This window comes from Lepisma saccharinum, chromosome 1 (assembly GCF_977018435.1).
Source record: "Lepisma saccharinum chromosome 1, izLepSacc3.1, whole genome shotgun sequence".
Lineage (NCBI taxonomy): Eukaryota > Metazoa > Arthropoda > Insecta > Zygentoma > Lepismatidae > Lepisma > Lepisma saccharinum.
In genome coordinates, this window is record NC_139229.1 from 1,866,670 (window position 1) to 2,010,848 (window position 144,179).

The 144,179-nt window shown below is 38.9% G+C and overlaps 1 protein-coding gene across 1 annotated transcript; it reads left to right on the top strand.

The window, feature by feature from the left end:
• The first annotated feature begins 16,762 nt into the window (after positions 1–16,762).
• On the top strand, positions 16,763–117,360 carry LOC145979610 (uncharacterized). Its single transcript, XM_083112576.1, has 19 exons — positions 16,763–16,822; positions 18,137–18,294; positions 30,975–31,088; positions 41,022–41,105; positions 43,018–43,122; positions 45,202–45,312; positions 49,425–49,550; positions 51,539–51,652; positions 55,358–55,453; positions 60,665–60,728; positions 65,213–65,371; positions 70,129–70,282; positions 73,364–73,452; positions 86,697–86,819; positions 96,111–96,233; positions 103,374–103,496; positions 106,491–106,622; positions 113,762–113,850; positions 117,282–117,360. The coding sequence occupies exons 2-19, from the start codon at positions 18,158–18,160 to the stop codon at positions 117,358–117,360; spliced, it is 2,022 nt and encodes a 673-aa protein (XP_082968702.1). The 5' UTR covers positions 16,763–16,822; positions 18,137–18,157.
• The last annotated feature ends 26,819 nt before the right edge of the window (positions 117,361–144,179 follow it).

Consider the following 144,179-nt stretch of genomic DNA (forward strand, 5'->3'; position numbering starts at 1 on the left):
TGGTGTTTTCTGATTGGCTCTGCAAATCTATATAAGCCAGGGCACAGTGCCGATTCTTCACCATTGCTGGATCGGCAGTGGAACCCACAAGCGGGGGATAGAACCTGAACAGGCTCCACCAAAGTATAGGAGACTTGAAGCATATAATTTGGCGGAATAACCCAAGTAAGGTCATAGAGACAATATACACTAATTTTTGGCAGGGGGGCCAAAGTGGTTCCTAAATACAATATCTCAAGAACTAATTGACATAGAGCTATGCAGTTTTTTTTGTTTGCACTGGAATAGCCCTAAGATCATAGAGACAATATACACTGGTGCAGTAAAAGCCAATTTTTGGCAGGGGGGCCAAAGTGGTTCCTCTCAAGAACTAATTGACATAGAGCTATGCAGTTTTTTTGTCTGCACTGAACCCAACTGATCCAGTATAGAGTTTTGATTTGAACCCCAGGAAATTTTATATAAATACCAAAGCCAAAAATATTCACACACATACGCACATACACACATATATATATACACACACACAAAGCACAGTGCTGAACCCAACTGATCCAGCATAGAATTTTGATTTGAATCCCTGGAAATTGTATATAATAAACAACAAAACAAAAATGCCAAAACAAAAATATTGCGACCAATGCAATAAAAATATATTAAGCTCTAATTGGGCCAGACACCGAAAGATTTGTAACCCAGACAAATACAGAACTCCCAGAATAATATGCCCCGAATGCCATATAGAATATAGCATGCCTTACTTCATAAATATACATAAAAATACTTGCTCTGCACAGTCATCAACACAACCATCCACATCTGGTCTGAAAAGGAAACACGAAGTACCTGTTAATGCTGGACCTGCAAAACAGCCACGCAATGCACCCACCCGTAGCAGTTTTAATGGCCAATTAAGAGATCACCGGTTTGTATCAGAGCCATTATGTGGTATTCAGAATTTTTTGAACAGTATAAATCCTGATGTGCAGGCAATTCTTAATGCACAAAATGGCTCTTATAAGCTCTCCCTCAAATTGTTTACACAATATAAGAAACCAAACGGCACAAAATTTACACAGCCCCACATAACAGAAACTGTACCTGTATACTCAAATGCAAATTCAGACACAGTAATAAGCAGTTTGATGGATCAATTGAACATCAAACACTCTGAATTTGCTGCAAAAGAGAGTGGCTGGACTCTATGCGGCTCACCGCACAAGTTATATGTTAACATTTCCGAATTCAGCCCATTGCAAGGATCTACATATCTTCCATTGCCTGACAATATCAAATACAAAAGAGCCGTGGTCAACATAGAAAATAGTGATGAGAAATGCTTCCTGTGGTGTATATTAGCTGCCTTGTATCCAGTTTCAAGCCATCCTCAGAGAATAAGTTATTACAAACAACATGAACATCAATTTGACGATGCAATGGAGGGTTTGGAATATCCAATGTTAGTTCAGAACATCGATAAATTTGAAAAAAGAGCCAGGGATAACAACAATAGACAATTATCTATTAACGTATTTATTTGTTCCACTGGCAGTGGCAATAATTGCTTGATAGCACCTCTCAGAATCAGTACATTTGATGGTGATTCCGCCGTTCCGATTGATCTGCTCATAATTGAAGGGGACGGCAAATATCATTACACTCTGATACATAATCTTCAAGCTTTAGTGAGAACACAACTAGACAAATCCAATACAATATTCAAGTTGTGCAGAAGATGCTTGACTGTATTTGATGGCAGGAAAATGGTGAATGGGGTTTGTCAAAAGAGTGCAGAAATTGCCAAAAACAAGTTAATTGAGCATCTGAAATACTGTGGGAACCATAAACCTGTTCATATGGTGATGCCAATGCCAGGTGAAAAAGCAAAATTCAATAAATTTGAAGCCTTGTTGGAACACCCAGCATATATTATCTGTGATTTTGAATCGAATCTCAAACCTCTTGCATTTTGTAGCCCAGATCCCGAAGATTCTTCGATTACACCATACCAGCTACATGAGCCTTCCAGTTTTTGTTATGTGGTTATACGGGATGGTGCAGCTAGTGAGCCACGCTCATACTTGGGAGCAAATGCCATCAAAATATTTGCACATGAAATAGAAAATGAGTGCCGTGACATAGCATCTAACATCTTATTAAAATCAAACCCATGTTGCCTTTAACAGAGAAACAGATTGAAGATTTCAACAATGCAGAAAAATGCCCGGTATGTGATTCTGAATTTTCAGATACAAATATCAAGGTGAAACACCATTCTCATACAGATGGTAAATTCTTAAAGGCCCTGTGTAGTAGCTGTAATATTAAGATCAAGAGACCAAAATTTGTCCCCATATTTTGCCATGGAGCATCCAATTATGATTTCCATCATCTGATCAGGTACGAGGGGTTTGACAAGCAGAATTTAAATATTTTAGCTGAAAATGATGAGAAATATATTGCCATTAGCAAGAAAATTAAAGTTGATGGTGATGATGTTAAAGGTGTTTCTATTCACATAAGATTTCTTGATTCTTACAGAATTTTATCTGCTAGCCTGGCTACACTGGCCACTCAATTATCTGATGATCAATTCAAAATCACACGTGCATTGTTTCCAAATCAGGACCTGAAATTAATTAGGCGGAAGGGTGTATATCCATATGAATATGTTACAGATTTTTCTAAATTTGATGAGTGTTCTCTGCCACCAAAAGAGGCATTCTACAGCAAAATCAGAGGATCTGAAATCACTGATGAAGATTATCACCATGCCCAGTTGATGTGGAACAAATTAAATTGCAAGACATTTGGTGATTATCACAAGGCATATTTGAAACTTGATGTGACCCTCTTAGCTGATGTAATGCAGGTATTCAGAAAATCTTCTATGCAAAATTATGGGTTGGACCCAGTGTATTTTTACAGTGCCCCGGGTCTAGCATGGGCGGCAATGTTTTTCAACACTAAAATACAATTGGATCTGATCCCAGATCAAGATATGTACTTGTTTATGGAGAAATGTATAAGAGGAGGGATGGTGCAATGTTCTCAGAGATATGCCAGAGCAAATAATAAATATATGCCTGATTATGATCCAACACGGCTATCAAATTATATAGAGTATGTAGATGCAAACAGCCTCTATGGTTACGCCATGATGCAAAAACTGCCATATGCAGGGTTTGAATGGGTCGAAGATTTTAATATTGAAGATCTTAAGGACTTTGATGACAGACACCATGGGCTCTTCTTAGAGGTTGATGTGACAATTCCTGATGATTTGCACAATAAATTTCCTGATCTGCCCCCAATTTCCGAGGTTCAGTGCCCACCTGGCTCTGAACAGAAGAAGCTCATGATGACTCTGGAGCCGAAACAAGGTTATGTCGTATATTACAAAAACCTCCAGTTCCTGATGAAACATGGTGTTCAAGTGACCAAAGTTGGAAAAGTTTTGAGGTTCAGGCACTCACGATGGTTGAAACCATACATTGACACAAACACAGAGCTTCGAACATCTGCAAAGAGCGAATTTGATAAGGGCTTGTTTAAATTGATGGTTAATTCTGTGTATGGCAAAACTATTGAAAATGTCAGAAAACATACCGATGTTAAAATAATTACTGACCCCAGCCGGAGCAAAAAATTGGTTGCAAAACCTAATTTCAATTATAGAAGAATTTATGATGAGCACATGGCACTTTTCAACATGATAAAAACAAAGATTAAGTTTGATAAGCCTATTTATGTAGGGGCTGTGATATTGGAATTGGCCAAATTACATATGTTAATATTGTATTATGATGTGTTGAAACCTTTTTATGGTGATCGTGTAAAACTGTTGTACATGGACACGGATAGTTTTATTCTTGATATTCAAACAGAAGATGTTTATCAAGATATGGCACAGCCTGAATTGTTTAAATATTTTGACACCAGTGAACATTCAAAAATTGAACACCACCACAACAAAAAGGTACCCGGCAAGTTAAAAGATGAGACACATGGTGATGTTATTGTGAAATTTGTTGGGTTAAGTGCCAAGATGTACACTTTTGAAACATGTAGTGGTGCTGTTGCCAAAAAAGCCAAGGGCATTGGCAAAGTAACTGTTGAAAAAGATCTCCAAATTGAAGATTATGAAAATTGCCTCAAATCCCAGAGTTCAATCAAAACATCAGAATGCAGAATTCAGAGTGTGGATCACTCAGTGACTTCAAATGTTGTAAGAAAAGTGGCCCTGGACCCACATGACGATAAGAGATGCATTTTATCATGTGGCATACATACTCTACCGTGGGGTCATTGTGATTTGAAAAGTGGGAATCAATGCCCAATTACAGAGCATGATTTGGAATAAATAAACATGCCTATGAACTTATTTGGGTTCAAAAAACTGGCTATTATGGACCTGCCGACACCGCAGCCCTCTCCTGATATGCTGTCTAAACTGAGTGGCTTGTTAATTATTCATCTGAACAGCATACTTACAGATATTGAAGATGAAACAGGCAAAATATTGTACATATTTAACAATAATTTAAATCATTACCAATTACCTGTAGGTGGGCAATTGCAATTTATTACAACCCCTGAGGGTGATGTTAAAATTTCAGTAGGGAGAAATATTTACAGAATCAAGCACTCAAACATGGTTTCTGGCACTGTATATACTGTTTCTGCCGGTGACTGCTTATATATTGAGGTCCCTGGATCTTATGACAAGCTTATACCCTTTTTTATAGAATTAAGAATCAGATATTCAATAATAAATAACCGCTAAAACAAAATGCCTAACGATATATTTGGCCATACAAGGCATGAAGATCACAGTGACGAGATTCTGATGCTTGATGTCAGAGTCAAGAAATTAAGAAGTGATTTACAAGCTTTACAAACTACACTCAATGCCAGTCTTCAATTAGAAATTACAAATTTACAATCACAATGCATGGACCCTCTTCTTAAAATTGATTCTGAACTCAAATTGTTGCTTCAGAAATATACTGACCTGGCCACATTGGATAATTTTCAAAGTTTGGAAGAAGCTGTAGCAGCTCTTCAAACCAAATTTAAGACCCAGGCCACCAACTCTGAGCAATTGAAACAGCAATTGGAAGAGCAGATAAATAATGTCCAGACACAACTCCAAACAATTGTCAAAAGCATAAAATCACAAGAAGATTTTGATCTAGTGATTTCCACTCTAAAAGAACAGATTCAATCACTCCAAATACCTAATCTGGACCCCCTGAACAATGCCATAGCCGAGGTTAAAGAAAAAATTGAGACACTTGAAAATTTTATGAACAACTTGCCATCTTCTGATGCTTTGAATGCAATAACTCGGAGTGTTGCAAATATTAAGCTGCAACTTGAAACATATGAAGATTTTGGAAAAATTCAAAGTTCCATAACTCATCTTGAAGGTACAATAGCAGCAGTGCAAAGTGATTTGGCAAATGTACTAGAATCCCGATTGCCTGGGATTGTAGACACACTTGTCAGTGTCCAGCAACAGATCACAAAGCTTGAAAACCTCAACACTGAATCTGAACTATCTCATTTCCATCACTTGATCGATGATATTCAAACAAAGCTTGAAATTTTGCAACAATCAACACCCTCTCAGGCAGATATAGCCCTGCTCCAAAATGCTATGCAAAATGTGGCTGATGCTTCTGAATTAAACAATGTAAAATTGGCACTTGAATTTTTGCAAAATACAGTCTCAAATCTTCCTACATCACAGGAACTTAAAAATATTAAGAGGGCAGTGAATCGCATATTGAAATCAGAAGATATCAAGAATATCCAGGCAGAGATCAAACAACTCACACAGACAGTGGCCACTCTTCCAACAAATCAACATATTAATGAACTGCATGCCCTGTTTGAGGATATCAGAAGACAGGTCCATGATCTTACTGCTCAAAATTCAAAATTGGCAGTTGTTGAAAATTTACAGCAAATTGTAGCTAATATCAAGCAACAGCTAGGGACCATGGAATCCAATCAAGCAAATGCTCTGTCTGTTTTTGCCACGCAGCTACAAGAAATTGTGCAACAATACAAGAAACTTGGCGTGGAAATAAAAATCAAGCCGGGGCACGATGAGATTGTTAGGACCATCAATGAGCACCTTGAATCTGTAACAAGCAGATTGCTGACAGCAGAAAAGGAAATAACAGGCATAATCGAGAATCCAAAACATTCAGTAATTCTTGAATTGAACAGCATCCCCAACCAAGAATATGATTCTCCATTTACACAAGGTGGCAAAATATATAAGCTGTCCCCTGCACAATTTTATTATCAATTTTTTGTTGGGGGTACATTGAGACCAATCAAGATTAAATATTGGCATCAACCACAGGCACACCACTACCCCACCTTATCAATAACAAATGCTGACAACAAAGTGAAAGTCACCAGTGTAGAATTGGAGGATTTTACCGACCCGAATACATTGGAAACAGCATATGTTGAAGATGATGGCTCTCTGGAATTTAAAATACATATTGGGGACAAATTATATTTAGAAAATCCTGTAGTATCAGCTGCTGAACACCCTATAGTTGCAATATTTTTGTTTACATATTATGTCTAGACAAATTATTGTTGATGAATTACACAGACAGGCCCGACATAATTTTAAGAGACTCCCAGTAATCACAAAGGGCATAGATGATTTATGGCAAAGCGACTTGATTGAGCTGTCAAGTGGACAGTTGAAAAACTTAGACAAAATCAACAAGGGCTACAAGTATCTACTCACTGTGATAGACACATTTTCAAAATTTGCCTGGGCTCTGCCACTTAAATCCAAGACTGGAAAATGTGTTACAGAAGCCCTCAGGACAATCATAAATCAGAGTGGAAGATCCCCGCGCTATTTGCAAACAGATAATGGCAAAGAATTTTATAATTCAGTGTTTCAACAATTTATTAAAAGCCAGGCAATAAAACATTACTCGAGTTACAGTGACCTCAAAGCCTCAATTGTAGAGAGATTCAACAGAACCTTAAAAAATCTTATGTATAAACAATTTACACTCCAAGGTAATTATAAATGGATTAATATTCTTCCAGAACTTCTACAAAAATATAACAATTCTGTCCATTCCACAATCAACATGAAACCCTCTGAAGTAACTTCATCTGATGAGCAAAAATTGATCAGCACTGTTTATTATCCTAGATACCAGCCAACAACAAGAAAGGCCAAATACAGGGTGGGTGATCAAGTAAGAATAAGCAAATATAAGCACTTATTCAAAAGAGGCTTTACAAGGAACTGGAGTACAGAATTATTTACAGTGGCTCAAGTTAAACCCGGGACCCGATACACATATATAATAAAGGATCACCGAGGAGAAATTCTCAAAGGCAGGTTCTATGAACAAGAGCTCAGCAAAACTAAACAGCCTGACACATATCTCATAGAAAAAATTATCCGCAGAAAAGGCAACAAGTTACTTGTCAAATGGCTGGGTCATCCGGAAAACAGCTGGATCGATGCAGACAAAATAATAATATGAGCACCTGGGATGTTATAAAAAGGCTGCCAGAACCTGAACAGCAGAATAAGAGAAATGGCGACCTGCTACCTGATAATATTAGGTGTCTTATTGTTGGGCCATCTGCTTGTGGTAAAACTACACTAATGGTTGATAATTTTTTATTGGCACCCAACTGGTTAGACTGGAAAAACAGGCACTTGTATGTCTTCTCTAAGAGCTTGGAACAATTAAAATATCAGCAGCTGATGAAGCTATATGATGGATTGGATATAGCCACTTTTGAACCAGATGTTAAGCCACTTGATGAATGTCTCGATAATTCTGTTGTTGTGTTTGATGACATTATACTGGATAATCAAAACAAGGTTAGGAATTTCTTCACACAGGGCCGACACAAAAACATTGATTGTTTCTACCTGGCACAGACTTTTTCAAAAATACCCAAGCAACTGATCCGAGACAACAGCAATTTTATATGTGTGTTTCATCAAGATCATACGAACCTCAAGCACATACATGATGAATATGTAGGTGGGGACCTGAGCTACAATGATTTTTCCAAGTTTTGCAGCAGGTGCTGGAACCAGGACAGTTATGGGTTTGTCACAATTGATATGACAAGAACACCTGATAGTGGCAAATACAGAAATAAAATCAACGATTTTCTAGACGTTGAGACGTATATAAACAACCATGAAAAGGCCAATCATTGATGATCTTAAGTTAAGAGATTATCTTGTAAAAAGATTTAAGGGATGGAAATCAGAGAACCGAGGAATTTATGAAAAACACAAACAAGCAGAACAGCCTGTGATTGACGCTATTAATAATTTAGGTAAGAATATCAAAACTGTTACAGAGCAAAATCAAAACTTGATCACAGAGCTTGTACCTGTAGCTGCAAGGAACATATTAGATTATCCATTCACCCCACTTTCCAGTATTCATACACCTAGTCCTATTGCTCCTCGAAGAATTGAAGCTACTCAGGATCCTGTTGAATTGGGTCTTCTAGCTCAAAAATATTTAACCACACCTAAAGACAATAAAGATGAGGTTTTTGGCTTATATGCTGACACAGAGCGTGATGGGAGCATCATTCATAGAATTGGCAATTTCAGAGTAACATTTATGGGGGATGATCTGATTGTATATTCAGAATCTCGTCTCGGAGAAAAAGGTGCTTTTGTTAAGTACCCCGGAACACCTGGATTGTGGGAACTGATGACTAGGAAAAGGCCTGGCAACTATACAGATCAAGATTATGAACATTACAAAGAAATATTAATAAAATCAGATGCTCTATACCAGAACAATGATCCCACACAAAAAAGAGTCAAGTCTAGCAGTGGGGCAAAATACAATAATTTAATCAAGCCCATATGGTCACAAATCAAGACTGGCAGTGGAATCAAACAATACAACACCCTGCCCAAAGAATTTGTGTGGGTTGATGATGTCAGGAAACTTGTAGATAGGTTATTGGTGATAGCTGGGGAGGAAAATGCTGGGAACCACAATTTTTACAATGAAAAGGTTGGAATTATGGACATGATAAGCACAAAATTGTCTAATTTTATAGTGAATGACCCTAAGGGGATTGGATATCTCATAAAAATTATTAATACTCTACCACCTAAATTTTGGAATGTCTCTGAGGGTCGGGGCCTTGTTAATGACATCATAAACAAGCTGCCATTTGAACTACATATTCCAGGATATCAATATTGTGGTCCAGGCACAAAATTGGATCATAGATTAAACAGAGGTGATCCTGGTGTTAATCCTTTAGATGCTGCTTGTAGAGACCATGACATAGCATACAACACACATTCTGATCTTGACAAGAGACATGTTGCAGACAAGAAATTAGAAGAGGCTGCATTTGGCAGATTTGTAAGCAAAGATGCATCTTTGAGTGAGAGAATATCAGCATTGGGGACCACCATAGCTATGAGCACCAAACAAAAACTGGGGTGGGGGTTGTGAATATGTATATAATAAACCTACAATGAAGGCCAAGGGTGTTATGTATCAAATACCTTATGCAGGTCTCAAATCTCTTAAAACTATTGACAGTCTTTTAACCAAAAAACAGCGCAAGAAAAAAAGCTCTTGTATTGCCAAGGGACATGGTATGAAATTGTTGCTTAGCACCCCCCAATTAAAAAAATTACAGCAATCAAGAAAAAAATCACATGTGGGGGGTTTCATATTTACCATCCCTGCCATCTTAGCTGCCCTCGGGGCTGTTGGGAGCTTGGCGGGGGGGTCAGCCGCCATAGCAAAAACAGTAATAGATGCCAAGAAAAATAGGGCAGAATTAGATGAGCAGAGGCGCCATAACCTGGCAATGGAGAAGCAAGGCAAAGGTGTTAAAAGAGCCATGAATAAGTTTAAAAAAAAACAAGAGCCGCTTACAAACCAAGATATTGAAGGTTTAATCAAGCCACTGGGCATCAAACATTTTAGAGGTGTGTACATGTCTGATTCTTTACCGGAACAACCACTCAACAAAGAGTGTGGCATTGTTAATTTGGATGAGTACAAAAATCAGGGCACTCACTGGATTTGCTATCTTAAATATTTAAAAAATGAGGCATTTGTGTTTGATTCATTTGGAGGTGTTCCACCTGAAAATTTAATAAAATATCTAAATTCACCCAATCTTTATTACAATAATGCCCGTGTTCAAAACTTCAAAGATGTTAATTGCGGACATCTGTGTTTATCAGTTCTTAGATATATGTCTCAAATAAATAAACCATCAATTGAAAATTTTCAAAAAGCCCTGTGGTATCTGAAACATCATGGGGGTATTCCATCTCACCAGCCAAAATTCAATATTGAAACTTAGATTACATGATGACATAGTGTATCCCAAAACAATAGCTCTCAGAGCATTTTATGGCATGTACTTGATCCCTAATATTACACACCACAACAACACAATTGCAGTAGGGGATCAAAAAATTGTCATCACTCCAGGGCAATATAATCTATCTACTCTAAATGCTCAATTACCCAGAGGTATAGTATTAACTCAAAATTCTGTCACTCACAGAGTAGAGATTGTATCTGCTACAGAGACAGTGGATCTGGGTAATATAGGAGAGCTGTTAGGCTTCGAGAACAACACAAAACTTGAACCGGCCATCAAACACACTGCTATGAATATACCCAAATTCTTGGCTATAGAGACTCTGAATATTCACTGTAATGTGGCCGAGGGTATGATCACCAAATCAAATGGCATAGGCACTCACAAACAAACCGGAATCATTGCAACATTCAAACCTAACTCTGAATTCATGGAGCCCATCATCTACAATCCATCCCCAACATTATATTTTCCTGTGTGTCATAATAGAATAGATAATATTGAATTGATGGTCACCAATGAAAAAGAAGAATTAGTTGATTTTGCTGGAGCCACAACAACTGCAATCATAGAGATTAACATTTAAATAAAAATACATACAATGGAAAATATTGAGAGTTATGAGCTGCAATCATTCCCCCCAAACAGGAGGACATTTGCAAATTTAAATCAACCCAACACAGAGATTGAGGTTGATCTGGATGTTGGGGACGGATTTATACACCCTCACAGAGCAGATTTATACATCAAATTTGATGTTGTAAAGCTCGATGGAACAGATTATCCGGCAAATTCAAATATAAGACTTGTGGACAATTTTGTGCCACATCTATTCTCTGAAATTGAGGTCAGAAAGCATGGCGTTGTCATAAACAGAGTGGATTATCCCGGCATTACCTCCACAGCTTTGGCCACATTAAAATTATCCAAAACCGAGGCTTCTTACTACAAAATAGGTGGATTTGAGGCTGGTGATAAAATATTATCCAAGAGCCACACAGTGCTGTTCCCCATGCGCCTGTTGCCAGGATTCTTCTCAGATTACAAAGATATTATGTGGAAGGGTGGTTTAAGAATTACATTTAGAAGAGCTGCCAATGATAACAATGCATTGATGAGGTACAGTGCAATAAACTCTACAGGGGAAGCTCTGCCTAATACCCTACCAGATGCAGGCAAATGCATTATTCAGACTATGGAGTTAAGAATCCCTGTTGTTGAATATGAGGCCAGTTATGCTCTTAAACACAAAGCTGATATAGTAAAAAATCCACAGGTTCCTCTTCAATTTTACACATATCAATGCGTACAGAAGCCCGCATCTGGTACATATTATGAATTTGATGCTACAAATTCATTCTCCAGTATTCAATATGACATGCCTGATTTTGTAGTGGTACTGTTTCAGACTGGAAGACACAATAATCAGGAAAAAAATTCAAGCAAATTTGATAGCTGCAACATCAAGAACATTTATCTTAAAAATGGGAGAAATGAGGTATTTCCTAGAGAAAATTACAATTTAGACATGTCCAAGGATGATTTCCTCAAATTATATGAGGCTTTTTCGGCGTTCAAAAGAGTCACTACTGGCAATACTGAGATGTATTACACACCAGATGAATTCAAAGCACGGAGACCCATGTTTGTAATAAACACTTCAAAAAGAAAACAAGTTGTGGTGAATGACAGAACAAACATTAAAATTGTCTGTGAATTCCATGAAGCATTACCTGATGACACTATATGTAGTGTTATTCTCATAGGAGAAAAATCATATGTTTATGATGTGAGAAACGAGAGGGTCACGGAGCAATTCTAGAAGGTCTCTGCATATTGAATTGTGTTTAGTATTAGATAAGCAAGTTGGGCCTGGTGCCCAATTGAACTCAAACCAGAAGTGAACCGGAGGTGGACCGGAAGTGGACCGGAAGTAAATATGTGTGTGTGTGTGTGTGTATGTGTGTGTGTGTGTGTGTGTGTGTGTGTGTGTGTGTGTGTGTGTGTGTGTGTGTGTGTGTGTGTGTGTGTGTGTGTGTGTGTGTGTGTGTAGGGCTTAATTTTAAGTGTGTCCACACAGAAGTGCCTTTTGTAAGTATCAATCTGAGAGGAATTCTTCCTTTCTGAAAAATTCCCAAGTGGGGGGCATTTTTTACAAAAATCTTGGATTAGAGGGGGTTCCACACTTGATCGAAAAACTCATATGAGCATGTTAAGCTTGTTTTACTGCTTGAGAAAAGCTCTTCCTTTCGTGGTTTATACAGGTACAAATACAACTACTCGCGTTGCGTGTGGCATCGATAAAAGGTTTTAAAACACAGGCACCTGTTTCATTAAATTGAAATCACTACACTCCGCTAAATCTTTCTCACCTTTCGGGAAATTCGACTTCAGAAGCCAATGGTAATTGAAATACATTTGAACTCTCATATAATTTACACTTCAGGTTTGTGCATTTGCCGTCTACTTATCTTCACAGATACGATGCTCACATTTATACTATCCTTTTTGCACTCGTATCACATATAATATTTTCGGTGACGGAGGATGCATCACTAAGTTGAAGTGTTAACTTATTCAGTTCAAAGTCCAATTTGGCCTGGTAACCACGTAGAAAGGGAACTCCTAAAAACATATCAGCGGGGAGATTCTTCACAACATAGATGTTGACTTTATGCCCATCAAAATTTCCTGTGTCCACTAGGAATGAAACAAACAGTCCAGCTAAAGTGGTGTTACTTTTGGTGTATTACTGTTTATGGATAAGTTCTCAACTTTGCATATGGCTCTATTTATGACAGTTTCTTCACTTTTTGACAGGTCTATTGAAGTGCTAACATCAGGTGGTTTTACTGAGGCAGCTCGCCCCTTGCCCAATCCTTGCCCAACTCGGAACGAATTAATTAGGCAAGACGAGCGTTTTCCTGGCCACTATGACCATCGAGACTCCAATAGTAGCGCCTTGTATCATTTATGGCCTCTTGCTGCTCAGGTGTTAATTGCAGGTCTTCAGTATTGGTCTTTGCGTTAACCATTGGTCTGCGCTGCGGTGAATCAGATCTTGACCGGTTTCCACAGTTCCGGCGGTAATAGTTTCCTCTTCTCGGAGGAGTCCAGCGTCTGGTCCTGTCTGAGCGCTCATCTGTTTGCACCGGGCGGTTTTGCTGATCTAGGCGACGAGGTTCCGGATACGGGCGATATTGTCTCTGAACCTGTCGATTAGGCCACGTGTTCTGCCTAATCGTGCGCACCTGTGGCGACCTGGTATTCTGCGGACGACGAGAATTAGCATCTTCTTCACGTCGTCGCTCACCACCTGCGTTATCATACTGTCTGAAGCCAATGGGTTCTTCGCACGACTCGTAGCTTTTCAGGAGAGCAGTGAGATCACGAATGTTTCTGGGTGCATTAGCAAGGCACAGATGACGTACACGGAAGGGCAATTGTTCGATAATTAGCGTAACCCCCGATAGGTTTTTGAAACCCGCGTATATGCTCCAGGCATAACTTTCCATGCTCGCATTGGTCTGCCGCGAGTACCGCCGTCTTCGCAAGGCTGCCAGTTGCCTTTGCTTGGCCTCAATAGAAGCAAACTGTGCCTTAAACTGATCACAAAAATCCTCGTAGTCGAGAAACTGGTCACGATTAGCCGAGAGCCAGTGCTCTGCAGTGCCGATAAAAATTCTCGACAACAAGTCCAATCGACACTCATCTGGCACTTGTATCAGATCGAAACTTAGGTTCAACTCGCGGAGGTATTTCTCGGCAGAATGGGCTTCGATGTTTCCATCAAACTTCGGCAGCTGGTTGATGTCTGTCATACGGGGAACTCGAAAAACACGATCTTGGCACAGGACACTGTCTTTGTCGGAAGGATCTTCGTATCTCAGTCCACGCCGCTGATCGTTTCTTGTTGTTTGTTTGGATGAGAAATGGGTACCTAAGTCTATCAGCTGTTTGGGCACCGGGTACTGACTTACGGGTTAAGTCACGCTCGTTTGTCACTGGAAGTTCTAGTGAAGCTAAACCTGTATCATGAAAAGCCGTGTCTGCACGTAGCGATAAGTTTGTCACTCGTTCTCCAAGTTCTTTTATTGAGTCCATTAGAGTCGAGCGTGTTTCGGTCACCGTACTCTGCACATGTGTTCGAAGTCTCAAAATTTCACTTGACAGTCGACCACTAAGTCCCGTCACTTCTTCCTGTACAGCAACAACTTCAGTCTCTAAAACAGTCTGTTTACAAACGAGTTCTTGTTGTGCCGACTCCATCTGAGTTATCCTCTCTTCAGTTAACTGAATCCGTGCAGGAATAGAACTAAGTTGCTGCACCATTTTGGATAACTGGCCCGTAAGCTGTTCATGGCGTCTCTTCTCCTCCTCCTTTTCGGCCTTCAATCTCTCCTCGCGCTCTCGGTCTTTCTCTGAGAAAGCGGCAATCAGCTGTTCATGTCGCTCACGCTCCTTTTCCGCTAGGGAGGCCACCAAAACATTGACCCACTCAGGCACCATCACTGTTGCTGGAGACGAAACAGTAGCCGTCGGAATTGGCTGAAGTCGCACTTCGAAGCATTTCTGGCATCGAAACTCCTGATCACCTCCATCCACAACAGTCTCTGTCATTGAACAGCACTCCTTTGGTATCGACTTCGGAGTATAAAGCTGCAACGTGCCACCACTCGTAACTCCAGGGTATGGAGATCCGAATTGGCAACACACCGCTCCTTGCTCCGGCTGGTCAGTTGGGAGCACCAGTTCTCACCCAGGGATCGGGATTAAGACGATCCACCCTTCCTCCAGGAAGGAAACCACCGAATTGCGACACGTGACAGTAAATAAAATTCCAAATACTTTATAATTAAAATGTCCAAAATCTTTAATCACGAATCGCGCGCGTACATACTGATTCGCACAAGTTAAAAATTATAATTTGTTGGGTCATGCACGCTCGCAGGCAGTGATAAGCAATTTATTTAACACGAGAGTCCGCGCACCGCCTTCACAGTTAATAGCAAGACCTCAACTGTCCAGCTGTTTCCATAGGCTATTTATTTTGCCTTCTTTTTCACATTCTCTCATACAAGAAGGCAAAATAGGAAGGGATAGGAAGGGAGAAGAGAATGCTAGTGAGAAAATGGAAGGAAGCCAAGGAAATAGAGAAGAAAGGTGAAGAAGACATAATGAACTGGAATGGGGGACTGAAGTTAAACAAAGAATGGAAGAAGGTGTTAGAAAGAGTGGAAAGGACAAGAGAGAAAGAGGAGAGGAGAAGGGAGAAAAATGAAGGAAATGGAGCGTGAGATATTCTATATGAATGTCTCTTCACATTCTATATGAAAGTAATTATGTTTAGCCTTTTAGGTGAAAGTACAGTTGGAAAGTGAAAGCCACCTGCTAGAAAGTTCCTAACAACTTTCTAATAGTCTGGAGGGAGTAATGTTTGTGTATATATAATGCCCTTTTTGTGTATCTTGTTACTTTTGTACATGATACAGAGTCTGATGAAGACCTTGCTAGAAGGTTGAAACGTTACGTTTTAGTTTATGTTTTTAATAAAATAAATTACTGCCTTGGTCAGCATATTTTTAAGTTTTTATAATATTCAAATTAAAATCTTTCATGGCTCGAGGGGGGACCATGGCCCCCCTGCCCTTCCCCCTTTAGTACGGGCCTGACATACGCTATCATTACAATATACGTGACTTAGTGATAGTGAAGCACGGTTAAAATACTCTCTTGCTTATGATTAGAAAAATATAATTTCATCTGATGTGCCTCAAGTATCTGATGCATCTAATCATTGTGTAATTTCAATTTTCTTGCCCTTTTGTTTTCACAAATTGGGGGTCCATACAGGTTACAATGTCACAATAATCAAATCTTCATCAAATTAAGGTTTAAAGTACCTAAATTTTAGTGCTTCGGGCGATTTTACTTGGAATCAATTTTTTGCCCTGTGCAAATTGGTGTGTCCAATAAATTTATATAAATTCACTCAAATTCAACCCCCTTCTTTTTTGCAGGGATCTTACATGGCATCGTTAAATTATTAATATTATGTAGTTCTAATTTTTTATTACCAGACTCTTTGTGTTTGTTTCATCCCATTAAGAATGTAACCCAAATTGGAAGGGTTTGTTTACAGGTAATTAGACATGTAGCATGTTCAAATGTGATCAAAACCAATGTTGTGCTTGCACCCAGAATAGTGCACCCGTGTGCATAATGAATGAGATAGTAATTCTCAACTTGTACGCGTAGTTCGTATTGTTGCTGGGATTTTTTTATTTGGAAAGGGTAACAATCGAGGCAACACTGAAGAGTATCCACGCTAACCAACGTATCAGAATCATAACTCCAAAAACTCCATAGTACATCCCAGTGTCGTAATTCCCAGTAACTATCTAATCGTCAGAAAGTAAATAAGTGTTATTTAATTTTCAAATAATTCAAACTAAAGCAGTACCACAATTTGGAAATATTTTGCTTTTCTGGGAAAATGTTGGTGGTTCCCTAGAGAAAAGTGTCGATATGCCCATGCCCCTAGCAGAAATTATATATATAAATACACACATACACATACATATCTTTCCTTAAAATACAATACATAAACAGGAAGTAGGTTTATGGGTTTCAATCTGAAGTGCTTCAATTTTCAACTCTGAGACTGTACTCTGGTACAGGCTTCAATCTCAATGGTAGCTGAATGGTTAGCGAATGCTAAATTTTCTACAGATCAATAACATCCCTCTTTTCGTGATCGACGGAAAAATCACCGAGGTATCTCAGATTTGTAAAAAACATGTTAAAATTTGTCATGAAATATAACTAGTGGAAACACAAGCAAGAAGCCTACGCAGATCCGCAACTCCTGTGCACCACGCTCCCGCTAGGAGGGGGAGGGACATAGCGGTGAATGCTTCCTTATGGTCCGAGCTGAACGGAAGAAAGGGAAGTTGCGTGGAGACTTTTCGCCGAAGGTTCATTTCCTTGTGGTCGTTCTATATCAGTGAAAGGTTGCCAAAAACGGGCGTGAATAACTGAGAGGGGTGATAACTAGGGAACGGATGATTATTAGTTACTTTCATGCCGATCATTTGAGATATGTATTTTAGACCCAGTGGCGGCGATTGGGTTCCAAAACTGGGGGCACAAGGTGCCTAAACTGAGAGGGGGCAAGGACAAAGTTTACTTTCCCTAGGTCGATAGTGCAGGGGCAAAAGTGGCAAAAAGTGGGGAGGCAACTGCCCCCTAATCACCGCCACTGTTTAGGACATGAAATCAAGTAAAATGAACACACTTTGTTGCACATTTCTCTTTGAAGCATTTCCTTCCTTCCTTTCCTTTCATTTTTTAAAATTTTACAGAAAAATAAATGATTATCACTCTTCTTGAGCAGCTACATAAAATCCTATGGTCTCATTTTGTAGAGCAGAACCAGAGCTTTAAAATGGTGTAATACAATCACTGCAGCCCCAATAGTTCCCATGATAATGTAGTTTCTCCACATATACGTAAGGATCTCCTGAGCTCAAAACATCAGCGACTTACATTCGAAAACATAGAAATGTTGAGCGTAATCCAGTATAACAACTTGCTTGAAACGCAGCAAATGCCACGTTTACTTCCTAAACATTGGTTACTCTATGTAATTATTACTAATTATTACAATTGTATTAAGTGTGATAGAATTAAAAAGTATGAATAATTGAAAATTTTGTTGATTTTCCAGAATTTGGCCTGTCGTCCCAAAATGGAAGGTACATTTAATCGAGACCGTAAACAGAAGAACGGTGAGAAGTGTAAAGTAATAGAAGATAATGATAATGATAAGACTCTTCCTGAAGAAACGGAGAAGCGAGACGACACCATGCTAGTTTCCGAAGACCAGTAAGTACCTATTATTATTACAGATTTTTTTTTTCCGGGTCCCAAAACCCCACGAACCATGCACGCATAGCCCCACACACCATTTACGGATAGCCCCACAAACCATTCGATTAGCTCCACGAACCATGCACGGATAGCCTCACAATCTATTCATAAATAGTCCCACGAACCAGTCACGGATAGCCCCACAATCCATTCATAAATACACAAACCATTCATAAATAGCCCCACGAACCATTCACGACAAGGTTAGGTTAGGTTCTGTTAGGTTAAGCAAACATAGTTAAAATTGTCATGTTCTGGGAAAACAATGGCGTCATTGGAAACACTGACCGGGGGTTACGTCATCGAACGCACGGAACATTTGGTTCACGTAGTGGAAGGTAATGGAGGCAAGAGTTTTTGTGCATCGCAGAGATATTAATGTCGAAAAATACATGTTTTACCAACCGAATAAATTGAACGAAGGGAGAAAACACTTCCACGACCTTTCAAAAGTCTACAGAAACTCAGTTACGTAAGTACTTTCTCCTGTAAAATTGAAGAAATGTGTTTTGCCTATATCAAACTGGGTAAAAGTTCGGTATATCGGAGACACATTTCTTCATTTTTACGCAAGAAACTACTTACGGGGAAATGAGTTTCTCTAAGGTTTATAACGTTCGTTGAGGTATTTTCTTTCATCGTGGAATCTATTTGACCGGGAAATCATGTATTTTGCAACAGAAATATCTCACCGACGGACAATTGCCATTGCTTTCCTACGTGAACTGGAAGCTACATACTTTTGATGACGTAGCCCCCTCTCAGTGTTTCTAATCCCCTTTTTTTAACTATGCTTGCCTAACCTAACGAAACCTAACTGTACCTTATCGGAAATGGTTCGTGGGGCTATCCGTCAGCTACAAGTGCATGATGTAAATTTTTCGCATGTGACGAACGAACACGATAGTAGGTATTTTTCTGTGAATAATGTTGGAAACACTGCATACCCACAACATGAGTCAAAATGTGCCCGCCATAACGTGTGTTACGGAAGCAAAGAAAGGAATCAAAAAATCACTCTGTATGTGAAAAATTGTCTTTGTTTTCGTGTAAAAAGCATAATGGCACCTTGAACTATGTTCCGCAATACACAATTGGTAAGTACGAACCATGCGAAACAGAAAATGTCCGATTTTAATGTGTCTCCGATATACCGAACTTTTACCTCAAACGGTTACCGACTAATACATATAATAAAGACACTCAACTGATGTATTCCTTGCATAATATACGGTACTTGCAGAGAGCCTGCAATCAGGGGTATATCCAGGATTTTTCCCTTGGGGAGGGGGAGGTGCTGGAAATTTTTGGGGGGTGTAAGTTTGGGGATGTTAAGTGCATATTATGGACCGTTTTTAAAATGTTTGCTCTAATTCAATTTGTTCATAGATGTTTCCAAAGATTAACCCCCCCCCCTTCAAGTAACATTTCAGAAAAAAAAATGTCAAATGCAGGAAAAGATGGAAAATAGATTTTTGTGATAATGTTAACATTTCAATATAACGTTTCGAATATTGCTTTCCGAAAATGTTCAGTACTTGATTTAATCAATCGTTACATAACACACAAGAGATGACATTGAAAAACACAAAATTTAAAGATATTATTACCAAGAATAATTTCATGCAATTCTTAAGCTAGTTAAAAAGAAATTAGAAACATTTCGGCAATATTTTTTAACTGTATTTGTATGGTTGTTGTCGTAGGTGCAACTCGGAGTTCATTTTGGGGGGATGTCTAATTAATCGATGAAATGTCAGTACATGGGTGTATGCGTGCTTGCCTGTCTCAAGAAGTAGTAATAAGAACAGATATAACATAACTCTTGAATAAATAACCAAATTGCAAGCGAAGTGAGCAAGAAAATTTTTAGAACTATTTGCAAACTGATTATGCATATTATTAATTAAACATGGTGACAGCATCCCACGATGGTTACTCTTTACAATCTTGCTTTGCTCGTTCGGCGTCCTCTTTACCTCAGCACATGCCCTCTGCTCCCTGCCCACTCCTGCTCTAGATTCAGTTAGAAAATATGCAGAAAATTACTTATTTATTTATTGAGAAAATTCCAGATACAGCACAGGTAGCCATTTTACATTGAAAATGTCAACAATGAAAAAGCAATAAATAATGGGAAAAAAATTAAGAGTAAAAAACCAACATAAAAGTGAATAGCAAATGAACAAGAAAATAACATAAAAGTGAATAGCAAATGAACAAAAAAATAAGTAAAAGATGGCACTATGTGATATTAATTACAAGCATTTCTTCTGATAGAAGACCGAAAGGCAAATTCGGAGGAAAATACGATCAATACTTGAGGGGAGTTCATTACATTGTGTGGGAAGCGTGAGATCTTTTTTGAATTTCTAGTCTAGGTTTTTTTGTGTAAAATAATCTTGTGTTGCGTGTTGTGCGCATAGGTACTCGAAAGTGGAATTCTTCAAGAAGCGTGTTGCAGCGGATGTTGCCATTCACAATTTTCTATAAATAACTGAAATCATTCTGCAAACGTCGCTGATAAGCAGTTTGTAAGTTTAGAAAAGACAAGAGATGCGGAGATGAAAAATTGCGTAATGAGGGAACCCTGTGACGGACTATAGCTAGGAAGAAGTGAAAGACTGAATCGATTCTAGAGAGCTGAGTGGGACACGATATGGACCAGACGGGAGAGCAGTATTCTATTATTGTGGAGATGAATGATTTGAAGTACAAAGTTAGGGCTGAGATGTCACTAATTTCAGTGAAACGGTAGAGTAAACCTAAGAGACGCATGGCCTTTTTTGTGGTGCATAAAATATGTTCCTCAAATATGAGCTTTTGGTTGAAAACAATGCCTAGGTCTTTTGTGAGAGGATACTGCTTTGATGTTATTGCCAGAGATGGAGTAAGATGACTTTAACAGATTTTAATAGTTCTATGAAGCGAGTGAGTTCTAAATTCTGCTGGTATTTTTAAATATCTGTTTAAACAATGACAATTTAAAATATAGTGGGAAGTTGGGATGCACGTTTGATAGACACCTGGTATTGCTTTCGAGTCCTCCTCCGTAGCTGAGCGGGTTAAGGCGTTCACTCGTCTTGAGATCGTTCGCTGCTGGACGGCGTAGGTTCGAATCCGGCTCTGGTCGGAATTTATTCGGCCTACGTCGTGAGGAAATTGGGGACCTTCGAATGAGTAAGCGTAATCCGGTCCCGGAAACCTACTATAACGGCTGGGGATACGTCGGGCTGACCCCCCGACCATTCCCATACTGGTTGAAGATCTCCACGCTTAGAGGTGACGAAGGAAAGCGAGGGAGGGAGACCGGCAGTCGGTAGGTATGCCTAGGCCCTTCAGGGCTGTTGCGCAAAGAATTATTATTGCTTTTGAACGAAATCGGTCAAGTAATTTCATATTGAAGTATTACGCGTATACCGTTACAAAACTTTGGAATATACGCTTGCCGCTATTGAGAGTGTATCTTTCAAATACTGAAGAACAGACTCTAGGGAATTAGGAGTTATGTGAGACCTTGCCTTAAAAGAAAACTAAATAACATGTGAAAATAAACGCATGGCATGTTAACTGCAAAGGGAAGGCAAGAAATTTTTAATAGCATTCCTTTCACTTTTCAACACAATGAATCAAACGAAATTTTTCTCTCCACATTTTCCAGCAGGCAGTGGCAAGTGCCATCGTGCCCCACTGCTGCGCTTATGGTCAGATGCAAATTTGGGACTAATGTAAATTCAATTTCTTTCTTATGTTTAATTCATTATACTTTCTTAGCTTCCTCTGAAAAATTGGGAAATGCAGTAGCTATGACCACAAAAAAGGGCTTCTTTCGATAGGCTTCATGTCTTCATATTTTGTCGGAATTAAATGCAATTTCAGTTATAACTAGTTTCTTGTGTTTAGAACATCAAATTAAAACATGAAAGTCTTTGGCCTTTTCCTCTTCATTCTAGAGCATTTAATTGCCTGGGAGCTAAGGACAAATGGGCTGTCGAACAAGCAAAATAGATAAAAATAGAAAAGCGTTAACGTCGTGGTGTCCTGTGAAATTACTGGCATCCTATTAAATTAAAGTTGTTGTCAGTTTGTAAAGAGATAGATTTAGTAAAAATTGTCTTCCTCTTTTTATGTAGTCGGTTCCCTGGCATAATGACATATTTATTTTTTTGCAACTTTTAAGAGGAAGCAAAGGAAGTATAAGGAATTAAACACACAAATAAATTTAATTTACATTAAGTTCCAAATTTATATCTGACCATAGGCGCACCAGTGGGGGCACGACGGCGCTTGCCACTCACTGCCTGCTGGAAAACGTGGAGATAAACATTTTGTTTGGTTCATTGTGTTCCTTGTGCTGGAAAGTGAAATAAATGCTATTCAATTTTTAAATAATTGAAAATAAAACATTACCTCAATTTAGAAGTGAAAATTCCTTGCCTTCCCTTTGCAGCTAACATGCCATATGTCTATTTGCACATGTTTTTTTCGTTTTCTTTTAAGGCAAAGATACACATGACTCCTAATTCCATAGAGTCTCTCGTTCAGTATTTGAAAGATAAACTCTGAACAGCGTGAATAGTATTTTCCAAAGTTTTGTAAGGGTATAGGACTTCAATATGAAATTGCTTGACCGATTTCGTTCAAAAGCAATACCAGGCATCTATCAACTTGCATCCCAACTTCCCACTATATTTTAAAGTCTTCATAACCATGCTCTAAATATATAGTTTTATTACTTTATTTCAGTTTGTGAATCATTGTTTAAATAGAGATTTGAAAACAAGAGCAGTATTTGTAACTCACTCGAAACATAGAACTATTAAAATTATATATATGCATATTTTCTAACTGAAGCTAGAACAGGAGAGGGCAGGGGGTATGTGCTGAGGTAAAGAGGGCGCCGAACGAGCAAAGAGTAAACATCGTGGGATACTGTGAAATGAAAGTATTGTCGCTATGTTTAATTAATAATATGCATTATCAGTTTGCAAAGAAATGGTTCTAAAAATTTTCTTTCTCGCTTCGCTCGCAGTGTATTCATTTATTTAAGTCATATTATATCTGTATTCAAACATGCAAGCGCGCGCACACACATGCTATGCATTCTCACTGATGTTTCATCGATGAATTGGGCACCCCCTAAGATGAACTCCGACTTACACCTACGACAAGAACCATACAAATACAGTTCGAGTATTGCGCAAGTGTTCCTAATTTCTTTATAACTAGCTTAAGAATTGCATGAAATGATTTCTGCTAATAATATATTTAAATTTTGTGTTTTTCAATGTAATCTCTTGTCTTTTGTCTGACGATTGATTAAATCAAGTAGTGAACATTATCGGAAAGCAATACTCGAAACGTTAGACTAAAATGTTAACAATATCACAAAAATCTATTTTCCATCTTTCCTGCATTTGACATATCTTTTCTACTGAAATGTTACGTGAAGGGAAGGGGATGGGGTTAATCTCTGGAAACATCTATGAACAAATTGAATTAGAAACGGTCCAAAATATTCACTTAACATCACGAAACTTACCCCCCCCCAAAAAAAAAAAGTTTCCAACACCCCTCCAAGAGAAGAATCCTGGATAAACCCCTGCTTGTGTTCACAGGCGTTGCTTCTGCCATGTCCTGCAATTTTTTTTTTAATTTGAATTTAAAATTTTGGGTGCGTCAGCAATAAGGCTATTTTGCACCCGTCACATTATACGGGGTCCACCCCCTTACCGTTACACATAACAACTCTAACGTTGCAGAACTAAAATCATAAAATATTAAAATCTTCTGACTTTCGTTAAAAGATGAGGCTGTAAAGGAGCACTCAGCACAAATAAGGACAAAACACAGGACAACACAAACAAAATTATACTGGCCATGGGGCCAGTCGCCAGAGCCTCGTTAGTCTGCAGTCCAGGGTGTACTATGTGGAAGTGAGGTTGACTATTGGGTGCACTACGTGGAAGGAGCACCCGTTACACCCAGTGGCGTATGCTGGTTTTAACTAGTGGGTAATCTCCGACACTTGATTCATCCACCCACTCCTGAAGTCTCCCTGCAAATTTACCTCAACATCCATACAGGATTTATGAATATATATGTGAAAAATTTTACCTTATTGTTGTGACCACTGTCGAATAATTGTTGTGATTGCACTTGCAGTTAATCTACGTTTAGAATTTCAAATGATAAAACAAGAGAATATAATAAATCTATAAGAAAAAACCTGTAACAAAGAATATGAAAGGAATGCGGTAGTGAAATAAAAACCCTCAATATTAATTGAAGTGTAAAATTCAAGTTACCCCAGTACCCAGTCACTTGTGCATTCCCGATTTTTGTTTTTATACAAGGAAGTTTAAGTTCAAGATCTATGGTACAAGAGATGCTACTGACCTACCTACATTAACTATTTGAAATTTCTCCGGAAAAGATCCCGTTCCAAACATTTTCGCACGCAAATATTGTATTATATCCATTCATTGCCTTTAACTTCAGTGAACACAACACTAGCACAAATACTAAACCACTAACAGCTAAACAAATATTAAATTCTCGAATCGCTACAACACGCATTCAATTCCCTGCCCCAATCTTCTATTGTGGTTCCTTCCTGCTTGACACAGAATTAAATTCCCTATGGATGTTGAAAAATTCCCTTTCCCAGCTTTATATTCCCTGCGATGCGCGAGGTTCTATAAGTTGGAATCATTGCGTTTTTTGTTTATATATTTTACATTCAAACATCTTTTATCATTATGATCATTGTTAATCTAAAGAGGGGGGAAAAGCAACTTAAATTACCTAATATATGTGTACGTATATATATAATTTATTTCTGATAGCCACCCAGCGTCGAATAACATGGGTACCTGGGGGAAACCCTGGGGGGGTAAAGGTGGTCAGGGGCGTGATGCTGATCACATCACCCCCACTCATGACCGGATCAAGAAAGTGTGGGGCGTTACCCCCACACCCCCTATACGCCTCCATGGCGTGGTGCTAAGCACAGGGGAACACTTTACTCTTTTTTTTTTTTTTTTTAGCTTTCCCTTTTAAAAATTATTCATTTCTGTGAAAGAAGTACTCTCACTGGTTTTGAAGGCTACAAAGAAAGTATTCACGCATTTTAAAATACAAAAATGAAAAAAGTAAGCATATAAATAGTTTAATTACTTCATTAATCGATTGATTAAATTGTTATTTGACGTCGCTTTTCTGTCACTTTCGGCTAATCTCTACGAGTGATGATATGACATTGATGAAGGGACATTTACAAAGAACACCCATGCCTAGACCGGTATTCGAACCCTGAAGATCTGGCGTCGAAGGGAGCTGTGCTAACACTCCGCAACGGAGGTCGGTGTAATAGTTGTTTTTTTCCTTTGACAATATCTATTGAAATAGCAGAGATCAGGAAGACAGAAGCAAACGTAAAATGAGAATTTTCATAGAATTGGTTCGCAAATGTTGTTCAGATTTCTCTGTTTCTCGCGCATTTTCAGATGTATTTTCTCTTCTTTCCTTTTCAGTACGTAATTTGTGAACCCAGAAACCTGTTTCCTGATAAATTTCCCTGTCGTAAACAACACAGCTCCTACGATACAAAGGCCATCGGGGAAGAATGGCAGAAGAGGGTGCCAGCCAAGGGAACGGCAAAGGCTCTGGGGTGGAGAGTGCGACCGATGGACTCTTTCCAGAAGGAGCTTACCCTTGCCACGGAATAACCGCGCCTGAGAAGCAGTGTTTCCTTCCCCTCCCGTCAAGGGTTTTAAAGGGAGCCGGTGGAATCTCACCCTGACGTCACCAGAATCCACCAGCTGGAGAAAAAGCCTCACGGACATTCCGCGGCAAACGGTTGAAAACATTCGCGCGCTGGAAGCAAAGAAATATGTGAATCAAAGATTGGTTCGGAAGAATATTGCGAAGAAATAAAAAATAACTTTTTAAAAAATTATAACCGGGTCATCTCCGATTACCTAGGTGACCCAGAGTATACGCCGCTGGTTACACCCCTCCTACAAAATAAGGGTGATTTGTGAATGGATGTACGAGATATCACAAAAAGTGCGCGCGGGGCCCGTTTTTATTGAGTCACCCTGTATTAAATATGCTATTATGTCAGGGAGTAGATAGATAAAAAGGGGAAGACAATTTTTACTAAATCTATATCTTTGCAAACTGACAATAACTTTTATTTTATAGGGTGCCAGTAATTTCATACGGCACCACGACGTTGAGGCTTTTCTATTTTTGTCTGTTTTGCTTGTTTAGCGCCCCCTACGTTTTACACGTCTCTTTCTAATATATAATTTCTTTTACAAAGGTTAGAACTCTTAAGGCCACAAAAATGGTCACACACATCAACTATAGACGAATAAATCACTTAGGTTCTTCATGAAATACTTGCCGTTTTATATCGAATACTCAGTCAGTAAATTTTATATTGATACTTTATGAATGAATATCCGTTGGAAGAAATTATACCTTATAACTATACATAGAGTGTCACTGCTTTTCTACTCACGACTTTCGGATTCTTTCTGTCTGGTTTCATTTTCTCTAACTTCTTCGCCCAGTTTTGCAGTCAAGTTTCAGAAATTGTTACACTAAGTAGAACGACAACACACGAACTGATTGATTGATTTGGTGTTTTAAGTCCACTTTATACAAAGTAAGGCTAATCGGGACTGGACCTACAGTTTAGAGTGGGATCCGAACCACTATGTGACTCCATCGGGTATCGAACCCGGGACCCCTTGATTACAAGGCAACAACGCTACCACTGCGCCATCGGGGAGGCACAGCACACGAACTGAGATGCTACACTGAGGCATTTGACTGTCCTCTTCTCTACCACTCCAAAATCATCCATATCGCCCAAATTAGAGAAAAATAGTGTTGCTAACCATAGCAACAGAATTCACTACAAGGAGTCAAACCTGTATCTTTCAATGTCTTCCCTTACTTTTATCGTACATTTTTCACATGAAAGAATCGAAAGGAAAATACAACAAAATGTAAATTTCATTGATTCAAGGGTTCAATTTACAAATCTGTAACGTTTTTAAGAAATATTTAAATAGGTATTCAAAGGCTGAACTGTCAACACTGTGTATGGTATGTGCCCTGGAAGGAGGGCGAGAGGTCAGTTTGACATTTTCCAGATGGCAATGTCCAGTAGCGAAGCGTGGTCTTAAGAGGAAGGAAAGCAATGCAGTACTCCGAAAAATGGGGGGGGGTATATAAATTATACAGTCCATTGCCCCAGTTTTTCTAGGAAAGAAAGGACATTTTAAATAATAATAATATATCCATGAACTCCTCTCTCAACGGCCATACTGCTAAGTTCAAAATTCTTGTCACGTTATTGATAATAAAATACTTGCTATTACTTACAGCTTCCCGTACGAAATTTGAAATATTCATTTTTTGTTTCACAAAAGAGAACACTCACTTCAACCACTCGTTCTTCCCACATAAATGGAAAATATTCCGAAAAGCTCAGAAGCTAACAGAAAAGTTATGTCAACCTCGTTGTAAAAATTAATGTTCACGGGGGAGTAATAGAACTGACTTGAAGCTTAAAATTAATTAAGCTTTCGAATAATAGGCCATTACAATAGGAATAACATGCGCGAATTTATTCGGCCTGCGTATAGGGCCGGTGGCAACCCACCATCGTGAGGAAATTGGGGAGCTCCTAGTGAGTGAGCGTAATCCGGTCGAGAAGACCTACTATAACGGCTGGGGATACGTCGGGCTGACCCCCCGACTATTCCAATACTGGTTGAAGATCTCCACGCTTAGAGGTGACGAAGGAAAGCGTGGGAGGGAGATCGGCAGTCGGTAGGTATGCCTAGGCCCTTCATGGGCTGTTGCGCAACGGATTATTATTATTATTATTATTATGTTTCTTCTTTTTAATAATGTATTATATTAATAAAAATAATATTTCGAGTTGGATAGCATTTATGACTTAACGTTTTTGCTATTTGCAGGTCTCAGAAGAGAGTTTCATTGCTTTTTTTTTTTTTACATACGTTTTATCGAAAAAAAAACATCAGTTCATTGTTTGTATGAAAACTTACGATAAATATAGTGTAAATTATTTGGTAGTTGTCAACACTGGCGTGCGTTGTAATTTGAGACAAGAGAAGTGTGAAGCGGACAACAGCCAGCTGTTCTGCAGATTCCAGCGCTCCCCAATGCCGGAACACCATGTTTGTCTTAATCCCTGAAAGTCGACATTATTGACACGTTTTACAAATCTTGAAACTCAAAGTAATGCTTTAAAGTTTATCTACATGGAATTTGGAACAGTTATATTAATTTATTTCAATAATTCTGTGTTTATAATAAAGCAAATATACATCTTCGAGATCATGTTAACACTTATATGTTTTCTGATAGTAGTGTCTGCTTTCTGCTTGGCTCGGGTGTTTTCGAGAAGCCGAAAAGCTCCGAAAAGCAGAGCTTTTATTAGTGGTTTGGGGACCGTACCTTCACCAGCATCTACCCTTCGCCATATGATACTTGAGAAGCGTTGGTTTCCCGCACAGTGGCTGCAAGCAGAGAGGTTGCTGCTTGCCAACGGGCTGCGGAGAGAATTTGCGGCCGTAAAATTTCGCGAAATCGAGTGCGATAGAAAATAAATAATGCACTCAACGTTAAGTACATTAAATAATATTTTAATTGTGCAAGCAGTGCTTGCATTGCTTGTACTATATCTTCGCCACTGGCAATGTCCCTTCCCTAGAGCTGACAGAAGCCTTGTCAAGGGAGCTAATGTTTCCAGGAAATGGCCATGCTGCACATTCCACCCTCCTTCCTTGACACTTTGGTTTTAGTTGATCGAAAGGTCCATTGGACTACGCTTCCTACAAATGGTTCCATTCTGTTAATGTTGAAGTATTGTCATTCTATTGTTGATATAAAAATCCATATTTACCCCCGCCTACAGGGGCGATGTTCCACTTTTCTGTGGGGGGGGGGGGGTTGGGGGATTAGGGGTGTGTGGATAAATCACTGCCTGCAATACAAAGCTGCAATACATCTCACACAGCGTCGCTTCTCTTCGCTCACAGACTATTCACACATTTTTAACTAGGCAATATTGTGCAGAGAATATTCTGGTGGCCATCTTGGCTCCAAATGAACAAGGTACTGAACAAAAATAAACATGATAGAATAATACACATATAACAAAGTAATAATAAAATACTTTAAATTATAGTAATTGTTTATTTTTTGCCGTTCTGGGGACCAGAACGATATTTAGTACCTCATGAGTGAGACGATGAATGATTCAATAGTCGGTTGACGTCTGTTATTATTTTTATTCTCTAATTATTGTTGTCACTTTAATTTGTTATTTAAATGTTGCGATTGTGTCGCCAGATGTAGTGTTATCAGAACGGGTACTTAGTTTGAAGCGTGTTGTTTGTTATCCTTATTTTGAAGTCCAGAACCAAAAACTTGCATTCGTAATTAAATGTGCCCCATGTTACCATTCACAGTTTGAAACAGTTCGACGAGAGACAGGAATGCGATGTAAAAGTAAAGTGTTCCCCTGTGCTTAGCACCACGCCATGAAGGCGTATAGGGGGTGTGGGGGTAACTCCCCACACTTTCTTGATCCGTTCGTGAGTGGGGGTTTCGTGATCAGCACCACGCCCCTGACCGCCTTTACCCCCCAGGGTTTCCCCCAGGTATCCATGTCATTCGACGCTGGGTGGGGCCGAGGCCGCTTCCAAAGTTAGAAAAGTTCCCGGATTTGAACCAGCCGGGGATCGAACCCGGGACCTTGAGCATGGTAGTCAGACGCGTTACCGGCTGAGCCACCGCGGCCAACCGGAATGCGATGTAAAGAAAGCTATATACTGATCGCGGCCCCAACTGTCGACTGACCTTCTTTTTGCTACATGCCCCGATGAGTGTCAACAACTCCAGTTGCGAAGTAAAAGCTGTAGGGGTAACATCGCTCTCTCGTTACAACGTTGCCTGGCGTACGTCTGTTTTGTCAGTTTTTATTAACCTGTTTGGGTGTTTTGATTATTAATTTGCCGTGCTCTGTGTACTATTATACAGCTTTTATCCAGTAATGACACTGATCAACTCCTCCCACCCCCCATTTTTACAGTACGTTTGGCAACATATTGTGTATCCGACACACATTTGTTTCGTCCTGCCGGCAACTTTCGGTGCATTGTGATTCGAGAATGCCCGATGTCAGTCGAAGAAAATGCAACTGATCGGTGGTTCGTTGTTTCTCAGTCGCCAGCTGCAAATGCGATTTCTTCTTAGCGATGATCACAGTCGTGCTGAAATACTTGCTGACGTCACCAGGAATTTTAAAAGGGGGATCTTAGCATCCGCTTTAATAGCGGTGAGCAACACTATTATGGGGAAAATATGCCTCTTTAGCCCCACCTGGAAGAAAAAAATACTTTGTTTTTTTGTAGCCTCCCTGGAAGAAAATCCTGTGGACCTCCATGCTCTTTCTCATAAAAAATTGTCTTTTTTTAAAATTCTGTGCAGGCGAATAACTGCAGTGACAACACTTCTCTTTTTAAGGTAAAAGGAAACTTCAGAACCTGCTAAAATGTAATTGTCCTTTCTTCTTTATTTAGGATGGAAAGCAACAAAGTGGCGGTGAAGAACTGCAGCGGTGCAGAGGGCGGGGAGGAGAGGCAGTCCAGTGAAATCCCGAGCCTTTCCCCCCCCTCTGCACTTCCATCAAAGGCGTAAGTACCTTCATTCTCCTTTCTCCAGTTGCGAAGTAAAAGCTGTAGGGATAACATCGCTCTCCCGTAACAACGTTACCAAGCTATCGTTTGTTTTTGTCAGTTACTTGTATTAGCGTGTTTGTATAGTGTTTGGGTGTTTTGTGTACAAATTTCCGTGCTTTTATGTACAGTGGGATCCACGAGTATTTCCCTGCAAATTGTCCATCACCATGTTCGTGCACTTTATTTGACCCAATAAGAGCTTCAAAAATTATGAGAAGAAAAATTAATGAAATTAGTCATGGACAATTTGCACGGGAATACTTATGGATCCCACTGTACTATTGTACTTCCATCCAGTAACGGCGCTGATCAACTCCCCCCACCCCGTTTTACAGTACGTTTGGCAACATTCTATCTATCCGACGCTCATTTGTTCCTCCCGCCTTGGCCATGATCACAGCCAGTGACGGCTACTGCTGAAATACTTAGTGGCGTCACCAGGAGTTTTAAAAGGGGACTTACCTTGTAACCGATCTTGACGCACCCCTTATAAAAGTTGACCCGCCCTCGCTGGGGATAATAGGGCGGCAAGAGAAGTTAACGTCTTTTCTAGCGAACGTTTGATGTGCGTTGCGGAGAAGACAGTCTGAGTCAAGCATTGATACGGTTAGGATCCGTGTTATGTTGGTTATTGGTTTCGCGGGCAGTGAAAAACTGTGGGTGAACTAATGGCCAAGATCTCTGCCGGAAAGAGAGAGAGTGTCTAAAGACTAAACTGTGAGTGAACAATCGGCCTGTGCAGTATCTCTAATTCCGGATACTAGCACCAAACTTTGGGGGTTGACTAAATACATATCAAAGTCTATAAATCTGTCGGGAGACAATTACTACGTCATGCTCAGTGACGTCGTCAAAATGGCCGCCCAGCAGATTCTTTGAATTTGAATATCTCAGAAACCACTGATGCATCCTAACTAACCGATTTCCTTTAGGTCCATCTCAACTTTCTCTTTCCATCTTTGTCTTGGCCTTCCTCTTACCATCAGGTTTCCCAACAAGAATCCTGTTCATTCCTCTCCCATTTGTGCCGCATGGCCTGCCCACCTACGTCTTCTTGATTTAATTATTCTAATAATATCTGGACATGAATGAGGGGAAAGAACTTCCGGTTTGACCAATTTTCCAATGTAAACAAATGCAATACAGATCATCACCGAGTTTATCTTGTTATAAAAGATCTGATACAAGCTGGATTACTTGAAATGTTTAAGGAATATTGAGAAACAAAGGTACCTCGAAGGAATTGACAAGTTCCCGGAGCTTTCGGATGAAGATTTATGGAACAATAGTATTGTTTTCCAAGACATGTTGATCTTCTACCAGCGGTTTCGTCAGGAACTTTCCTTTTCATCAACTGGAACTAGAATTATTTTTTGTTATTCAATAAATATTCAATTGTTTATCAATTTGCTTAATTTTGGCGATCTAAACTATACAAGTTTTGTAATGCAGTTATACTTGTATCTATATTCTTATGTCGTCTTTTTATCTATTAATGTAATAATAGTAATATCCGTATAATAAAGTAATAAAAAATAAAACTGCTATTATTATTATCATCAGACACTTGGTTCGGGTCCCCAGAACAGTGGCGTGCCCAAGGGGAAGTTGTTGGGGATATAACCCTTCCCCTTTGGTCCAGTATTCCTTAAGAAGACAAAATGAGGGCTGACTACCAGTGGTGGCGATTAGGAGGGTGGGGGCAGTTCCCCTCCACTTTTTGCCACTATTGCCCCAGCACTATGCCAAACCTTATATAACAAGATAAAGTGAACTGTCCTTGTACATTGTATACCTTGTATTTTGTACTTTGATATTACATTAGACCTCGGATTGTTACGTACCCAATAGGACCAAGTAATGTAAATAGTTTGCCAAAGAAGAATAGAGATGGCAGCACCAGGCGTGCAAGGTTAAGAATTGGCATAATATATGTGAATAATTTTATAAATAAGAAGAAAGCAAATTGGAAAGATGAAAAACAATAGAATATATTATAAGAAGACAAAGAATAAATATGAAAGAAGTAAATTAATATATATATCTTATAAATCAAATCAATGATCACATGTAAGTTAATATGAAAATTAAGGAAGTCAAAGCACTGATACAAGTTTGTGTCTTTGAACAGATATTGCATCTGTATGATTGATTTACCATTCCTATAGGGGATATTTTGTTTACATCAGTGGCGAGCGCGTTCTGATCGACGCCCCACAGCACTTTTTGGTTGCGCAGTTTAACTGTAGCACCTACTTGGATGCGCATGTCAATCGGCTGCACCAAGTATACACTCTGTTGTACCTAGTTAGTGGTGGCGCGTTCCAATTGCAGCCCCAAGGGAGGATATTAGTATTATTCCCAAAGTTGGAAAAGGATAAAGGAATTCGTTAAATAGTCAAAACATAAACAAATTGAGATCCAGACCATCCATTGAGAAGGAAGTCCCGATCCAGAACGTCCATTGTAGGAAGTCCCGATACATACCGTCAATTGAGAAGGAAGTCCCGATCCAGACCGTCCATTAAGAAGGAAGTCCAGATCCAGATCGTCCATTAAGAAGGAAGTCCAGATCCAGATCTGTCCATTACGAAGGAAGCACCAATAGAAGAATATCCAAATAGAGAAAATAAATAATAAAAAGAATATTGAGATGAAAATTGATTGTACACGAGAAAATTATAGAAGAATGTAGTTTATCATGTAAATATTCTTACTCCATGTATCCTGTGTTTAAATAATATATTCGTTTAAACGTCTCCATTCGAAGGCATCCTGTCTTGTCTCATTGTCTACAAAGAACCCTACCCTGTAGATAAGATAGCTGAGTTTTAAGATTAAGGTTTATGTACCTTTGCACCAAATGAAGGTAGCATAAATAAATGGCGACCAACTTTTGGGGCTAGAGAATTAGGAACCGACAGCGAAGAGAGAAAGAATAATTGAAAATGGAGGAAAAGGATAAAGATGGAAATGAGAATGGAGAAGCTACAATGAAGGAAGACGGAGAAAAAAGGGAAACTTTCATTTGTTGCGGAGAGGAAGGAAACAAGGAAGAAATTATTTTCTGTGTCACATGTAAGGAAATGAAACATTGGACGTGCGAAGGAATAAGAAAGGAGAAATACATATCAATAAGTAAAAGGGAAGAAGATTATACATGTAAGGAATGCAAGAAGGAAAAGCTAAAAGAAAAGCAGAAGAAAACAGAAGAAATAAACTTGATGGAAATGTTCCAAGAGCTGTCAATGCAGATAAATGAAAATAACAGAGAATTGAAAGAGAAGATTGAAGAAAGTAATAGGAAGGCGGAAGAGAACAACAGAGAAGTAAAAGAAAAGTTAGAAGAAAATAACAAGGAAGTGAAAGAAAAGTTAGAAGAAAATAAGAAGGAAGTGAAAGAAAGGCTCGATGAAAATAGTAGAAAATTAGAAGCAGTAAGAAATGAAAGCAAGAAAATGTACGAGAAAATAACCGAGACATGTGAAGAAAATAGAAGATCATTGGAAAAGAAGATAGAAGAAACAACACTGCTAATTGAAAACAAAAGCGTGGATATAAATAGGACGATCGAGGAAGAAGTTTCAAAACTTAGAGAGGAGAACATACACAGAACCGATGGTATGGAAAGAAAAATTGTTGAAAATAAATCGCAAATAGAAGCGGTATCTTCTAGAGTAGATGAAAATGAAAGCAAGATAGAGGAAGCAAAGGTCCTAATGGAAGATAGAAACTGGGTAACACGCAATAGAATGGAAAAGGAAGTTCTAAAACTGAGAGAAGTAAGTACGCGGGAACTGCAAGAAGTTCAAGAAAAAACTAGCAGTATGGAGAAGGACATTGCGGAAAATCAAAATAAAATTAATGCAGCAGATAAGAAAGGAAAGGAATTAGACAGAAAATTAAATGGGGCAGTGTCAAAGATAGAGAAGACAGAAAAGAAAGTAGAAGAAGTGGAAAGAAAGTTAGGAAAACTATTCATCAAAGAAGGAAACATAAATCCTAGGTTTCGAGAAAGTGAAGAAACGAAGGTTAAGAAAGAGCTGAGAGAAGAGAGTTCAAGCGATGAATCGACGACTGAGGAAGAAGAGAAGCATAAGAGATATAGAATAGCGGGAGGTCACAAGAAAAGGAAATGGAAGAATAGCGAAGATGGAAGTAATAATGAAAGGCTCTTAGACATATTGGAAAATGAATTCCCGAGAGACGAGAACTATAGGACCAGGATACCTAGGCCACAAGAATTGTAGCATCTTCCAAAATTCAATGGGAATATATCTGATAAATGTCCCAGAAAGTTTTTAAGGGAACTAACAACAAATGTCAGACTTATGAGGATCCCCGAAGGAATGATTTTGAACGTCATAGAGACATGTTTTGAACAGTCGGCAGCAGGATGGTATCAACTAAATGAGCACAAATTTAGAAATTTTAAGGAGTTCAGCCGAAAATTCCTGAATTACTACTGCAGTGAAGACATAAAGGAAAGGCAGCTAGAAGCATTAAAAAGAAGATATGTAGATTGGTCAAAAGTCGACAGCCTGGAAGAACATACATGGGAGACTCTTAGAAGCTTCAAAAACCTAAAGGAAGGATGCAGTGAAGAGGATCTGGTTAAACAAGTTGTCCAAACATTGCCATTAAGAATACAGAGAGCTATAGCAGCGGTTAAGATAAAAGCAGTTGATGATTTGATTGAATATCTAACAACCGAAGATGTGCTAACAAAAACTCAGAATTCCTGGAACGATAAGGAAGGAAGATTCTATGGAAAGAGGCAACATTCAGAAGAAGAAGGGCGCTCAAAACCAAAGTTCCGGAGACAAGAATTTGATGTAAGAAGAATAGAAGTTAGAAACCAGAGACCAAGTGCAGAAAGAAGAGACGTAGGAAGAAACGATGATAGATATCGAGGAAATTGGAGAAACTTGAGAGGCCGAAATAATTTCCGAAGATACGGAAGAGGAGGAAATCAGCGATGGAGGAACATATATGAACAGAACGAAAGAGAATACCGAGTAAGTGTGCCCAATGAAGAAATGGAAAGAAGAAATGCACTTCCGGATGTAGAAAGAGATGAAGCCATAGAATTAGCCAGAAATTATTGTAATGACGCAAGAAGATTCCAAGAGGGAATTACAGCAGATGAAGATTCAAGGAATGCAGAAGAGAATAGAGGGTCAAACATGTAATGCTCTTGCAGCATCTCCCAGGTGTGAGAGCAAAAAAAAGTTATATTTAATAGAAGAGCCGAATTTCAGTGACCTGAAGCCAGGGAGAACTTTTTATGTAAAGGCAAAAATTATAGAATTAGAAGTAAAGTGCCTAATAGATTGTGGTAGTGTGGTAGAAGTAATGAGTTATGATTGTTGGAAAAGGATAAAAGGAAAATATCCACAAGCTCGTCTAGATGCATCAGAAAGGGACAAAATAAGATTGGTCATGGCAGCAGGGAAAGAAGAATATAAAATACAAGGAACCGTCGGCGTAATGATGAACCTTCAAGGGTTAAATTTTCCTGTCAGATTCCTCGTAGTAAAAGGTCTAAGAAGGGATATGATATTAGGAATATCATTTTTGGAAAAATATGATGGCCATATTTATATCAAAGATAGAAGATTGAATCTAGAGTCATTGGAAGAAGAAAGACTAGATGTTCCTATGGAAACTGTAAACAACGAAATGGAGAGAAAAGAATGCATTGGCAACCTCAATTTAATGTACGGACAGATGAAGGCAGTACCAAATGATATATGTGAAGAAATTGAAAGTGAAATGAATAAAGAAAATGATGAATACTTTGCATCTGTTGAAGAGATAAAGAATAAGGTTGATGAGTGCAAAGATATCTCCAGAGAAGAGAGGAAGCAATTACAAGAAGTTTTGTTAGAACATAGGAACTTGTTTAGCCAAAAGCCAGGACTCACCAGAGGGTATTCCTACGAAATAGAAGTAGATACAGAAAGACCTATAGTATCTAAACAGTATCCGATACCTTTTGCGAAAGGAAAAGCTGTAGAAGAAGAACTTCAGAAATGGTTAAGATGGGAAATTATAGAAGATTCAAATAGCATACATGTAAGCCCGATGCATGTAGTTGACAAACCCAATGGAGGAGTTAGACCAGTCTTAGATCTGAGAGAACTAAACAAACACGTATTACTTCCAAGAAACCAGGTGGATAGAATAGATGAGATGCTACACTCATTTGCAGGAAGCAGATACTTTACTTCTTTTGATTTGACCCTGGGATACTTTCAAATTGAGATCGAGAAGAAGTCAAGAAAGTATACAGCATTCAGATATGGCTCAAGATTGTTTCAATTCAGAAGATTGCCATATGGTTTAAATTCATCTGTTTCGGCATTTAAGACTGCGTTGAACAAGATATTTGGGATAGAAACTAAGCATTGGTTAGCCATATATGTAGATGACATGTGCATTCACAGTAAAGACTGGGATTCACATATAAGAAGAATAGATTGGGTATTGAGCAAATTAGGAAAAGCAGGATTAACCGTCAAACTGGAGAAATGCTCTTTTGTCAGAAAGGAAGTTAAGTTTTTAGGCCATGTTATATCCGGTGGAGAAATTAAGCTATGTACAGATAAGGATGAAGCGATAAGACTTTTCCCTAAGCCAATTACAAAGAAACAATTACAGAGATTTCTTGGAATGTGTAATTGGAGAAGCAAGTTCATTAGAGATTTTGCACAAAAGGCAAGACCATTGTATGAGCTATTACAGAAAACTAACAAGTGGAATTGGGGAGAAGAAGAAGATAAAGCTTTCGGTGTACTGAAGATCGATCTCATATCATCGCCTGCCATAAGCCAACCGAATTTCGAGAAAACATTTTGCTTGGGAACCGATGCATCTAATATAGGACTAGGGGCGTATCTATTCCAGAAGGACGGGAATGGAGAAGACCAAGTCATCCAGTATGCCAGCCGTTCTCTTAAGACTTTTGAGAAATCCTATACTATAAGTGAACTCGAATGCCTAGCCATCCTATTTGGAATACAAAAGTTCTCACCATACCTCAAAGGAAGGAGATTTAAGGTATTCAGCGATCACAAAAGCTTGGTCTGGCTAAATTCGGCAAAGCAGTGGAATCCTAGTCTTACCAGATGGGCCCTGTTATTACAAGAATATAGCTTTGAAGTGATTGATATAAAGGGCAGAGATAATCAAATTGCCGATGCATTAAGCAGAGCTCCAATAAGACCCCAACAAGAACCAGAAGAGATAATCAAATTGTCCATAAATGCGATTGTGGAGGAAGAAAAGAAGAATGTAGTAAAAGAAGAATGGATAAAAGAGATGAAAGAAGATGAAGAACTTAGTACTATATTTAAAATATTGGAAGGAGAAACCATTGTTGGAGAAACGAAGATGAGAAAAGCCAGAATCAAAGGGAATTACAGAATTATAGAAGGCATGATTTTCAAAGTGAACATTGAAAATCCACACCAAGTAAGGTTATGTGTACCCAAAACAATGATCAATAAGATCTTAACAACAGTACATGAAGAGTCAGGACATTTTGGGACAGACAAAACTTTGAGGATGACACGTCGTTTTTATTTTTGGAAGACTCTGAAAAAGGATGTTGTGGACCATGTTAGAAACTGCGTTGTATGCATACAGACTAAGCCATCTAAATGGAAATTAAAAAAGGAAGAACTACACGTTATAGCTCGAAGCCCATTGGATTTAATATCCATAGACTTAATTGGACCATTGCCGAGATCAAAAGGATTCCAATACATCCTTACATGCGTGGACATAAGTGGTAAATTTGTAATGTGTTACAACATAAGAAAAGCAACATCAAAAGAGATAGTTAAATTTTTCGAAGACGGTTTCACTAAACACTATGGAATTCCTAGAAAGGTGTTAACAGATAATGGTACACAGTTTGTATCGGAGTATTTCATGGACTATATGCAATTCAAAGGAGTCAAAGTAATAAATGTAACGCGATACCACCCCAGTTCAAATCCCATAGAACGATACAATGGAGAAATAGTCAGACTGTTAAGAACATACTGCCACGATAACCATACACGATGGTCAACTGTTGTTAATAAAATAACTAAACTGCTAAATAACGCATTATCAGAAGAAACAGGAAGAAGCCCTGCTGAATTATTTCTCGGATACACGGAGGAACCATATGTGTTTGAAGAATTGGAGTGGCCAGATATGATAGAGCAAAAGAGCGAAATGAAGAAAGTGATATCAGAACTGTATAAAAAGAGAAATAGAAGAAAGACAAAGGACGAGAAGAAGGTTAAGAAAATAGATATCAAGAAAGGAGATTTGGTGTTTTGTAAAACACATCCGGTGAGCAAAGCTTCAGAGAAAGCTATCAAAAAGCTATTTTTCATTTATGAAGGCCCATATGAAGTGATAAGTACTTTTAGAAATACAGTTCTTCTAAAGCATATAAAAACAGATGTAGAAAGGAGAGAGAATTTAGACAACATTAGAAGATATAATTGTACAGAAGAGAAGAAAGAAAGCGTCAAGAAGAAATAATAGAAATATACATATATAATTTGAAAAAAAAAAATTGTATCTGCATATATATATATATATATATATATATATATATTTTACGACAATTTTTTTTTATGGCCAAAGGGGGGAATATTGTGTTACGTACCCAATAGGACCAAGTAATGTAAATAGTTTGCCAAAGAAGAATAGAGATGGCAGCACCAGGTGTGCAAGGTTAAGAATTGGCATAATATATGTGAATAATTTTATAAATAAGAAGAAAGCAAGTTGGAAAGATGAAAAACAATAGAATATATTATAAGAAGACAAAGAATAAATATGAAAGAAGTAAATTAATATATATATCTTATAAATCAAATCAATGATCACATGTAAGTTAATATGAAAATTAAGGAAGTCAAAGCACTGATACAAGTTTGTGTCTTTGAACAGATATTGCATCTGTATGATTGATTTACCATTCCTATAGGGGATATTTTGTTTACATCAGTGGCGAGCGCGTTCTGATCGACGCCCCACAGCACTTTTTGGTTGCGCAGTTTAACTGTAGCACCTACTTGGATGCGCATGTCAATCGGCTGCACCAAGTATACACTCTGTTGTACCTAGTTAGTGGTGGTGCGTTCCAATTGCAGCCCCAAGGGAGGATATTAGTATTATTCCCAAAGTTGGAAAAGGATAAAGGAATTCGTTAAATAGTCAAAACATAAACAAATTGAGATCCAGACCATCCATTGAGAAGGAAGTCCCGATCCAGAATGTCCATTGAAGGAAGTCCCGATACATACCGTCCATTGAGAAGGAAGTCCCGATCCAGACCGTCCATTAAGAAGGAAGTCCAGATCCAGATCGTCCATTAAGAAGGAAGTCCAGATCCAGATCTGTCCATTACGAAGGAAGCACCAATAGAAGAATATCCAAATAGAGAAAATAAATAATAAAAAGAATATTGAGATGAAAATTGATTGTACACGAGAAAATTATAGAAGAATGTAGTTTATCATGTAAATATTCTTACTCCATGTATCCTGTGTTTAAATAATATATTCGTTTAAACGTCTCCATTGGAAGGCATCCTGTCTTGTCTCGTTGTCTACAAAGAACCCTACCCTGTAGATAAGATAGCTGAGTTTTAAGATTAAAGTTTATGTACCTTTGCACCAAATGAAGGTAGCAGGATAATGCTAGCAACCAGCTCCATGACTCCAAGGGAGTATAGCTGGAGTCTCGAGCAGTAAGCTCTTCACACGATGAGATCCCTGACCTCGTTGTGCGGGACTCATGACTTCCTTCATCTTTGTTTACGATAAAAGGAAAACTAAAAGCTACTAAAATGTAATTATATTTTTCTCCTTTATTTAGTCCGCGCCGAAGTACTTTAGACAACTGGGTCATCAGGGACGCCGATGCTTCCCACCCGCAGTGCTCTGGAGTCCAGAAGTACATGTAAATATCTTTATATCTTTCTTAATGAGGCTCTGTCCGAAAGGTCCCAAGAGCAGACTTGAAGTATGGTCTTGACGGTAGTGATGTCACTAGTGCAGTTTGAAAGCCCCAATTACACGAACAATCGAGACCGCAGTGCGGAGGACACATCGTTGCAGACTTGGTCACGTGATTCCTGAACTTGTTGTTCGTTTGTTTGAAATCACGGAGGTAAAAAATTGGCAAGTTGTTGGTTGAAGATCTTCTAATGTGTAGAAACGTATGAATCAGAACATTTTAAAATGTAATGTGATTTCTATAGTGAAGAACAAGTGTTTAAAACGCAGGGAAAACAACGTGTCCTCAGTTTTACTCGTATCTACTGATCGTCTTTGTCACTGTAGTCGAAGTGCAATTCGAAAGACTTTCACTTCCAGTCCACAATTTCAAGACCACACTGCGGAGGATGCTCGCTTCCAGTACGGTCTTCCACCTTTCGGACACGGCCTAACCTTGACGCCCACTGAGACGCGGCAACAGACGCGTTTCCGGCGTCTCAGTGAGCGATAACCTTTAAGATACCCTGCAAACTTCTGGCACAGAAATACCGTGCTTCGGTTCCATGCATTGCCTTGTAGTGAGCGTTACATTTGATTTCAATAGAAGCAGACAACTGAAGTTCTGTTGCTGAATCTCGGTGGACGATAAGCTTTATTACCTCCCCATCCCCACATTTCACTCCTTGAGGGTTGCTACCCGTGCATCTTGCACAAGGCCTCCGGGGATGTGATTGTACCTGCTATGCCACAGGTTCCGGATTCGAATCCTGGGTAAGACATGGATGTATTAAGCCTGTTCTTCTAGTACGCATTTCATCAGCTCGTCGTTAGCACTCATCGTCGAGTTTAGCGAAGAGGAAATCAGTAGGGGTGGAAAAGAGTATATATATCTTCCTCAAGATAGGGACAGATGGAAGGCCTGTGTTGCTGCAGCCATGAACCTTCGGGTTTAAGAAGGCTAGAGAGTTAGTTAGTTAGGAAAACAACGTAAGACTCACTCACCGATACGTGTCAAGCATGCAATGTTTACTAAAAGTCACTTTTGCAGTACAACAGACACATGGTAGCCGTCAGGGCGATTTTTTTCAAATTTTTCTCCCCATTAGAAATAATCGCTGTGGTATTCCAAAATCTGAAAAATTCCATCAGCTTAGAATCCCTTCTAGAACATTGAAGTGAATTTTCGTGTAACTTGCTTTCATTGTTATGTAGATATTATCTATAGTTGAATAGACTTACGTAACTACGAAACTATTGAGAATATCTATATAACAGTGAAACACGAAAATTCAGGTCAATGATCAACAAGGATTTCTAATCTGATGTACTTTTTCATATTTTCGAATATCTCAGCAATTTTTCGAATGGAGAGGATGTTTTAAAAAAAATCGCCCTGATGGCTGGAATAATGAAGGGCACTGCTTCCCTCCCAACAAATATCCAAAGGCCAGCCCCCGTGGCAGAGTGGTTAGCACAGTGCGCTAGGTAAATTTACCACAATCAATTTCACAAAATCCATTGCCAAAAAATTCAGTTAAAAATAAGATTAATGGTGCAACTTATCAAAAATGATCGAAAAATAAGAATAAGAAATGATTTTTTTAAAAAAATGGAACGAAGACGGCAAAAAATACTGAAAAATGACCTAAAAACAGAAAGGAAAAATACAAAATAAAAACAATGTTTTCTGACCAAAAACTCAATATACTGACCAAGGCAGAAATTATTTTATTTTAAAACATATATATATATAAAATGTGTATAAACTAAATGTTAAAGAAACTACTATGGGATTTAGGATTGTTTTCAAGTGGCAGAAAAGAAGCTCCACCAATAAGCTGCTAAAATGTTATTGTCTTTTCTCCTTTACTTAGATTATCGAGTCAAGTTAACGACGAAGCATCCACAAGCACGGGATTCACCGTTTTAACACGGGAGGAAGCCCAGAAGCTCTTGCCTCATTCGCCTAACTTTCTGCAGTAAGTACCTTAATTAATTCTTTATTTTTATTTATATTTCTTTCTCCTTCCCCTCCCCCAGTCAGGCTTCTCTCTCGGGCATTTCCTAGCAGGCCTCCGTGACGGAGTGGTCCCCCACCAACGATCTAGTCCTAAAATTCCCCCCACACCAAACATTTTCGGGGGGAGGAGTTTTTGTTCTAACAACATAAGATAAACAATTAGTTTTGAAGTCAAATATAATTAACTGGAATAATATCGAAAACACACAAAGAACGAAGAACAAAGAGCCTCATTTCTAAGGACACTGGAACCAGCAATCCTCAGAACTTAGTCCGACTTGTTATTTCTTCTCCATTTCTCATCTGCTTTCGTCAGTTACCGCAAAGTATATAAATATATTAATAGAACGAAGCACGTAATAACATTTTGATGTGAATTTTATGTAGGAAACTATTATCTTCTAAATGTATCTCATTTTTTGCCTCTCCCCCCTAAGTCACGCAAATCATTGTTCATAGCATTATTAGAATCTTTAATTTGCAATCAAATTTTGAACAAAGGGCAGTTGATTTAATCTATTGCATATTTTATAATATAATTTAATTATTTAATAATTGACACACATTTAATGACATTATAGTGTGATATCAGGGTTGTTAAAGGTCCAGGAACTCATAAATTCTAATGAATTGGGTTCCTCTACAGGACCGGAACCTCTTTTCTCGCAAAATTTAAATTCGGTCCAGTTTGCGTATTGTTACATTCAAAAAAGGTTCCTGGACCGTATTTTAATTGTTCCTGAAAATATATTCCTGGACCGTATTTAAATTGATGCGGGGAAAAAAGGTTCCTGCACCGAATTGAAATGCTTTAAATATGAAAAGGTTATACACTGTCTGGAATTCATTTTTAAGTTTGCAGATTTTCTCTCCCAATTTATTTACAATCCCTGGACCAGGCCTGACCGATCAAAAGTTGCCTTCTGAAAATTTCCGCGAGTACGTTTTACATTAGAACGTCAGTCACACTGCGGTTGTAGAAAACGTAGCGGAGGGAATAAATCAAAATGCTGTTGTTCTCTCGTGGGCCACGTTCAAAAATTCCCTTGTCGAAGAGTTACTGTACGTAACGCAACGGACTATATTAGTGTGGCGTCACATTGAGTTCAAACAAACCCGTCACGTGTTGCTCCGGCATCCGATCCAGGAACCGCAGCCAATAGGAGCCGTCGACGAGACAACGTGAGGCTGCTGCGTTCCCAGCAGATATCGCAACAGGGACGGGTAGTGCTGCTACAACCAAGTGAAGGAACGCGCGCGAGAGAATGGGACTACATGGAGAGGGGCAACGGAAGTGCATTGTTTGCATTTCGGCCATTTCTAACTTGTACCTTAGATTCTCGAGACAGCCAGCACCTGGATTAGTCTTTCATGCTCGCAAGTTGATAATTGTTTATCGTCCGGTCCGTACTCCATCCAAGTTGCGTATTCTTTCATTTCAATACGGAACTTGGACCCAATTTAAACTGATTTGGAAAAATGGTTCGTGAACCGTATTTAAATTGATCCTGGAATAAAGGTTCCTGGACCGAATTTAAATTCATTCAGAAACTAGGTTCTTGGACCGTATTTAAATTGATCGGGAAAAAAGGTTCCTGAATCGAATTGAAATACCTTACAGATAAAAAGGTCCTTTACGGTCCAGAACCCATTTACGCTTGCTGATTTTCTCTGCTGGACGGGAATTGAATTTAATTAAAATTCCCGTACCTTTAACAACGCTGATATATATACACATATATAGTGTGTGGGTGGGTATCTGTCTGCTCCTTCCTCCCCACCAATCCGCAGTGATTTCGCACCCTGCTAGTAATATGCTTTTACAGTGAACGCACGTTCTGCCTTGTTCCATGACTCTATCCTAACTGAATGATAAAACAGCAGCTGCAAGATGGCGATAGACACGTGTTGCCGCTGACGTAACAAATAGCTATTCCAGTGTTGCAAAATTGCCCGATTCATTGGACACCATACATAATAGATTTATTTTTTGAATTCTCTGATTATGTCAACTGCATAAATTTTCTTAATTATTTAGGTTGCCGGTTGCTTGTGCAACAGTAAAACCAGTTTCAAAGGAAAAAAAAAGCGGATGGCTCAATAAACAATTATTGGTACTGGACACTCTGCCGAACATAGTTCAAGAAGCGTAAGTACCTTCATTAATCCTTTATTCTCCCCCTCTCCCACCCTTAAGGCTTCCCTCTCGTGCATTCCCTGAGACTTCAGGCCACCGTGACGGAGTGGTCAGCGATGGTATGAGGCAGTATAGGATTTCCCAAATGTCCCCTCCACATTTAAATTCACTATAACTTTGTAACGAACATAGATATTTCAGTGAAATAAAGTTTGAACTGCACCTTAGGCGTGCACATACCCTCTGATTTGGGGAGGGGGTGGGGGGCAAAAGCCTTGATGAAAGTTCAATCGGGAGAAAGAAGCCTCATTTTATTTCGATGTTTCAGTTTTATCGCATTGATGGGTGTGTGTACGGTATACGTATATACACATAAAGAATTCATCCGCCCCATAACAAACCAACATCAAAAATGATATAAATTCTCTCTCAAATGTGCGAGCATTTAAGAGAAATCCGTTTAGCAGCAGTACTTCTCTCCCTGGTAATTCAAATTGCGAGCGAAACGACCAAGAACATTTTCAGATCCAACTTTTTGCAAAATAAAAACAACATTGATTCAATATGGTGCCAAAATTTTCATGGAGCGCCATGGTATTCTGTTTTACAATTTTTTCTTTTACGTATATCGTTCGGTGCCCAGGGCCAACTCCCGCCGCCCACTATACCGCGTTTGTTACAACCTGTCCCCTTTCCCGCGCTAGGGAGCGCTCGACAGTTTCGGTGCCAATGAGAAACGAGGAAAAAATCGTCTGCTGGGCAGCGAGGAGCGAATGGAAGCCAGAAGAGAGGCGCTTACGTAGACGCTGTTGCGACGTTGCGTATTTTAATTGGCTGCCTGGCTTTGACTTTCCCCAGCACTGAGAAAAGCCAGGGAGCAACTAGCGCGGGAACCGGGACAGGTTGTAACAAACGCGGTATAGCCACGGCTCTGAACTTGACAAGACTGCAAGAAAAGCAGACATTGCGAACGAAGCGAGCAAGAAAAGTTTACGAAACGTATTTTTATTTGTATAAAATTTGAAATCGAGGGGCAATTGCAGATCTGTGCTCCCCCCCTTGCAGGTGCTCTTGGCCGTCTGGAAGAAATAATACAAGAAAGATTGCTAGTCTTGCTTTCCTTTACTCCCATGTTTGTCCCCCCGATATTGATTTCCGCCCAAGGACGGGGGCCAATGGACGTCCGGGAGGGGGCAAGGATGGCCACATCGCCCCCTTAGTAACCGAATGGCAACCTAAAAATACATTTTCACACGTATAATTTGATTTCAGTCATGATATTTATATTAATTATTATATATGCTATAATTTCAAATTCAAGAGGTGTTTTTTGAGGGGGCAACACTATTATTGGGGTAATATGCCCCATGAAAAAATACCTTGCTTGTCCCTCAGTGGAAAAATCTGCGGACGTCCATGATTAGTTGGCACCCCCCCCTTCCCCCCCGATGTAACTGCACAGTAATCTTAAAGTTATATCTGGCACCTCTGCATGTTGAGAGAATCAGATGACTGCGAGGTGATCAGGTGATTCCAAGATGTCGTCGATTCAGGAGGCAAGCTTGCCACGCCAGACCTGGCTCCATGTTGACTTTTGGTTGTGGGGATATGTCAAGACGGAAGTGTAAGTGGATGACATCAAAGCGAAGATATCTGTAGTCATCGCGGGCATTTTGGATTCAGGACGAAAATGCAATAAATGTACCAGGATAAACGTACCAATAATAATATTATTATTGTTATTATTGATTTGCCTTATTTTACTTCGCTTATTGCGCCACTTTTGGCTAATTTGCGAAGATGGGGATGAGCGATAATATGATGAAATTCATGAATGGACACTCACAAACATGCCCAAGTCGGGATTCGAACCAGGAACAAACATTATTATTATTATTAGTAGTAGTAGTGGTATCAAAGACGTCGTTATCCTCGTAAATTATGCAAAGGGGGGGATAGATGTTGGTGCTAAAGCATTTGTGTTCGAACAAACGATTTGAAATATTTTTTCAACACGTTCAATTTGATATTAATAATGGAAAACAAGCACACAAACTATTTTTGAAAGAGAGAAGATGATTAATAAATGCATTCCAAATATAATTATTTTTTACATTAACATGTATAACTTTCATGTACGATACATGTTTCACATTATGCAACATGGAGCGACGTTGACACTAAATTGTGTACGTATTCAAAGTTTATTTAATACATGTATATACAACATATATTATTTAAATACATTACACAACCAATTCATCTATCTCACAATGAACCAACAGCAAAAATGACATAAATTGTCTCTCAAATGTGCACCTCCCTTTCTTCAAAACAATTGTTCATGCATTTAAAACAAAATCAATTAAGACAAGTGTTATTTCTCTGTCTGGTAATTTACAATGCATTAAAGAGAACAATGATACACTGCGAGCGAAGCGAGGAAGAAAATTTTTGGATGGAATTTTTTTGCAGGCTGAAATCAATATTGATTTAAAAGGACGCAAATATTTTCATGGGACGCCAATGCATTCTCTCTCTTACAACATTTTGTGCCTCCATGATGGTGTAGTGGTAATATCGTCGCCTTGTGATCAAGGGGTCCTGGGTAGGGTACCCGGTGGAGGAACATGACACAGTGGTTCGGATCCCACTTTAAACTGTAGGTCCAGTCTCCTTTCTGTGCGTAAAGTGGACTTAAAAACCACAAATCAATCAATGAATTTTACAACTTATTTTCATTTAGATCGTTCGGCGCCCAGGGCCAACTCCCGCCACCCCATAGCTACTGTTATGAACTTGATAAGACTAAGCAAGAGCGAAGCAAGCAAGAAAATTTTACAAAAAGTATTATCATTGGCTTAAAAATTGAAGTTGTGGGCGGTAATTGTCCCCTGTAGGGAAACTTGGCCGTAAATGTTTAACCCCCTTGCCCCCCTAGAACGCATTTTCATCCAAGGTTGGGGGGGGGGGGGGGGGGCAATGCCACTGTCTGCAACAGCACAGCGAAATTCGTTGCCTACACAGAAGGTGCGATATTGCTATCCTCGAGCAATTTCAACACATATCACTTACAATCTGTAAAGAAATACTGTGGGGGTAAGACACCCCTGGCACCCCTAGGGGCGGGAAGGGAAGTGACACGTAAAAATAATCTAAAACAACCGATATTAGTGTGGAATCCATAGTTTTCGGGGTCACTAAGTGAATAGTGACACTCCCAATGCAGTTCAACTCCAAGTTCATTTTGCACTATAGTTAGAATTCATTATTTTCCTGTCTATTAGAAGATTAGGATAAATAAATACCCGGGCAACGCCGGGCAATCGGTTAGTATGTTATAAATATAAGCAGTGAGTGTGTTCTCCAGATCATCAAAAACTTGTTTGTGATTCTTGTGGGAAAGAAAAAAAAACAAAAAATAAAATTCTAAGATAAGTCTCTTTGACTGATTTCATCACATCCAAATGTAGTGCACTAAATTTAGGAATTCCTCTCTCCTGTAACGTGTTGAGTGAAATAACTTATAATTTTTGTTAAGTCAACAAGATGACTTTAACAAAGACAATCTCGCTATACATTTTGACACATGTAATTGATAAAAACGATAATATTCTAAGGATCACGAAGCGAACAATGACGAGAGTTTTTTTTTCCTCCGCGACCACTGCAGTGTTAATTGATTGATTGAGTTGATGTTTTAAGTCCACTTTCTGCATAGTAAGGCCAATCGGGACTCCACCAGGAATCGAACCCGGGACCCCTTGATTACGCTACCTCTCAGTTATCATTTTCAAAGCACTATAGTAAAAAAAAAAAGTAAATGGAAAGCAATAAAAATGTCTCATGATGATATAGAACGGAATCTATTATCTAGTGAGTTCAATTGCTAAGGGCTTCTTCTGAATATCAATATGGTTGTATATTTTTTGTTTATGTAAAAGTAGCGAAGTAGCAAGTAGCGCATAGGAGTAGCGTAGCGAGCTACTTTTGAGTAAATGTAGCTAGCTAGAGCTGTAGTGAAGCTACATATTTGGGCGAGTAAGGGTAGTTGTAGCGAAGCTGTTTCTAAAATATAGCGTTTTGATAACTGTCTAATTATTTTCTCTGTCTCCTTTATTTAGAGTTCTCGCTGAAGTTCAAGTTGAAGTTGATGTCAGTAATGCAGAAGTTGATGTCAGTAATGCAGACACTGGGCACAGTTCTCCAGTATATCATGAGAGACTAATATCTCCTATTGCGGAAAGCACGTAAGTATCTTCATTCTCCTTTCTCTAGTTGCGAAGTGAAAGCTGTAGAGATAACATCGATCTCCCATTGCAACATTGCGAAGCGTACGTCTGTTTTTACCAGTTGCTTTTATTTGCCTGTTTGTACAGTGCTTGGGTGTTTTGTTAATTAATTTTCCGTGTTTTGCGTACAACTTTTATTCAGTAACGGTGCTCATCAACTATCTCCCCGTTTTAGAGTACGTTTGGCAACATGCTGTGTCTCCGATGTTCATTTGTTTCTTCCCGGCTGCAAATTTCGGTGCCTTGTCACACCAAAAGGCCAGATGTCGGTCGAAGAGATTTCAACTGATCGCTCATTCGTTGATTCTCAGTCTTCAGTTGGAATTGCTATTTCTTCTGAGCCATGATGGTGTCTGGTGCCGAAATGTTTAGTTGCGTCACGTCACTAGGAATTTTGAAAGGAGGATCTTACCCTCCGTTTATGTAGCCAATTGTAAAGTTTATTCTCCTCCAATCATTTATTGCGTTTTAGAAAAATGTGAACGATGAGGGTTCGAAATATCCAGCTGGAAGTCACTGCATAATCATTAATCTACTAGCAATATGCAATCTACCTGTAAAATCCATGTATAACACAATAATATTAACATTGATCATTACAGTTTGAGAATTTAGAGAGTCTCATTGTCAAAACATCCACTTCATTATACACAAACACTCGATAACGTAGGTTGGTTATGTGTTTTAAGTACACTTTATGCACAGTAAGGTTAATCGGGACTAGACCTACAGTTGAAAGTGGGATCTGAACCACTATGTGGTTCTACCAGGTATCGAACCCGGGATCCCTTGATTACAAGGCGACGACGACAGGCGCTTGACATTTAAAACAAACCGAGATATGTAAAACGCACAATGTTTACTAAAATGGTCAGTTTTGGTACATTATACAGGGTGTTTCAGTGACCATGCTTAAAATTTGCAGGGTCTGTCACATCTGCTGTAACATTCCCGAGTCATTCTGACAATATCACAGGCGACAAAGATTATTTTTTTCCAGGATAGGATGCGAAGGATGTCCCTCGGCTCAGCACCCAATTGTCAATCGTTTGAGTCAGAACGACATCAGAGTATACATAAAAATCCATCGCTTAAAAACATCTAGGGTGTAGAAGAAAAATTATTGAAATTAGTCATGGACAATTTGCATGGGAATACTTATGGATCCCTCTGTACTATTGTACTTCCATCCAGCAACGGCGCTGATCAACTATCTCCCCCTCCCCCCCGTTTTACAGTACGTTTGGCAACATTCTATCTATCCCACGCTCATTTGTTCCTCCCGCCTTGGCCACGATCACAGCCAGTGACGGCTAGTGCTGAAATACTTAGTGGCGTCACCAGGAGTTTTAAAAGGGGGATATTAGCTTCCGCTTTAATAGCGGTGAGCAACACTATTATGGGGAAAATATGCCTCTTTAGCCCCACCTGGAAGAAAAAAATACCATTTTTACAGTACGTTTGGCAACATATTGTGTATCCGACACACATTTGTTTCGTCCTGCCGGCAACTTTCGGTGCATTGTGATTCGAGAATGCCCGATGTCAGTCGAAGAAAATGCAACTGATCGGTGGTTCGTTGTTTCTCAGTCGCCAGCTGCAAATGCGATTTCTTCTTAGCGATGATCACAGTCGTGCTGAAATACTTGCTGACGTCACCAGGAATTTTAAAAGGGGGATCTTAGCATCCGCTTTAATAGCGGTGAGCAACACTATTATGGGGAAAATATGCCTCTTTAGCCCCACCTGGAAGAAAAAAATACTTTGTTTTTTTGTAGCCTCCCTGGAAGAAAATCCTGTGGACCTCCATGCTCTTTCTCATAAAAAATTGTCTTTTTTTAAAATTCTGTGCAGGCGAATAACTGCAGTGACAACACTTCTCTTTTTAAGGTAAAAGGAAACTTCAGAACCTGCTAAAATGTAATTGTCCTTTCTTCTTTATTTAGGATGGAAAGCAACAAAGTGGCGGTGAAGAACTGCAGCGGTGCAGAGGGCGGGGAGGAGAGGCAGTCCAGTGAAATCCCGAGCCTTTCCCCCCCCTCTGCACTTCCATCAAAGGCGTAAGTACCTTCATTCTCCTTTCTCCAGTTGCGAAGTAAAAGCTGTAGGGATAACATCGCTCTCCCGTAACAACGTTACCAAGCTATCGTTTGTTTTTGTCAGTTACTTGTATTAGCGTGTTTGTATAGTGTTTGGGTGTTTTGTGTACAAATTTCCGTGCTTTTATGTACAGTGGGATCCACGAGTATTTCCCTGCAAATTGTCCATCACCATGTTCGTGCACTTTATTTGACCCAATAAGAGCTTCAAAAATTATGAGAAGAAAAATTAATGAAATTAGTCATGGACAATTTGCACGGGAATACTTATGGATCCCACTGTACTATTGTATTTCCATCCAGTAAGGGCGCTGATCAACTCTCCCCCCCATTTTACAGTACGTTTGGCAACATTCTATCTATCCGATGCTCATTTGTTTCCTCCCGCCTTAGCCACGATCACAGCCAGTGACGGCTACTGCTGAAATACTTAGTGGCGTCACCAGGAATTTTAAAAGGGGGTCTTAGCTTTCGCTTTAATAGCTAATGATATAAATTACTTCTCTCCAATCACAGGCGACAAAGATTATTTTTTTCCAGGATAGGATGCAAGGGGTGTCCCTCGGCTCAGCACCCAATTGTCAATCGTTTGAGTGAGGATGACCCGTTGGCAAGAATCCTTGCCATATCGTCAGAACGACATCAGAGTGGATACGACTGAGCTTCTTGCAACGCTGGGGCCGCCATTTGAACCATTACTGTAAAGCTTTCGTGTTAGAGTGCTACGATGCACTGTAGTAACTTCCGTATTAAATCAAGAGGGTGCATCTTTAAGTTGTCTTATTCCACTGTCATATAAAGCCCCGAATAGTATTGGCTCATAAATTTTAAATGGTGCATTTCCGGACCGGGGTTTCGTATCTTATACTGGTACTTTGGCCAGTCTCAATCCACCATGCAAGTTTGAATCAAGGTTACGGAAACACCCTGTATAAAGCATATGTTTTATTCATATTGATGCTTTTGCAACTTACCAATACCGACGTGCCTTGAGAAACCTTAATCTTGATTTTGGTCTACTTTTACTTCCCTTTTCTGACAACTTTGGCTAACCGCGAACTTGAGGATGATTGATGGTGCAATGGAATTGATGAATGGATGCTCATTCATGTCGAGGCGACGATTTGAACCCTGTGAAAACTTTCGTCAATGGGATCAGCAGAAGGGGGGAGGGAGGTCCCTAAGTTAGAGTTCCCATTCGTCCCTGTTTTCCACACATAGTCCTGTTTCTTGATAAAAATGTCCCGGATTTGTCTCAGATATCCGATTTTCTACTGCTTCCTATAACCACAGATAAGGGTATCTGGGTGTGTGGTATAACGATGTAACTCCCCTGGTGGCTGATTCATGAAACATACGAGTAGATGATCATTTTTCTGTTGCTATATTGGCAATGCTGCCAATGGTAATAAAAACATGTTCTGTTTTTATATTATTAGTGCTATTTCACTAATAAATGTCCTGTGGACATACGAAAAATTGACTCGGAGAATGCTTTACCCATTGTAAACTCTAATTTTTAGTTTTTCCTTTGTGCAGAGTTGTATGTCCGTATCATTGTGGTTCTGGCCCCACTTTACGCTGTAGGTTTATTCCCTATTGGCTAATTCTCACTATAAGGAAAGGCGAAGAATAGGTTCTCGCTTAAACTGCGTGTACGCGTATAAGTGCGTAGACACCCATTTGCTCGTTCTCATTATATATGCGAGAGAGTAATGCTCCACATTTTTTTTTCTCATTCCGGAATGAAGAGAGCAGTGTGCAAATGGAAGGGTAGCAACATTGTAGTTTATTGCCCACATGTGTGTAAGTACATGCAGTGGCGGCTCGTGGTAAACCAAAGTGGAGGGGCGATAGGTCAGAAATTTGCTCTACTAGTAATGTGAGTTTAAATGATGAATTTCGTACATAACATAACAGCCAACGTGATAAGAAATTGATATATTCGTGTTTACCGAATATCATGTTTGCACATTTTAACCTATTATAATAAATTAAATAATTATTTAACAGTAATGCAAAGATTACGAAAGATCGAAGAAGAAATAGAATTCTAACAGATTAAGTCGTAGCATTTTTTAACTCAATAGAGGGGAAAAATCAGAAGAAGGGATATTAGTTTTTACACAGCTTGATAAGCACAATGACGAATATTTACTTGCATTGAACGTGAAAATTACTAGTAAAAAAGTGACACAGAAAACATTTCCTGACCAACATGATTAATTGATATGTGAAATAGGGCACCAAAATACGTAAATATCTCACGGGAAAGGTGATATCTGCGTTACCAGAATCTCAAACAATATACTAAATAAAAACTTCAAACTTGCCAGAAATCTTCTTCAGACATGCTTGTAACTAAAATCCATTCTTCTGTCCTTCAAGCTGGCAAACTTGTTGACGACACGGTTGTTAAAATCTGGAATATCCTGGGTTAACTTTCTCTCAATAGAAAGCATGGCCAGAGCTGTTAATCTGTCCTCAACCATTGTGTTTCGCAAAAATGTTTTTACACGCTTCATAGTGGAGAAACATCTTTCGGCTTTTGATGTGGTCATGGGAATTGTTACGAGCACTTTCAGAAGCTTCGTGCATTCGCCAAATGTATCTTGGAGATTATTCTCGTTCATAAACGAGAAAAGGGCCAAGGCTCCCGAGATGTTACTAAATTCATTCCTTCGATATATTATGCTCAATTCTGTCTTCAGTCTTTTCTCATCCAAGAAAGGATAAGCACCGCATGCTGATTGCAGATACATATCAGGAAACAACACACGGTAGCTTGAGAACTTTTCTGGCAAGAATAAGTTTGCTGCAATAAGGTGACCTCTGAAGGAAAATCTATCGATCGCTTGGCTTTTAATTACATCACAAACCTCCTTTGCCTCGGCGCTTCGATTGCGATTGGTAGTCCTCCTGCACTTTATCGAAAACATAGCATCCTCACATTCAGATTCCTCACCACTTTCCTCTCGAACTTTCGATACATGTTTCACAAAACAGGTAATGTGCCTCTCGACAGAAGTTGGGTCTATTTCTCTTTTCTGTAGCTGATTGTATAATATGTCAACATTTTTTCCAGGCCTGCTGCTTGCTCCAGAGTAGAATCCAGTTTAATATGGTCTGCTGCTTGAATCGCTTCCATGCATTCGATCAGATCTTCCCTATGCTCGTAAACAGTGTTCACCAACCTTGCATGAAAATTCCACCTAGGTAGAAAAATTGTGGGGCATTACTTTCTGAGCAACCCTCGTGTGTGTAAAACCCCACACATACATATCATTATATAACAACGAAAGTAAGAAACCAGGGACTTGCGGGCTGGAACTGAGTACTCTTCGTACGTCATTTCCCCTGAATCCTAGTACTAATCGAACACATTGCTTTCAAGTAGCTCCAATCGTCATCACGAAGCAGAACCTTCTTCAACTGCCAATGGGGACCGCTCGCACCTAAAGCAAGCTTTCACTTCTTTCCTATCAATATTACTTAATTCTCCAGTTTTCATTCAGGATAGACGAACGCAATGGTCTATTTCTTGCCCAGGATTTGAACCCGCGACCCCCAACTTCGTAGAGCGCTGGAGTGATGAATTTTCTTCTTTAAGATAGGACGACAACTAAAAGTTACTAAAATGTAATGCTATGTTTCTCCTTTATTTAGGTTTCAAAAAAGAACGCCAGACTACTCGGCAGTTCTACATATTGAAGCTACAAATGCTCTTCCATATCGTCCACCTCATGGTCTAAAGCCATATGTGTAAGTACCTTCAGTATAATGTATTCTCCCCACTGTGCGAGTTAAGCTTTTTGCTTTGTGGGGGGGGGGGGGGGTTGCCCGTTAAGTGGCATATTAGTGATTTCATTCTGGCGTATAGGTTGTTTTGGTTATGCAAATTTTATGTTACCAGTCATATCAGTAAACTAAACTATTCACGATTAAAATTATCCCATGCGCCATCTGGTGAAATTTTCTCGAACTACTGGATGTAGTTGTGTTGAAGTTGTTCAAAGCATAGGCAATGTGCGAAAGAGAAACGTCCACGGTTCAGTTTTTTGGTCTAAATCGTTTTGTGGGTCAGAACAAGTGAAAAGTTTTCATGTGTTTCCACCCCATGGAATCTACAAAACCAAATTTCTAAATAAATCAGGGAAAACAGAATTTATTGACAGAATACTGGTGTGGGAGATAACGTTGAAATGCGGAAAGGAAATTACGAAGAATGGACTAGTCTGTACACTTTAATTTGCGAAAGATGATTACATATTTCCATGAAAGTAAAGTTTTAAATTGCAGTTTTTATATATATATATATATATATATATATATATATATATATATATATATATAATGGATAAAAGCAAGGAGGGCCAAAAGGGCTAAGTAAAAATCAAAGAAGGTAAAAGGAAACACTCACCGGACAGTAGAAAGATTCAAAATTTTCGCTAATTTCATAGCATCATCGGTGTGAGGAGAAATAGACGGAACTTCCGGAAATTAGAGAAAATTTTGAATCTTTGGAACTTCCGGTTCCGTCTATTTCTCCTCACACCGATGATGCTATGAAATTAGCGAAAATTTTGAATCTTTCTACTGTCCGGTGAGTGTTTCCTTTTACCTTCTTTGATTTTTATATATATATATTTTCCAAAAGTCATTGTGTCTTGCCCAATGCATCCAGATAAAGTAAAGGTCTTTCTTTCCCCTTTGTGCACCTGACGGCGGCACCCTTAGCGGCCGCCCGGACGCCAACTCCAGATAATCACGTGCGATATCTCCGCTATGGAAGCCGCTAGCTTCGAAATGACTTCCAAGTACTCAGAATTATAGTTACAATTACATTCAAAGTAAGCATGTTAATTCTCACGGGGATGTTGGAAATGTCCTCGTGCATCCATTCGTTTTTGGCACGATTTTAGGAAATTTGTGGGCTGATCCCGGAGATTTGTTTTAAATTTTATGCAATAATAGGCTAACGATTTGCCATAATATGCCATTTCTTGTTCCTTGGCCAGATAATGTAGGCGTTTATGTTTAAAACCGACATTTCTGAGTGGTATTCATTGATTGATTGATGAGTTGGTGTTTTAAGTCCACTTGAAGCACAGTAAGGCTAATCGGGACGGGACCTACAGTTTAATGTTGGATCCGAACCACTGTGCCTCCACCAGGTATGGAACCCCTTGATCACAAGGCGACGATTTTACCACTACACCATCGGGGAGACACAAAAGTTGTAAAGGAGAGTATGCATTTGCGTCTCGTGAAATTATTTGCACCTTATTAAATCAATATTGATTACAGCCTGCAAAAAAATTGGATCCAAAAATTTTCTTGATCGCTTCGCTCGCAATATATCATTGTTCTCTGTAATGCATTGTAAATTACCAGAACCACTATGTCCCTGAGTGAGTGGTATTCATGTTTCACAGGTACAGTAGCGTACGCAGAATTTCTAAAACTTTCTCCTAATTCACATTACCAGTGTTTTATTATACTTTAAGTAACTAATAATGCTTATAATTAATTAATTAGTTTAATTATTACTAATAATACTACTAATGCAGCTGCTGTTACTACTAATATCACTACTATTATTAAGTAGTAGAGATCTACATAAATATATTTATGAAAGCAATAGAACAAAATTACTTTCTAGTCATTCGAATGTTATCAAATTCTAGGAGCATTTTTTGTTTCTTTGTTATGAAATAATTGTCTAGTCAACGCTTATTTAGGTGAGACATTTTAAGTGTGAAGAAAATCCATAAAAATAATCAAATATATTAAATTAATTGAAATAATCAAAATACGAAACTCATGCAAGGAGCCGCGGTAATCTAGTCTGACAACCTCGCGGGAGATCCCGGAATTGGTTGAAATTTATTCAGCCTTGTCCCCTCACCAAGCCTCATATCAATGGGTACCTGAGAGCAACGCTGGGGGGATAAACGCTACTGGAGCATGGTGCTGATCGCATCACTCGCAAAATGGCCGACATTGAGAATGTGTGGGGCCCCACCACACCACTACACGTACCTTCATGACACGGTGCTATATGCACGGGGAAATTTACATTACCTTTACCTATGGAACTCCTCCAGGATGATGATGAGGCGCGAGAATACGTGTTGCTCAATTCCACTCCACTGAGTCTATGTTTTTTTTTTTTTCAAAAGTAAGTTTATAGACATTCCAACACATTTATCACTTATAGGTGATTCACAAAGCACTTCTTCAACATTATTTAATGATGTGGGTGTAGACTCAGCATCACTTGAGAGTACCGGGAAGAATGTTCTCAATAACGTCGGCACACTGCACGAAGCAAGGAATTTTCACAATTCTCGCAATAGTCACTGCGTGACTTTATTTGCAAAAAAAATTTCCAAAATTGAACTTTGCGGGCGCTTAGATTGTTTAGACATATCGACGGATCCTCGACGGATCCCAAACTATGCTGTAAAGATTTATGAGAAACGCGCCAATACCGCTCTCAAAATCTACTATGCGCGGGCACGATAATTCACAGCTGGTTGTCTCGTTGTTCTTACCAACAAAACATTTCACAATAGTTAAGCTTATTGTAGTCCGAATTCAGAAATTCAAATGTACCGCGCAAACAATGGAAGGTGGCTGTTGATTGTGTATTGTTGTAGGCCTAGGATTTGTCTACATTAGCAGCTTACAATGAACTAATAACTTTATTTAGTTAAAGCTCATTGTTCACAGAAAAAATACATGTTCTTTGAACATTGTTGCAGCTGATGTACAAAACAACTTTTTTCTCTTAAATCATAGTTGCCCTCATATTTAATTTTCAAGAATTCGTGTTTATTTTCAAGGCATTCACTATTAAAGATGCGTGTGTTTGAAATGTTGTGCTTTTCTCCATGCTGCATGGGAATAATAAATCAAATTATTATTATTAGTATTGTTAATATGGTTATTATTATTATTACTACTAGTATTACTAATATTATTATTATTACTGTCGCAGATCTTTGACTGTGATAAATTAGATAAACACTTTACTAACACTAACCGATAAGTCAGGGTGACAAAAGAGGAACGGGAGAAGAAGCCACGTTACTTTAGAGATTGAGATGTAGCGGGTTAGAGTCACGAGATGAGTGCCAAACACTTACGCCCATGTACGCACACTGAATCGGTTTTATTTAGCTAAATGTGGCGGGAAACTGGGAAATGGCATAACAGGCGATAAAAATGTGAGAGAAACATTGCAGAAATGGGAGATTATTAAAGAAAGTTAAATTTAAACAAGGCTGCAAATCTGAAACTTATAAAGTACAACAATGGAACAAAAGCTCTCTCTCTTATTGTTGATGAAAAAGGACAGATGAAGAAAGACACTTCTTGTGATCAAAATGTGATAAAAGTACTGTAGGATAGTGAATTATTTTAAAAGAAAATTAAATCTGGAAAAGTCTAGATATCCCTTTTCATAACAAGTTCAACAATGAACGAAAGGTCCCATTGTTGCTGACAAAGGAGAGATAAAATCATAATTCTTTATCAAAATGTGATAAAAGAATAGGTTTTTCTCAAATAGGATTAAATTTAGAAAAAAACGCTAGATATTCTTATTCAAAATGATTTCAACAATGGAAGAAAGGTTCCATTGTTCCTGTAAATGGGACCTTGCTTCGTTAGAGAAGAATATTAAACGTGGATCAATTACCCCACCACTAACATTCCCCATAATTCATTTACAGAAATTTAACCGACTCTTGTTCTCAATTTCTTCACAAGCTTTCGCAAGGTATTTCTGAGTGGAACAAGCACACCTGGGAATTCTGTTGAAAATCATCTATGAACATCCCTTCAAGAATTTGTAATCAGATACGAATCGTACATAAAAACGTTTTGTTGTATTGATTGATTGAGTTGGCGTTTTAAGTCCACTTTATGCACAGTAAGGCTAATGGGGACTGGACCTACAGCTTAAAGTGGGATCCGAACCACTATGCGCCTCCAACGGGAATCGAATCTGGGTCCCCTTAATTACAAGGTGACGACGGTACTACTGCGCCATCGGGGAGGCCCCACGTCTTGTTGTAATGTGTACGTATGCGTCATTATTAAAACTATAACAAAACACAAATAACACTTGGAACACTATACGCTTAATAAACACTGGATAAAACAAATCGCAAGAACACTTGAAACATGGAACCACTTTAAAAATACGACTGAACCGAGATCGCGAAGTTACTGAAATGGAATGGGGTTAAGAAAGAAATCCACAAGTTATGCTCAAAGCCATGTGTTCCAGTTGGCACTCTGGCACCACGAGCTGTTAGGAAACTTTAGTGCCCTTTTAGCGTGGGTGTTTTGTTACCAAAGTTACGTGACATTTCCTAAAAACATGCCAAAAACGAGTGGATGCACAACATTTCCAACATCCCCGTGACAATTAACGTGCTTATTTTGAATGTAATTGTAACTATAATTCTGAGGACTTGAAGTCATTTCGAAGCTGGCGACTTCCATAGCGGAGATATCGCACGCGATTTGACGGGAGTTGGCATCCAGGCGGCCGCTATTCGTTCCGCCGTCATGTGCACAAAGGGGAATGAAATACCCTGGATTATGTTGAAATTTCGAACAGCCGTTCAGCTCAAAGTTCATTTTACAATACAGTTAGAATTCATTATTTTTCTGTCTAATAGATTGATTGATTGATTTGGTGTTTTAAGTCCACTTTATGCACAGTAAGGCTAATCGGGAATGTGGGATCCGAAACACTTGTGCCTCCACCCAGGATCGAATCCTGGACCCCTTGATTACAAGGCGACGACGCTACCACTGTGCCATCGGTGGTGCCTGTCTAATAGAAGATTAATGTAAATAAACCCGGGCAACGACTGGCAATCAGCTAGTTATACATATTTATGTACTTACTTGTTATGGCACTTGCTTCAATATGTACGTTTTTTTGTTTCCCAGGCCACGAGACCAGCTGAAAGAAAAAATCACTGATGAAGAAGAAGAGAAACGTCACAGGATTTACGTAAGTTGGACATTTTTCTATCTTTGTTCATTTCCCATCACCCCTCTCCCGGTCTTAGGTTTGTTATTCTCTGAAAAGGGTCTCTGGTTCCAACACGGATAGTGTTATCCGGTACGGGTGTTTCTCATGCAGTAAGAATGCAATGGTATGTAGGGGAGAATTGCCGAAATTTGACAAGTTGGTACTATTTTGCTTCTGCATCAAAAACAAGACACAGAAAAAGAACGAAATTGTAGGTATGAGAAGCACAAACTATTAGCTTTCACTTCATATATGTATTTCAACAAAAAATGCAGGAACCAATATAATAGGGTACATATATGAAAGTAGTGACATTGGTCCATTATACAGTGCTCAAAAAAAGTTTTGCATATTCAGGGTTTGTGATCATTTTATTGTACTAGATACATGAAATCATATTCAAGAGTACAGGGGAGACATACAGACAGAAAACAGTGCAGCCATGCAGAAGAAACAAAATCACACCAGAATCACACCCGAAGCACAAGATTGAAAATGTGAGATGCGAAACACAAAAGAAAGGCAGTGCAATACCGTGTACTTACGGCTCGCAGGCATGCTTGGGATCAACATATGGGAGTTCAGTACCAAGTATAGCCACCTCGAGCCCGAAGGCATGCTTGAACACGACGGGGCATGCTAAGGATAAGAGCATTCAACTTCTCCTGAGGAAGACTGTCTCACTCTTGAATGGAAGCCTCCCGCAATTGCACCTTGTTCACAGGAGGATTTTCACGGCTGACAATTGCTTGCTTCAGGTGTCCCAATGCATGTTCCACACAGTACAAGTCTGGAGAATACGCCGGCCACACCATGCCTCGAATGACATGCATATCAAGGAACTCTTGAACCACTCTGGCTCGTGTGGTCAAGCGTTATCATCTACCAGTGTAAAGCCATTCCCCACAGTTGTGGAGAAACCTGCTACCACGGGTTCGAGAATAGCGTTTCTGTACATCAGACCAATCATGTGACCCTGGAGGGGAATTAGGGGCGTACGTCGACCAAACATGATTCCACCCCAAAAGATGATGGAGCCCCCCTGATGCTGGTGATGTTCCTGGATGAAGGCCTCGTTCAATCTCTCCTCTGATTGTTTCCAAACCCTTATGCTTTTGCTTAACGGGTGCAAACTGATGGTGACCTCGTCTGTAAAGAGCGTGTGCTCCCACTGTTCCTGACTCCATTCGCTGTGCATTGTTGCCCACCTTACACGATCTCTCTCATATGGTGTGGTTTCAGAGGAACCTTGGGTATGGGTCTTCCTAACGTCAATCTTTGCTCATGAAGTCGATTCCGCACTGTCAGATTGGAAACATTCGCTCCTGAGGCCCTCCGCAGATCCTGGCACAAACTGGCAGCAGTTGCAGTGGGTCTACGACGTGCCGAAATCACCACGTACCAATCTTCCCTGCATGTTATCTTGCTTGGCCGCCCTGTCCTTGGTCGATCATCAACTGATTTTGTCTCCATGAACTTTTTCCACACTCGAGAGACATCACTTTGGCTCACACCAACACGGGCAGCGACGTCCACTTGGCGATATCGCTCTTGCAGCAGCATTACAATTCGAATGCGATCCGTAGCAGAAATGGTTGCTTGAGGCATGTTGCCCTTCGTTTTCCACCCGCTCTCTGTGCAGTTACCAACTCACAAGGGCAGATAAGACACGGACAATGCCTCCCATCGGGCTGCTTTCAAATCTGCTCAGGGATCATGTGGCAACTACTGCCCTCTATCTGCTGAATATCGAACTCACTAGGGGCATTATGTCGGTTTCTGTCTCGGGCATTGCTCACATAATGAACATTGTATACCTTTTGGGGATATCGCGACTCAAACCGCATGCAATCATAATATGCAAAACTTTTTTTGAGCACTGTAGGCAACTGGTTTCATAACTTGGACCACAGGTTGCTTAGGTTGGACCGTTCACAAATGGTATGTACGTATGTATGTCTACGATATCTAGACACCTGCAGCACTCACTACACACACCATTCTGGACAACAGCACCTACCTGTCATTTTCCTTTCTATGCTACATTCTTTTGTGGACGTTTCTGGACTGTGGTGAAACCTGACTGACTCATCCACGTTGAATATTCGGTCAGCTGTAAAACCAAACAAACCATACCTTCTACTACACTTGATCAAACCTCAGTCCCCATCATTGTATTCTGCTCTAGCCATTTGCAATTCCATCTCTGTCCACAGCCCATACTTCCCCATTTGGAAAACACGTGGTGGTCAAGGCAATTATACCCCGTTAATAAAAATATGACGCTACACGAACATACGCAACTAAACCATAGTTTTACCACATGTAGTTAGTAGTTAATGAATGTCACTTTTATAATATACTACAGGACATTTGATTACTTACCCCTAGTCTACACAAGAGCTTAAGATCCGAAGCACAATAATTGCAACACGAACAATGGAAACACAATAACAGCACTCCTACTTCGTCGAACGTCTCTAGTTGACTGACCATTCAGTCATTTGTACATGGCACTGACGCCAACCATTAGTGCCAACTCACCTGTTTCAAATACTCGTCTATAGGCAAAAACAAAGGCGGTCCAACTTAGGCAACGGTCCGATTTCGGCAACTTTCCCCTATATATGGATTGATTGAGTTAGGTGTTTTAAGTCCATTTTATGCACAGTAAGGCAAATCGGTACTGGACCTACAGTTTGAAGTGGGATCCGAAGCACTATGTGCCTCCACTGGTATCGAACCCGGGACCCCCTGATTATTAGGCAGAGACGATATATATGCGCCATCGGGGAGGCACGGTATGTGTGTATGTAAGTAATATATACCGTGCGTCCATTTCCTTGCGAGGTCGAGAGATCGGGAGAAGTGTGGCAGGCGGCGCTAGCGGAGATGCTGACAGTTTCGACCAGTAACGTCCCGCTTAAGTTTTACCATTTTTAGCGTTTTGCCTCGCTCGGAATCGTTTGGAGGTTTCGAATGTGCCACACTGCATCAATATTACGTTGCAGACCAAGTCAATGGTTTTCGTGAGCATTGTTTGCAATCTGAAAGCTCTGAGCTCGAGTTGTTCTTTCCTTCGCGACTACAGGTGCCCTGCAGTGGCGTATGCTGGTTTTAGCGAGTGGGTAATATCCAACCCACTCCAGAAGTTTCCCTTCAAATTTACCTCAGCATCCATACAGGATTTATGGTGTGGAAAATTTTACCTTATTGTTGCGACGACTATCGATTAATTATTGTGATTGCAGTTAATCTAAGTTTCGAATTTCAAATAATAAAACAAGAAAGAATAATAATCATATACAAAACATGGTTATCTTACGTCGCTTTTCTTCCAATTTTGGCTAATCCCGATGAGTGATGATATGATGAAATTGATGAAGGAACATTTACAAATAGCACCCATGCCCAGACCAGGATTCTAACGCTGGACCTCTGGTGTCGTGCTAACCACTCCGCCACGGAGGTCGGTGTAATTTCTTGAATTTTTAGTTTAAATTTTAATATATTTAATTATATTTTGGCTTCAATATTTAAGCTTTTTCCAAATTAGGTTGAAATAGCAGAGATGAGGCAGACAGAAGCAAATGTAAAATGAGAATTAACATGAAATAGGTTTAAAAAATTAGTAAATGATAAGTCTTTCAGAGAGGGGGGAGGTCCGGAACCCCCAGACACCCCACCTAAATACGTCCTTGCTGGTTCCTATCCATGTAAGAATTAGGTGTGCCTACCCGATGGCGTAGTGCTAACGTCGATGCCTCGTGATCAAGGATTCCCACGTTCGATACCCGGTGGAGGCACATTGCACTTCAAAATTGTAGATCCAGTCCCAATTAACCTTAGTGTGCATAAAGTGGACTTAGAACAACAAATCAATCAATCAATGTAAGAATCATATAATATTATAATGCAGTGTGGAAATTTGATGAGTACAACAGGCATACTGTGGAAAACCTATATCTGACACGATTACTAGGGAGTACCTATTAGCGACAATATTGATCTCCTTTAATCTGTTTTCTTCTTGATTTGATTTTTGTTCTTTAACATCGCTTTTCTGTCACTTTTTGCTAATTGCGACAATGAGGATGAATGATTATATTATTAAATTCATCAATGAACACTCACAAAAAGTGTGGGGAGGGCAACTGCCCACCACGCCCCCTCCCCCGATCTCCGCCAATGCATGTTATTGTTGTGCTAAAGCCAAGCGAAAATGAAGCAAGCGGTAGTTTCATTGGCATTATATCATAGATGCCTACTACGAGTGGATCAGTATTTGATGTAGTGGCTAAAAAAATGCCTGCGTTTTCATTCTGCACCCCTAAAAGATTAATCCTGGCACCGCCGATGGCATGAAGCATTTCGGATTGGCGTCATTTTCGCTTCACAGACATTTTATGCACACTGATGAATTCTGGGAATGTCCACCGAGTAATTGTTTTCTTCGTTTGCAGGTGGCAAGGTATCAGGCACATTTAGTTAGACAAGCCAGAGAAGCTCGGGAAAGAATACATACCGAGTTCGATAATAATCAGAGTCGAAGAGTTCAGCCTGAAGTTCAAGGTGTTCAGCAAGTTCCCAGGAGAGGATCCGCAAGGCTAAAGAGGCCGAAGGTAGAAGCACTTGAACAAATATGCATCATTTCACTTTGTGAATAATAGCCGTGTCCGAAAGAAGCAAGAGCATACTTGAAGGGAACATCCTCTGAGAAAGGTCCAGTGTTGCCACAACACAGTGGCGTATGTTGAGTCTAATACTACCTGGACTAGCTCACCATGACACCTGGTCCTAGACTATGGAGGAGGGGAGAAGACGTTTTGACGTTTTCAAGGAAGCCACGTTGCCATCCCAACGGCAGTCAGGTTGCGATCTTATAACAATTCAGGTTGCCAACTTCTAAAAATTCAGGTTGCCAACTTCTAAGAATTCAGGTTGCCAAATCCTAAGAATTCAGGTTTCCAAATCCTGCACTAGGGGACGTCACTTCCGACAAGACCATACTTCAAGTCTGTCCTTTGTACCTTTCGGACACAGTCATTGTATGGTGGAAGACAAGTCTTCAACCCGTTTTAAACGGAAGCATTTACGTTAACATTTTTGCTAGCATAAATGTTTCCGAAAGTCACAGAGCATTTTTTCTTACCAGACAATACTTTACACGAAAGCATTTCACGTAACATTCCGGTCAGCATTTGCGATCATGATGCGAAGAGTGCAGAGAACGTTAGATAAAATATATAGCACGATCAGTGCCGGACAGCGGCGTGCATTCAGGATACGCAAGGTACGCACTGCGTACCCACAACACAGTAAGAAAAAGTCTTCCCCGAACATGAAAATTCAACAATTAACGCTCCGAAAGCAGTTCCACTACAAGAAATTCCGATTTCCGCACGAACACGCTGCTGCCTTCCTGAAGGCAGTCCCGAATGATCCCGATTGTGACTTCGGCAACCACCCGATCCGCGTCCCTGCCGATTTCCGCAGAGACGCTGTTTCTTCTGCTTGGTACCCTAGAAATTCGGAAGGTAACCCCATTGGCTCATATCAGCCCCGGCCACGTGTTTGGGTCTGCCCGTGCTTCCCTCTCTCTCACTTCTTTCCCGGTTCTAAGCTTCGAGGGTACCCAAGATTTTGACAGCGTATGCAGTGTTGACAGTAGTCAACATATTTTTTTCTGGAATACTTAGCTTACTAGCATTTAGCAGCCATGCGTAGATAGATCACTGTTGGGTTGCAATAAAAATACATTATAAAAAGTGATGCAGGAATCAGACAGGAGGGCAAGAATATGTAGTGGTGGAAGATCATATTTAATATAAGCGTAAACTATCACATATAAAATATTTATGTGAGGTTAAAGTTACGCTAGCAAGTTTTTTTTTCGTATAGGGAGGTGAGGACCAGAATGGACTGCCACTGTGTCGAGGGGAAAATATGTGAACAATTTGCAACTTTCGCACAATTCTCAGAGTATGAAAGTATCTGTTTATCTCCTTTCGGGATCAACATTTCCTTTGAGTTCCATAGCATGGGTGTTGATTGTTGACCCGACGATATGAATGAATGATAAAATAAAAACATAATAAAACACAATGCTTACAATGGAATTCGATGAGCCCCCCTCCCTCCCGCAAGACATTGCAAATTGATGTACGGTAGTTTAGCTTTTGAAGTGTTCTGGGATGTATGCTGACTTATTTTCTACTTGTCCTTAATTATCTCCCTTCTACAAAATACTTTGTCGACTGGCAACTCCGATTCATTCGTCCACAAGAACGCGTGGTTTTCGGGCATAGCGGGACCGGACACAACGTACCGTGCGAGGTTGACTTTTGCTTTCTTCTGTTGTGTGAAATTTGCAGCGAGTGTTTCGTTCATATTATTTACATTACAGGATCTCTATTGTTTGTCGGTGCCGTGAAGTGATAAAATAGGGGGACCGGGAGTTATTGATGACATACTGGAGAAGGGATTTTCGGAATTTACGAAAAAAGTGTAAACAATCCGAAATGGAAGGTCTGTTCCTGATTTGGAAAAATTGTTTCAGGCAGGAGTTGTGAAGGATGGTAAGCAGTATATTAGGCATTTTGATTTTTGACAAGAAGAAAAGATATCTCTACAGAGTGATTGACTGAGTAGAAAAACAGTGAAACTTTATTGTTGGCCTTATTCGTTGGTTTCCTCTGCGAAAGGTATTGTGAAATAGTAGAGGATACTGAGATTTATCAAATTTAGTACATGAAATTTGAAAGGACGGAAAATGATTGAGTCATTTCCTTCCCGTTCAATGTTCATCTCACTGCATGAAGGAAATAATCAAAGTTGAATTGTTGGACTCTACGTACCTACATCAGAATATATTTGCGAATATAAAATATCATACATATATTTTACCTCGTTACATTTGGATATTGATACAAGGATGAGAAATTTCCCATTATAAAATTGTAGAAAAAAGTTATTTTTTGAATAACATGATGGCCAGGGGGGGGGGGGGTTCTGGCCCCCATAATTCATTTCGGTTGGCCCATGTTGCGTACCCTAGTTTAAATGTCACCGCACGCCACTGGTGCCGGATCTACAAATCTTGCCCCCTCCCAAAAAAAAAATATTGCCAAAGGCCCCCCCCTAGCTACCTACCTACCTTTACATTCACACACACAACAACAATGGTATATATATATATATATATATATATATACACACACACACACACATACAATGTGTGTGTGTGTGTGTGTGTGTGTAATTCTTGATCTGGTGTTGACACAGTCACGTGTAAGGGCCTAGAGAGTGATTCAAAAGACCCTTAGCACCGACTATAGAAAGTAAAGAAGTTAGGCTGGATGCAAATGGTCATGATAGAAACAGGTTAGGCTATGGGAGAACCACATTGGTATGTTCCAAGCGGGCGTGCGCCATATTAAACTCACATCAAAATTTTCAAATGGGAAGGAAGTGATGTGATATATGTATACGACACTGTTTTCTCACACCTGGAAAATGAGACATTTCATTTGTTACAATCGCACAGTCGTAAAATTTTCCTATTAAAGATAGGTTGAAGGAACGTTCACAACTGCATCTCTCATGAAATTCTAGCCTGTTTTGATTATACGTAGTTTGACTGCCATGCAGGAAACTCAGGGTGAGTGATCTAAGGATGGAATTTTTCCGACTTTTTCCCCGCATAAAGCGGTTCTGGGGCCCACCGAGCCTCAAATCAAACGGTACCTGGGAGGAGGAGGGTGGTAAAGGCGGCCGCAGCATTGTGCTGATCACATCACGTCCAAGATGGCCGACATTGAAAATATATGCGGTCCTACCCTCACATACCCTAAATGTGCCTTCACGACAGGGTGCTTTATGCACAGGGAACTTTAACATTACCCTTACCTGTATACATTGTATTCGTTTCTGTACCCCTGAGTAACTATGTTTATTTTTTACATACGCGAACCCTCTGCTATGTCAATTGCTGAGGGCCCTCTAAAGGCTTACTTGTCTTCGGGCCCCCCGCACTGCGGAGTGTTTCGGCTTGCAGATCCGGCACTGGATAGGCCTACGAGTTAGGCGGTTTTTATTTAATAACTAATAATTTAAAACAGGTAATGGTTTTTTAATTGATGAGAGATCATGTAAACAAATACAAGCTACACTATTTTTTGTAACGTTAAGTACCCATCAATCTCAACTACATATTGAGGTATTTTTGTCCGTGAGTCAGCGTCAAACATTAACAATTGAAAAACTAATTTATTTTTCCACACGTGTGGTGCATACGCTATAAACTATATATTTAATCAGTTCCATCGATTTGTATAAAATAGTTGTCGGCTGCTTAAAATGTGAAGTGATACGTTGCTTACATCTCACTCGACCGCCATTACATCTGCATTCTTGACCTAGAGCTGGCTTCTGATTGGTTACGCTACATGAAATGCTAAGGAAGTTAAGACTGATTCCATATTTCACATTTTATGGAAATATGCTATGGCACCAATATGCTATAACATTTCTTCACTTTACACTGTAGAATTGAATTGTAGCAGAAACGTTAAGTTAAATGCTTTTTTCTAAAGTGGCCCTTACAATCTAGCCCTTTTATCGGAGTCAGTGGCGAGCTGTTGGCAGGGTGGGGTGGGGGGGGGGGGTCTTAACAGTCTGCGTAGTCGCATGGAGCGACGAAAATAAAGCATGATGCCCACTGAGCCGCGTCTGAGAAGAAAGCAACAGGGATTCTGTTGTTGTCTGCTTCTATTGAAATCAAATGGTGTATCGCCCACTACAGGGAAAAGCGCGGAATCAAAGAGGGAATTTCCGTGGCAGAATTCTGCAAATTATCTTAAAGGTTATCGCCCACTGAGACACCACAAACGCGTCTGTTGCATTTCGTTTCCGCGTTTCTTGCATCTCGTGGGTCTTCAAGCTTAAGTTCGAGTGACCGCCTCCTGTGGCGGAGTGGTTAGCACATCGCACTACGACGACTGGTGTCCTGGGTTCGAATCCCAGCCTGGTGATGGACGTTTGTGAGTGTCCATTCAACAATTTCATCATTTCACCACTCGTCTCCGTCTTCGCAAATTAGTAACAAAAGTGGCACAAAAATATTAGTAAAATTAAGCAAATAAGTGAATCGATTAAGATCAAGTGATTTACCACTGCTGGTGTACGCATTGATAATATTTCTCGCAATTTGTTCACAGAGTATGAGAGAGAGAGAGATAGAGAGAGTGAGAGAGTGTGCATTTATTGCAACCCGCAGGTAAGCTTCTGTAACTATCCACCATCAGGTTCACGAATTCCCATATGCACACACCTGTAAAAAAATAATATGTCCACTAAATTACAGCGTTTCTCATTTCAGGGAGTGAAGGTGTCAACAACAAATGTACGACTTAATATTTTGGCAAGGACCTTCGTACGTCAAATGAAAAAGACGCGGAAGCATACAGACGAGTTGTTCCAGAAACTCTCAGATGAAATGAACCAGAAATTTATGGAATATGAAACTGTTCTAGGTAAATTAACAATAACTTCAATTAATTCACGTAAGGAAAATTAAAAGAAACACAGTCGAGATTTTTTTAGGTTCTCATGCCATGTGCCATTACCTGATAGATATTAAGCCTTCCTTTTTCAGTATTTGATTCCATATATTTCCATCTTTTCCAGCAGGGTGTGAAATCATTGGAGCCTGGTGTTGGGAAGAAAAATCTTAAAATACACGCGCAAATATAATTATATGATATACGCATTTATAACGTTAATAAATAACAATGAATTGCTAATACATTACACACACACACACCCACGCACGAACACACACATATAACAAATCAAATTAATAAATTTACTAACTATATAAAGATGTCAATAAATTACAACATTGAAATAGTTTTTGTTTAGTTATTGCTCTCTATTAATATAAATCAATTAGATTTCATACTAATATTTGCCTTGCATTATTATCTTGCTTTCATTAAGATTGCTATACATGTAGATCTGTTATTGATCTCTTGAAAGAGAGAGTATGCTTTTCGATTTTATCCCTAGTAAAGTATATTTTAATCAAAACTAATGGCTAATCTTTTGTTGTTATAACAAAAGCTCTCCCCAGGATTTTTTTTGGGGGGGGGGGGGTAATATTTGAGGTCAAGTATGTTGATGGGTGGAGATCCCCCCTGCCGCACCAGGATTTCACATCCTGATTTGAAGTCATTTTCCCCCTTAGACCCTTTTGAGCACTCCACTGCATGTTTAATTTGCCTTTTAGGAATAATTAAAAAAACAATGATCCTTGAGAAGATACGGCCGTCATTAACAATTGAGCGCAAAGAGTCTCAAAGAAATCACATTTGGTGATGGAAGGATCAGAGGTAAATACAATTGAGGGGTTGCTTCCTGGGTAGAGTTGTCTCAATTCTAGTTGAATAGGCAGATTGATTGGTTGATTGATTTGTTGTTTTAAGTCCACTTTAGGCACAGAAAGGCTAATCGGGACTGAACCTATAGTTTAAAGTGGGATCCAAACCACTATGTGCCTCCACCGGGTATCGAACCCGGGACCCCTTGATTACAAGGCGACGACGCTACCACTGCGCCATCGGGGAGGCCTGAATAGACAGATACGAACAGAGACCTTCTCAATATTATCTTCATCAATTGTACTTTCCCCGATATCTCGAAAACAACCATTTGTTTGCCCTGTATACAAAGGGAAAGATGACGTGAACGACATCAATAAGTAAAGAGAAATTTCTCTCCTTTACATGTTAGGTGAAGTATGTACAGGGTAATTCAAAATGAATGGTGCAACTTTACACAGTTATTATGACGTTACTATTTATAGATAGAAAATCAGATGAGACATCGATATAAAGCAAAACTCTGAAAGTTTTACTCACATGACTCGCATTACAAAGAATCCACAGGATAACCACATGTAATGCGGAAAAGGTCCGAACGTACTTGCTATGCACGACACAGCAAGTCCATGTCAGTCAATGGTTTCGAAGACACTAAGAATTCGCAGTTGTGACTTTGGAAAATCTTTCCGAAGGGTGAACCATATGTTTTACTACCGAAAAGCATACGGAAATGTCTTTGCACCATTGTGATTGAATCAGTTCTCGATAGCTCCAACACACAATATGTCTTCTACGAGTCAGTAGCCATTTTGCGACAGTGGCGATCCTTGTGGAGGATCGGCTAAGCAGAATAAGGCCTCTAAGTGGGAATAAAAATCCCAGAGTTTTTCTTTATATTGAAACCTTGTCTGATTTTCTATCATAAATATCAACGTCATAATAACTGTGTAAAGTTGCACCATTCATTTTGAATTACCCTGTATATTGAATCATTCTTACAACCGCTTAAGAAAGTATGCAGATATATTCGATATTCTCATTCTCTTTCTATCTCCCTGTTTCTATATTTCTACACATGCTCTTCTTCCGGTTAGTTTTCTATCATCTTCTGTTTTCCTAATTGTCTTCTCCTCTTTCTTCCTGCATCTATATCTCTTCATATCCTCTGTCTTTCTCGGTCTTCCTTTGTGTCACACTCTTCTTTCCTTCCTCTACTTATTTCTATATTATTTTTGAATCTTCATTTCTCTGTTCCTCTGTCTTCTTATTCCTTCCTTTCTTTTCTTTTCTTGCCCATTTCCCTTCTTTTTCCATTCCTTTCTTTCATTCGATACCTGGTGGAGGCTCACAGTGGTTCGGATCCCACTTTAAACTGTAGGCCCAGTCCCAATTAGGCTAATTGTGCATAAAGTGGACTTAAAACACCAACTCAATCAATCAATCAATTCCTGTTTCGTGACATCGTTTTCTATCTCCATATTTCTGCCTCCAGTTTTTTAATTCATTTTCGTGTCTGATTAATTATTGCTATAATTTAGATTATTTTGAAAATGTGTAGGGTAAACTGTCAGAATGGCCAGGAGGGCTACCAGAAACGTCGTTACGGGTGGTCCGGGGGAGGGGAGGGGACACTGCCCCGAGGCTTCCATGGCTTAGATGAAATTTACTTTAAAATATTAAAAAAAAAATATGCTGACCAAGACAACAGCTGAACCAATCGGCTTTGTCCAGTTGCCACGGGGAGGGGGAGTTCCCGTGGTATTCTGCGTTGCCAAATTTTTCATTTTGGATCGTTTTCGAAACAGGTGGCACCCTTAACAAGGCGGTGCACGGCGAAGCCTGATGGTTGCCGCCACGTAGCAAGCGAATGGGTCTCCGATTGCCTGCCTCTCCCTGAAATGCGAGCGAAGGGGTCTTGTTGTCAGGAAGAGGTGTCGTGTGCGACTCGACAAAAATCAGGCGTGTAGCAACCGGTAGCAACACCGCTTTCGCTCCCTTGAACTGGAGGCAGAAAGTTTAGGTTTCCTCAACTCCATTCTCTTGCTGGAAGCACTTTAGTTGGGAGTTGCGTTCAGATGCAAGAGTCCAGCCATTTCCCTGTAGGCGTCAGTCCCTTTGTTGCGATGCCTCTGTTCAAATTACTTTCGGATAACTTTCGGGCAGCCTGAGAGTGTGGCATGTGTGCTATTTTCTCCTTTCTTTCTGCTATCTTATGGAGTCGTTTCTTTTCAGGTATGCGCCGTGCCTCCACCCATACTTCTGAAGATGATGAGGAAGAAATAGAGGATACTGACTATGATCAGTTCCAAGAAGTAGGAAAGGTTCGTACAAATATATATTGTTTGTGTTTTTGATGTTTTATTCACTACCACGAGTACTACAAATAACAAATATATTATGGTATACATCGCAATGCACACCGGAGCTGCTTTTGCATAAAACGTCCGAGCAGCCACACTGTTCGCGCGCTCTCGCCTGACTGGCGCACGGGCGTATAAAGAAAACAAATGCATGTTGCTATGCGCGAAAGCGCTATGTTCTTGATGTGACATTTCAATGAAAATAACACATGATTATCATACATTCTCCCCCCTCTTGGTCGTACAATAGACCAAAATAATATACTGTACTTCTCTGTGACGTGATTAAACTTAATCACCTTATAACTGCAAATTGTTATAATGACACTAAACTGCACTAAACACTAAACTATTGTTCAAAATTATCTTCGATGGGAAGTGGTACAATCTTGACGACTGGTCTTCTGTATACACCTCCTTTAGTCTTGACGTCGACGACTCGAACAAGTCCATCCTTACCAGGATATACTGCTTCGATGATGCCGAGATTCCAAACAAGGGGAGGAAGTCTTTCATTCTTCAGTATCACAACGGTACCTGCTTGAATCTTCTGCTGACGAGTCCACTTGGATCTCTGTTGCAATCCATGTAATTATTCTGTCGACCAACGATGTCACAATTGTTGGTGAAACTGCTGAATTCTCTGCCATCTTGTCAGTCTGTTGACTGGTAATTCGGAGATGTCTGGCTCGGGTAACGAGGATAAAGGATGACCTATGAGGAAGTGACCAGGTGTAAGTGGGGTTGGATCTGTTGGATCTTGTGAGATTACAGAAATGGGTCTTGAATTTAAACACGCTTCTATCTGGCACAATAATGTTGTCAATTCTTCAAATGTTATCGATGACTTGCCTACTATTCTTACCAAATGATGTTTCATTGATTTGACTGTTGCCTCAGCGAGTCCTGAAAAATGTGGTGATCCAGGTGGCATAAAGTGCCATTGTAGACCTTCTAGTGATAAGTAGTCCTGTAATTTATTATTAAATGCTTCTGATTGAAATAGTTGTAAAAGTTCTTGTAACTCTTTGTTCGCACCAACAAAGTTGGTTCCATTGTCACTGTATATATTACAACTCTTCCCTCTTCGTGATGTGAAACGTCTAAGTGTAGCAATAAAAGCCTCGGATGTGAGATTGCTGACTACTTCTAAAAGTATCGTTCTTGTTGATAAACAAATGAATATGGCGACGTAGCATTTAGTAACTGTTTTGCTTCTTACGGTTCCTGTTTTGACATGTATTGGACCGGCGTAATCTACAGCCACATTGGTAAATGGTCTTGATGGTTGAACGCGAGCTGCAGGTACTTGTCCCATCAATTGCGACGAAGTTGTGCTTTTTAGCTTAAAACAGATTATGCATTTTATGTAGTATTTTCTTAACTACCTGTTTGCCACGTGGAATCCAATATTTGTCTCTTAAAGAACTTACTAATAGCTGTGGTCCTGCATGTAGAAGTTTTCTGTGCTCTGCTTCGACAATCAATTTTGTAAGGTTACTTTTTGGTGGTAATATCATCTGATGCTTGCTGTCAAATGATGATAATTGACTGTTATCCAGACGTCCTCCAACTCTTAGCATCTGATCTTTGTCTAAGAATGGATACAATGTTTTCAAAGAACTTTTATTTGAAAGTTCGTGGTTCGAGTTGAGTTCTTCGATTTCCTTTGAATAGAACGCTTGTTGTGCAATTTTTATACATGTGTGTAATGCACGTTGCACTTCATTGTGTTTGAGATGACTAATCAGTCTCTCATGAGAGTTCTTGAGATTGTAAATAAACCGTTGGCAATATGCCACGACTCTTATTAATTTAGACAACTTTGAAAATCTGTCAATGATGTGAGTCTCTTTGCTCTGTATGAACAATGATAATGTTGATATTCGTCTCATTTCTGGTGCTTCAGTTTCAAGCTTTATTGATGAATGAGGCCACAAATTTGAATTCTCTTTCAACCATTCGGGTCCTTGCCACCATAATGGACACTGTTTCATGATGCTTGCATCAACACCTCTTGATATTAAATCAGCTGGATTATCGTTTGAAGGTACATGTTTCCAATTACTGATTTCTGTTAAATCCTGATTCTAGAAACTCTGTTTCCTACAAATGTTTTCCATTTTGCAGGTGAGGCTGATATCCAGGACAGAACAATTTGAGAATCTGTCCATAAATGTGTGCTTTCAATTTGCAAATGCAATGCGGGCATTGCCTTATGCACGAATTCTGCTAAAAGTAATGCTGCACAAAGTTCTAGTCTGGGTAATGTTATTTTCTTTATTGGAGCTACGCGTGACTTTAAACATAGAAGTTTTACTGAAACTTGACCTTGCTGATTGTTGGAGCGAATATATAAGCATGCGCCATATGCTTTTTCACTTGCATCTGAAAATCCATGCAATTGTATTTTTGTCACGTTATCTTCTTGTACTACAAATCTTTCCATGCTTATTTCATTGATAAGTGGAAGTTGCACTTGCAGTTTCTGCCATTCAGTAATTAATTCTGGTGACAGCTTTTGATCCCACTCAACTTCTTTCTGCCAAAGACGTTGAAGAAACATTTTGTATTTGATGACTATTGGACTAACAAGCCCTAATGGATCGAAAATGGATGAAATAACGCCTGTTATTTGACGCTTAGTGGAAATGCTGACTGTTGTAGAACTAGAGGTAAATTTACTGCTAACGATGAATTTGTCTTCTACAGGATTCCAAGAGATTCCTAGTGTGTTTACTCCTTTTTGCGAATGTAATTGGACTGGAAAGTTATCTTCTCTGTATTCTGGTGGAATTGATCTTAATAACTCAGTGTTATTACAACACCATTTGCGTAATACAAATCCTCCTTTAGCTAGTAACTCAATGAGTTCGGCTTGCAATTGTGTCGCTTGTTGTACGTTTTGAGATCCACTAGCTAAATTGTCGACATAAAAGCTCTCAGCTAAAATGTTCGTTGCTTGAGGATAATTACAACTTTCTTCTTGTGCTAGCTGCTGCATACAACGTGTTGCTAAAAATGATGCTGGCGCTGTCCCATACGTGAGAGTCTGTAATTCAAATATTTTGATCTCTTCGTTTGGCGTCTCTCTCCATAGGATTCTCTGCAACGGAGTATCATCTTGATGTACTTGTATCATTCTATACATTTTTTCGATGTCTGCCGTGAAAGCGATTGGATATGTTCTAAATCTTAAGACTATGGACATCAAATCGGGTTGAATGGTGGGTCCAATCATGAGAATATCATTCAATGATTTTCCGTTGTCTGTCTTGGCGGACGCGTTGAATACGACACTTACCCTGGTTGTAGAATTGCTAGGTTTTACTACAGCGTGATGAGGCATGTAATACGTGACTCCTTCTGAGGTGTGACGTTCTTCTTCAACTTGTTTCATGTGTCCAAGATCTTCATATTCATGCATAAATTTTACGTAATCTTGACGTAATTCTTATTCACGTTGCAATTTCGCTTCAAGTTGATGAAACCTGATTGAAGCTAGGTTGTATGATTGTTCTAATGTTTCTTTAGACTCCTTGAATAGCAAATGTACCGTGAAACGCCCTGTATGGTCACGAGTGGTGTGGTTTACAAAGTGCTGTTCGCATGCCATTTCTTCTCTTGTTGTCACCGATGTTCCTAATTCTTCAAGCTCCCAAAAAGCTCGTATCTGTCTATTTAGATTGTCATCTGTCATTGTGAAACAAGAAGTAATCGATGTATTGGAGTTACATTGTTGTGGGATGCGTCCAGATAGAATGAAGCCCAATTTCGTGTCTTGAAGTACTGGGAAGTTCTTTGGGTGAGTCATACGTTCTGGCTTCAATATTTGAAAGAAAACATCTGCACCTAACAATAACTGTATTTTGCCTGGAATAGCAAACGTAGGATCTGCTAATGCGATATTTTTTGGAATGTTCCATTCTTCATACGGAACCTTTTCTGTAGGTAAATTGCCCGTGATGGTTGGCAACACTGCACATTCTATGGTTGTATAAAAATCGTTTATTGTGGATTGCAAACATACTTCAACACTTGATCTGGTTTCTGATGTGACACCATTTATTCCTCTTATTGGAACGAACCTTCTTTGTTTCGCGAGCCCTAGTTGTTGAACCATATCTGAAGTTACGAAATTCGATTGAGAGGCACTGTCTAATAACCCTCTGCATTTTAACCATCTTCCTGTTCGATCTTTCAGTTTAACTAACACAGTTGCTAGCAAAACTTGTGACTGAGGTTTTCCCTTTATTGTGCAATACGAAGCTTGCGGTGAAGCAAATTCATTCTGATTGTACTGAGTTGTGTTAGAAGGCTCTGAGTTATCAGAACGAGTATCTGATTGTTGCGATCTTCTTGACCCTTCTGTTGCGCGATCTACGTGCAATAAGGTGTTGTGGTTCTTTCGGCATTTTCTACATGAGCTTGATTTACATACGCTTGAAAAATGTCCTGTCTTTAAACAATTAGTACATATATTGTTGTCTCACAAACATTGATATTTCTGCACTTGATTTGCATTAATGAAATCTTTACATTTGTAATTGGCATGTGATAGTTTACAAAATGGACACGTTGGAGACGACGTACTGACGTATGCTCTTGTAAATTTGTCTTGCTTTGCATTAACGTACGATTTTTTGCCTGCTTGTTTGTTATCAGAAGTGGAATTGACCGAATTTTTGATGGATTCTAACGCTTGGCATCTTTTTTCTAAAAATGACAAAAAGTCCTTCAAAGTGGGAAACGAAGATTCTGTGCATTGTAATTCCCATGCCTTTCTTGTTGTAACGTCTACTTGTGAAACGAAATGTTGCGTAAGAATCATGTCTTCTAAAGACGCGTCTGTTTGTATCGCTCGAAGTGCATTTAGATTACTCGTCGCTGTATTGACGAATTCCCTGAGTTCTGTTGCATTTTCTTTATGTAAGGGTTTAATGTGAAGGATCTCATCAATATATGAAGCTGCAATCAACCTTTTGTTCGAATATCTTTCTCAAATAACAACTCCCATGCAACCTTGTAATTTGCTTCGCTGATCTAAAGATTTTCAATGAGATGCAATGCTTCCCCCTTGAGCGAAGTGCGCAGATACTGAAACTTCTGTATTTGCGGAATGTCTTTGTTGTCGTGAATAAGTGAACGAAACGTGTCTTCATACGCCAGCCAATGCTTATAATCCCCCTCAAATGTAGGTAAATGCACGGTTGGAAGTTTCAAGTTTGAACTCGAAGCCGACATTACATTGTTTTGAAGATTTGCTGTGGTATCGAGTTCGTGATCTTTAATGATTGTTCTCATTGTTGAGTTAAGCGAAAAATACAGCTGTTCTATTTCCGCCCATACCTCTTCCTGACAAGAATCAGTACACAAGATGTCTATGTTTTGCTGCACGTGTTGAATCTTTTCCCATATTGTTTCTAAGTGCTGTAAACGGGTGCATATTTCCTCTACGTTACCATGTTCAATGTCAAAGGCATGTATGAATGTTTGCATTCTTGTCATCTGTCCCTTTTGAGTTCCCCTTTGCTTTACTAACGTTTGTTATTCTTCCATTGTTGTGCGTGTTTATTACGGGATACAAGGAAAACAAGGAATTGAAATTGACGTAAAAAGAGCCAGACATAAACAATGAGCATGCAACTGACCTGCTTGTTGCCAAGTCGCTGAAGTGTTTTCTGCGGCGCTCTACGATGCTGTGTGAAGCGATGCTTTCCGGGTGTCGCTTGTGGTCGATGCGGCAACGCTGCTGGATGAAACTGCGTAATCACTGAAGCCTGCTGAATGATCGTTGCACAATCAACTTGTACGTACGCGTGATAATGTTTGTGCACTGATTCATATCACTATGCGGCTCGACGGAGGACCATATGTTTGTGTTTTTGATGTTTTATTCACTACCACAAGTACTACAAATAACAAATATATTATGGTATATATCGCAATGCACACCGGAGCTGCTTTTACATAAAACGTCCGAGCAGCCACACTGTTCGCACGCTCTCGCCTGACTGGCGCCACGTTCTTACTGGCGTGCCTATAAAGAAAACAAATGCATGTTGCTATGCGCGAAAGTGCTATGTTCTTGATGTGACATTTCAATGAAAATAACACATGATTATCATACATATATATTTTACATATTTCGTTATCGAAGTTAATTACTAATTCCAATGTAGATGGCGCAGTGGTAGCGTCGTCGCCTTGTAATCAAGTGGTCCCGGGTTCAATTCCAGGTGGAGGCACATAGTGGTTCTTATACCACTTTAAGCTGTAGGTCCAGTCCCCGATTATCCTTACTGTGCATCAAGTGGACTTGAAAACACCAAATCAATCAATCAATCAAACCAATGTAGATACAAAGACGACCATTCATTTCTTTAAATTAACAAATATGATTGTATATGATTTTTGGTAAACAAGAAAAAAAAATTGGCAGCCTTTATAACTTGTGTAATTCGTTGAATAATCATTAGCTTATCAAATGTTTGTTTATTGGAAACTTTTTTTTTGTTATTCAAAATAAACTTTTCTTCTCTGTGTACTAGTTCAGTCTCACTTCTATTAAATGTATTTTTGGACATTCTATAGTTACAGCAGGGTGATTTCACACCAAATCGACGCAAATTATACTTCACGATTTGTCCTCTTGGTGAAATTTTCTGACTGTATACTCCATTGTATAGGGTGGCCAGGAATTAAGGGGCCACCTTTTGATCATCAATTACGATTAACAATGACAACATATTTATGATATTGGCAACATTTTCTGAAGATAGTGACTTGGACACCACAATGACAATTGTATCTCTTTTCCACATAATTATCAATTTGAGCTCCATTTAAATCAATGCAAGCTTGAAGACGTAATTGGCTTTCCTTCTATCTGTTCGTGGCTTATCAAATTTTTTAAGGTCTGAAACACTTCCGGTTGCATCAAGTAACTTGTTGATTCTTGAGATAGTGTCACTCTTAAGTGCTAGAGGTCCACATTCCTGCAGCATTCGTCGCTCAACTTCAGCTACACGTTATCGGTAACGGAAAATACATGTACACATTTGACACGCTGCTCAATACTTAGGCGACTTGCTGCCATTCAAAACAACATCTACTTCTTCCGCTTTGTCGGTTAGATCTTACATACGTGTAAAGAAAAATAACTACTAGCTCAATTAATGCAAAAGTTACAGAGTGAAAAAACGTGCCCCCTTAATTCGTGACCCCCCTGCAGAGTGAATAATTCCCAATTCTTAGCTGATTTCGCAGTTGCATACTTTTGAAGTTTTCAAATTTTGCAAGAAACTAAAAGAGCAAATTACATTTAACAAACAAAGCTCCTTCTATGGGATTTCATTTAATATCATAAAAATAAAAAAATAATTACTTTGCAAACCTGGAGATGGGTGGTTACATAGGTAAGAGCCAATTCCTTAGGACCACGTTCCCCATATGGACCAACTTAGCATTGCCAGAGCATAGGATTCAGCTTTTTGCGTATAATGTGTGGGGCACCAGTATATATATATATACCGATTAAGGCTCTATTATCTATACTAATGTCCAAAATTAAAGCAACAAACGGAAATTCTTTCCCGTGTGTCCATTTGACCACATAATACGATCAGGTGATAGTAATATTTATGATCTCATAGACAACTGGTTTAAGATAGAAAATAAACTAACCTTAATGTGCCAGGATTCTGGAGTGCCCATCCCCCACCCCAAAGGCCAATGGCGCATTCCCCCAAAATCATGTCATGCGTTTCCCCCAAATCATATTATCCGCGCCCTTAAACCATATCGTAATCCCCACAAAATATTTAATTACGACAGCGTGTCTACCGAAAGTAACTTTTTCTTAGCTTTACTGAACATTATAATTTATATGCCCCCCTCTTCCTAAACAGGGGTGCCATCACTCAAGACCACCCCTAAAATCGTTCATCATAATCGAGAATATCGCGTGGATCCCACTTTAAACTGTAGGTTCAGTTCCGATTAGCCTTACAGTGCATAAAGTGAACTTAAAAAAGCAAATCAATCAATCGAGAATATCGCTTGTCTTGTAATGCAGCTTTAGTATAAAAACTTCATATTCATCTCATTAAAGCGCCAAACACACATCGTAGTAATAAATTATTGCGAGCGAAGCGAGCAAGAAAATTTTTACATCCATTCCTTTGCAGGCTTTGAAGAATATTAATTTAATGGGGTGTCAATACTTTCTTAAGATCCCGAGATATTTAGTCTTTTCCTTTGGCACATTCGGGGTCGAAAACGTGTGGATGCCTTATCGATAAATACAGTCTCCAAAATGTAATGTTCAAACTCTCTCTCCACTACAGAAATCCCTTGACAATGTAAGATTTAACACTTTATCAAAAGCTTTCTATCTCCCCCTTTAAATTTCATACTCAATTAATTTTACACTTACTGTTGATATTGAAGAGTAGATATTGCCTCCTCCAAAAAATTAATTCTCAGTCTCCACACCAGAATTTCCGCAACAGTCTAAGACAATAGCAATACACAAGAATTGGATACCCCCTTCAATTTAATGCTCAATCCCCCTCAAACTAAAGTACTAGCCATAATCTAAGACCTAGAGTTGAATACTGTCCCCCCAAAGTTTAATTCAGAATCCCCCTCAGAACCCACGTGTCAATTAAGGCCTAATATATAGGAGTTTGATACCCCCCCCGCCTTCGATAATACCCTAAACACTTCATCTAATGGATTAAATATGGTGCATTTAATGTGTAAAATTTTTACATATAGTTTGGAAAAGATGTAAATGTTGAATTTTATATTATTTGAAGAGAAAAAATCCCCTCCAAAAATCTCGATGGCACAACCTGCGCCATAAAACCTCCCTGTGGGCACCCCTGACAGGATTTATCAACAAAAAGATCACGATAGCAACTTGGCAAATTTATCAACAAAAAAATCACACGAGGAAAGGATTTCTGTTGGTTGCTTTAATTTTGGACATCAGTGTAGATATTATCAAAAATTTAATAGACTTACGTAATCGCGAAACTTTGGATAGGATAGGATATCTGGATAGGAGAGAAAGCAAACTCTACGAAAATTCATGTCAATGCTCTTGAAGGAATTCTGAGCTGATGTACTTAATTGTTCATACTCTGGAATAATAAAGAGGTTTCTCGACTGGAAAGGAACATTTGAAACAATTTGCCCTTACGGCTGCAAGTCGAGCCTTAAGGTGTCTAAAAATGCCATGTTGATCCCAAACACAGAAACAAACAAATGGATAAAGTCGGCAGTCCAGACCACACCTTTAAGTGAATCATCGGAAAAGATGCAGGCAGGTTCATCAAAATGCATCTACTGAAGGAAATCCTTCCATATCATCATAATGCACTTTGGTGTTCATTTTACGATGTACAGAAATGCCCTGGAATGTATCAAATGTATCATCGTAGATGCCATAAAACACATTTTAGTGCATCAATCGATTCAGTTTTCTGTCCGTGTAGGTGTCACAGGGGAAGGGAAGAGGGCATATTTGAAATTTGGAAATTGGAAAAGTGTCAAAAAGTGTCAGGAAAATAAATCAAAAATCTGTTTCAATTACGGCGACAATTTTGAACAGAAGTTTCTTGAAATTAGGACTTTTATCAAAACATCTAATCTCTACACTGTGCCAGCTAACTGTGCAACGCTTACAGAGCACGAAATCGGGTAACTCCCGTCATCCATTACACAATCCCGTTCCTCTCACTGTTCATCGGTGGAGCCATCTCACGTCATTACTTGCGCAGAGACTTGTTCTCGTTCGCCTGGTCTACAGTTAACTGGTACGGAGTTTACGAGGTGTTACTCGACTCCATTTACTATTTAAAATTAGCGAATAGCTTCCCCAGAAAGGCACCATATATCGTACAGTTGAAATACCACCTCTCGAATGGTCCCTTGCCTACTAGTGGGGTGTCCTTCACAATATATGCAATTTACTATTTTCGGAAACTATATACCTGTTATCAAATTACAGAATCAGCCTTTACCTAGTGTTATCAAACCTCCAGCATTTTTTCATTTGGTAACATGAGATTAGCATATCCGGTTCCATCATCCGCTTTACGTCCGCTGCTTTAATTGGCTAAGGGCCTCCCCGATGACGTAGTGGTAACGTCGTTGCCTTGTAATCATAGGATCCCAGGTTCGCTACTCGTTGCAGCCACATTGAAGTTCGGATCCCACTTCAAACTGTAGGTCCAGTCCCGATTAACCTTTCTGTGCATAAAGTGGACTTAAAACAACAAATCAGTTAATTAAATTTTGTTCAATTTACTTCGCTTTTCTGCCACCGTTAGCTAATCACGAAGATTAGTATAAGTGGTGGAAAGTAACAAAACAAATGCTCCCCTGTGCTTTGCACCACGCCATTAAGTCGTATAAGGGGTGGAGTTAGGGCACCACACTTTCTTGATCACGCCTAAAGCTCCTGATCAGCACCATGCCCCTGCCCGCCTTTGCCCCCCAGTTTCCTTCAGGCTGGGTGGGCGCCGGAGCAGCTTGAGCAGGTGGAAAAAATCCCGGTTCTCCCCCGTAGGGGATCGAACCCTGGTCTCTCCCATGTTAGTCAGACTGAGCTACCGCGCCTTGAGTATGAGAGATGATATGATGAAATTGATGAAGGGACACTAAGAAACATGTCCCAGGTCGGTATTCGAACTCGGGATACTTGCCGTCGTAGCGTCCTGAGGTAATCACTCCGTCACCGAGGTCGGCTGAAGTCCTCTTCTATTTCCTCTCAATACTGTTAGGCCTATGAATATATATATATATATATATATATATATATATATATATCTTTTTGCTCCCATTAGTTATTGAACTTGGGAGTGGTTAGCATAGTACACAGCGACGCCAGAGATCCTGGCCTGAGCATAGGTTTTCTTTGTTAGTTTCTTTATTAGCCAAAGTGGAAGAAAATAGAAGTAAAATATATGAAATCAATGATTTAATCCTCTAGAAATTTCTTCAGCTGGCAAGGATGGAAGATCTGGAGAGTAGAATACACTCTTCCATATATGTAAAGGGTTTTCCAATAAGAATGATATGATTTAGAAATGAACTGGCAACTATGCTCCAAATGTTATAACAATCTGTGTTACAACTGTCACTAGTTGTCATTTGTGTTTAGTATACAGTGACAATTCATCATGACTAAATACACACTTCAAGAACGTTTGGTTATTATAGAAAATTTTATGAAAATAGATGTTCTTTTGTGAATACTCAACGTGCACTTCGCGAAAACTATGGTCCACATAATCGCTAGCCCTTCTGTGCTTGCTATTCGTCGAATCGTTGAAAAATTTGAAAGGGATTTTGCTCTTCACGGTGAGAAATACCAACAAGAGGTCGAAATGCAAGAACTGTAGAGAACATTGCTGCTGTAGGTCACTGTATGATTTGGTTTATGGCATGGTGGCAACATCGGACCATTTTTTTTTTTCAATACGAGGTAGGAGATGCAGTAAGAGTGACTGGTGAGCGGTACCGATTGATGTTAACAGATTTTTTGTGGCCAAATTTAGATGAAATTGATTTGGAGGACATGTGGTTCCAACAAGACGGTGCCGCATGTCACGCTGCTAATGCTACTATCGACGTATTGCAAGAACAGTTTTGTGAAAGGATAATTTCAAAAAATGCAACTGTTGGTTGGTTTCCAAGAAGTTGTGATTTAACTCCTTTACATTGCTTTTTGTTGGGTTATTTGAAATCTATAGTCTATACAAACAGACCACGAACCCTTGATGCATTAAGATTGAACATCGAACGCTGCATTCGTGACATTAGGCCCGAATTGTTGCACAAAGTCATCGAAAATTGGGTTCATCGAATTCACTCGTGTGCACGAAGTCGAGGTGGACACTTAAATGATGTGTTATTCAAAACATAATGTAATAAACTATGCTTCAAAACAATATAAAAAGTTTGGTTGTATCTGAAATAGTTTTTATTTTATTTCATTGTAAATTCACATAGTTCTTATTGGAAAACCCTATATATAAGTAGCGACGACAGTGTTTTAACAAATGTTTTAGCTTTTTACGAAGACCTGGTCTCATCCAGTGCCCGTGAGAATATTTTTTTTAGTTTACTCTCACTATTTATAGGAATGGGCTGATATGAAATTTTGGCCGATACCGATAAAATTCTGATATAAAATTTACCAATAAGCGATATTCTACTGATCCGATAAAAAACTCCAAATGGTTCTTAAAGAACCTGATTAACCTCCGTAATAATTGTGTGTTTCGGGGTGACTTCAGGGCAAAAGCTACATATTTAGACACAATAAAAGTAGGGCATGGATTGATTGATTGATTGATTTGTGTTAGTTACTTTATGCACAGTAAGGCTAATCGGGACTGGCCCTACAGTTTGAAGTGGGATCCGAACCTCTATGTGCCTCGACCGAGTAAGGCATGGAGATTATCCATAACAATTTATAAGAAAGTGTAAGTATTTTACAGAAAATTATAAGATATTTATAGATATATCAGATCGGTAAAATAATCGGTAATTTTCCGATAAACCGATACATCGATATGCCATATGGATCGATATCGGTAGAGTACCGATGAATCTATCCCATTCCTACCTTTTAACTTGTTGCGTTTGTCTTGTGTAATAAGATGCGGTAGCTCAGTCGTTCCGGTCAGCCCCCGTGGCGGAGTGGTTAGCACATCGCGCTACGACGCCGGGGGTCCCGGGTTCGAATCCTGGTTCGGACGTGGATGTTTGTGATTGTCTGTCCTGAAATTGAAATATGAATGAAATGATATGAGTGAATGAAGTGTGATGGGGGAAGCTTCCGAATAGGGACTTTCGTTTTAAAGTAATAAAAAAATAGTAAAAAAAATAGTCGTTAGGGCATCTGACTACCATGCGAGAGACCTGGGTTCGATCCCTGGAGGGGTAGTACCCGGATTTTTTTCAGCTGTTGAAGCGGCTCCGGCCCCCACCCAGCTTCGTATAAAGTTGGTACCTGGAGGAAACTCTGGGAGGGGGGGGGGTAAAGGTGGCCGTGATCAAGTGTGGGGCCCTAACATTGAAGGGTTCAAAATCACCATAAAAAATGGAATCAATTTTTAAGTTTTAGGATATGCTACCGTTTCACTAGTGTTTCTTTGTGTCAGTAAGTTTCATCTTTCATGTTATAGGGCCAAGATCAAAGACTCACTGTCAGCAGGAGAACCCCGCAGCAGAAGGGCTCGAGCAGCAGGCAGAGCAGAGAAGCCAGTACGTTTGTCAGGCCCACCCCTTCGCCGCGGCATTTCGGGAAGGTAAGGCAGGCTTTGTAATTTTATTCGAGTAGATTTTTCAAGGGTGACAGGCAGATTGGAACTATGAAAACAAGATTTCCGATCAAGTGGGCAGCATTCAGATCAGGGGGTGCCCAAAGGAGGGGGAAGTGATAGAAAATAGGGAGAGGGGCAAACATAATAGGCTTCCAGTTAAAAGTGTACTGGCTCAAGGGCATTGGTCTATGAGGCAAATTACAGCAATATTGCACGTGTAAAATGGAGTAGTCCATTGTAACGTGGTGGGTACTCAAGGTCATTTCTTTTCATGATTCTTATTAGGAAACGGAACTTTATGTGCTAAAAAACTCAGAAATATTTATTTTTTATGTGTCATAAATGTTGAAAATATGTGATAAAAACAGGAAAATATGTGACAAAAATGAAAAACATTTGGTAACAAAAACAAAATATTACATGCATTTTAAACACCTAAAATCAGTTTCTAAATGCTTACCTCTTAGCGAGCTATTTTTTGGAAGAGTTGCAGTGAATCACCATAGTTTTCTCCAAATTCTCCATTGTAAATCTGTGGCGATTATCTCTAAACAGCATCTTATATTGTGAGAAAGATCGCTCCACGTCACAAGAAACAATTCTTGCATATTTGAAGCACGAAATGTCACTAACGCTGAAGTTTTCCAAAGCTTCTTCTTCCTCTACTTCACCTTCCAAAACACGTGCAATTTGGCACAAAGTTTGAAAACCTTGGTTTTTCCCAAAAATTTCCGTACATTTAGACATTAGCACTTGTGAGTTAGATCCAGTGAGTTCTTCCAGTTTCGTTTCTACTATACGGACTTCACCCACGGAAGCTGCCAAAGTGTTCGCGGACGATTCAAGCTTTCGTATGGAATTAGAGAGAAAGGATAGGTTTGTTGAGATGTATGTCAATTCGACTTTTAAGGAGGGATCCTTCAACAGTTCTTGCAGAATTTCTATAGACGATGCGTCTTCTTTGTCGAGATCGTTTACAACAGATACAAAATTTTCAAAGTTCTGGGCATAATATACAGCTGCATCCAACCAAGTGCCCCACCGCGTAACTACAGGTGTAGGGGGAAGGGGAACCTCAGGACATTTTTGTTTAAAAATGTCTATTCTTCTAGGCGACTTGATAAAAACTTTCTTCCCATTTGAAACCAGTTTATCGACGTTGGGATAAAGAGCTCTTATCTTTTCACATATTCTATGCAACGCATGAGCCACACATGTAACGTGCACCATTTTGGGGTAGCTAACGGCAAGGCCTACTGCAGCTTTTTTCATGTAAGCTGCAGCATCTGTCACTAGGAGAAGAACATTGTCAAATTTTATGCCTTCCGGCCACAATAGCTGCATTGCTTCGTTAAAAAGCCTTGCTATCGTTACATGTGTAGCCCCAGCTAGCTCTCTACACACTAGCAAATAATTTATCGTTGAGACATTTACGTCATTATGTAGCACTCCCACAATCACATTTCCCACTTTTCTACCGGTGGAGTCTGTAGTTTTGTCAATACATACCCAAATATTTTGATTCGCACATTGTGAGCGAATATGTTGTAAGGTTTGCTCGTAACACCTGTGCAGATACGTTTTTCGCAACGTTGATTCGTCAGGCGGTTCGAAGTTCGTATATTTCGAGAGAAAGTTTCGTAAATCAGGGTTCTTTAATTTGAACAGTGGAATATCTGCGGACACAAAAGCTCTGCACAAGTCCATTGAAAACGCGGACAATTTCGACGGTTCCCCAGAAGTAGATGGAGTTTGTTGCCCGATAAGTGCCTGTCTGCCGCTCAAACGTGAAGAAGCAACAACATGCTTGTTGCTACCTAAATGCTGTGTAATTTGCGAACGTTGGTCAGCTGCGATAGATTTACCACACGGTTGGCAAAATAACACTTTGCCATCAGTTGAAAACACATCCTTATATTCTTTACAGAACTGTTGCAAACGAGATGAAACACTTGCCTTAACTTTTGGCATATCGTACGAGAAAACACCTACTGCTGCACAAGCACCGAATCAGAACATGACAAAAGCAGAAACACTCTCGAAGCTCTGCATTACGTTGTGCGTTTGCCTCATCTGGGTAATATTTTCCCCCAGTAGGATCGTAGACGAGGCGCCAAAAGTCTGCCAGCGAGTTTGTTCAAAGACAAAACAAACCTAGCACTCTCGATATGAAAGAGGTGCGGATAATAAACATTTTTCCTTGGAGGATTTCGAGGTAGCTGAAGTCAATGAGCGATTTTATGTATGTAAAATAAAAATTCGCAAAATATGTATTTACATACGGAAAACTGGAAAATATGTGTTTTTATGTAAAATAAAATTTGCTGAGTTGACATATAAGGCTATGATCAGAATTTTGGCAAAAACGAGGGTCTCTGTCTTATCGCAGAAAAAACATTTATTTACCTAAACTTCCGTTCCCTAATTCTTATCATGTAACTGTTGATTGGAGCTGGGCCACTTTTAACTGCGACACCCTGTATAATAAATAGTAAAATATTTTAATAATATTTTTTATCTTTAGTTTCTGCTATCTTCTTTAAAAAGTTTTGGACTCAGGCACGTAGCCAGGGGGGATGGGCTAAGGGGGCTGAAGCTCCCCCCGAAATCCTACAAATACAGGGTGACAAGAAATAACCCGTACTAATGTTTGTGATCATAAATTTATTAAACCGAAACAATTGAGCAAAACAACACTGAAGAACAATGACATGGGACCTTAGGAACAAGATGTTCAGACGGTTTCGAAGTGGCCTCCCTAGGCGGCGATACAGAGGTCCAAACGGGCTTTGAAATTTTGGGCAATGGGCCGCAGGTCCTCGGGCGACAATCTGTTCCACTTATGATGCAGCGATTGCTTCAGTGACTCCAAACTGTGGTGGCGTTTAGCACATACCCTGGCCTCCAAAATCGACCAGACACTGTAGTCCATTGGGTTGAGATCCGGCGAGTAGGGCGGCCATTCCGTCGATGTGATAAAGTCCGGAAAATGGGTTCTGCACCACGCTTGCGTCGTTTTTTTCCTGTGGGCCGGAGCAGAGTCTTGCTGGGATGTCCATTGCGTATCGCCAAAGTTCTGCTGGGCCCACAGAAGGACGACGTTCTCGAGAATGTCGCGGCGGTACACTTCTTGGTTGATTTTGACCCCTTGATCCACGAAAACCAAAGTCGTCTTGCCGCTTGCGCAAATTCCGCCCCACACCATGACTGACTGCGGATTTTGGCGGTGTTCGACGATGGCTGAGGTACCGGGACCTTTGCAGACCAGGTCCTGTGGTTTTGGTGGTTGTGCGCCTGCTCCACGGTGAACAGCTTCTTGCTCCCATCGCTGACCTGCGGCCCGGCACTTCAGAGGGCAGCATCTTTTGAGTCGCAGGCGCTTGTTTTCATCCATGAGAAGCTGAACTTTTTGGAGCTTGTACACCTTGAGGTTGACGTTCTTTTTCACCATTTGCCGCACCGATTCGCGGTTGATCCCGATATCACGGGCGACTTTTCTCATGGAGACCCTCGGATTTCGCTGAACTCGCTTTTTGATGATCTTGCGGTTCTGGGACGTGTTGACGGTAGGCTTTCTTCCTCTTCCGGGATGGTCGCCTTCATGGTCGAGCTCCTTGAATCGCCGAACTGCGCCTGAGACAGTCATTTTTGGAACACCCAACAATTTCACATTGACGCTTTCCTTGACGCCACAGTTCCAAAATTGCACTGCGTTTGGTTGACATTCTCAAACACAAAGAAAGTAATCATTATGAAGCCGAAACAACAGGTACAGTTACAAAAGACTATGGAGAATCCAAAAACACAACAATTATTTGGCTACGGTACACTACATTCTTGGCAGGCTATGCCAAACTTTGTATGGGTTATTTCTTGTCACTTGCTATTTCTTGTAATCATAGTGTATAGTGGTAATTAATTGTACTTCCTTAGCAGGATTAAACATTAGACAGATAAAAGTTTAGGAACCATTTTATACTTTCATATTCTACAACTTAATCCAAAAAATAAATCGATCCACTGCCCTTAATATGTGTAGTTTTCTTTGTGAGAGGTCACACAATATAAACTTTGTGAGTAAAATGTGGCCCTAACTTTTAAGGCCTTTTTTTGAACGAAATGTGTAAAAGTTAATAACAAAATACAATAACTACGAATTTCACAGTCTGCCTGCAACTCGTGCAGGAAGCAGTTCGTAGCGAGCTCCACTCTTCGCGTGAGACGGCTTAGTGATCGAACTGTCCGAGTTAGCTAGGACCGTATACGGTTTTGCTAGTGTTTTGTTAGGTTTTTTTTTCCGTAGGAGTGTAAGCGAGGTATTGTTTACAATTACCGAGCGCCAGTGAAGATACGATGAAATAGATCACGATGAATACACAAAGAGAAAACACCTTGAAATTTGTTTTCATTGATGTAAAAACGCGATTGGATTTTCATCGATGGTTTCATGATGTCTACCAAGTGTCTACAAACCAAGTGCTCAGTTTTGAAATAGATTACATTTGTAAGTGTCTGTACGTGAAATTTGTGACAATAAGTGGTAGGAGAACGGTTACTAAATGATTTTGGTGCTGAGGTAATCTATAGTGACGTAGATGGTGACCATAAGGTTGAAGTAGAATGGGCCCACCAGCGACATGTAATTGTCAGAATCCATGTAGTCCCAATTGAATTAAGTGCAGAAGTGATAAGTCGTGTCATGAGGTCTTATGGGGAAGTGTTGAAAATTGAAGACGAGACATACTCTGCGGATCACATCTACCCTACTCGAACTGGACGTGTCTTGATCAAAATGATACTACTTAAACCCACACCCTCATACGTAATAATGAATGGTGACTCATATTGGGTAACATACCCTGGGCAGGCTCGTACGTGCATCGCGTGTTCTGAAGAGGCTCAGAATGTGGCACAGTGTCCCAAGCGTCGATCCCCTGGGAACCAGTCCCGCAGGGGGCGTTTAATATACCCGCTGACAATGTACTGATATTATATGAACCTACTGTGCTAACCGTACTGACTAAACCAAGAGATTCAGCTCCATCAGGTGCAGAAGTCCCTGCGTCAAGAGATAACAATGGAGAGAACACGGACAGCCCCATAATCACCGTCGAGGAAACAGGTACCAGACACGAAGTTAGTGTGAAGAATATACCAACAGGAAGGGAAGAGATGGAACAGCCAACCTTGTCCACGTCAGAGGAGATGCAACACATACCCCCACCCCCACCCCCAAGTGCTTTGTTCACGGAGGCAGAATTCCCCGTAGTTACCTCCCCTAGGAAATCACGGTCAAGATCTGTATAAAGGTTACAGTCAGTGGCGGAAAAGTCCATGGTGCTACGTAGAAAGAAGAAGAAAAATAATGAATGCGTAAGTTCCACAATAGTTCATAACGAATTTAGAGTAGAACCCGGTACCCCAAAACAAGATGTTTCAAAGGTTAGTTTAACAAGTAATTCAGCAAATGTAACTAAAGAAAAACCTTCAACGAGTAACAAACTTACCCCAGATTTATTTAGTGGAAAGCAGAGTTAATGCATTCTAGACAGAAGTTAGAGATCAGTAATGTTGAAGAATGCAAGTAACTTTAGTTTTCTGTTGTGGACAGTTATAATCATGCAAACATTTACCTTGGCATCTATAAATTTGAATCAAATGCAAAGTAAGACCAAAATAATTGCTCTCAATGACTTTCTCATTAAATCGTCTTTTGATGTAACCCTCTTTCAAGAGTTCGCAATAAATGATTTTTCCGTACTGAGCATGTTTAAAGTATACAACAATTTTACTCCCTTTGCACAAGGGACTGGCATAGCATGTAGGCGACACTTGGATATAAGTAATGTAGTGCCCCATCCCACGGGCAGACAAATAAGTGTCAAATTAGGCTCAGTTTTTCTCTGTAATGTGTATGCTCCGTCAGGAAGCCAAAACAGACAGGTAAGAGAAGATTTTTTTTCAACAGTTTTAGGGCCCGAGTTGACATCCCACACACTAGACACTATACTAGTGGGGGATTTCAACTGCGTAATTCTTTCACAAGATCAAAACCCAGGAAACAACTTCTCACGTACGCTCTATGAATTAACGCAGGGGTTACAACTGCGTGACGCTTGGATACACGCCAACGGTGGAAGTCCAGGTTACACACATATCACCTCCAATAGTGCGTCAAGAATAGATAGGTTTTATGTCGCACCAAGCTTTCAGGAATATATAATTAGTGTTCAAAATTTTCCAGTATGCTTTAGTGATCATAGTGTACCAATTCTCAAAATAAATTTAGATTTGATCAGACCCCGACAAGGTAGAGGATACTGCCTTTAAAATAGCACATTATTACACAATGGTAGTATTGTCCAGCTAATCAGGGAAACATGGAACGAACTCAAGGCCTCTCGGCCAGTGCAAAAGACCCTAATCGAGTGGTGGGAAACTCGAGTTAAGCCTAAATTTCGTCAGGTCAGTAAATTCTTCAGTCCAGAGGTTAGTAGAGATCAAAGAAACAAATATAATTTTTTGTATGCAGTCTTGAATGATCTCCATCGTTTAGCACTGCAAGGTAATTTCAATCGTCCCTATGCAAATGAAATAAAAGCGCAATTACTTTCTATACATAGGAAACGAAAATCTGCAGCAATAATAAAGTGCAAGATTCTTCCTATAGACCAGGACGAGCAAGCCACACTAAGTCACATTCTTCAAGAACATAAACACTCCAGGAATCACGTCATTTATAAATTAACTTTAGATTCCGGTGAAGTTGTCACCAGCCCTCATAGTATACACGACAGGTTTTTGCAATACTATAAAAATCTTCTTGGTCAAGCCTTTAAACCAACAGAAACGCAATGCAATTTTTTGAACTACCTCCCTGCATCACTGATGGAAAATGAAAGAACTGAGCTCACGGAACCGTTTAGTAAAAAGGAGGTTCATAATGCAGTATTAAAAGCTCCGAGGAATAAAACTACAGCCGAAGATGGATTACCATAAGAATTCTATCAAAGTGTCTGGGTTTTAAGAGGAGACGAATTAACGAAATGGGTCAACGAAGTGTTGACAACAGGGACAATAGGGAAGACTAGTAGCACGGGAGTTATAGTGTTAGTTCCCAAAAAGGCAAATCCAAAGCTCGTCACAGATTTTAGGCCAATTTCAATATTGAGTAGTGACATCAAACTTACAAGTAGGTGCATAAATCAGCGTTTAAATAAATATATGGTTAAACTTATTGGCAATTTACAGTTCGCTTGTAATACGTCTCAAAGTATACATCACTTGCTGCAAACGATAAGAGACGTAATTATTACCAAACAAAATAAGAATGCATCGGAGGCAATTCTATCCTTAGACTTTTCCCAAGCATATGACAGAGTGAGCCATGAATATATATGTACAAAGTCTTAGAAGCATATGGCTTCGGAGACACTTTTATTAATTGGATCAAAACCATTTTTGTCAAGGATGGAAGAGATCTGTACAGTGTTCAAAGCCAAATACATACTTTTGAGCACACATCAGGAGCAAAACTAAATAGTCGAAAGTCATTCCTGATGCCCCTTGGCAAGGATAATCCTTTCACAAACTATACGGAGATCCCTGTAGACAAGAAAATAAAAGTTTTAGGTATAAACTTCTATGCAAATATCAATGTAACGATCGAAGCAAATAGTAAACTCATGTGCGAGAGGGCAATCTACGTCCTCAGAGCGAACAAGATGCACTCTCTGAGTTTAAAAGCACGAGTAAGATTTATCAACGTTTTTGCTCTCTCTAAACTTTGGTATGCAGCAAAAATCCTGTCCTTCAAACCACAGCACTTAGCCAAGGTCAACAAAGCTCTTGGCTGCTTTATGTGGCACGATACAATTTTCCGTGTGGCAATGAATGAGCTCACGTTATCAGAGAAGACAGGTGGGTTGGCACTAATACACACCAACACACAGGCATGTATACAGATGATAATACGGAACATTCCATTAGAAGCTCCCGTCGATATCCAAAGTATCCCAAAAAGGTTTTTGTTTTATAAGGACATCGCTATACAAGTATGCTATCAGTTCTTAAGACATGAGACAATTACACCATCTGTGAAAAAGTTGTATAGTGAAATCAATAGTTCAAAGAACACAGTACCACGAATAGTCAGGGATTTTTATACACATAATTGGCCACAAATATGGGAAAATGTCTCCGCCAAACACCTTTCAAAAGCTGGCCAATCAATATGGTACAAAGTGGTCCATCGTGTTATAGTGACAAGAGATAGGACATACCAATATGGAATCAGTGACTCTCCTAACTGTATATGCTGCAACATGCCAGACTCTTTAGCCCACAGGATAACGAAGTGTCGAAACTCCTCCACGGCATGGAACAAATGGAGAACAATGCTCAGTCGTATATGCTGCACCTCATTAACAAAGTTCACGGATACAGATATAGTTTTCCCTGATTTCAATTTTTTTCCACCAACAAAACAACGACCAGTACAATGGTTGATAACTGAATACTTATTATATATATTTCACAATAACGAGAGCAGTTTTCAGAAACAATTCAGTATCTTCTTGCAAGAACAATACGAAATAATTCATCTCCAAACAAGGAAGAAATGGTATGCGAATTTCTTAATAGTGCTTTATACTTAATTTAGGTCAAACAAAAATGTAAAGGTTTCAACCAGATAGAAATACAAATTGTAATAGCAGTAATACACTTATGTAAACAGCAATGGAATTCCATAACTTGTATAACAGAATGAGACAATAATAAAAAAGAGTGGTTAGCACATCGCTCTACGACGCCGGGGGTCCCAGGTTCGAATCCTGGTTCGGACGTGGATGTTTGTGATTGTCTGTCCTGAAATTGAAATATGAATGAAATGATATGAGTGAATGAAGTGTGATGGGGGAAGCTTCCGAATAGGGACTTTCGTTTTAAAGTAATAAAAAAATAGTAAAAAAAATAGTCGTTAGGGCATCTGACTACCATGCGAGAGACCTGGGTTCGATCCCTGGAGGGGTAGTACCCGGATTTTTTTCAGCTGTTGAAGCGGCTCCGGCCCTCACCCAGCTTCGTATAAAGTTGGTACCTGGAGGAAACTCTGGGAGGGGGGGGGGGTAAAGGTGGCCGTGATCAAGTGTGGGGCCCTAACATTGAAGGGTTCAAAATCACCATAAAAAATGGAATCAATTTTTAAGTTTTACGATATGCTACCGTTTCACTAGTGTTTCTTTGTGTCAGTAAGTTTCATCTTTCATGTTATAGGGCCAAGATCAAAGACTCACTGTCAGCAGGAGAACCCCGCAGCAGAAGGGCTCGAGCAGCAGGCAGAGCAGAGAAGCCAGTACGTTTGTCAGGCCCACCCCTTCGCCGCGGCATTTCGGGAAGGTAAGGCAGGCTTTGTAATTTTATTCGAGTAGATTTTTCAAGGGTGACAGGCAGATTGGAACTATGAAAACAAGATTTCCGATCAAGTGGGCAGCTTTCAGATCAGGGGGTGCCCAAAGGAGGGGGAAGTGATAGAAAATAGGGAGAGGGGCAAACATAATAGGCTTCCAGTTAAAAGTGTACTGGCTCAAGGGCATTGGTCTATGAGGCAAATTACAGCAATATTGCACGTGTAAAATGGAGTAGTCCATTGTAACGTGGTGGGTACTCAAGGTCATTTCTTTTCATGATTCTTATCATGTAACTGTTGATTGGAGCTGGGCCACTTTTAACTGCGACACCCTGTATAATAAATAGTAAAATATTTTAATAATATTTTTTATCTTTAGTTTCTGCTATCTTCTTTAAAAAGTTTTGGGCTCAGGCACGTAGCCAGGGGGGATGGGCTAAGGGGGCTGAAGCTCCCCCCGAAATCCTACAAATACAGGGTGACAAGAAATAACCCGTACTAATGTTTGTGATCATAAATTTATTAAACCGAAACAATTGAGCAAAACAACACTGAAGAACAATGACATGGGACCTTAGGAACAAGATGTTCAGACGGTTTCGAAGTGGCCTCCCTAGGCAGCGATACAGAGGTCCAAACGGGCTTTGAAATTTTGGGCAATGTGCCACAGGTCCTCGGGCGACAATCTGTTCCACTTATGACGCAGCGATTGCTTCAGTGACTCCAAACTGTGGTGGCATTTAGCACATACCCTGGCCTCCAAAATCGACCAGACACTGTAGTCCATTGGGTTGAGATCCGGCGAGTAGGGCGGCCATTCCGTCGATGTGATAAAGTCCGGAAAATGGGTTCTGCACCACGCTTGCGTCGTTTTTTTCCTGTGGGCCGGAGCAGAGTCTTGCTGGGATGTCCATTGCATATCGCCAAAGTTCTGCTGGGCCCACAGAAGGACGACGTTCTCGAGAATGTCGCGGCGGTACACTTCTTGGTTGATTTTGACCCCTTGATCCACGAAAACCAAAGTCGTCTGGCCGCTTGCGCAAATTCCGCCCCACACCATGACTGACTGCGGATTTTGGCGGTGTTCGACGATGGCTGAGGTACCGGGACCTTTGCAGACCAGGTCCTGTGGTTTTGGTGGTTGTGCGCCTGCTCCACGGTGAACAGCTTCTTGCTCCCATCGCTGACCTGCGGCCCGGCACTTCAGAGGGCAGCATCTTTTGAGTCGCAGGCGCTTGTTTTCATCCATGAGAAGCTGAACTTTTTGGAGCTTGTACACCTTGAGGTTGACGTTCTTTTTCACCATTTGCCGCACCGATTCGCGGTTGATCCCGATATCACGGGCGACTTTTCTCATGGAGACCCTCGGATTTCGCTGAACTCGCTTTTTGATGATCTTGCGGTTCTGGGACGTGTTGACGGTAGGCTTTCTTCCTCTTCCGGGATGGTCGCCTTCATGGTCGAGCTCCTTGAATCGCCGAACTGCGCCTGAGACAGTCATTTTTGGAACACCCAACAATTTCACATTGACGCTTTCCTTGACGCCACAGTTCCAAAATTGCACTGCGTTTGGTTGACATTCTCAAACACAAAGAAAGTAATCATTATGAAGCCGAAACAACAGGTACAGTTACAAAAGACTATGGAGAATCCAAAAACACAACAATTATTTGGCTACGGTACACTACATTCTTGGCAGGCTATGCCAAACTTTGTATGGGTTATTTCTTGTCACTTGCTATTTCTTGTAATCATAGTGTATAGTGGTAATTAATTGTACTTCCTTAGCAGGATTAAACATTAGACAGATAAAAGTTTAGGAACCATTTTATACTTTCATATTCTACAACTTAATCCAAAAAATAAATCGATCCACTGCCCTTAATATGTGTAGTTTTCTTTGTGAGAGGTCACACAATATAAACTTTGTGAGTAAAATGTGGCCCTAACTTTTAAGGCCTTTTTTTGAACGAAATGTGTAAAAGTTAATAACAAAATACAATAACTACGAATTTCACAGTCTGCCTGCAACTCGTGCAGGAAGCAGTTCGTAGCGAGCTCCACTCTTCGCGTGAGACGGCTTAGTGATCGAACTGTCCGAGTTAGCTAGGACCGTATACGGTTTTGCTAGTGTTTTGTTAGGTTTTTTTTTCCGTAGGAGTGTAAGCGAGGTATTGTTTACAATTACCGAGCGCCAGTGAAGATACGATGAAATAGATCACGATGAATACACAAAGAGAAAACACCTTGAAATTTGTTTTCATTGATGTAAAAACGCGATTGGATTTTCATCGATGGTTTCATGATGTCTACCAAGTGTCTACAAACCAAGTGCTCAGTTTTGAAATAGATTACATTTGTAAGTGTCTGTACGTGAAATTTGTGACAATAAGTGGTAGGAGAACGGTTACTAAATGATTTTGGTGCTGAGGTAATCTATAGTGACGTAGATGGTGACCATAAGGTTGAAGTAGAATGGGCCCACCAGCGACATGTAATTGTCAGAATCCATGTAGTCCCAATTGAATTAAGTGCAGAAGTGATAAGTCGTGTCATGAGGTCTTATGGGGAAGTGTTGAAAATTGAAGACGAGACATACTCTGCGGATCACATCTACCCTACTCGAACTGGACGTGTCTTGATCAAAATGATACTACTTAAACCCACACCCTCATACGTAATAATGAATGGTGACTCATATTGGGTAACATACCCTGGGCAGGCTCGTACGTGCATCGCGTGTTCTGAAGAGGCTCAGAATGTGGCACAGTGTCCCAAGCGTCGATCCCCTGGGAACCAGTCCCGCAGGGGGCGTTTAATATACCCGCTGACAATGTACTGATATTATATGAACCTACTGTGCTAACCGTACTGACTAAACCAAGAGATTCAGCTCCATCAGGTGCAGAAGTCCTTGCGTCAAGAGATAACAATGGAGAGAACACGGACAGCCCCATAATCACCGTCGAGGAAACAGGTACCAGACACGAAGTTAGTGTGAAGAATATACCAACAGGAAGGGAAGAGATGGAACAGCCAACCTTGTCCACGTCAGAGGAGATGCAACACATACCCCCACCCCCACCCCCAAGTGCTTTGTTCACGGAGGCAGAATTCCCCGTAGTTACCTCCCCTAGGAAATCACGGTCAAGATCTGTATAAAGGTTACAGTCAGTGGCGGAAAAGTCCATGGTGCTACGTAGAAAGAAGAAGAAAAATAATGAATGCGTAAGTTCCACAATAGTTCATAACGAATTTAGAGTAGAACCCGGTACCCCAAAACAAGATGTTTCAAAGGTTAGTTTAACAAGTAATTCAGCAAATGTAACTAAAGAAAAACCTTCAACGAGTAACAAACTTACCCCAGATTTATTTAGTGGAAAGCAGAGTTAATGCATTCTAGACAGAAGTTAGAGATCAGTAATGTTGAAGAATGCAAGTAACTTTAGTTTTCTGTTGTGGACAGTTATAATCATGCAAACATTTACCTTGGCATCTATAAATTTGAATCAAATGCAAAGTAAGACCAAAATAATTGCTCTCAATGACTTTCTCATTAAATCGTCTTTTGATGTAACCCTCTTTCAAGAGTTCGCAATAAATGATTTTTCCGTACTGAGCATGTTTAAAGTATACAACAATTTTACTCCCTTTGCACAAGGGACTGGCATAGCATGTAGGCGACACTTGGATATAAGTAATGTAGTGCCCCATCCCACGGGCAGACAAATAAGTGTCAAATTAGGCTCAGTTTTTCTCTGTAATGTGTATGCTCCGTCAGGAAGCCAAAACAGACAGGTAAGAGAAGATTTTTTTTCAACAGTTTTAGGGCCCGAGTTGACATCCCACACACTAGACACTATACTAGTGGGGGATTTCAACTGCGTAATTCTTTCACAAGATCAAAACCCAGGAAACAACTTCTCACGTACGCTCTATGAATTAACGCAGGGGTTACAACTGCGTGACGCTTGGATACACGCCAACGGTGGAAGTCCAGGTTACACACATATCACCTCCAATAGTGCGTCAAGAATAGATAGGTTTTATGTCGCACCAAGCTTTCAGGAATATATAATTAGTGTTCAAAATTTTCCAGTATGCTTTAGTGATCATAGTGTACCAATTCTCAAAATAAATTTAGATTTGATCAGACCCCGACAAGGTAGAGGATACTGCCTTTAAAATAGCACATTATTACACAATGGTAGTATTGTCCAGCTAATCAGGGAAACATGGAACGAACTCAAGGCCTCTCGGCCAGTGCAAAAGACCCTAATCGAGTGGTGGGAAACTCGAGTTAAGCCTAAATTTCGTCAGGTCAGTAAATTCTTCAGTCCAGAGGTTAGTAGAGATCAAAGAAACAAATATAATTTTTTGTATGCAGTCTTGAATGATCTCCATCGTTTAGCACTGCAAGGTAATTTCAATCGTCCCTATGCAAATGAAATAAAAGCGCAATTACTTTCTATACATAGGAAACGAAAATCTGCAGCAATAATAAAGTGCAAGATTCTTCCTATAGACCAGGACGAGCAAGCCACACTAAGTCACATTCTTCAAGAACATAAACACTCCAGGAATCACGTCATTTATAAATTAACTTTAGATTCCGGTGAAGTTGTCACCAGCCCTCATAGTATACACGACAGGTTTTTGCAATACTATAAAAATCTTCTTGGTCAAGCCTTTAAACCAACAGAAACGCAATGCAATTTTTTGAACTACCTCCCTGCATCACTGATGGAAAATGAAAGAACTGAGCTCATGGAACCGTTTAGTAAAAAGGAGGTTCATAATGCAGTATTAAAAGCTCCGAGGAATAAAACTACAGCCGAAGATGGATTACCATGAGAATTCTATCAAAGTGTCTGGGTTTTAAGAGGAGACGAATTAACGAAATGGGTCAACGAAGTGTTGACAACAGGGACAATAGGGAAGACTAGTAGCACGGGATTTATAGTGTTAGTTCCCAAAAAGACAAATCCAAAGCTCATCACAGATTTTAGGCCAATTTCAATATTGAGTAGTGACATCAAACTTACAAGTAGGTGCATAAATCAGCGTTTAAATAAATATATGGTTAAACTTATTGGCAATTTACAGTTCGCTTGTAATACGTCTCAAAGTATACATCACTTGCTGCAAACGATAAGAGACATAATTGTTACCAAACAAAATAAGAATGCATCGGAGGCAATTCTATCCTTAGACTTTTCCCAAGCATATGACAGAGTGAGCCATGAATATATATGTACAAAGTCTTAGAAGCATATGGCTTCGGAGACACTTTTATTAATTGGATCAAAACCATTTTTGTCAAGGATGGAAGAGATCTGTACAGTGTTCAAAGCCAAATACATACTTTTGAGCACACATCAGGAGCAAAACTAAATAGTCGAAAGTCATTCCTGATGCCCCTTGGCAAGGATAATCCTTTCACAAACTATACGGAGATCCCTGTAGACAAGAAAATAAAAGTTTTAGGTATAAACTTCTATGCAAATATCAATGTAACGATCGAAGCAAATAGTAAACTCATGTGCGAGAGGGCAATCTACGTCCTCAGAGCGAACAAGATGCACTCTCTGAGTTTAAAAGCACGAGTAAGATTTATCAACGTTTCTGCTCTCTCTAAACTTTGGTATGAAGCAAAAATCCTGTCCTTCAAACCACAGCACTTAGCCAAGGTCAACAAAGCTCTTGGCTGCTTTATGTGGCACGATACAATTTTCCGTGTGGCAATGAATGAGCTCACGTTATCAGAGAAGACAGGTGGGTTGGCACTAATACACACCAACACACAGGCATGTATACAGATGATAATACGGAACATTCCATTAGAAGCTCCCGTTGATATCCAAAGTATCCCAAAAAGGTTTTTGTTTTATAAGGACATCGCTATACAAGTATGCTATCAGTTCTTAAGACATGAGACAATTACACCATCTGTGAAAAAGTTGTATAGTGAAATCAATAGTTCAAAGAACACAGTACCACGAATAGTCAGGGATTTTTATACACATAATTGGCCACAAATATGGGAAAATGTCTCCGCCAAACACCTTTCAAAAGCTGGCCAATCAATATGGTACAAAGTGGTCCATCGTGTTATAGTGACAAGAGATAGGACATACCAATATGGAATCAGTGACTCTCCTAACTGTATATGCTGCAACATGCCAGACTCTTTAGCCCACAGGATAACGAAGTGTCGAAACTCCTCCACGGCATGGAACAAATGGAGAACAATGCTCAGTCGTATATGCTGCACCTCATTAACAAAGTTCACGGATACAGATATAGTTTTCCCTGATTTCAATTTTTTTCCACCAACAAAACAACGACCAGTACAATGGTTGATAACTGAATACTTATTATATATATTTCACAATAACGAGAGCAGTTTTCAGAAACAATTCAGTATCTTCTTGCAAGAACAATACGAAATAATTCATCTCCAAACAAGGAAGAAATGGTATGCGAATTTCTTAATAGTGCTTTATACTTAATTTAGGTCAAACAAAAATGTAAAGGTTTCAACCAGATAGAAATACAAATTGTAATAGCAGTAATACACTTATGTAAACAGCAATGGAATTCCATAACTTGTATAACAGAATGAGACAATAAAAAAAAAGAGTGGTTAGCACATCGCTCTACGACGCCGGGGGTCCCAGGTTCGAATCCTGGTTCGGACGTGGATGTTTGTGATTGTCTGTCCAGAAATTGAAATATGAATGAAATGATATGAGTGAATGAAGTGTGATGGGGGAAGCTTCCGAATAGGGACTTTCGTTTTAAAGTAATAAAAAAATAGTAAAAAAAATAGTCGTTAGGGCATCTGACTACCATGCGAGAGACCTGGGTTCGATCCCTGGAGGGGTAGTACCCGGATGTTTTTCAGCTGTTGAAGCGGCTCCGGCCCCCACCCAGCTTCGTATAAAGTTGGTACCTGGAGGAAACTCTGGGAGGGGGGGGGGTAAAGGTGGCCGTGATCAAGTGTGGGGCCCTAACATTGAAGGGTTCAAAATCACCATAAAAAATGGAATCAATTTTTAAGTTTTACGATATGCTACCGTTTCACTAGTGTTTCTTTGTGTCAGTAAGTTTCATCTTTCATGTTATAGGGCCAAGATCAAAGACTCACTGTCAGCAGGAGAACCCCGCAGCAGAAGGGCTCGAGCAGCAGGCAGAGCAGAGAAGCCAGTACGTTTGTCAGGCCCACCCCTTCGCCGCGGCATTTCGGGAAGGTAAGGCAGGCTTTGTAATTTTATTCGAGTAGATTTTTCAAGGGTGACAGGCAGATTGGAACTATGAAAACAAGATTTCCGATCAAGTGGGCAGCATTCAGATCAGGGGGTGCCCAAAGGAGGGGGAAGTGATAGAAAATAGGGAGAGGGGCAAACATAATAGGCTTCCAGTTAAAAGTGTACTGGCTCAAGGGCATTGGTCTATGAGGCAAATTACAGCAATATTGCACGTGTAAAATGGAGTAGTCCATTGTAACGTGGTGGGTACTCAAGGTCATTTCTTTTCATGATTCTTATCATGTAACTGTTGATTGGAGCCGGGCCACTTTTAACTGCGACACCCTGTATAATAAATAGTAAAATATTTTAATAATATTTTTTATCTTTAGTTTCTGCTATCTTCTTTAAAAAGTTTTGGGCTCAGTCACATAGCCAGGGGCTCCCCCCGAAATCCTACAAATATTTAAATTGTGTATAGTGGTAATTAATTTTACTTCCTTAACAGGATTAAACACTAGATAGATAAATGTTTAGGAACCATTTTATACTTTCATATTCTACAACTTAATCCAAAGAATAAATCGATACACAGCCCTTAATATGTGTAGTTTTCTTTGTGAGAGGTCACACAATATAAACTTTGTCAGTAAAATGTGGCCCTAACTTTTAAGGCCTTTTTTTGAACGAAATGTGTAAAAGTTAATAACAAAATACAATAACTATGAATTTCAGTACACTAACTACAAAATGTAAGAAGAATAATGGTCAACATTTGTGTTGGATATTCACTCGTACGGTGGATCGAGTAGCAAAGTCTCTCTATTTATGTAATAATAATAATAGTAGTAGCAATAATAACAATAATCCATTATGATTAAAGTTTGTTTATTTTTAATAACGTATAATAGTTATTATTGTAAAATGACAATTATAACCTTGGTAATAATTATTATTGTCATTATTATTTCTACTAATGAAGTTTGATCAGTGGCCTTCCCCCTCTACAAATATTTCTGGTGACGCCTGTGCTGATAAGGAATGAGCCCACCCCTCCAAAATAAAATCCTGGCTACGGGCCTGTTTGGACTTCTCATGAAAGTATAGTGTCGTACTCAAGTAGTATTAGTAGAGAAACAGATCTACTCTTTCTTGCTTTGATTGTACGTAATTGAGTATTTCACATAAATATAATTTTCTCATAAGTTGTTTGTATTACTTACTCTCATGCCCGTTATAATTAGTTTTGTCAAAGGCTGATCTAAGGACAATGGCGCAGGATTCTTTTTCAAATGGGGGGGGGTGTTAAATTTCCACCTCTACACACACACACATGGGCAGGGACGGCGAGGGGGCGATGGCCTCTCCCAAATGCATAGACTAGATTTTCGCATAAATCATTTTAATCTACATTTTATTTGTATCTCATTACTAAATATGTAAATTGTATTTCACTGTTGTAAAACATTATTTATCGTTATTATTAATATTTTGCTTGCGACTATTGTAATACCGAATGTAAATAATAAAAATTGAAGGGCTCTGGTGTAAAACATGGTAAGTGACATTTTGGTCATTTCTGAGTTCATTGAGGAAAAAGTTATTAGAACGTTTACCGTGGATAAATTGCTTTAAGTTGTATTTACCAATTTCAGAAAGCTTCACTAAATCCAATGCAAATTGCATGACAAGGCAATTTCAATCGAAATTTTAAGAATGGGACATTTTACTTTGTAACTAAAAAATGATCAAAATCTCACTTAGCATGATTTACACTCGAGCCCTTCAATTATTATTATTATTATTATTATCATCATTTCTTCCAATTCTGTATTGTCGCCATCCCTGCTTTGCACATCTTGCAAGAACGCTGTTATCATCACTAACCTCCTCACGTGTAACTGAAATTATCAATGTAGGAATGGCTGCTTTCTCCAGTCTCTTCTTTGGTGTAATTCCTACTAATTCGGAATTTAAATCACATTCATAACGCTGTGGTAAAGAAGAAAAATAACAACCTCAAATATGTCTTTTCAATAACATCTGCTCTTTCGAAACTTCTCACAGGAGAAAATGTATGATAAACAACATAAGAATCGTTCGTTTCCTTGAGATAATCATGCGCTTGCAGCACAGTGAGACATTATTTATTATTATCACTAGAGATCTGATTTTAAGCTGCAGCACCTTTCCAAAAATTTAGCTGTTTTCATACCAATTGTTTCAGATATGTATTTTTGGACATGAAATCAAGTAAAATTAACCCACTTTGTTGCACCTTTTTGTGGGATTAGCACCATTTTGCTGCTTCAGCACCTTTCTCCATCACTTTCTTTCATGTTTTGTTAAAATATTGGACAGAAACATAAATGATTTTCACTCTTCTTGAGCAGCTACATAAAATCCTATAGTCTTATTTTGTGGAGCAGAACGAGAGCTATAAAATGGTGTAATATAATCATTGCAGCCCCAAATAGTTCTCTCGAGAGAAAACACGAACTTCAACAAAACCTCTTTGGCAGAACCGCTCTCTCTGCGGTCCGCGTGCAATATATACAGAGGGCACAGAAAAAGAGAGCATTGAATAAATGTATTTTACCAGTGCCCTTTTTTGCATCTTTTTAAAAACATTTTCAGAACCTTTTTCTCCCTTTCCCGACCTTAAAATCCTTTCCCTAATTATCACTCAGACACTATAATCAAGAACGTATTTGGAGGGTGGGAGCCCCCATCCCCGTGCTTGACTATAATATGAATCACATGAAAAAACAACTGAAAATACACGAATACAAAAGTAAGGAGAGATCAACGAAACACGCTACTATCCATTTTTACAATTCCAGCCCACCCCGAGAAAAAGAAATCCTGCGCACGCATTGATTTTCAAGGAACGTTAAGTGTAACTTAATATAGCATTCTTTTATGGTTATTATAAAGTACTGAAAATGCAATGCAATGAACACCTTTAACGTTTGTCCTTGATTTCTATTTTTAAAGCTTTCTGTTGACAAAAACAAGTTGGTTATCCCACCCACGACTCTTCCACGACATCTTTTCTTGATGGATGTTGGAAGTAAATTTCCATTGCCGAAGCAGCATGCTGCTGAGGTTGAAGAAGACAAGCAAGAGGTAAGGATAGTGATAGTGAAAGTTTTGACATGCAGGCACGTAGCGAGGGAGAGGACTGAGGGGGCTGAAGCGCCCTCCACCCCGAAATTCTACAAATATCCAATTTAAGGGCATTCGGAACAGCTTCCGCCAGGCTTTTCCTTCCGTGTCCGTGTTGCCAACTTAGCTCTTTTGGAACCAGATCTGGCCCTCTGGTGCACTCGTTTGGCTGCGAACCCCCATGCCATCACTGGCTCCAGCTCACATAGACCAACTCTTGCCATGAAGATATCAAAATTTGCAAGTGACGTGATATTGCCTTATTGGCAGCGTCGCCTCAGCTACTCGTACCTGCCCAGCTACTTTTTATAGCGCCCTGGAGATGGCATAATATTGTTCCCGATGGCGCAGTGGTAGCATCCTTGCCTTGTAATCAAGGGGTCCCGGGTTCGAGGCCGGTGGAGGCACATAGTGGTTCGGATCCCACTTTAAACTGTAGGCCCAGTCCCGATTAGCCTTACTGTGCATAAAGTAGACTTAAAACAACAAATTAATCAAATCAATCAGGCATAATATTGTTATCGGGGAATCCTATATTTTCGATTTCATTGAGATGCGTGATGCCGCCGGAAAACTAAGAATAAATTGTCATTAAAGTTAACGGTAATAGCAGCGCCCCCACCCCTGTGACACCTAACATTAAAATTATCCTAAGAGGCATTTTGCCCAGCCTTCGTAAATCTAGCTCCTCAGTTTTAACTCAATGTAATTTTAAATTTAACTGTTTTATGCTCATCAGGTTTGGCAACACTGCCAGAATGGCCATAGGAGGCAAGTAGAAATGCATTGCGCTTATGGGAGTATTATTTGATTTGTTCTCTTGGGAATATCAAACTTCCGATGGCATAGAAAAAGATATCAACGGAAAGAGGACAGTTTGATAAAGCTTTTCACCAGCGGAAAAGTCGAAACTTCCATTTGATTAGCTGCAAGTTGAAGGTGTTGAGTTTCTTCTCTCCATAAGGATTCCATGGGAATCTGGAAATTTTATTTATCATATCTCTTAAGTACCGTGTCTAGTTTAATAATCGTCATAAAAAAAACGCTTCCACTTGCAACATGGGGAGATGTTCATACTCTTGCATATGTTCAGTTTTTTTTTAGTAGCATTGTCTATTCCGACAATATTGAAGTATAAATGCACACATATGCATAACTGTAACTTCTCACCTTAAATATCGTATAGTGGTAATTAATTTTACTTTCTTAGCAGGATTAAACATTAGATCGAAAAAAATTAAGTGTATAATAGAGGAACAAGGCTATATTTTTATATTGTACAATATTATCCAAAGAATAAATGCCGGCCTCTGTGGTGGATTGATTCACATTGCCAGGGATCCTGGGTTCGAATCCTGGCATGGGTGATTGTGAGTGACCATTCATCAATTTCATCATATCGTGACTCAACCCCCATCTTTGCAATTAGCCAAAAGTGCACAAAAGTGAAGTAAAATAAAACAAAAAATCGAACCAAAGAATAAATGGATCCACAGCTTGTAACGACGTCTACCTTATTTTATGTGCCTGATGACGTTCTGGCTGTACATTACATGGGTAATGCAAACCAACAAGAAACAATTAAACAAATAAACAAAAGGCAATCATTAATAACATATTTATCTTTTGTGCCAGGGTAAGTGCCATCAGTTGGAGCCCAAGAGATTGCAAAGGGTAGAACAAATTACACACCACAGGGTTAGTTCTATATATGATGTAATTGCTATATAAGAGCACATGCATAAAACACTTACATTAATGCCCCTTTCATTCTTACATTCGCTCTCGCACTCACACCTCGGCATTCCAAAAGACATGGTTAATTAATACAAATGTAGTTCGGCGTGATGTTTAAAGATAGTAACATTGATTAAAACTTTTTTAATTTTACATTTGCTTTTCCCTTTCTGGGAAACCTATGTTCCGGTAGGAGCTTAAACCTGACGGAAAAACACTACTCCTTCATGCTGTTATAATTGAATGTTAAGTACTTTGGCTAAATGAATAACTGAAAGTTGTACGGTTTTACATGATAAAATTATCTACATGATAAAATTATCGTTGGTATGATTTAATCACCGTAATCAGCAATGTCACTTGGTAATTTTTACGTAATTAAGCGAGTTCATTAGGTGTTACGACGGGGCGAACGAAGCTTATCCATTTTCAATTTCCACTCACGGCTTACCTTTGTCGGCTCTGATTGAAGTAATCATGCTGGAGATGTAGATACTTGTCGACGTGATGAATTAGATGGCTTCCGGGCGATAAGGTTGGATCTCAGCATCTTCAAGGGTGACAGGTAGGTCAGACGCCCCCCAGCAGGGCTTTCGCTGTCTCTACTCCATCGTGTTGATAAACAATCCCCTGCGAAATATACACAACACGGATCGGTCCGACACACGAGGCGGGTACTTATACGCGAGTGGTTCCCGAGAGGTTGTCAACGATAAACTGTCAAAGAAAAACTGTGTCTTCCGCTTCTCCGCTTGTCTATTTATCTGTTATTCAAAATGTTCGTTAAGATACCCTCTCTGTCTAAGCCTTGTTAACTCGTCCTCAAATCGTGGCATCTTATCCTGCTATCTTCGCCCGTGTAGTTTGAGTTCCTTGACCCTTCTCCAGCGGCTCCTCGAAGGGAAGCTACCCTTCAGCCGGACCCATTGTAACCTCCTATGAAATTGTGCTTTTGTGATTTTGCCGATCCGAATCTGATAATGGGCTGTCTTAAATTTCAATCGAATCCGATCATTGGTTCCAAAGTTGTATTTTTATGTTTTTTTGTTTTTTTTTTACCCGAGGATCGGCCTCTTCGCTCGGGAAAACGGCTTGTCCTCGGTATTCCACAGTGCAAATCTCGGGGAACAGCCAGCATCCAATTCCTTTTATTGCTTATTACGGTGATTAATCTATTTACCTGGCAGTTAGCAAGATTTGATCGTTATAAGTTGTCAAAATGTGTAGTTTTCTTTGTGAGAGGTCTCACAATATAAACTTTATGAGTAAAATTTGGCCCTAACTTTTAAAGCCTTTTTTTGAACGGAATGTGTAAAACAAAATACAATAACTATGAAATTCAGTACACTAACTGTACAAAATGTAATAAAAATAATGGACAACAGTTGTGTTGGATATTCACTCCTACGGTGGATGGAGTAGCAAAGTCTCTCCATTTATGTAATAATAATAATAATAAATTGGATTGAAATTGGTTTATTTTTTAATAATTTATAATAGTTATTGAAAATAGCAATTATAACCATCTTAATCATTATTATTCCTACTAATCAAGTTTTATCAGTAGCCTGCCCCCTCTACAAATATTTCTGGCGATGCCTTTGCTGATAAGGGATGAGCCCCTCCCCCGAAATAAAATCCTGGCTAGGGACCTGCTGACATGCGTTGAAGGAATTCTGTATTTTATATTTTGATTGCTTGTTCTCCGACTTCATCCTTATCACTGGTTGCAATCCTGAATAGGAAACCAACGCATTGACCTTCATTTTTATACCTCAAATTCTGTTTTGAGATTATGAATTAGTAGCATGGAGGGCTGATGGGGCTGTAGCACCCCCCTCCCAAGATGAGCGAAAAAAATATATAATTTTGAGCAACATTTGGGGGAATATAGAACATAGGGATATGAATGTTTTGGTTGGTTGCAGGCCCGTAGACATAAATTTATTTTGGGGTGGGGGTATTCCTTATCAGCAGTTGCCATCTAAAGGCGAAAAATTGGGCTGATTTGAACTGAAGATAAATTTCTCAATATAACACAACTTATTATACAAGATGTTTAATCCTGCTAATGAACTAAAAATTAATTACCACTATGCACTATTTAAATTAGATTGACTGATTGATTTGATTTATTTTACTTCGCTCTTTGTGCCACTTTTGGATAATTTGCGAAGATGGGGATGAGTGATGATATGTTGAAATTGATTAATGGAAACTCACAAACATCCATGCCCAGGCCAGGATTCGAACCTGGGACCCCTGGCATCGCAGCGCGATGTATTTAAATTAGATATTTGGAAGATTTCTGGTGGGGCTTCAGCCCCCTGAGCACTCCCTCTGGCTAAGTGCCTGGTTGGTTGATTGATTGCTTTTATATTACGGGAATATGCCCCTTAACTAAAACAAAATTGAGGATACGCCCCTGACAAGAAAATACAATATCTTAGCGAGGGACGGCTCTAGTCATTTAGCCGCCTTGGATGCTCTCTTTCGAACGCCCCTCCCCGTCATTACGCAGCAATAGAAAATTTGAAAATCAAACTATAAAATAAATAATGAGACTTGTTACGCTATTTCAATACTACAGCTTTTAATAGCAAATTTTCAAAAGCAACTTCTACCATCGCCGTAGAGTAAGGCAACACACATAACGCCTTGCAGGGAAGCGAGTGTTTCAGGATCTATGTTCCATTTATATTGCCGGTGACTGTACATAGCTGGGTCATTCATTTCAAGTGTGGTCGAAGGAGCTATAGATCGACCACAGGGAAAAAAACCTTGGGACGAAAAGTCCCCGTGCAGCTTTCCCTTCTTCCGTTCAGCTCAGGCCATAAGGTAGCATGGTCCACTCTCCCCCTCCCCTACTCGTGGGGGTAGGGTGCACAGGAGTCGTGGGTCTGCGCAGGTTGTTTTGCTCGTGCTTCCACTATATCAGGACCCATATCACAGTGGATGCCCATGAAGCAATGACTCCTTATCCTTTGTATTCAACACAAAAGGATATCTCGCTCGACACTAATTTTATATTATTATTATTATATTTTATGGAAACTCTCTCTCTCTTAAACGTATCTTAAATGTAACAAGTATTTGGAAAGAAATGAAGGCTTAACTTCATATGTTTACCGTTGTAGGTCTGTGATATACGAGTATGATTGGGTTTTTAAAAGAATTGCTTGTAATATTCCCGGATCTCCCGCGTGGCTCATCTGTCTGAATTCTTTCCTGCGTTGTCCCCGCATAAATCGGCTCTGGGGTTCACCCAGTCTCAAATTAATGGATACTGGGGGACAACTCTGCGAGGTAAAGGCGGCCGGAGAGTGGTGCTGATCACATCACCTCCAAAATGGCCGATATCGAGAATGTGTGTGACCCTACTCCCACATTTCCTAAACGTGCCTTCATGAAATGGTGCTACATGCACTGGGAACTTTACCTTTGCATGCGATATACTTTTTCGTATAATGCTATCTTGCATAAAATTGTAACGAGAGTGTTTCAGACATGATTGACCGAAGATAGTATTTTTATTAATCTTAATTTAAAAAAAAAAATCCTTTGTTACTTGCCACGGTTACCGACAAAGTTAATAAATTCAAAGTTCTACCCTCACATTAGGTGCAAAAATCATGACCCTTTATTAGTTTAAAGTCTCCTTTGGTGTAATTGTTTTATTATAGCCCAGGCCCGTAGCCAGAATTGATCTCCACGGGGGGCTCATGTGTTATCAGGGGGCTTTGTAAATCAAGTCCATTTTTCAAAAGTTTGTATTAAATGTAGGTAAATTATGTGGGTGGGGGGTCATTAAAAGTTTAGAAATAGGGACACAAATACTACATTTTTCTATATATTTTAAAATATCACTTGAAGTGTTAACTGGCTGCCACTGAAATCATTCCGTACACACTCCATACTACGTTTATACAGATATTTATATTACCCAAGAAAAGATGGACAATATTCAATCATAGTGCCTTCCGTACATTCCACTCCCTGGCCGAAACAATAAAACTCCCCTTCGTTCCCAAAACTTGGGAGCTGTTAACCTTTGACGCATATGCAGAGGAATTTGCATAATGACATCAAAGTCACAGATTTCTGTATAAATGGGAGGTCGCAACAGGGGCAACGAAGGTACAGATAAAGAAGCTCCCTTGTGAAGATACTTTCTAAAGTCCAGAGAAGATAATCTCCTAAATACTTGCCGCTACTTAAGACTTCTTCTTATAAATAAGATGAACGAATGTAATAGCTGCTGTTCATGCTCCCCGAATTTATCCTTCACAAAGTTGTGAGCAAAATAATTTCTGCTGTCTATATTTTCACTTTTCACAAAATAGTTTTACCTAATGTCAAGGGGGCTGACCTCATTGCCAGGGGGGATGGGGCTGACGGTAGTTCGAGAGGGGGCTCAGCCCCCCTTGCCCCTACCTGGCTACGGGCCTGTTATAGCCAAAAACACTTTTAGTTCATCTTTTAATTCAGTAGCCTTCATGTGTTAACATTACGGCTAGTTTTGTACACTTTTCAGACAAAAGATCAGATAACATATCATTATGCTTACTAATATCATAAATTAAATTGAAAATGATTTATGTTTTGAAGACATTTGCTCATTACATAACGTGGAGTAAAAAGTCATACCAGATAACTAGTGAGCAAAGGAATGTAAAGCCACACAACAGGTATGCAATACACTGAGTCTCATGCGCGACCATTTGGACAGTTTTATTGTCGCCGATTATTTGAATTTGATTTGTTGTTTTAAGTCCACTTTATGCACAGTAAGGCTAATCGCCGATTATTTGAAGGAGCTCATCATAGACATCTCCCACTTGATATATCAATGGAGTTTAGGCATCGAATCTACTTTCCCACCTTGTGGCACTCAGTAGTTTTAAGGTGAGACTACTGATACGTTCTTTCAAGACGGTGGGTTGGCATGTATTAACTTCCAAGTTATATAATATAATATTGTAACTTCCATGTTATATAATATTACAACTTGAAGTTTTTATTTTTTTTCTTCTCTTCAAATTTTGCCGCCCTGGAATTTTGCCACTCTGGGCGGTGGCACGGTTGCCCCCCCCCCCTTTCCGCCGGCCCTGATTTTAGCTTACTCAGTTTTTAAAATTAATTAATTCATTACTTAGCACGAACTGAAACTATCCTATCTCTGAGGACTAAGATCTCGTTACTTCTGACAACATAAGCGATGGCTTGTAACTGTATGTTTGATGTTCATTTATTTAAGTCATTTGAATTAATGTTTTATAGGATAGGTGGTACAATTCCATTTATTGTGTAGCATCCCTTCTTTGAATCATTTCGATCAAAACATAATTTTCTTGCATTTACAGCATCCTTCAATTGATGCCGAAGAAGGTCGAACTGATCCAGGCTACGTGACATGTCCATTGCAGCGAGACTCAGCGGCTCAACAGGAAGAGTAAGAACTTTGTGTTTGTGTATTTTTGATGCCTGGTTAAAGGAGAGCACTAAGGGTAACATGCTAATGGTTGCAGTCGTAGGGTTCCACGCGGGAATCGAACCAAGGGATGTAGTTCACCCCCACCAATTGTCGCACTCGATGGTAGAGACGGCCCTTTTCTAACTTAGCATTGAGTAATAAATGTAAAACAACTGTTTTAGTCTTAAACACTTCTGACTGAGCAATGAGAATGGCAGATTAGGGGGAAGGAGTAACTTACGAATAACTCTGTAGCTTGCTCCTCCAGACGATTACCAACAAAATACTCTTTGCTACTCTCCTCACCTGGTTTTGTTCCTCTCGCCGACTTCCCCAAAGGTAAACGTTCTTGCCGCTTCCTGTGTAAAACTCTTTATTCAACACAATTCTAGGAGCAAGTTCTGACAAGTTCTTTATTCGTTATCGGACGGGGAATGTTATGCAGTAACTGAAAGAAACAATAGAATTAGGTAGGTGAACCAAAGGTAGTCCATGTTCCCACTTTACGAAAATCATGTAAGCATTTAACACAGCTAACAAATGGCACTGCATTAACATACCCAATCCCCCTTAGGTGCACCATCAAAGGAACTGTCTCAGGCTGCCAGCAGCCATTTTATGTAAATTATTGTGTTTTGGAACGAGCAGATAACTTCTTCATCAGAAGTAGTTGTTAAATTACTACTTTTTGGTTTAAGAGACCATTACTTACTTTTCAGTCATGTAAAATTTTTATTAATCAGTTAATAAAGGATTTATGAGTTGCGCTTCAATAACAATTGGTATAAAATTCATCGTTGATATTTTCAGGTAAATTAGAAATGCGTGTTCGTGCCTAGGTGCAAGGGTGCCCATCCCCCCAAGTCCCATGACGGACTCCCCCCCCAAAGGTAAAACATTCCCTCCCGTTTATGCCGAATTAATTACTCAAATTATTTTTGTCAGACAAAATTGCGGAAAAATATAATACCAGAGGTGCAACCACGAATTTTTGTCTGGTGGGGGGGGGGGTAAGTACCAGGATAAACGTACCAATAATAATAATAATAATAATAATAATAATAATAATAGACATTAATATTGGCTTTATCATTATTATTATTATTACTACTACTACTATCAGTAGTAGTAGTAGTAATATCCAAGACGTTATTATCCTCATAAATTACGCAAAAGGGGGGGGGGGTAGATTTGAAATATTTTTTCACCACCTTCAATTTCACATTACGTAATAATGGAAATCAAGCATACAAACTGTATTTTTGAATGGCAGAAAATGAATGATAAATGCATTCCGAAGATGCATGTGCAACTTTCATGTAGAACATATATTTTACACATATGCAACATAGAGCGACATAAAATCGAAAGTGCATATACAAGAAGCTAACACTAAATTGTGTACATATTCAAAGCTTATTCAACACAAATATAGAAGATATATTATTTAAATACATTACATGACAAGAAAGCAAGGAAAATGCGAGCGAAGCGAGCAAGAAAAATTTTAGAACCAATTTTTGTAATTGAAAATAATATTGATTTAATAGGGCGCATATAATTTCACTGGACGACATGGCATTCTCTTTTACCACTTTTTTTTTAGATCATTCGGCGCCCATGGCCGATCCCCACCGCCCCTATCTACAGCTCTAAACTTGACGAAAAAGAGAAAGCAAGCAAGAAAATTTTAGAAAATGAATTTTTATTTGCATAAAATTTGAAATCGAAGGGGTAATTGCTCCTCTGTGCTCCCCTGCAGGTTCCCTTGGCCGTCAATGTTTGTCCCCCACTTGCAACCATAGAATTTACTTCCGCTGAAGGGGGGGGGGGCAATGACCCCCTCTGGTTGCTTCACTGTATAATACAGACATATTTAAGCAATATATGTTTACTTTAGAATCTTTAGGCTCACTGCCATTGTTAGTCAATCTTATTCTTAACAGTTGGCCTTATCCACTAAGCTTCTATTAATGCGAATACCAAGCTCCCCTCCATCCAAACCGATTCTAAAGACATAAGAGGTGGTGTTTCATTTCATCCCTATAGCCACGATCACCCACAGGTAGGTAGAAAAACTGAACATAATAACCAAAATTAAAAATCAATAACAAGTCAATCAAACGATACGATCCCCATTTTTATGTAAAGATATATAGAATTGGTATAAAATTTTGTCCCCCCCAAAAATTCCCAAGACGCAGGTGCATCATGAAACCCCCCCTGTGGCACCCCTGCCTAGGTGCATCCTTGAAATTAACGAATGTTCAAATATTATACATAATCTGAAAGCTCATTTAATTATTTTTTTGATCATGTAGTTATATTGTAAAAATGTTGTTTTCTTGTGTCAAATCAACGATACATATTTTTGTTTAAAAACATGGTTCAGAAGCGAATTCCTAAGGTGGCCCATGGCTGATTTGGTTTATTTAACTACGCTTTTGGCTAATAGCGAAGATGAGTATGAGTGATGATGTGATGAAGGGACACTCATTCCAAGGACCTCCTGGCGTCGTAGCGCGATGTGCTAACCACTCCTCCACGGAGCTTGGCTATTCGTCGTTACTGTATATAGCCTAATGCATGTCAACAATTAAAAGTTTGAGATGTGAATAAACATGTATAAATATGTTTTCTTGAGCACAAACAATTTTACAAAATATCCATTTCTTAGTTATATAGTTAGTTAGAGGTTCGTAAATTGCCCTCGAAGCTTAACTACGGCCACCTGTGGTTCACCTACCTTACACAACAATCAGGCACGTATCTAGAAATGTTTCGGGGGGTAGGCGACCCAAGTGTCTCAGGAATAATAATAATAGTAATAATAATAATTATGTTTATATTAAAATAATTATAAATCAAATTAATACTAATTACAATACATAAATAAATATTATCATTACACCATTAGGTAAAAAGACTGCATAAGAATAGAGATATGAGTGCATATTCTGACAAATTGTGTAAAATATACATATTACATGCAAAATAAAACAATATATGAATTTATGGCAAAAATATGCAACATAAGTATGCCTCCCTTTCCTTACAGTTTTGTAAAAACATTAAAAAAATTAATCTATTTTTTAAAATAACCCCTTTCAATAAAATCATGCAGTCTAGTGATTATACACTGCTATTTCACAGCTACAGACACACTGCTCCTCGCTATGTTTCCCTTGTGTGCCATATCCGTCATGCATACGAGTGTTTCTCTGCATAAAGTGGACATAAAAACAAAGAAATGAACAAATTTTAATTATCAAATCAAATGTTCCCACGTCACTACCTTTCCATTTGCTTACACTCTCTGCTGTAATTCTATTTAATTAAATTAATAAATTTAATTAATTTAATTAATAAATGATTATATTCTATTTAATAATAACTACCTTTTCCTATAGGATTGAAACCCCGAGGAGACGCCGAAATTTGGGAAGTAGAATTTTGCGTCTCTTTAAGCAGTGCAGCAGTGGAACATAATGATGTAAAAAGAAGAAAAAAAGCAAAAAAAAAAAAAAAAAAAAGTCAAGAAAAGAAGAAAAGGAAGAAAAAGAAAAAGCAAAAGCAAAAGAAAAAGAAGAAAAACAGGTAAGAATTTCATAGTTATTATTTTTATAGTTAATTCTCTTAGACTCAAACCACCTCCCGTGGCAGAGTGGTTAGCACATAGCGCTACGACCCCAGGGGTCCCAGGGGTCCCAGGTTCAAATCCCAGCCTGGGCATGGATGTTTGTGAGTGTCCATTTATCAATTTCATCATATCATCACTCATCCTCGTCTTCGCAAATTAGCCAAAAGTAAGAAGCGAAGTAAAATAAAACAAATCAATCAATCTTAGACTCAAGTGTGAAAAGTCATTGGATAGCAGCATGCAAATATTCATGTGGCACTAGCATCACTTAACAGGTGTAACATATACCGCGTTTCCCACGCCAGCTATCGCTTCAGTTTCGTTGCCAATCAGAAACGAGGAGAAAGTCGTCTTCTAGGAAGCGAAGAGCGAATGGCGGTTCTGTCCGAAAGATAGAGGCTTGAAGTATGGTCTTGACGGAAGTGACATCATCTATACCGCGTTTGTTCGAACCTGTCCCATTTCCCGGGCTAGCGATGGCGCAACAGTTTCAGTGCCAATGAGAAACGAGGAAAAAGTCGTCTCCTGGGCAGCGAGGAGCGAATGGAAGCCAGAAGAAAGGCACTTTAGTAAACGTTGTTGCCACGTTGCGGTCTAACTCACGTGTTTTGTTTGTGTCTTGTTGAAGAAGCTTGTTTTGTAAGCATAGTGCTGATTAGTGTGAGTTATAAAGTATCCAGGATGGAATTTATTCCGGTGATATTTGCTTGTGTCATTTTTGTGTTTGATGTCATCTTAGCTGGAACATTCAGGAAGGGGAACTGTGCATATTTGCGTATTTTATTCACAGCCTGGCTTGGGTTTCCCCCAGCACGGAGTTCACAAGGTCTGCAGCGGCAATGCCACGTGATTCCTGCTAGAGAAGCCAGCGAACAGCGTGGGAAGCGGGACAGGTTGTAACAAACGTGGTATAGTACAGTTCGAAAGTGCCAAGTACAGAAGTACACAAGTCCACCGCTCGCATCACAGATCGTTGCTGACTAGGTCACGTGATTCCGCACTCGTTTTTCATTTGTTTAAAATCACGGAGGTAAAAAGCCAGCAAGTTGTTGGTTGTAGTTCTTCTAATGTGTGGAAATGTACGTGTTAAAAATTAGAAAATGCTGTGTGTTTAAAACTTGAGGAAAACAACGAGTATTCAGTTTTATCTACTGATCGTGTTTGGCGCTGCAGTCGAAGTGCAATTCGAAAGACTTTCACTTCCAGTCCACGACTTGAAGACCGCACTGCAAGACCATACTGGGAGGATGCTCGCTTCAGGTACGGTCTTGCACCTTTCGGACACGGCCGGAGTCTAATCGAGACACTTTTATGCAAACGCTGTTGCCACGCCGGCCGTAGGGCTAAAGGAAGTCCCACGCGATATTAAAGTGAAATCGCGGTATTTCCTCGCGCGGGACCCACTTTTCTGGCAGTAACCCTCTGTTGCAGCGTTTACTTACGAAGGAACTTGCGGCAAAACAGCCAATTAGACCTACCTCTGCCCTCTTTGGGCAATGCGCGGCAACCTTCCGCGAAGCAAACAGCAGGTAAAGAGAATTTTGTGAGAATAACAGTTCTGCGCTGCGATTGCACACCGGTTCCTAGCTTGACACTACTGTAGCTAGGCATCCGATGACTTTTGGCACTTGAGTGTACTACGTACCATAGTCAATAAGATGTTAGACTGGTGCCTCGAGTGAAGGCAGACACACAACATGACACAGATAAGGGTATATATATCTGTGCAACATGGCGTACACTTACACAGGTCCTCATCGTCACTCAAAATGGAAGTTTGTGCACGTGAGACAACAGAGATCCTGTGTGACTTTGCTTTCAAGCGGGCAAGGAGAAAGAAATCTCATGACACGCACTAACGTTTAAACGATCGAGCAGAGGCGTTGCCTGTAGGGGGTTCACGGAGCACACAAATCCCCAACTGGAAACGGAAAAACTTCAATTTATTTTCTTCTCTGCTTTATGAAACACTACATTTCAAGATACTTATTTTACAAAGCAGCTTTTTTAGTTCATAAAGTTTTCACAATGCTTCAAATTTACCAGTATCCTCCAACTGCTGACGAGAAAAGCTCACCAGATCAGGCAGCGAGAGATCGAGGCACATCTGGCGCTATGAACTCCCTCTGCTGTATTCTTCCTGTGTTCTTCTTGTTCCACCGAAGAAACCGAGAGAAACCAGGGGGGGGGGGGGACTGGAAATCGGAACATGTGGTCCAAAGAGCGTATATAACAAGAGGCCTCAATTATCGAAAACCCCATATATCAAAGTGCATCACATGCGCAGTCCTGCCCCTTTCGGTAAAGTGCCATACTACTTCCAGTAGTACGCGGGAGGCTGCTTTTGATTGGCTCGAAACTTTTAAATGTGACTGGCTTACACCTTTTCTTTCTCAAAATTGCGCCTACAGAGAGAGAGAGAAAGATATTTTTTTCCCAAGTTTACAGGATTATTCTCCACGTTTAACAAGTCAAATTCAAGCAGCAAGAGGAATACACAGAAACCAACATGGCATCCAGAAAGAGAAATCAATAGTCACACCTACAGCACAGTTTAAAAAACTACATAGCTGAAACCTTAGAGAAACATAAAACTGCAAAGACAATATATCTAGATTCTTCCAAGGCATAGAATAGAGTAAAAACATGGCTTGCTTATGGAGAAACTCAACAACATAGGAATAAAATAGACAAGCAATACTTTTTTCAGTAGAAAATTCCAATTACTCAAGTAAGCTACATCATACGTAGTACATAAGAAAAGCAAATTAACATCATCAGCAGTAAACCATCATGCAACTTCTACCTGCTGAAACAACTAAGTCGGTATAATTTATCAGAAAAATGCCTACATTTCAGCCTAATTTACCTCTACATTAATAATACTACCAGAATACTAAGGCTTCAAAAGTGAACACTAAGAATAATGTTCAGACTAAAGTATAGGGCATCTTGCAAAGGATTATTACTCCCTACATCTACAAGTCAATAACAATTATTCTAAATTCTACGAACTTGGGCAAAATATAGTCAAATACACAACACAAGAAGGAAAGATAATTACAAGTAAAACAGCAGACACTCAATATCTCAAAACAATCCGGTAAAAATATTCTACAATAAACTGCCTCATAACATAAAACTGCTAAGTCCCCAAAACACATACAAATACAATCAATACAAATCTACTTGAAAAGAGAAAACTCTCTACAGTCTCATAGAGTCGATAAAAAATAACAGCAAAACTTAGAAGCATGCACAGTGAATAGTGCTCAATTTGCATACAGTTCACATGCAAACTCTCATGAAAAGGTTCAAAACAGTCTCCCAGCTCAGTTCTCATCTATACTTGGACAACAAAATCCTGCAACAAATTATCAGAAATCCTACCTTTCTTACCCTTGCTTGAATAGCTAAAGTGCAATCTTCATACTAAAATATTGAAAAAAGGCATATCTATTTACATAAAAGTGTGTACACATATGTTTGTCTGCATGTACTCTTAGATAAATTGATAAAAAAAGCAATATAGTTATAAATCAAAGACTATAACTAATAATATTAATTTCAAAATAAGCTGATAGAAAAATATATAATAACTACAGTATAATCTTTTAATTTTTGTTAATTACAAAAAATAAAAGTTAAATACAGTAAATAAACTTGGTCCCTTACATTGAAAAAGGAACATAAATTGAGAGTATTTGAAAATAAAATCCTTAGGAAAATATTTGGGCCTAAAACAGATGAGGAGACAGATGAGTGGAGAAGGTTACATAATTTAGAAGTAGATAATTTGTATTCATGTCCAGATATTATTAGAATGATTAAATCAAAAAGACTTAGGTGTGTAGATCATGTGGTACTAATGGGAGAGGAAAGAAGAGTATACAGGATTCTTGTTGGGAAACCTGATGGTAAAAGACCAATAGGAAGACCAAAACAAAGATGGAGGGATAATGTAGAGATGCACCTAAAGGAAATTGGTAGGGAAGAAAAGGAGTATATAGATCTTGCTCAGGACAGGGACAGATGAAAGGCATATGTTGCTGCAGCCATAAACCTTCGGGTTTAAGAAGGCTAGAGAGTTAGTTAGTTATGCATTAAATAAGCATAATATTTGAATTGTAAGTTGAGAATACTATGTCAACTTTGCATTATAAGCAGAAAATTAAACCAGTTTGCCTTAGAAATACATTTTAAGAATAGCCCAAAATAGCATCCGTAATAGAAAATTAAGAAAACTTTCTGATGCATAAAAGTACTGACTAGTGCTGAATGAATCAATTACTGTAAAATATTATTCTCTGATTCAAGTAATTTAACTGTAAACATCATCTTTTGTGTGTAAAATATAATTGTTAGTTGCACTGATAAGTACAAATATTAACTTTATACGCCTTCATACACTCTAAATAACATAACTTTGATATATAAATTAGTAACAATTTGTTAAAAATTAAGTTAAACTGTAGAATTGTTTTCTTAAATAAATATAAGGTAGTAAAAATACTAAACAAATAATTCCTTCTTTTGTTATTTAAAGGATGCCAAACAGTGTAAACCAGTTGTTAGTGGCTAAATAACATAAAATTTGAAGGCAGTAACAATATTTTTAAAAAATACTGTTTTTACCTAACTTTGTGAATTAAATACTAGTACATTTTGTCAAATTATAAATAAAATATACCTATTTCTTTGGTATTTGTACTAAAGTGAAAAAAATGTTACTAAAACTTGGCTAGTACAGTAAATCTGAGAGTTTTAGCTTTATTTGTCCGTAGCTGGATATAATTGTAACTTGTTAATCTCGCCAAACACAATCTTTACCTCAATTTTGGAAGCTAGCTGAACTTTAGCGTTTCGAATTACATATAGTGAAGGCCTCTATAGTGGAAAAATACACCCAGTCTGTAAACATTTGGAAATGTTGTCTCCTTCTCTGTCGAACCAGACCAATAGTGTTCTCAATTGTTTCAATATATTTCTTAACATAACAAACTTTTCAAAAAAAGAATACCTTGTGCCCAGATAGCTTAGTTGGTATAGCGTTAGGCTTTTAACCTATCTGTCCAGGGTTCGAGTCCCTGTCTGGGCGATTACAATTTTTAAATTTTGTCATCGGATCTGGTGCAGAATGGATATAAAATATATTTACAGTCTAACAGATTATTATTTATCTTAAAATTTTGCAAATAAGCTTTTAAGTTTCTCAAATATCAGCATCTTTAGCTAACAGTACAGCATAACAAGTATTATTATAATAGAAATGTTCTGGTGGTAGAACCTACACCTACTGTAATATCTCTGTGGTATTAACTTACATGCAGCCCATAATTTTTGGGACTGTTTCTCCTCCGTTACATTTCCTCGCCATTTACCCTTAGCGTCGCGATTAGCCTCAGAAGCAAATAAGCGAAATCTTATATTTGTTCTTTTTATATCTCTGAAATCACCTATACTATAGAACTACATTTAATAAATTTTGCAGTCTTCCTGTTTGATCTATTACATAATCCAGTCAATAAAAATATACTTACATAGAAAAATCTGGTTTTCAGATACTTTAATCGGGTAATCTGCTTTTGCGTACTTCCTCAGAAATATACACAATCATAGTTCTTTATAAATTTAGCACCTGATATAGAATAAGTCGAAGTCTAGTTAGAGTTGGCCTGTAAGTGCTTCTGGCACATGTAGTTACTTGAAAAAGCAAATATTGGATGTGTAAAGGATAGCATTCTTGTGAAACAGTAAAAAATCAACCTCATTTTCCCGTAGAATTAGCTGTAAGTGCTTCTTGCAGGTTAACAAGGCTCTGGCGTGTGGTCCTACGACACCTACAATCCTCTGTAAGGTAAGGGTTGTCCTATAAATTGTCAATATACATGCAAAATGCCTAGTTACAGCCTAAGCTTTTAGCTTCAATCAGAGGATTTCAGTGTTCAGATAGTGATTGTAGCCTCGTATAATAAACCAAATGGAAATAACCCATGTGTTGATGCACCCAAAACACCAGTAATACTTTAAAAATACCTTGAAAAAGGCTATAAGGCTAAATTATTCTTCTAGCATAGAAAAAAGTTTAGCAAATGGACCTATGGTTCATATAGTCAGTCGTCTGTGAACTTCGTCTTGTCCTGAGAATTGTCAATATATTGATAAATGGTTATATTTAAAAAAAAAAAAAAAACAATGTTGGTAAGCGTCCAGTTGTGGACCCTCGATAAAGGGATTTCGTTACACTAAAAAATTGCCCTTGTATAAAGGCAAATAGTCGAAATGTTAAACATTTCGTGTACTTTATCCAGTAAGCCTTAGCTAGAAATACAATAACAGCGTTACAGACATAAAAATTAAGCAAGCTTAGATATTCTAGTGGCACATAATAAGTATAAAATATCCTTTAAAATACTCTGACAAATAGTTGTTGGTTATCTGAGATCAAAATTTTCAAGCCCTCTCTCCTGCATAAATAGGCTCTAGAATTCACTAAACCTCAAAATAATATTAGGGTACATAAGATAAAAAAGCAGATGGAGGGTGGTGCTGATCGCATCATCTCCAAAATAGCAAAAACAAAAGTATACAGAGCCCTATCTGATATATTTAGAAAACTTTTACCTAGTACAACAGTAACAAAATACTCAGCAAACTCTAAAATAAACAAACTTTCCTTGTTATTTGAGTAATAATAAGCCTAAACATATAAAATAAAAGGGTAGAACTTGCCAAAACATACTTTTGCATCCAAAATATAATTGAAAACTCTTTCTTGAATAGACTAAAAGGTCTTACTTTGGTAAAATAAGCATAAAATTGAAAAATAAAGGGTAAAACTTGACGAAACACACTTCATGTGTACAAAATTTAATTCAAAACACATTTAAATTGTGTTATTTGAGTAAACGTGGAGAATAATCCTGTAAACTTGGGAATAAAATATCTTTCTCTCTCTCTCTCTCTCTCTCTCTCTTTCTCTCTCTTACTGTGCGTGCGTGTGTGTGTGTGTGTGTGTGTGTGTGTGTGTATGTGTCCAAAATGTAATAAAAAAACACGTTCAAATCGTGTTATTTGAGTAAATATTTGGCTAAACTTGTGAAATAAACAGATACAAATTGAAAACTCACACTTTGTGTGTCGAAAATGTAACTAAAAGTCTTTCCTGAATAGTATTAACGGTGTTATTTTGGTAAAAAAACAAACATAAAGTTGTAAAATAATAAGTTAAAAGTTGAAAAAATGTCTTTGTGAGTCCAAAATTTAATAAAAAATGTTGCCTGAATAGTACAAATAGTGTTATTTTGGTAAAAAAATTAACATAAAGTTGTAAAATAATAAGTTAAAAGTTGAAAAAATGTCTTTGTGAGTCCAAAATTTAATAAAAAATGTTGCCTGAATAGTACAAATAGTGTTATTTTGGTAAAAAATTAACATCAAGTTGTAAAATAATAAGTTAAAAGTTGAAAAATGTCTTTGCAAATCCAAAATTTAATAAAAAATGTTGCCTGAATAGTATAAATAGTGTTATTTTGGGAAAAAATTAACATAAAGTTGTAAAATATAAGTTAAAAATTGAAAAAATGTCTTTGTGTGTCGAAAATATAACTAAAAATCTTTCCTGAATAGTACAAATAGTGTTATTTAAGTAATAATAAGCCTAAACTTGTGAAATAAACAGATAGAAGTTGAGAACACACACTTTGTGTGTCGAAAATTTAATAAAAATGTTGCCTGAATAGTATAAATAGTGTTATTTTGGTAATAATAAGCCTAATAAACAGATAGAAGTTGAGAACACACACTTAGTGTGTCGAAAATTTAACTGAAAGTCTTTCCTGAATAGTATAAATAGTGTTATTTTGGTAAAAATAAGCCTAAACTTGTGAAATAAACAGATAGAAGTTGAGAACACACACTTTGTGTGTCGAAAATGTAACTAAAATTCTTTCCTGAACAGATTGAATTGTGTTATTTTGATAAAAATAAGGATAAGCTGGGAAAATGTTTGACATAAAGTCAATGTTTGGTAAAAAATAAACTCAATAATATGTTAAATAGCACACAGTAACATAAATTTACTACCTAAATCAATAATCAAAGGGTCCTAGGTTCGATACCCCGTGATAAAAGCAAATAGTGAAAACTGTAGGCCCAGTCCCTGATAGCTCTCCCTTCTTCCTAGTACAGATAAAAAACCCTTACGCTTCGTTCTCCTTGTTCAAAGTAAAGTTCTCGCTCCAATCTAATTGGGCATCCAAAAATCCTTTTTTCTTGTGTACTGGGCAACCTTGGCCTACTTAGACAGAAACCTCTTCTAACATGCAAGCGCTCTAGCCTAAAACCCTGGCAGCGTCCTGTGCCTTGGAGGCAAACCTGAGCGGAATATTAATTGGCGGCGGAAACTGGTTCTACAAGCGACGCGTAGCTTCAGAGATTTGACCCTTGCTGCGCATTTCCAGACATCCTTTGTTGTCTGGTTCAATCCCTCCCCTGCCCTACAGTATTGCATACCTTTCCCCTGTTCTTGCGTACTAGTTAACCTTGGAAAAACCGGTTCTGAAAATCTACCGACGCGGTCTCTGATTGGTGAATCAGGTTCTCGCGTTCTTTCTTTGTTCTGACGTTGTGACGTCATTTGACCTTGACCGCACTTCCCCCAAATTCCTTTCTCGTCTTCCCTCAGCGCAGAGCTCAGATTCGGAGACAGTATTCTGTCTAGCGTGTGAAACCACCGTGTTTCATAATATAATGCAATTATTGCATAGTACTAATTATTACTGTTACATATCGCGGGTTCGAGTACTGGGACCGTCTTCTTTTCGTAATTGGACCTGTACCTACACCCATTACCAAACTTCATAGCCATTCATAAACCCTAAAAACTTATTTTCAATATTATAAACATTAATATTATCGATTTATACATTACATACTTTGCAGTAATGAATATAAAAACATATGCATAGCGTTTAGTACCTCTAATTACCTTCTATATACATATTTTTCATAAAATAAATAATTATATATTCATAAAAAGTTATAAACATGCAAATACATAAATGTAAAGTACTCTAAGTACGTGCAAATTAGTTATAAGTACATGCGAATTAATTAAAACTCGTGCAAATTAGTTATAAGTACATACAAATTAATTGGGAATATTAAATAGCAACTGTCCTTATCTCATTTACCTTCTACTCCTGTGCATAAAGTAGACTTAAAATAAGAAATTAATCAATCAATAAATCTTTTGCAAATTTAAATTATTGAAATTCCTTACTTTTCTCCTCGCCGAACTCCGTGGCAGAGTGGTTAGTACAGCGTCCTACAACGCTAGGGGTCCAGGGTTCGAATCTCAGCCAGGGAATGGATATTCCTTGTCAATGCTCCTTCAGTTTCATTATGTCATTTACTCGTCTACATCTTAGCGATTAGCCAAAAGTGGCAGAAAAGCGAAGAAAAGTAAACATTACCAATAAACAATCACTTTTCTCTTTATTTTCGTTTTGGAAAATCCTTTTCTTGCTGCTAAGAATTTCTCATTTTAGCTAATCATAATATCGTCGAATATGTGATTTTATTTAATAGCTATTTGTAATTTTACGGAAGTTTCCCTATATGTCATTCGTAAGTCTCTGGCAATGCTCAAATTTCATGATGAGAATTACAACTCGAGATATTTTAAAAATTATTGTTTTAAAGCTTATCTGTAGGAGATTATAAATAACAATTAAATTTATTTTCCAAAATATGTTACTGGTAATTATCCAAAATCGTTTTACATGTGTACCAAGATAAATATTATTTTCTGCTAACAGTGTCTGAGTATTCTTTCGTTTTGACTCATGTCCATTATCTAAAGGTTTAGGCATCACACTTTAACTATCGATGTGAGTGTAAATCTGCTCATCTTGGTGATAATAGTGTTTTAGAATTTAAAGCCTTCGCCATACAAGGTTTTGGGTGTGCGACAACTATTTGCAATGTATTGGAAAATATAGATATTAGGCTAAAACATCGAAGATCTTAGGAATTACTATAACAATGCAAACAGTGCTTGGATTATATCTTAACTACTGCTTACTTTTCCCCAATAGAGAAGCTAAACGAAACGAAAAATGAAATACCTTGTCCCTTCGCCGCTATCGGCATTCTCAGAACAGTTGTTGCCATCTGTTGAGTGTTCTTTTTCGGAAAGCGCACGTCCTCCAATTTCCAGTTTTCCCTCTTGGTTTCTCTTGTCTCCTTCGGTAGAGCTACAACACAGGAAGAATACAGCAGAGGGAGTTCACTGCGCCAGATGTGCACTGGGCTCTCGCTGCCTAACCTGGTGAGCTTTTCTTGTCAACAGTCGAGGGAAATTGGGAAATTTGAAGCATTGTCAAGACTTTATGAACGAAAAAAGCTGCTTTGTAAAATAAGTATATTGAAATATAGTGTTTTATTGTGCAGAAAAGAAAACAAATTGAAAATTTTCAGTTTTCGGTTGAGAGTTCGTGTGCTCCGTGAATCCCCTTCAGGTGACGCCTTTGAAGGTTGGGGGGTGGGGAGCGGCGGATGGCAGTCTCAGATCTAACACGCGGACTGTGAATGGCTTTGGATCTGCTGCATATCTGGATCCACATAGATCGAACTGCTTGTCAATAATAATAATAATAATAAACGCACATGAAACTCTGTCCCACAAGTTTCTCGAAGATGTTCATTCTAGATTTCAAAATTCTCTGTTACTTAAAAATTATATTATTTATATATTTTTTCTTTTCAGTGTCATTGTCGTTGTCGTCAGGGAGTCGCCCTAGATTTATCGTTGTCGTCAGGGATTCGCCCTGCATCATCGTCGTCGTCGTTAGGGATTCGCCCAAGCATTGTCGTTGTCGTCAGGGATTCGCCCAACCATTGTCGTTGTCGTCAGGGATTCGCCCAACCATTGTCGTTGTCGTCAGGGATTCGCCCAACCATTGTCGTCAGGGATTCGCCCAACCATTGTCGTTGTCGTCAGGGATTCGCCCAACCATTGTCGTCAGGGATTCGCCCAACCATTGTCGTTGTCGTCAGGGATTCGCCCAACCATTGTCGTCAGGGATTCGCCCAACCATTGTCATTGTCGTCAGGGATTCGCCCAACCATTGTCGTCAGGGATTCGCCCAACCATTGTCGTTGTCGTCAGGGATTCGCCCAACCATTGTCGTTGTCGTCAGGGATTCGCCCAACCATTGTGGTTGTCGTCAGGGATTCGCCCAAGCATTGTCGTTGTCGTCAGGGATTCGCCCACACGCAGCAGTCCACAGCATATACGAAACGGCGCACAACAGTCTCGAACAACAATAACTGATTTCGTTGACTTGAAAATTGTTGGCAATTTTGCAATCTGTAAAAATATTAGAGGATTGAGAGAAAATAAATGTACAAGTAACTCGATATCTTTATTTCTATTCATCTGCGGGGTAATCTGCTGACACAAGGGCCGTTGACCTGCTCAACGCTTGCCTTGTAAGGCCTGTTTATAAAGCATCTTCTTGGATGGAAATCCATAGAGCTGTAAAGTTGGACTCCAGAGGGATTTATTTATTTATTTATTTAATTGAAACACAACAAGAACATAACTAAGAAAATTAACAAAAATTATAGATGACGTAATATACATTTACATTTAAGAACAATTTTTAGAAGAATTTAATTATTAGATTACACAGACAAAGGAAACACAGAGATAATACAATAATAAATGACGCTAAACTGTCGAATATAACCTTACAGTTGAATGAAAACCAAAATTCAATGAATAAAACAAAACATACAGAAATTCAACGAATAGATCTAATGTTACAATTACATATTTAAATAGGTCAATGTTGGGGCTATTCTTAGAAACTGAATTATATAACTTGCACATTCTGCTCATGGGTTCAGCTTCGGTCATTTTGGTTCTTCCGAGGGGGATATGAAAGAGGTCAGTTCTGGGCCTTAACATACTGTTTGGTACGTAAATATTTAAATTCGACAACAGATTAGAAAAATCTATTTTACCATTAGTAAGCAAGCTTCGAGAGAAATGTTATTTGACTTGTTTGCCTCCTTTCGTCGAGTGACGAAATATTAAAGATTTCGCTTAATATGTTGCTAGGAGTGAGTTTTGGATATGTCCCATCAAGTTTAAATAGTACATATCTGAGAAATGTATTTGAAGCTTTTCTAATTTTTCGATATCTTTCTTGAGTTGCGTGTTCCAAACAAGATAAGCATATTAGAGTTTATATCTGACGAGTGTATAATACAGAAAGAGAAATGTTTCCTTTTTTCTCAGGGCCTACCCGATGGCGCAGTGGTAGCGTCGTAGCCTTGTAACCAAGGGGTCCCGGGTTCGATACCCGGTGGAGGCACACGTGGTTCAGATCCCACTTTAAACTGTAGGTCCAGTCCCGATTAGCCTTACTGTGCATAAAGTGGACTTAAAACAACATATCAAACCAGTAGTGTTATTTGTACTATTATAAACTCGATAAATGATGAGCCCCCCTCAGGCAGATTTGCTTACACTTAAAACTAGCTCAAGATGTCCACATGAGCTTATTGCTCAAGTGTGTTACTCTGTTTAACCCAAGACATTTGTAAAAAAGCCCTCGGGAATTTCCCGTGAAATGATGACCCCCCTCAGATTGATTTGCCCACACTTACAAAAGTTGCATCAGCCAGATTGTTGTCCATAAGTTTGTTAAAAATATGCCCCTCTTGATATTGTTTTTGATACACTTAAAACTAATCCACAAATGCTCATAAAACCCACACCCACCCACACATATTTACTTCCGGTCCACTTCTGGTTCAATACTGGTTTAAATTCAATTGGACACCAGGCCCATCTTGTGTATTATGCAGAGGTCTTCTAGAATTGCTCTGTGACTCTCTCATTTCTTACATCATAAACATATGATTTTTCACCTATAAGAATAACACTACATATGGTGTCATCAGGAAGTGGATCATGGAATTCACAGATAATTTTAATGTTTGTCCTGTCATTAACCACAACTTGTTGATGACAAACATGGCTCTCTGTGTTTTAAATTCATCTGGTGTGTAATACATGTCAGTATTGCCAGTAGTGATCCTTTTGTATGCTGTAAATGCTTCATATAATTTAAGAAAATCATCCTTGGACATGTTTAAATTATAATTTTCTCTGGGGAACACTTCATTTCTGCCATTTTTAAGATATATGTTCTTGATGTTGCAGTTATCAAATTTACTTGAATTTTTTTCCTGATTATTGTTTCTTCCAGTCTGAAACAGTACCACAACAAAATCTGGCATGTCATATTGTATACTGGAGAATGAGTTTGTAGCATCAAATTCATAATAGCTACCAGTGGCAGGCTTCTGCACACATTGATATGTATAAAATTGCAAAGGTACCTGTGGATTTTTTAGGATATCTGCTTTGTATTTAAGAGCATAACTGGCCTCATATTCAACAACCGGGATTCTTAGCTCCATAGTCTGAATAAGGCACTTGCCTTCATCAGGTAGGGTATTAGGCAGAGCTTCCCCTGTAGAGTTTAATGTACTGTACCTCATCAAAGCATTATTATCATTGGCAGCTCTTCTAAATGTGATTCTTAAACCACCCTTCCACATAATATCTTTGTAATCTGAGAAGAATCCAGGCAACAGGCGCATAGGGAACAGTACTGTGTGGCTTTTAGATATTTTATCACTAGCCTCAAATCCACCTATTTTGTAATAAGAAGCCTCGGTCTTGGATAATTTTAGTGTGGCCAAAGCTGTAGAGGTAATACCAGGGTAATCTACTCTGTTTATAACAACACCATGTTTTCTGATCTCAATTTCAGAGAACAGATGTGGCACAAAATTGTCTACCAATCTTATATTTGAATTAGCTGGATAATCTGTACCATCGAGCTTTACAACATCAAACTTGATGTATAGATCTGCTCTGTGGGGGTGTATAAAGCCATCCCCTACATCAAGATCAACCTCAATCTCTGTGTTGGGTTGATTTAAATTTGCAAAGGTCCTCCGGTTTGGGGGGAATGACTGTAGCTCATAACTCTCAATATTTTCCATTTTTTTTGTATGTATTTTTATTTAAATATTAATTTCTATGATAGCAGTTGTTGTGGCTCCAGCAAAATCAACTAATTCTTCCTTTTCATTAGTGACCATCAACTCAATATAGTCTATTCTATTATGGCACACAGGAAAATATAATGTTGGTGATGGAGTGTAAATTATTGGCTCCATAAATTCAGAGTTAGGCTTGAATGTTGCAATGATGCCAGTTTGCTTGTGAGTGCCTATGCCATCTGATTTGGTGATCATACCCTCGGCCACATTACAGTGAATATTCAGAGTCTCTATGGCTAAGAATTTAGGTATATTAATAGCAGTGTGTTTAATAGCTGGTTCAAGTTTTGTGTTGTTTTCAAATCCTAACAGCTCTCCTATAGTACCCAGATCTACTGTCTCTGTAGCAGACACAATCTCTACTCTGTGAGTGACAGAATTTTGAGTTAACACTATACCTCTAGGTAACTGAGCATTTAGAGTAGACAGATTATATTGCCCTGGAGTGATGACAATGTTTTGGTCACCAACTGCAATCTTGTTGTTGTGGTGTGTAATATTGGGGATCAAGTACATGCCATAAAATGCTCTGAGAGCTATTGTTTTGGGATATACAATATCATCATGTAATCTGAGCTTCAATATTGAATTTTGGCTGGTGAGATGAAATACCCCCATGATGCTTCAGATACCACAGGGCTTTTTGAAAATCTTCAATTGATGGTTTATTTATTTGAGACAGATACCTAAGAACAGATAAACACAGATGTCTACAATTAACATCTTTGAAGTTTTGAACACGGGCATTATTGTAATAAAGATTAGTTGATTTTAAATATTTTATTAAATTTTCAGGTGGAACACCTCCAAATGAATCAAACACAAATGCCTCATCTTTTAAATATTTAAGATAACAGATCCAGTGAGTGCCCTGATTTTTGTACTTATCCAAATTAACTATGCCACACTCTTTTTTGAGTGGTTGTTCTGGTAAAGAATCAGAAATGTACACACCTCTAAAATGTTTGATGCCCAGTGGTTTGATTAAAGCTTCAATATCTTGGTTTGTAAGCGACTCTTGTTTTTTTTAAACTTATTCATGGTTCTCTTAAGACCTTTGCCTTGTTTCTCTATGGCCAGATTATGGCGCCTCTGCTCATCTAATTCTGCCTTATTCTTCTTGGCATTTATTACTGTTTTTGCTATGGCGGCTGATCCCCCGGCCAAGCTCCCAACAGCCCCGAGAGCAGCTAAGATAGCAGGGATAGTAAATATGAAGCCCCCTACATGTGATTTTTTTCTTGATTGCTGTAATTTTTTTAATTGGGGGGTACTAAGTAATAATTTCATACCATGACCCTTGGCAAGACAAGCACTTTTCTTCTTGCGCTGCTTTTTGGTTAGAAGATTATCAATAGTTTTAAGAGATTTGAGACCTGCATAAGGTATCTCATACACAACACCCTTAGCCTTCATTGTTGGTTTATTATATACATATTCTGGGATTACATAGCTTAATTAAGTGGCTTAAATTTATTTAATCTATCACAACCCCCACCCCAATTTTTGTTTGGTGTTCATAGCTATGGTGGTCCCCAATGCTGCTATTTTTTCACCTAAAGATGCATTTTTGCTTACAAATCTACCAAATGCTGCCTCTTCTAATTTCTTGTCTGCAACATGTCTCTTGTCAAGATCAGTATGTGTGTTGTATGCTATGTCATGGTCTCTACAAGCAGCATCTAGGGGATTAACACCAGGGTCCCCTCTGTTTAATCTATGATCTAATTTTGTACCGGGACCACAATATTGATAGCCTGGAATGTGTAGTTCAAATGGCAGCTTGTTTATGATGTCATTAACCAGCCCCCGACCCTCAGAAATATTCCAAAATTTAGGTGGTAGAGTATTAATAATTTTTATAAGATATCCAATACCCTTAGTGTCATTAACTATAAAATTAGACAATTTGGTGCTTATCATGTTCATAATTCCAACTTTTTCATTGTAAAAATTGTGGTTGCCAGGAATTTTTTCCCCAGCTATCACCAGCAACCTATCTACAAGTTTCCTGACATCATCAACCCAGACAAATTCTTTAGGCAGGGTATTGTATTGTTTAATCCCACTACCTGTTTTGATCTGTGACCATATGGGCTTGATTAAGTTGTTGTATTTTGCTCCACTGCTAGACTTGACTCTTTTTTGTGTGGGATCATTGTTCTGATATAGAGCATCTGATTTTATTAATATTTCTTTGTAGTGCTCATAATCTTGATCTGTATAGCTGCCAGGTCTTTTCCGAGTCATCAGTTCCCACAATCCAGGTGTTCCAGGATATTTAACAAAAGCACCCCTCTCTCCAAGATGAGATTCTGAATATACAATCCGATCATCTCCCATAAATGTTACTCTGAAATTGCCAATTCTATGTATGATGCTACCATCACGCTCTGTGTCAGCATATAAGCCAAAAACCTCATCTTTGTTGTCTTTAGGTGTGCTTAAATATTTTTGAGCAAGAAGACCCAATTCAATAGGATCCTGAGTAGCTTCAATTCTTCGAGGAGCAACAGGACTAGGTGTATGAATACTAGAAAGTGGGGTGATTGGATAATCTAATATGTTCCTAGCAGCTACAGGTACAAGCTCTGTGATCAAATTTTGATTCTGCTCTGTAACAGTTTTGATATTTTTACCTAATTCACCAATAGCATCAATAATAGGCTGTTCTATGCGCTTGTGTTGCTCATAAAAACCTCGGTTCTCTGTTTTCCATCCCTTAAATCTTTTTACAAGATAATCTCTTAATTTAAGATCATCAATGATTGGCCTTTTCATGGTTATTTATATAAGTCTCAATGTCTAGAAAATTGTTGATTTTATTTCTGTATTTACCACTATTGGCTTTCCTTGTCATATCAATTGTGACAAATCCATAGCTGTCCTGATTCCAGCACCTACTTCAAAACTTAGAAAAATCATTGTAGCTCAAGTCCCCACCTACATATTCATCATGTATGTGTTTGAGGTTGGTATGGTCTTGATGAAACACACATATAAAATTGCTGTTGTCTCGTATCAGCTGCTTTGGAATTTTAGAGAAAGTCTGTGCCAGGTAAAAACAATCTATGTTTTTGTGTCGGCCCTGTGTAAAGAAATTTCTAACCTTGTTTTGATTATCCAGTATAATGTCATCAAACACAACGACAGAGTTATCAAGACATTTATTGAGTGGCTTAACATCTGATTCAAAAGTGGCTATATCCAGTCCATCATATAACTTCATCAATTGCTGATATTTTAATTGTTCCAAGCTCTTAGAGAAAACATACAAGTGCCTGTTTTTCCAATCTAACCAGTTGGGTGCCAATAAAAAATTATCAACCATTAGTGTAGTTTTACCACAAGCAGATGGCCCAACAATAAAACATCTAATATTATCAGGCAGCAGCTTGCCATTTCTCTTAATCTCCTGTTCAGGCTCTGGTAGTCTTTTTATAACATCCCAGGTGTTCATAGTATCACTTTGTTTGCCTCGATCCAGCTGTTTTCCGGATGACCTAGGCATTTGACAAGTATCTTGTTGCCTTTTCTGAGGATGATTTTTTCTATAAGATATGTGTCCGGCTGCTTAGTTTTGTTAAGTTCTTCTTCATAAAACCTGCCTTTGAGAATTTCACCTCGGTGATCTTTTATTATATATGTGTTAGGGGTCCCAGGTTTAACTTGAACCACTGAAAATAATTCAGTGCTCCAGTTTCTGGTAAAGCCTCTTTTGAATAAGTGCTTATATTTGCTGATTCTTACTTGATCACCAATCTTGTATTTAGTTTTTTTTTGTTGTTGGTTGGTATTTAGGATAATAAACAGTGTTGATCAATTTTTGCTCATCAGATGAGGTCACTTCAGAGGGTTTCATGTTGATTGTGGTGTGAATTGAATTATTATATTTATCTAGAAGTTCTGGTAGAATATTAAGCCATTTATAATTACCTTGAAGTGTAAATTGTTTATACATATGATTTTTTAGAGTTCGGTTGAATCTTTCTACAATAGAGGCCTTGAGATCACTGTAACTTGAGTAATGTTGTATTGACTGGCTTTTAATAAATTGTTGGAACACCCAATTAAAGAATTCTTTACCATTATCTGTTTGTAAATAGCGAGGTGATCTTCCACTCTGATTGATAATTGTTCTAAAAGCTTCTGTAACACATTTTCCAGTCTTAGATTTGAGTGGCATAGCCCAAGCAAATTTTGAAAATGTGTCTATGACAGTGAGTAGGTACTTGTAGCCCTTGTTGATCTTGTCTAAGTTTTTTAGGTGTCCACTTGACATTTCAACCAAGTCACCCTGCCATAAATCATCTATGCCTTTTGTAAACACTGGCAGTGTCTTATAATTATGTCTGGCTTGTCTGTGTAATTCATCAACAATAATTTGTCTAGACATAGTATGTAAACAAGAATATTGCAACTATAGGGTGTTCAGCAGCAGATACCACAGGATTTTCTAAATACAGTTTGTCTCCTATTTGTATTTTAAATTCGAGAGATCCATCATCTTCAGCATAAGCTGTCTCTAGTGTATCGGGATCTGTAAAATCCTCTAACTCTACACTGGTGACCTTTGGTTTGTTGTCAGCATTTGTTATTGATAAGATAGGGTAGTGTTGTGCCTGTGGCTGGAGCCAATATTTGATTTTGATTGGTCTGAGTGTGCCTCCAACAAAAAACTGGTAATAAAATTGTGCAGGGGACAGCATATATATTTTGCCACCTGGTGTAAATGGTGAATCATATTCTTTGTTGGGGACACTGTACAATTCAAGAATTATTGTATGCCTAGGATTCTCGATTAGGCCAGTTATTTCTTTTTCTGCTGTGAGCAATCTACTTGTTACAGATTGAAGGTGCTCATTGATAGTTCTAACAACATCATCATGGCCTGGCTTGATCCTTATGTCCACAGCAAGTTTCTTGTATTGTTGCACAATCTCTTGAAGCTGCGTGGCAAAAACAGAGAGAGCATTTGCTTGGTTGGATTCCATGGTCCCTAGCTGTTGCTTGATGTTGGCTACAATTTGCTGTAAATTTTCAACAACTGCCAATTTTGAATTTTGTGTTGTAAGATCATGGACTTGTCTTCTGATATCCTCAAACAAAGCATAAAGTTCATTAATATGTTGATTAGTTGGTAGAGTGGCCACTGTCTGAGTAAGTTGTTTGATCTCTGTCTGGATATTCTTGATATCGTATCAATCCCTAGGATTGTATGTTTATTTTATTAAGTCTCTCTGAACGCTTCATGTTGACCAGGGCATTCACTTGTTTTTCTCAGCTGTCTCAAGCCTCTTAGGCATGTTTACAATGCATTGTGTTGTGCCATGCAAACCTCCTGAGCATTCAGGAACAGGTAACACTTCTGGTTATGGTGTCAGCGGTTTGCATGGTAGCAATTATAATAAACACGATTCGGCGATTCGGCATCGAGGAAGAGCTCGATGGCCAGGGGATATAGAGGTGAGACAAGCTGAGAGGTGAATGACTTTGGAGATTGAGTGGGGAGAGAGAAGGTGGTCAGCAAGGCAGGAGGTCGATAGTGGAAGCACGCTTTGGTCAGCATAGGAGAAGCTTACAGAGGACTTCGCTATTTTCATTCAGCTCAGAGACATCAGATAGACAGGTAATTATCCTACACCCAGCCATGATACAGGTTCAACGGTTCACAAAATCCAACGAGTGACCATTGTCTTTTCAGTAGTTTAATTCCTTTGTGTAATTTGTACCTTTCGTATGCCAAGCGATAACTCGTCATGTCAATGACGAGTGGTCTCATCAAGAGGATGAATGATGAGTAGTTTACATCACCCCATCAATTAACTGGTTAACCTGCTAGATACTCTTAAGATCCCACGAACTTTAAGGTTCGTTACGATATCTTCTGATTTCAATATGCGATTCACAGCTCTCTTAATATTTTTAAGTTCCTGTGATGTAGGCAGATTAGATACAGTATTTTGCGAAGATTCCAGGGCTGATTTCACAGCATTTAATTCAGAAGCATCAGCCACACTGCGCATAGCATCTTGAAGCAGGGTTATGTCTGCCCTGGTAGGTGTGGATTGTTGTAAGATTTCAAGCTTTGTTTGGATATCATCGATCAAGTGATGAAAATGAGATAGCTCAGATTCAGTGTTGAGGTTTTCAAGTTTGGTGATTTGTTGCTGGACACTGACAAGGGTGTCTACAATACCAGGCAAGCGGGATTCTAGAGTTTCTTGTACATTTGTCAGATCACCTTGTACTGCTGCTATTGTACCCTCGAGGTGGGTTATGGTACTTTGAATTTTTCCAAAATCTTCATATGTTTCAAGTTGCAGCTTGATGTTGGCAACATTACGAGTTATAGCACTCAGAGCATCAGAAGATGGCAAGTTGTTCATAAAATTTTCAAGTGTCTCAATTTTTTTCTTTAACCTCGGCTATGGCATTGTTCAGAGGGTCCAGATTAGGTATCTGTTCCTTTAGAGTGGAAATCACTAGATCAAAATCTTCTTGTGATTTTATGCTTTTGACAATTGTTTGGAGCTGTGTCTGGACATTATTAATCTGTTCTTCTAATTGTTGCTTCAATTGTTCAGAGTTGGTAGATTGAGTCTTAAATTTGGCTTGAAGAGCTGCCACAGCCTCCTCTAAACTTTGAAAATTATCCAATGTGCTCAAATCAGTATATTTCTGAAGCAACAGTTTGAGTTCTGAATCAATTTTAAGAAGAGGGTCCATGCATTGTGATTGTAAATTTGTAATTTCTAATTGAAGACTGGCATTGAGTGTGGTTTGGAAAGCTTGTAAATCACTTCTTAATTTTTTGACTGACATCAAGCATCAAAATCCCATCATTTTTTTATCGGTTATTTATTATAGAGTATCTGATTCTTAATTCTATAAAAAAAGGTATAAGCTTGTCATAGGATCCCGGGACCTCAATATATAAACAATCACCGGCAGAAACAGTATATACAGTGCCAGAAACCATGTTTGAGTGCTTTATCCTGTAAATATTTTTGCCTACTGAAACCTTGACATTACCCTCGGGAGTTGTAATAAATTGTAATTGACCACCTATAGGTAATTGGTAATGATTTAAATTATTGTTAAATATGTATAATGTTTTACCTGTTTCATCATCAACATCTGTAAGTATGCTGTTCAGATGAATAATTAACAAACCACTTAGTTTAGACTGTATATCAGGAGAGGGTGCTGGTGTTGGCACGTCCATAATAGCCTGTTTTTTGAACCCAAATAAGTTCATCAGCATGTTTATTTATTTCAAATCATGCTCTGTAATTGGGCATTGTTTGCCACTTTTCAAATCACAATGACCCCATGGTAGAGTATGTATGCCACATGACAAAATACATCTCTTATCATCATGTGGGTCCAGAGCAATTTTTCTTACAACATTTGTAGTCAACAAGTGATCTTTACTCTGAATTCTATTTTCTGATGTTCTGATTGATCTCCGTGATTTGAGACAATTTTTGTAATCTTCAAATTGGAGCTCTTTGTCCACACCAATGCCCTTGGCTTTTTTTGCAACAGCACCACTACATGTTACAAAGCTGTACATCTTGGCCCTTAACCCGGCAAATGCCACAATAACATCACCAAGTGTCTCATCTTTTAACTTGCCAGGCACCTTTTTGTTGTGGGGTTGAATCTTTGTATGTTCACTGGTATCAAAATATTCAATCAATGCAGGCTGTGTTATATCTTGATAGACATCTTCTGTCTGAATATCAAGAATAAAACTATCTGTGTCCATGTACATTAATTTTATATTATCATCATAGAAAGGCCTGAGCACATCATAATAGAGCTTTAACATGTGTAATTTGGCCAATTCTAATATCACAGCCCCTACATAAATAGGCTTATCAAACTTTATCTTTGTTTTTTTCATGTTGAAGAGTGCCATATTTTCATCATAAATTCTTCTGTAGTTGAAATTAGGCTTTGCTGTTAATTTTTTGCTCCGGTTGGGGTCAGTAATTAATTTAACATCAGTATGTTTTCTGACATTTTCTATGGTTTTGCCATACACTGAATTGACCACCATTTTAAACAAGGTCTTATCAAATTGGCTCATTGCAGATGTTCGAAGCTCTGTGTTTGTATCAATATATGGCTTCAACCATCTTGAGTGTTTGAACCTCAAAACTTTGCCAACTTTGGTTACTTGAACACCATGATTCATTAGGAACTGGAGGTTTTTGTAATATATGACATAATCCTGTTTTGGCTCTATAGCATCATTAGCTAGCTTCTTCTGTTTAGAGCCAGGTGAACACTCAACCTCAGGAATTGGGGGCAGATCTGAAAATGTGTTGTGTAAATTATCTGGAATTGTCAGATCAACCTCTAAGAACAGGCCATAGTCACTGTCATCAAAATCCTGAAGATCTTCAATATTGAAATCTTCAACCCACTCAAGCCCTGCATATGGCAGTTTATCCATCATAGCATAACCATACAGTCTGTTGGCATCCACATACAGTATATAATTTGATGGCAGTGCTGGATCATAATCAGGAATATACTTGTTATTTGCTCTGGCATATCTCTGAGAGCATTGCACCATGCCTCCTCTTATACATTGTTCTATAAACAGATACATATCTTGATCCTGGATTAGATCTAATTGCATTTTAGTGTTTAAAAACATTGCAGACCATGCTAGGCCTGGAGCACTGTAGAAATACATTGGATCCAGCTTATAATTTTCCATCGATGATTATCTAAATGCCTGAAGTATATCAGCTAAGAGAGTGACATCAAGTTTTAAATATGCCTTGTGATAATCACCAAATGTCTGGCATTTTAAATTGTTCCACATCAACTGAGCATGGTGATAATCATCATCAGTAATTCCAGATGCCCTGAGTTTACTGTAGAATGCTTGTTGTGTTGGCAGAGAACACTCATCAAATTTAGAAAAATCTGTAGCATAGTCATATGGGTATACACCCTTCCGCCTAATTAATTTCAGGTCCTGATTTGGAAACATAACACATGTGATTTTGAATTGATCATCAGATAATTGACTGGCCAGTGTAGCCAGGCTAGCCGACAGAATTCTGTAGGAATCAAGAAATCTTAAGTGAATAGGAACACCATTCACTTTAATAATCTTGCTGATAGCTATATATTTCTCATCATTTTCTGCTAAAATATTTAAATTCTGCTTGTCAAACCCCTCATACCTGATCAAATGATGAAAATCATAATTGGATGCACCATGGCAAAATATCGGGACAAATTTTGGTCTCTGGATCTTAATATTGCAGCTACTACACAGAGCCATTAAGAATTTACCATCTGTATGGGAATGGTGTCGCACCTTGATATTTGTGTCTGAAAATTCAGAATCACATACCGGGGATTTTTCTGCACTGTTGAAATCTTCAATCTGATCCTCTGTTAAAGGCAACATAGGTTTTGATTTTAATAAGATATTAGATGCTATGTCATGGCACTTATTTTCTATTCTATGAGCAAATTTTTTGATGGCATCTGGTCCCATGTATAAATATTCTTCACTAACAACACCATCCTGTACAACAGCATAATAAAAACTAGAAGGTTCATGTAGCTGGTATGATGTAATTGAAGATTCATCAGGATCTGGGCTGCAGAATGCAAGGGGTTTGAGGTTTGATTCAAAATCACAGACTATATATGCTGGGTGTTCCAACAAGGCTTCAAATTTTTTGAATTTGGCATTTTCATTTGGCTTATTCATAACCATATGAACAGGTTTATGATTCCCACAGTATTTTAAATGTTCAATTAACTTGTTTTTAGCAATTTCTGCATTCTTCTTACAAACACCATTTTCCATTTTTCTACCATCAAATACAGTCAAACATCTTCTACACAACTTGGATATTGTCTTACATTTGTCTAGTTGTGTTCTAATTAAAGCTTCAAGATTATGTATCAGAGTGTAATGGTATGTGTCATCCCCTTCAATTAAGAGCAGATCAATCGGAACAACAGAATCATCATCAGGTGTACTGATTCTGAGAGGTGCTATCAAGCAATTGTCACGGCCAGGAGAACAAATAAAAACATTAATAAATAATTGTTTACCATTGATATCCCTGGCCTTCTTTTCAAATTTATCAATATTCTGAACAGACATTGGATATTCTAAGCCCTCCATAGCATCATCAAAATCATGTTCATGTTGTTTATAATAAGTTATTCTCTGAGGGTTTCTTAAAACTGGATACAAAGCAGCTAAAATACACCACAGAAAGCATTTCTCATCATTATTTTCTATGTTAACCACGGCTCTTTTGTTTTTGATATTGGCAGGTAATGGCAGATATGTAGATCCTTGTAATGGGTTAAATTTAGAAATATTAACATAGAGCTTGTGTGGAGATCCGCATAGGCTCCATCCTGACCCTTTTGCAGCAAATTCAGAATGTTTAATATTCAATTGCTCTATCAAACTGCTTATTATTTTGTCTAAATTTGCATTTGAATATACAGCTACAGTTTCTGTTATGTGGGGCTGTGTAAATTTTGTGCCATTTGGTTTCTTATATTGTGTAAACAATTTGAGGGACAGCTTATAAGAGCCATTATGTGCATTTAGAATTGCCTGCACATCAGAATTTATACTGTTCAAAAAATTGTTAATGTCACATCTTGGCTCTGATACAAAACAATAATCTCTAAGTTGGCCATTAAAACTGCTATGGATAGGTGGTGCATAGCGTGGCTGCTTTGCTGCTCTAGCATTAACAGGTGTTTCAAGCTTCCTTTTCAGACCAGATGTAGATGGCTGTGGGGGCAATGTTGATGACTGTGCAGAACAAGAGCCTATATGTTTATATGTGAAGTATTCCATGCTATATTTTCTATGGCATTTTGGGCATATTTTTGTGGGTGTTCTACATTTGTCTGGATCACAATTATGCCGGTGCCTAGCTCAATTGGGGCTGGATATATTCTTATTACACTGATTGCAATATTTTTGTTTTAGCATTTCTGTTGTTGTTTATTATATAAGATTTCCTGGGGTTCAATTCAAAATTTTATACTGAATATAAAATATCAGTTTTGTTCAGCAGTGTGCTTTGTATATTTCTTGTGTATATTTAATATGTTAATATTATTAATTTCTATCCTCGGTTTATTATATCAAATTTCTTGGGTTTTAAATCACAACTTTATGCTTACTATGACAGGTTGTAAAGCTAATAGCCTGCAAGTGCAAAGGGAGAATAAATATTGATCTACAAGAAAGCAGTGGCCTTCAGAAGCACTGACCTAGCACAAATACCTGTGCAGATATGCATGTCCTAGAAGGCAATGACCTAATACTGTGTGTTATGTATTGATCTTGTATAACAAACTGGGACAGATATAAGCCTGACTCTAAATATGAGTTAATTACAACAAACAAGCTGGATGTAACAAATATCATATTTTTTTTATACAAAATATAAGCCTTTTGTTCAATATACCAGAAATATGTTTAATATGAATAATAAGAAATGTTATATATTAAACCAAACAGACCTGTAGTATGAGAAGCACTGTAACAACACATCTGTACTCTTCAGCCACTCTCACAATACTACAGGCCTGTTAGTTAGATCCAGCTTTTTATATGTGTAGTCACACCCAGTCTGAGAAAAAAAAAATAGGAAATTCCCGAGGGCTTTTTTTACTGGAAATCCCCCGAGGGCTTTTTACAAAAATTTTGGATTAAACAGAGTATTACACTAAAAGCAATAAGCTCATATGAGCATTTGTGGCTTAGTTTTAAGTGTATCAAAAACAATATCAAGAGGGGCATATTTTTAACAAACTTATGGACAACAATCTGGCTGATGCAACTTTTGAAAGTGTGGGCAAATCAATCTGAGGGGGGGGTCATCATTTCACGGGAAATTCCCGAGGGCTTTTTTACAAATGTCTTGGGTTAAACAGAGTAACACACTTGAGCAATAAGCTCATGTGGACATCTTGAGCTAGTTTTAAGTGTAAGCAAATCTGCCTGAGGGGGGCTCATCATTTATCGAGTTTATAATAGTACAAATAACACTAATCAAACCGTTTCCTTTTTTTCTAAATTGATTACCCATTCTCCTTATAAATCCCAATTTTTTGTGAGCTTCGCTTAGAATGCGGGCAATGTGTGGTTTGAATGTTAACTTTCGGTCAAAAGTGACCCCTAGGTCGGTAACGATGTTCTCACTTTGTACTAACACATTAGAAATAGTAGAGGTAAAGGTGGTATTATGAGCCATTCATGTTTTATGAGCCCCCCCAATATCTGTTCATGGCGTGGCCTCAGCCTGGTGGCGATGATTTGAACTGCTAATTTAGTAACGCCTTTTGCCACCAGAGAGTTCTCGTTCAGTTGCAGCTGATAGTTTATGAGTGAACGTGTTCTTTTTGTTTTCTCGATCTGAAAAACTTTGAAAGGTAAGTGTTTTGCTTTTAATTGCAGTACTTATTCATTTAAATTCATCTTAGTGCATTATTG

Excerpts from the sequence above, each read along its gene's own strand:
- LOC145979610 (XM_083112576.1), top strand. The coding sequence starts at position 18,158 with ATGGAAGGTACATTTAATCGAGACCGTAAACAGAAGAACGGTGAGAAG. Across the intron at positions 31,089-41,021 it reads TCTGCACTTCCATCAAAGGC|TCCGCGCCGAAGTACTTTAG; the intron begins GTAAGTACCTTC and ends TCCTTTATTTAG. Across the intron at positions 70,283-73,363 it reads GGAATATGAAACTGTTCTAG|GTATGCGCCGTGCCTCCACC; the intron begins GTAAATTAACAA and ends GTTTCTTTTCAG.